The sequence below is a fragment of the Saccopteryx bilineata genome, chromosome 10 (genome assembly GCF_036850765.1).
Source record: "Saccopteryx bilineata isolate mSacBil1 chromosome 10, mSacBil1_pri_phased_curated, whole genome shotgun sequence".
In the NCBI taxonomy this organism is placed as follows: domain Eukaryota; kingdom Metazoa; phylum Chordata; class Mammalia; order Chiroptera; family Emballonuridae; genus Saccopteryx; species Saccopteryx bilineata.
Window position 1 is genome coordinate 44,714,537 of NC_089499.1, and position 122,901 is coordinate 44,837,437.

Genomic DNA, 122,901 nt, shown 5'->3' on the forward strand with positions numbered 1-122,901 from the left:
ACAGTCTGTAAAGGACCCAGTCTCAGGGATAGCTCTGGAGAATTGGGGTTTCTGAAAACTATGGACAGTGGTTTGTTTTCATTCACAAACAGAAAAGAGAATTAAATGAAACGGGATCAAATGTACGTTGACCAAAGACGGTTTGACTTTGGGTGATGGACACACAATGCAATACACAGATCACGTATCATAGAGATATACTTGTTAGGTTTAAGTTGGCTCCTTTAAAACTCAAATTCCCCTCACCCAACTTCCACTAAGGCAACCTCTTCAGTAAGCATCTCCCTCACCCACCCCACCCCCAATCCCCTTAAACAACTCCCCCCACCCCAAGGTTCTGAAAAATGTCCTTGAGACAAGGCTAGCATGAGGGGTTGGGAAACGGAGTCAGTCTGTAACCAAGGCAACCAACCCAGATAAGTATGTCTGGGTACAGCCAACCCCATGCCAGCAAATGCCTGAATTCCTATATCTAAGGCTCCCTCCCACAGCTCGGGGCTGACACTGTTTTGCTGGTCTGAGCGCTTGCACCTGAGTGCTTTTAAGATAAACTTTCCTTTGGGAACACACTGGCCTCATGATTTCAGTTTGTCCCACGGTTTCTGCCTTTCAGGACTCTGAAACTTATATGATCCTTAAACCAATGCCACCCCATTAAATATAATAAAAACTAATTAAAAGATAATTCAATTAAACAGATTTCTTCCTTCTGAACCGTTCATACCAAATCTTCAGAGAATCAGTCTCACTGGCTAGAAAAAAAATTGTTTTTACTTCTCAAAATGGGGAGCAGGGATATAAAAAGAGAAATTGTAAGTCATATGAATACTATTTTTAAAAATCATTTGCATAGGTTAAAAAAATGAAGCCAATTCTATGAAAGAAAAACGCCATGTGTTAATCAGAAAACAGGCCTCCTGGAAGCAGCCGGGGACCCGGGGTGAAGGCGGACAGCTTCACTGCACACGGGCGTCTCCTCACAGATCGTGCACCACATCTCTGCGGCCAGCTTGTGTATTTGATTCAGTGAGAGAATCATCCTTTTCTTTTCGGCCTCTGAGGTAATACGCTGTATTCAAGCACTCAAGAATAATATTCACCCTGGCCGGTTTGCTCAGTGGTAGAGCATCGGCCTGGCGTGCAGAAGTCCCGGGTTCGATTCCCAGCCAGGGCACACAGGAGAGGCGCCCATCTGCTTCTCCACCCCTCCCCCTCTCCTTCCTCTCTGTCTCTCTCTTCCCCTCCCGCAGCCAAGGCTCCATTGGAGCAAAGATGGCCCGGGCGATGGGGATGGCTCGTTGGCCTCTGCCCCAGGCGCTAGAGTGGCTCTGGTTGCACAGAGCGATGCCCTGGAGGGGCAGAGCATCGCCCCCTGGTGGGCAGAACATCGCCCCCTGGTGGGCGTGCTGGGTGGATCCCGGTTGGGCGCATGAGAGACTCGGTCTGACTGTCTCTCCCCGTTTCCAGCTTCAGAAAACTACAGAAAGAAAAGGAAGGAAGGAAGGAAGGAAGGAAGGAAGGAAGGAAGGAAGGAAGGAAGGAAGGAAGGAAGGAAGGAAGGAAGGAAGGAAGGAAGGAAGGAAGGAAGGAAGGAAGGAAGGAAGGAAGGAAGGAAGGAAGGAAGGAAGGAAGGAAGGAAGGAATTCAGAGAAGCCCCAGGACAGAACCAGTGAATGTGGCCCACAGCAGCCTCAGGGCCCAGGGGCTGGTACTGCCCAGGTGGCCCAGTAGCTGGGCACCCAGCCCTCCCCTCTCCTTGTCTTGGTGACATTGCTCACATAGAAATATCTCCGGCCACCTGTCTGCAGGAGCTTCTGCAGCAAGGTGTTGATCTTGTGACGCCGGTGGCTTTCCGCCCGCACACTGTTGAGCTGCTCAGCCTGGTGGCCCAGCTCCTGCTGAGCACGCTCCTGCTGGGCCCGGCTGGCCTCCAGCCGCTCCTCCAGCTGGGCAGCGGTGGCTCCCAGGCAGTCCTCGGGGTACAACAGGTACTCGAAGATGACCGTGAGCAGCACCGGGTCCGAACGCTGCCCACAGTGGCCACATGCCTCCTGGTCTAAGCTGCAGAAGGTGATGGCAGTGATGTCGTGCTGCAAGGTCGCCACATCTACGTCCCGTATCACCCGGTCCACATCCAGGGCAATGATTTGCCTCCGGTTCATTCTCTCATGGCGAGGGTAAAACCTGAAGGGAGGGACTGTGGTGGTGGGAAACGCCATGGTAGGGGAAACCCTGGGCTGATCCCCGAGGGAGAGGGCCGCCAAGGCCACGGCAGTGAGCAAAGGACTGAGATCAACCTGGAAAATGAGAAGGGAGCCCAACTTAGGCAGAGTGCGTGGGCTGCATGGACCGTACACCTGGCCAGGAAGCCCTTGGCCCTAAAAAGTGCTGGGTGCTGGGTGAATGGGGCACTGCCCAGGCCCCCAGAGCTGTCCCCGGCCAGGCCTCCGGACCCTTGTCCTGAAGTAAGCAGGTCTCCCCTGGACTTTGTCTGCAGCCCCCTCAGAGTGGAAACACCGTTGCTGCCTCCCTCTCAGCTGCAGCCCCGAGTGCAGGGGGAGGACCTAGAGGGCTAACGTGTTTGTTTTTAGTTTCTCTCATTACTAAGTATCCCTTTGACCTACAGAAGTCAAGGCAGTAAGCTCCCAAAGTTACTTTACTTTTATCAAAAATCCAAGGCTCCTCCCCCAGGAAGCCTAGTCTTGGGGGTGCGGTCCTTCCCGCTCCCGCTCAGGTGCCTCAGTCCAGAGCAGATCTAAGGAGGTGAGGGTAAGGGCCCAGCTGCGCCCAGCCCAGGTTCAGTTCCCCAGCTCTGGGGTGGGGCCCTGGGGGTGTCCGGAGGGACTAATGTTTACCTCCTGCTGCCCATGTCACCGGTCACTGTGACTGCAAGGACATTTCCTACCTGCACGGGACCCCAGCCTAATTCCTGGCAATTTCCCAGGAGGCCTGGCTCACCTAGGTGTCCCCAGAACCAGATGTGCAGAGTTCCAAGAGGTACCTGCTCCACTTCTCAGCCTGGCCCCGTGTCCAGTTTCATTCAACAGCCACCAAACACCAACAACTACCATCAACAGCCTCAGGCAGTTCCCAGAATCCTCCGGGACAGTGGAACCAGGATTCTTTCCCAGCCTCAGAACCCTGGCACTCTTGGGGGCAGGAACAGAGCCACATGGACACCTCAGTGATACCAACCTTCCAGTCTAGGGATAAAGAACCACTGCGAGCCAGCATCTAGCAGCCTAGGGTCTCCAGGGGTTCCTGCTGCCAGATGGAAGTGCCACCCAACTCCAGAGGGGTGGAGTCTTCCCAAGGCCCCTGGGACCAGATGTTTGTAGATATTATAGAGAGGAAAGCCAGGAATGTCACTTTAATCCTATTGGAAAATCCAGGTTCCATATGAGTGGCATCCAGGCCTTGAAGAGAGGCTGCTGCCCTGAGCCCAGGGAGTCTGGAAGTGTTCTTGTACACCCACTGACCCCAACACACACACACACACACACACACACACACACACACACACACACACACTAATTAGGGGTAGCTACAGCCATCCGGTGAGAGAGCTCAGCCCACCCACCATAAACTGAAGGGACGTTCCCATGCTGGTCCTTTGGGTTAGTCCAGGCTGGGTCAGATGTCACCTACTCCAACACCACCACCCCTCAGCCTGCCGGCGTGTAGTGTGCGTCTAGCTGTGAAACCCAGGACCAACGAACTCTGTCCTGACCCACTCCCTGGTTCCTTCACACCGGCAGCCCTGGCTCTGCTGAGACTCAGACTTCTGGGAAAGTTTTAAGGCCTTTGTCACATCCCAGCCCTCATCTCCAAGATCTGCATCTTGGGGCAGCCAAAGCCAAAGCCCGAGGGCACAGGCACTGGCAGGGCTGTGGAGAAGTGGGAAGCCCACGCATTGCTGGTGGGAGTGTAAAGTGCTACAGCTGCTGTGGAAAAGAGAATGGCGACTCCTCAAAGATTAAACACGGAATTTCCACCTGGTCCAGTGGCTCCATGTCTGGTATCTGTTCAAATGAAGGGAGTGAGGGGACTCAAACTGTACATTACAACATTAGTAAAGTGGCCAAAAGGTAGAAGCAACCCAACTGTCCATCGACATGTGAACGTATAAAAAATGTGGCAAATACACACATACAATGGAATATTATTTAGCCTGAAAAAAGAATGTATTTCTGAAACACGCCACAACATGAACATAGAAAACATTATGTTAAGTGAAATAAGCCAGGCACAAAAGGACAAGTTTTACATGATTTCACTTATACAACGTACCCAGAATAATCAAATTCATAAAGATATTCTAGAAAATACACTAGTGGTGACCAGGGCTGAGAGAGGGATGGGCAGGGATTGGGGAGTTAGTGTTTAATGGACAGAGAATTTCACTTTGGGATGATGAGAAAGTTCTATTAATAGATGTGAACAGTGGTGTTGGTTACATAACGATGTGAATGTACTTAATGCCACCTCACAGCTCTCTTCCCATGTGGCCCAGACGTGTGCTGAAAGTAGCTCTCAGGGGACCTGTGTGTTTGTCATTTCCAGCAGGCTCAATTTCCCCGGGTGCTCATGGGTGCCCCCTTTGGCAGGGCTGTTGTGGGAAAATGAACCTGACATGCAGCCCAGTAACCTCGTCGGTAAGGCCGAAAGCTGGACTCCATCCTCAGCTGACCAAGGCCTGCCCTGCATGACGCCCTCCCAGCCTTCCCTACTCGGCCACAGTTCAACGTTCTGTAAGCCAGGAGTTGTTGAGCACCTGCCGTGTGCCAGGCTCTGTTCCAGTGCCGAGGACACCAAGAGTGGGTGGAGGACTAGGTCGCTTAGCACGGGGACGCTGTCACTCCTGCGGTGCCACCTGTGCCACAACACACACAAGACTTGGTGCCACCAGTGTCAGTCCCTGACAGAAACAGGCCAACGGTCTGGGACATTTCTATGACGGACAGAGGAAGGTAACTCTGACGTGCGGGTAAACACCACAGCTGGGGAGAGTGGAGATCAGGGGAAAGCTGGTGCTCCAGGACGTGGTCAGTGCTATGTGGAGCAGCAACGCTCCAGCATTGGCTCTATTTGTCACCTGGACCCATCTCCCTGGACACCAAGCCCTCTGGGCCTTGAATCTGGTCCCTGTAAATCCTGGGACAGTGATTACGGTAGAGATTTTCCACCAGCGTGTTGCTGCCTCTAACCACGACCCTCCCTTCCTGGTTCATGTAGTTCCACAGATGTAGGGCATAGGAGTCACTGAAGCTCCGGTCCGTGTCACAGACTTCATAGTAGCGTCTCCACTCTGGATAGGAGATGGGGTAAAATCTTTGGGGATGCAGGAAGGACAAGTCCAAACACCTCAGGTCGCTCACCTCTTGGAAGTCTTCAAGCTTGTACCACACTTTCAACATCGTTTCATCAAGTTGGGACCCTGGTTGCCCCAAATGTGTGAATTATAGTGTTCAACAAAGTTTTCCATGCACTCCCACAGGAAGGAGTGCCGGGGGAGGAATCCAAACACCCCGTTACTAGAGTACTGAGAAGCTTGTGCAGCCAAAAAGTTCTCCTCAGGGATGGGCCTAACGGAGATGACATCGGTGTCCATGTAGATGCCCCCATACTTCCAGATGATGGCCAGGTGGGACGCATCCGAGCTGACGTGGAGCTAGTTTCTCTCTGCACTGGCATTGATCTGCAGGAGCAGGTGCCAATCAGCCCCCAGCAGCAGGGAGAGGGGGAGGGGTGTCCCTGCAGGAGGCCCGGCCCAGGGCTGCTCAGGAGGGGCAGCAAGCCAGCTTCCCCTAAATCTACTTGCCAAACCCCCATTTACACATTTACCAATCTTACCTCCACCCCAAGTAGTTGCCTTTAGGTACAATTTTACAGCAATCAGTGTCCATGGGAAAGTTTAGTGGCTTTTAGAGATTTCATGAAGTTGGTTTTTTTTTTTTTTAATTAAAGCAGTGGGAAGGTAAAGTAGAAACCCTGAAGGGATTTTACAATGAACTCTAAGTCATTTTCAGCAGGTTGTACAGTAACTATAAACATGAATCTATGAAGAAAGAATTTTTAAGTGACAAAAACTAATAAAGAAAAAGTTAGATAGCTTTAGAAAAAATTAGTATTTATACTGTTTGAGAAAATGAAAACACAATCTTAAAATGCATGCATGCATGTATGCCTTTGTTTACTAATTAATTCCTTTAATTATATTCATAGAGGGTTCCTGGCCTGGTGGCTCAGGTGATAAGAGCATCATCTTGACACGCCACGGTTGTGGGTTCATCCTCAGTCAGGGCACATTCAAGAATCAACCAATGACAGCATGAATAAGTGGAAAAACACATCAACCTCTCTTTTTTCGTCTCTCTCTCTCTCTCTCCCTTCCTCTCTCTAAAAATCGATTTAAAAATTAAAGCCCTGGCTGTCTAGCTCGGCTGGTTGGAGTGTTGTCCAATGCACAGCGGTTGTATGTTCGATCCATGGTGATGACACATAACAGCAACAGATTAATGTTTCTGTTTCTCTCTCTCTAAAAATCAATACATAATTTTTATAAAATCTAAACATTTAAATATTTATTGAGGGCCTACTTACTATGTGCCAAGCTCTGTGACAAATGGTAGACATAAGACGGTGAGCAAAGACAAAAATCTCTACTGGGAGGAGACGGACAATAAATAAATAAACGTGATATGTTGAGTGTCCATAAGAACTGTGAAGGAAAAAAGCTGGGTGAGGAGGTATGAAGGGGGTAGAGGGGTTGTATCTTGGGTTCCAGCAGAAACTGGAATGAAGTGGGTAAGTGAACAGATGCCAGTTTCTCTGAGAAGGTTTTAGGTAGAGGCCACAGCTAGTGCAAAAGGTCCGAGGCAGGAGCAGGAGGAAGGCAGCGTGGCCAACCAGAGCAGTGAAGGGAGAGGGGTAGGAGATGAGATCAGAGAGTGTGGGCAGAAAAGGAGGGTGGATTACGTGGGCTGGACATGTAGATTGAAATTATTTGGAAGGTTTAGTCTGTCCTATAGTGGCGCAGTGGATAAAGCGTCTACCTGGAACGCTGAGGTCCCCAGTTTGAAAGCCTGGCTTGTTCGGAGAAGCAAGTATGAGTTGATGCTTCTCACTCTTGCTCTCTGTTTCCCTCTCTCTCCTCTCTCCCTACAATCAATCAATGCCTGGCCTGTGGTGGCGCTGTCGATAGAGCACCTGGTCTTGTACAGTGCTGGAGCGCTCTCTAGTGGCGAGCACTAGAAACCAGCAGGGAAACCAGCAGGCATGTGTCCTTCAAGGCGCCCCGCTTCGCTACCAGCACCTGACAGTAGTGTGCCCTGCTGCTGCCCAGTACCACACTAGTTGCCACCTATTTGATAGGAACCTTCTGCTGGCAAATACATGTGAAATATCAGTCTGGTGAGTTGCTCTACCTCCTCCTCTTTGGTCCTAATTTGAGGCTTCTGGGTCTTCAGAAGAAGACATGGGAAGCTGGGATCTAAGGACACATGGGCAAGAGTGAAACTGACCAATTCCCCCACCCCTCCACACACACACACACTTACACACACTCACACACACTCACACACATACACACACACTCACACACACACACTCATTCAGGCCAGTTTCTTACTCTAGAGATTTTCTAGACTAAGACAACTAGGGTAACAGGGGGCAACAGTGTCCTCTACCCAGGAAAGCCCCTAGCAAACAAGGCCGGGTGGGACAGGTGTGTTCCTATTTTAGTTTTGTTTTTATTTTTCTGTTTGTTTGTTTGTTTGTTTTGCAGCAAGTAAAAAAAATAATTTACTGGCTGAACAGGAAGAAAGAGGGAGGAGACTTTGGAGACAGATTCAGGCTCCCCTAGTTGTCAGTCTTGTGGGGTCCAATTTTCCTGATATTCCTTTCCCCCATTTTTTGGTTTCTGATTCTGGCAGAAGCCTCATTTTAAAACCAGAGAGGTCCTTGTGGACCAGGTGGCCTCCAGCTTTCACTAGATTGCCTGGTTTTGCCCTCCCTCCGTGGCTGCGCCCTTGAGGGATACAGGTTTTCAGTAAAAAGCAACTATTATTACCTCATGAATATTACCACACACAGCCATTCATCTTACCAGATTGCTCTTTGGTTTATGTGTAAATTCATGAAGCCCAACAATAATCTTTCTTCTCTGACTGAGCAAAAGGCCACGTTCTTCTATATCACGAGGCAAATGTCAGCAATTTCCTTCTCATTTGCTAGTTTTCTCCAGAGAACTTCGCTCCTCTGACTTGAAGTTCTTCAAATGGGCAGTTGGCTCCCAGATGACTGCTCTTCACTGGCACATCTCTCTCTGCAGCCCACAGTGTAAGGCCCTCTGTGCTGGCGCCGGAGACAGAAGGATGAGCCAGGCTGCAGCCAGTGGAGACCGGAGCCCCTCCTGATGGAAACACGCATGCCCACCGTGCTCATCAGCATCTGCACAGGCCCCGTGGGAAACAGTGGGGCCCTCCCTGACAAGACCTGTCAGGAGATTGAATCCACTGTTCCAGATCCCGGACCTCTAGCTCACCATGGCGTTGTGAGTGAGTTCAAGAGGGGGACACAATTGCTCTGTCCCCACCTCAGAGCTGGAAAATGCCTTGGAGAATCATTAGAGCCCGATGCCTGGTCTCCCACAGCCTGGGTACTGTGTGGCTCTGAATGAGCTGCCTGGGGGTGCACCCAGCTGACACCTACCTGATCTCCCCAGAAGCTGGGAAGCCACGAATCTTCTATCACTGGAGAGATGAGAAATGAGAAATGAAATGACCAAAGGGTGATGGGAGTGTTAACATACCCTTCCTTCCTTTACGTAGTAGGGCGGGTAGGGGCTGGGGTGTGGGAAAGACAGCTGATGGGACACTGCAGAGGATAAGATCCTGCATCCCTGCTGTAAACACGTCCTCGTCTGGTCCACGGGACCCCGGGTGGAAAGCAGCGTTCTTCATACCTAGTTCCCGAAGGACCTTCTCTAACTCACTTTAGCACTGCCACTGACTCACTGCCCCCGGCAAGTCCCCAGCATTCTGCCAGACTGTACGAATGGCAGCCATCACCTAATTCTAATAGGGTGTGGTTTCCTGGGTTGTCATGGCAGTTCTGAAAACACTGCCTCAAGGAGGAGTGTGTGGTAATGGTGGTCAATTTCTCCATCTCTGTTCCAGAGAGCATGATATTATCCACCCCTATGTCCCATAACCGCAGCAACCTGGCTGCCAGAGGCTCCATGGGTTTCTGCCTGAATTGCACCCCAACTCCATCAGCTCTTCCTGGGTGTAGGGCCGGACCACAGAGTGCTCCACTACCTGTGGAGGAGGCTGTGGTTGCCCCTGAGGGACTCTTTGTCGCTGAGACTTTACCTTCTTGGTGACCATAGGCTGGGCTCTGAGTCTGCAGACCCCAGTGGCCTTTGACAGGTATGGGGGTCAAACTGTTAAAGTGAAGCCAATAATTATTCCATTGGATATAGGATGGCTGCCTCCTAAGCCATATAAGGTATATGTATCCCCTATTCCTGAATATATTTTGGGGGTAGATGTCTTACAAGGACTATGGTTGGAAACCACAGCTGGGGAGTTCCGCCTGCGAGTCCGGGTCATGAAGGCAGTGTGGTGGGGAAATACAGCACATTCCCCCTTGCAATTACCCTTTCACCTGTGTGTGACTAGCACGAAGCAGTACCACCTGCCAGGTGGCTATGAAGAAATCACTGGGACAGTCCTCGAACTAGAAAAGGTGGGGATCATCCGACCGGCACACAGCTCTTAACAATCCCCCAGTACGGCCTGTGTGCAAACCAGATAGAACCTGGTGAATGACCGTGGATTACAGGGAACTTAATAAAGTTGCTCCCCCTTTGCACACTGCTGTTCCCTCTATAGCTAACCTGATTAATCAGTTAAGCCACGAGTTGGGGTCATATCACTTTGTGGCAGATTTGGCCAACGCTTTTTTCTCTATTGATGTAGCTGCAGAGAGTCAAGACCAATTTGTCTTCACTTGGGAAGGGAGATAGTGGACCTTTACAGTGTTACCCCAGGGCTATTCGCATAGCCCCCTCCCCCCTTGTGTCATGGGCTGGGGTCAGCTGACCTGGCTAAATGGAAACAACCAGAGGCAGTTCACATGTATCATTATATTGATGACATTATGCTAACTAGTGACTCTCTTCCAGAATTGGAACAAGCAGTTTCTACCCTGCTATCTCATATGAAAGCGTGTGACTGGGTGGTCAATGAGGGCAAATTACAAGGACCTGAGTTATCTGTTAAGTTCTTGGGACTTGTCCAGTTAGGTAAGACAAAGGTTATCCCTGACGCAGTTATAGATAAGATCCAAGCATACCCTGTGCCTGCTACGTAAAGCAGTTACAGGAATTCTTAGGCCCGCTATGGTAAAACAGTTACAGGAATTCCTAGGTCTGTTGGGTATTGGCAAGCATTCATACCCCATTTAGCTCGGTTACTGCATCACTTATATCACCTTATTCGGAAGGGGTTCGCTGGGATTGGACTGAGCAGGCACAAGGTGCATTTGCAGCAACTGAGAGAGCTGTCAAGGTGGCACAGGCCTTGAATGTGTTCGATTCTGCCAGGCCCTGTGAGCTTGATGTCCCTGTAATCTCTGAGGGGTTTGGATGGGGCTTGTGGCAACGGACAGAGCGTCTACGGCAACCTATTGGGTTTGGTCCCAATTGTGGAAAGGCGCTGAAGTCTGTTACTCAGTAGTGGAGAAAGAGTTGGCAGCTGTGTATGCTGCCCTTCTATCCACTGCGAGTATTACAACCATAATGCCAGTTATGGTCAAGACCACATACCCCATTGCAGGGTGGTTGAGAGATTAGGCAACCAAACCTTGTAGTGGTACAGCCCAAGTCTCCACCCTGGCCAAATGGGGTGCATACTTGCAACAGTGCTGTGCTGTTAGCACCAGCCCATTGAGTGCAGAACTGCAGGAAGTCTTGGGTCCAGTCACCTATGCGACCTTAGAGTCAGGTGCAGCTGGGGCTGAGGAGGCAGAACCTGAAGTCAGTCCCTACCAGGAGGTGCCAGTGCCCATCCCCGAGGATGCCTGGCATACTGATGGTTCTAGCAGGGGCCAATCGACCAAGTGGATGGCCATAGCCTTCCATCAGGCCACTGAGTCTATTTGGATGGACACAGGTACAGGCCAAAGCAGCCGGTGGGCAGAATCAAGAGCTGTATGGCTAGTTGCCCATAATGAACCTTCATCTCTGGTGATTTGCATCGACAGCTGGGCTGTCTATTATGGACTGACCTTTTGGATTGCTACTTGGCACATTAACCAGTGGATGATAATGTGCTGTTTGCTGTGGGGTCAGGCCATGTGGCAGGACTTATGGGAAATAAGACACCAGAAACATGTGACAGTATACCATGTCACAGGGCATGTCCTTCTAGCCTACCCTGGGAATGAAGAGGCAGACACTTTGGCGAGGGTATGATGGTTGGAGACTGAGCCTGCAGGTGACGTGGCACAGTGGCTCCACCGGTGTCTGCTCCATGTGGGGCAAAAAACAATGTGGGCTACCGTTAAGGCATGGAACTGGCCTGTGTCCTGTGCAGAGGTGCTTGCAGCCTGCGAGCAGTGTGCAGTGTGTTCCAAGGAGCACCCACAGAGACAACTGGCATCACCTGGACAGATCCAGAGGGGTCGTGTCCCACTGACACAGTGGCAAATAGACATCATCGGACCTTACCAAAGTTGACGGGTACCAGTATGCAGTCACATGTGTAGATACTGCCACCGGTCTGCTTGCTGCTTACCCTGCCCATAACCCAGACCAGAGGGCAGTCATACAGGCTCTGGACCACCTGAGTGCTGCGTACGGGTGGCCGCTCGTCCTTGAAAGTGACAATGGTACCCACTTCACAGGTTCTATGGTGAGGCAATGGGCTCAAGGCCTAGAGGTGTACTGGAAGTACCATGTCCCCTGCCACCCACAGGCTGCTGGTATCATTGAGCGGTATAATGGACTCTTAAAGCAGGGACTGCAACAGTAGGGGGGCACTGGACCCCTTACTGGATAGACACACCGTTTGTGACTGTACTCCGGATTTTGAATGAGAGACCTCGATGGGGGGTGTGGGGGGCTGCCCAGCTCCAGTGGACACTCTCCTGCACCGGGCTGCTGCTCTCATCCAGTTGCAGATACGCACCATAAATGCTTTGCTCAATCCAGGCTTTGGACAGCAGGGCAACGTGCTCTTGCCTGCCTCAACAGCCCTCCTTAAAGGCCAGCAGCTTCAATGGACATGGCCCTGGACTGTACAGGCCCCCACCTATGATGGGTGGCCTTGTTGGCACTGTGGGGTGGGGGCTAGAGGTGGACCTCCAGTTAACTCCCTGGGCAACCAGCACCTGGCCGCCTAAGGTAGAAGTGTGTTAGCCCTTGAGTGCTCAGGGGGACAGCATTATGAAGGGCACCTTCGTAATATCTTTATGGCTCATAATGAGTTCTCCCATTTTGCTGCACACCAAACCAGCAGATCCTGGTGTGCAGGCCAGTAAGGTGTGGTATGCCTGCCCAGGGCGGCCTCTGTGCTGCTACTGTCTGTGTCTGTAGACAGAACTCTGACCTGTATTCTGCCAGAAGGGAAAGATTTGCTTCTCTTGGTGCCGCTGATCACTCTATCATTTCGTCCATATCTGTGTTTGTAATTTTGTTTTGGTTTTTGTAATGTACCTCACTCCTTACACAGGAACCATCACTGAACAAACCTGTCGCGTAGATTGTGAGGCGAGCAACCCTATAGGTGTGAATGTGGGGCCGCTGTGTGTTAGGCTTGCTCGCGGGTGTTCCAGCTGCAAGCACTTTGCTTGATTAGTGCATGAGCACATGGCAGAGGCACGTGAACATGGCCTATATGAGGCTATGGGTGCTTCCCCTGGGTGGCGATTTTCCCTGATCGCTCTCCTGCCATCATGAGGTGCGGTTTTCCTTGCTCCCTGCCCTTATTGCAAATAGCAGGTTTTCCTTGGTTTATTTGCTCTTTCCTTTTTGTTGTTTATTTGCTCACCTATCTTTGCAATCCTCCAATAAACCAAAACGGGTATGGTCTGACACTTTCTGGCTCTGCAGTTTCTGTACCATCTGCCTGAATCCAGTGTGAACCTGCCTGGCTTCAGCCGCCAGCATTACACTCATCAATCCCACCTGTAGTAATTAGTCAACATATTTAAATATTTCTTTCAAAAGGCTTTAAGCTATTGGCATTGGTACCTAGAAGAGCTTCCTATGAATTAGGCACCAGAATGATTTTTAGCCAGATTCTGAAATCTCTGGTTGTCTACTCTGAACACATCCAACTACAGAGAGTGTTTTGAGGGGATGTCTTGGATTCTTCTTCCCCAGGACGGGGGAGCAAAGTTTACCTGGACATCCCCCAGCAAGACTAGACGTGTGGTTCATAAATGAGAGCTCAGGAGTAGTGGAGGAAATGGTATGAGGACAGAGGCCATGTCCGCCTTGTCTCCAGGTTTCTAGTACAGTGTTTTCTACTGCATGTCAGACTCTGTTTGGTGTTCAGTAGATACTCACGTACTGGATGGATGAGTTAAGTGGGTAAGTGATGGATGAGGGGGTAGATGGAGACAGGGTGAAGTTTCAGTCACTTGCCTTCTATATAATATGGTTAGATTCAGTTCCCTCCTCTTCTGTGGCCCAAACTAGCAGGACCCACTAAGAAAACATAGAGGTCTTTCACTTAATCTCTTGAACTTCAGGACTAATACAGTCATACAGATTTCTCTTTCAATCCTGAGGTTTATGTTGACAAAAATATTGTACATGTGGAACTCAAATCTTACAAAAAAACAAGGTTGAGGAACTAATAGTATATGACGTGAATATATAAGACTTCTGGTATATTTATATAGCCTCTAAAAGTCTAAAGGAATAATACAGGGGTGGGCAAAAGTAGGTTTGCAGTTGTTTTTATGAAAAGTGATACAATAATTTATAAATAATAATACAAGAATAAACTCTGCTTTGTGTACTCACAACTGTAAACCTATGTTTGCCCCACCTTGTATAAAGAGAGTATCATTCAAAAAAAACCCAACAAAACATCTTAATGGCATTTGAAACATTCTAAGTTAGCAGTAATGAGCACAATATCATTCACAAGAAATATTTTCAAGATATTCCTTTCTCTGAAACTTCAAAAAGATACCTGCAGACTAAGCATTCCAGTCACAATGGCAGAGGAGGTAGACATCGCACTCATCTTCTCCTGTGACCACACCAAAATGACGACTAAATCATAGAAAAACCAGCCTCGGCAACTATCTGATGATTAGCTGATTGCTAGTCCTCTATCTGAGGATATTTTTAAAAAGCAACATAGAAACTGGTGGGAGGCGCAGAAACTTGAAACAAGCTGACCCAACACCAGCTTGTAGCAGTTGAGAATCCAGAGGGACCTCTCAGCTGCAGGGCCTCTCTGAGGAATGAGGGGTCTCAGCCCCGTGCCCTCCTCCCCAGCCAGGAGCACCAGTGCCAGGAAGAGGAGCCCACATAACATCTGGCTGTGAAAATCAGCGAGGATTCTGTCTGTCTGGGTTGGACAGAAGGCTGCGGGAAACTGAGGCATCCTCTTGTCAATGTAAAAAAACTTCCAAACCTGTAAGAATTTTTTATGAGTTTATTTGAGCCAAACTGTCAACAACTGCCGGGAAGCAGAGTCTCAACAGACTGAGAAAGTGCTCTGGAAAATGGGGGTTTACCATTTATTTTATACGTTAGAATCAAAGGGAAGACGTTAAGGGGGGGGGGTTACATCAAATTGATTGATGATTAGGGAGGCGGGAGAAAGTGAAGCTGGGAAATCTCTGGGATTGGATAAAAAGTAAAAATATATATACTGAAATTTCTTTTACACAGGGAGACCTAAGATAGGTAAATTAATTAACATGATATTAACAATGAAGGGGTTTGTTGATTCCTGCTCTGGTGGGATGCCTGCCTGAGGGGGCAGAAGAAAGAAGATCACCCCTACATTTCAAAGGCGTGTGTCAGGTACATTACTGTAGATGCAAAAGGCAACAGGCTTCAAAGCAAGCGCTGACCTTAGTTCCGATAGAGAATAACTCCCTAGGACATGACTACCCACCATAAACCACTTTTAGTTAAAAAATTTCCATTTCAGGCCATCCTGCGTATTTACATTAGGTCCCTGAGTCTGTAAGGCCACCACCTAGGCTTTTCCTGAGCTTGTCAGGTTCAGCATGTGACCTTGTTGGTCAAATAAGTTTGTAAATATGATGTATATGTTTGCTCACTTTGGGACTGGGAGACAGGCTATAAGCTGGCAAAGTCATTATAGCCTAAGGCAGGGGTCCCCAAACTACGGCTCGCGGGCCGCATGCGGCCCCCTGAGGCCATTTATCCAGCCCCCACCGCACTTCCGGAAGGGGCACCTCTTTCATTGGTGGTCAGTGAGAGGAGCATAGTTCCCATTGAAATACTGGTCAGTTTGTTGATTTAAATTTACTTGTTCTTTATTTTAAATATTGTATTTGTTCCCGTTTTGTTTTCTTACTTTAAAATAAGATATGTGCAGTGTGCATAGGGATTTGTTCATAGTTTTTTTTATAGTCCAGCCCTCCAACGGTCTGAGGGACAGTGAACTGGCCCCCTGTGTAAAAAGTTTGGGGACCCCTGGCCTAAGGCTTAGTTTTAAGACTAAGCCTTTCCCTCCCTTCTAATACTAAGGTCTTTTCAAAACTAAGCTTTTCCCCACACCCTTGACTGTTGCATGATAGGGGCTGGTGCACTCTTATGAGGAATCCCATTTATGCTTCAGATAAGTGGCTTTATATCAGAGACTATTGGTTTAAAGGCTTTAATTTTCTACACTATAAAATGAACCCAGGGGCTCTCGATCTCTCTCAGTTCTTGCTATCAGCACTGCAGAGGCCTTCCTGATCCCTTGCCCTCTATGGGAAAAGCAGGTTTTCTGCTTTTACCTTGGCTTTTCTTGTGGCTTGCCTGTCTTGGTGAGACACCGTCCTTCGACTCCGCTATTTCTTTACCATTTACCCGAATTCAATGAGAACCTGCATGTGAATGGCCATGACGGTGGCCCCTGGCCATACAGGCCCCTTTTTCACCCACACTCTTAAGGGGCCCGCACACAAACTCTCGCTCTCAGGGCTCCATGTTGGATGCCATGTTGGGCAGGGACAGTGGCTGGTGGGGGACACCAGAGATATTCAGAGAGAAACTGAGTTGTGTGGCTTCTGGACACACAAGAGCTGGAGGAACAACCATCACTGTCCCTGTATGAGCCTTCCTCCTGCATGGCTGACAGGCACTATCTTTCCTGTGTTGAGCCCTCCCCACACATGGCCAAATCTGAAGCTACATCGGCCTAGTGAACTCCGTTAACTCCACCCTGACAACTCCCTGAGACCCTACCCCACCCAACTTGCCCAGAGCCCAAGGCTCTTTCTGCAGCAACCGGCCTGGGCCTGTTCTACAGTCTTTCTTTAAAAACTCTTGAGGAATTCCAGTCCAGCTTGTAGGGGGGGGGGGGGGGTTCAGGAGACATGCAGGGAGAGTTGTGTGGCTTCCAGGCAAGAACTAGAGGGACAAATATCATTGTCTCTGTGTTGAGGCCTCTCCCCACATGGCTAAACCTGAACCTGCACTGCCTGGTGAACTTCACTAGCTCCACCCTGCTGACTCCCTTGTAGGAAAATGCCACCTGTAGGGCCAGGGGCCATTCACATGCAGGTTCTCATTGAATTCAGACAGACAGTAAAGAAACTGTGGAGCCAAAATATGATGGGCCATTTCATTTACTCAAGTGTCGGCACCAGCCAACAAGCAAACACACCAGGCATTCAGGGCTCTCAAAGCCCTAATGCATTCTCTGGTTCCACAACTTGGAAAATCTTCTCCAGTTCCTCCTAGAACCAAAGGCCCCCACAAACCTCAGTAGGGCTCCCAAAGCCCCTCAGCTCTGGTTCCCCATCTGCACACCTCCTCTTTCCCTGCCAACATGGCTTCTCTCTGCCTCTTCTCCTTCTTCTCTCTCTTTTCAAAACTTTCTGGCGCAAAAACCTCTCTTCCAGCAAACATTAGCAAAACAATGGCCCTTCCCAAGCAGGAAGGTAATTTGCAATTTCACAGACCACATATACCTGGCATTGCCCAGCCCCAATGCAAACTATAAGTGAGCAAACATAAAAATCATATTTTAGCAACTTATTTGACTACCACCCTAAAGGAGGATAATAGCCGCCCAGACAACTTAATAGAGGAAGGATTTATTAGTAGCTGGCAGAGCACATGAGGTTAGTAGCACCAAAGCACGAGATCCCCAAAGTAAGATTTCTTACATCTTGTATACCTTTTATAGTGTCCATGCAAGGGGCACATGATTCCTTTGTATGAGGTCCTATACGCACCTCGTGGCTCAAGGTGGGGCAGGGACATTTCGGCAGGGCAGCAAGGGGGGAAGGGGTTTCCGGACCCCTGGCTCTATTTACATATCTTGTTTCTCTTGTAAGTTTTGTAAAAGTCTCCAGGAGATCAGTTAGAGATCTCCTGTTAGAGTTACGGATGTGGATAATCTTTAACTGACTGAGCCAGTCATTCCTGCAGGCCCCTTCTCCTGCATTCTTCTGGTTTCTCCCCTCTCATTCTGACACCTCACCTCCTCTATAGCCAGAGGTTCTTTTGCCCACAGTCAGCCTGAACCCCTGTTGTAGTCTTTCTTTAAGGAATTCCAGATGTACAGGAAGAAACTGAATTGTGTGGCCTCAGAGCAAGGGCTGGAGGAATAGCTGTCAGTGTTCCTCTGTCCGGACCTCCCCGAATGCAACCAAATCTGATTCTGTATTAACCTGGTGAACTCCATTAACTCCACCCTGACAACTCTCTAAGACCGTGTCTCACCACAAATATCTATAAGCCAAAGGCAGGTGATGACTGGCCTCAGTGTCCCCTGACTTATGCTGAGTGGCCTTAGGTGTCTCCTGACTTATGCTGAATGGCCTTAAGCTCAGCACTAGTGAAAAGTATGAATCTGTATTAATCTGGTGAACACCACTCATACCACCCTGGCCGCTCCCTGAGACCCTGCCTGTTGGGTAAACAAGTATTTCTTTTTAGGTTTGCTTGCTTGTATTGGGCCTTGCCATGTGTGTATAGTCTATGGAAGGCTGCAGGTGCTTATCCTCAGGGCAGCAGATTGCAAATTGCAGATTATCTTCCTGCTTGGGAGGGGTGATTGTTTGCTGGAGAAGGGGTTTTCCCCCAGCCTGTTTTGCTGGACAGTGCAGAGAGATAAAGAGAGAGCTGAGGGGTTTGGGAGCCCTGCAATATCGGCCTGGGCTGTCTGGTTGAGGAGTGCTGAGGCTGGTGGGGCCCTGTGAGTCCAGAATGCCGAGGGGCTTAGGAGTCCTGCCTGTTTGCTCATTGGCCATTACGAGACTTTAATAAATGGAATGACCCACCATTTTCTGGCTCCACTGTTCCTTACCCTCTGCCCGAATCCAATGGGAACCTGCATGGCCACTGAGGTGGCTCCTGGCCCTACCCTGCCCCACCCAACTCCTGTACCGCAGGAAGCTCTCTTAGCAGCTGAGGCTTACAAGCAAGCAGTCGACAGGTAACAGCAGGTCTTGGGGTGCCTTGAGCCTTTTGCAGACCTGCCCCCGGCCCAGTACTTGTGGCAGCCAGCCTTGGTTCACAGTATGGCCTCTTCCACGTGCATCCAGACCTAGCACGGGCAGTTACCAAACACAGATCGCTTTGTAGCTCCTCACAGGTAACCCCAGGCGGGTCGTAGGCAGTGTCTGACATTGACTTGCACCAAAGAACCCCGCAAGAAGCCCCAGAACCAACACACCAGGTGGCCAGCTTCAGACCACCACAGAGCATGACCCAATATATTCCACAAGTGGCAGACCCAGAGGGTAGACTCAGCAGGCACCCGACCTTGTTCTGTGGGGTCAAGCCCTACACGGCAGCTCGCATGCTGTGGTCATGGCCAATCCTCACAGCCAGTCAGCTTGAGGGCCAAGCCCACCTACTGACATGCCAACAGCAATTAAGGCTCAACTACAACAGGAGGGCACACACACCCACACAAGGAACACAAGGATTACTCAGTTCAGGCGACCAGAGAGACTGTTCCAGGATACCTGCTAGACAAGGCCACCCTGCTGAGACTGGGTGACACAGAAGATCTACCTACTACATAGAAACAAAGAGGCAGCCAAAACGGGTAGACAAAGAAACATGCCCCAAATGAAAGAAGAGGAGAAATCTCCAAAAGAGAACTAAATTAAATACAGGCAAGCAAGATGCCAGATATAGAGTTCAAAACACTGGTTATAAGGATGCTTAAAGAACTTAGAACTTTAACAAAGAGATAGTAAACATGAAAAAGGGCATAGAAACCATAAAGAAATAACCAGTCAGAAGTAAAGAATACAGTATCGGAAATGAAAAATCCACTAAAAGGAATTAATAGAAGGATGATGAAGCGGAGAATTGAATCAGCTCAGCTGTTCAGAAGACAAGGTAGCAGAAAACACCCATTCAGATTAGCTCAAAGAAAAGGAATTTTAAAAATTATACCTGCAAATAAAAAAAAAGATTTTATCCACTAAACACCCAACTGCCTGGCTACAAGTACTACGTGTCTGAGAACAGTGTCCCATCTGCTCCCTCCCCCTCACAAACATTCAGTCTTTCTGACATTAAGATCGGTGTCCCAAGTCATGAGTTGAATGACTCATCGTTTGTCCTGCTTCCATACTAATGATTCCTGAATGTGGGAAAAGAATCCGGAAGTCCAGCCACACAGACCAGCATTTTGAACGAGAGGGATGTGAAGTTGGGAGTGAATTCCTGTACCTGCCCCAGCTACTCCACAGAGTTTCTGGAAGAATCTCTGAAGAAAAATAGATGAGAGTCTCTCTGTCAGTTTCCAACCCCTGGGTAGCTTTTGTGCCATTCATGCTGCGGATTCTAGATGAGAATCATTCTCCTGAAGAGACTCTTACACACAGGTCACATCCTGTCACACACCAGTTTTGAAGCCTCTGCTGCATTCTCTCACGTGGCCTGCAGGCCTGTCTCCGATCTGACTCCACTAACTCTCTGAGCTTTTCTCTCTTACAATGTTCCCTCTGCTAACTGGGGCTCAACTTGCCCAGTGTGCTTCCACCCCAGGGCCTTGGGACTTGCTGTTTCCTTGCCTGGAATACTCTTTGCCCTGATATTCTACTTCTTCAGTTCTCGGCTCAAATGCTTCCTCCTCACAGAGGACCATCCCCACCAATCCTATCTAAGCCACCATCCACATCCTGCTCTATTCCTTCACCCTCATTTCTTTCTTTGCATGGCAGTAATTAATTAATTTATTTATTGTCTATCTCCTCAACTAGAAGGGGGATGTTCATGAGGGCTGGGAATCGTCTGTCCTGTTCACGGGTGTGTCCATGGCACTTGGAGCATCAGCAAGTGCTTGTATTAGAGATCAGTTGCAGTGTAACAAATTATCACAAAGACAGTGGCTTAAAACAACACGGATTTATTATCTCTGAGTTCGTGTGGGTCAAGTTTCCTAGTCTGGCTCAGTTGAGTCCCCTGCTTCTGGATTTTTCATGAGGCTTCAATTAAGGTGTTGGCCAGGGATGGAGTTTCATCTGAAGATCAGATGGAGAAGAATCTACTTCCAAGATCATGTGGTTGTTGGCAGGATTCAGTTCCTTGTGGGTTGTTGGGCTGAGGGTTTCAGTTTCTTTCTGGCTGTTGGCCAGAGTCCGCCCATGGTATAGCTCACACTATGGCCTCTTGTTTCATCACGCCAGCAAGGGGGAGAGTTTGCAACAAGACAGAGTTAGATTTTATGTAATATAATCACAGAAGTGCCATCTCATCACCTTTGCCATATTCTATTGGTTAGAAGCAAGTGCGGGCCCTGACCACACCCAAAGGGAGGGAGCTTACAAGGGTGTGAACACCAGAAGGTAAGGATTTCTGGTGGCCACCTAGAGTCTATCCTCCACACTATATCTTCAAAAAACACTGAATATTATTAAATCCAAATGTCAAAATGTGACATGGGCAGGAGAGCAGTACGATTTTAAGATTCTTGCAATTCATTTCGTGCACAAGGCAGAGCTTCCGTGAGACTGGCTTGTTCTCTTCTCAGCTTCCCGCTGATGCGTTATGACCAGGCTGATCTGCCGGCCTGTGTGGGCTGTCCCAGGTGTGGGGGATTCATCCAACAGAAGCAACCCGCACACAACCCAGGCCCTTCTGGGATCTACAACCCAAAGATCACCATTCACAGAACTTACTCCTTAACCACTAGCATCCCTGAAATTGGTGAGTTGCATCCTTATTTATTCCATGCTGGAAGCAGTGTTCTTTTTGAATGGGCACTTTGCATTTATGAGGCCTTGCTGCTAGCCAAGTTAATAATGCATCTAATAAAAAGAAAGAAACACATTGTTCAGTCGGGTAGATCTTATTAATATGATTCAATTTTAAAAGGACCATTACTTCCGAGTCTTGATGTCTGGAATGCTATTAAAGAACAATCCTTTTTTTTTTATTTTAAGAGTCACCATGACGACAGAGAACCCCCCCTCCCCCAATCTGATTATAGCTTTGTCCACATAGGGAACACATCCAGTTACTGGGCGTTCTTCTCTGCCTCCTTCAGCAAAAGCCATTGTCTACAGTGAGGAGTCCCAAATTCATCAATAGTCACTGATGAAGCCGTCTCTATCTATTAACAGCAACTTGATCAGCAGACATTTATTGATCTCCGGCATGTGCAAGGCACTCTGAGGGAATCAGAGTTATCCGAGGAGTTGAGAAGTCCACTGTGGTGACAAGTCACAGCCACATGAGCCATGTGGGAGCTGACCCCTGGGTGGTGCAGATCCTGCTTGGGGACCTGGGACCGGAACAAAGGACCCTGATGAAGAATCACGACGGCAAGATGTGCACACTGGACAGTTCTGACCTGCAGGAGGGTTCTTGCTGGGGGCGGGGTGGGTTGCGCTGATGAGAAGGCTGAGACAGGGTGATGGTGATCCACCAATTGCTGGATCACCTTGGGCATGCCATTTAACCTCACTAGCCGTTACTTTTATCCCTTGCCTGAAATGGGGTTGTGCTTTTCCCACTGCACCCACCTTGTGGTTTATTGCTCGTTTGACCACATGGCTTCCCAGACAGGCTTTGGAGCTGCCCAGGCAGTGAGGACTCACTGTCATCTTGTAGGCGCCAGTGCAGGCACTCAGTAAATGAACTAGTAGGGGTTGGAGGGTTCTCTCAATCACTCCATTCTTTGCCTGCCCCTCCACACTGCCATTATGCCGGCCTCTCATTCTTCCAAAGGGATTAGGGTCGACCCCACCATGGTTTTCCAGGACAGCATAGAGCACCCCTGTTGTCCCAGGCCTGCTTCCCATTTCACCCCAGCCTATGGTCAACTCAACTTTTCTGCTCTGGGCTATGTCGCAACCCAGGGAGGGTCCAGGGGAGTGGGGTTGGGTGTTGGAGCAAGTAGTAGAAGACAGGGAGGAGGGAGCAGACGATGGAGAAGTTAGAGCTGTTTAGCTCCCAGCTGCCTGTAAGATGTGTGAGACCATTAGCTAGTCAGGCCTAGTGTTACTTTAGTTTATTGAGTGGGAGGGATCTTTCGAGTGCCCACTAAAGGCAGGTAAGCAGATTTCTGATATCCAAGCTTACGTAGAGCTGGGAATAGTTGGTGTTTCCACCAACCGGAGCGGGAAAACTTTATAATATATGGGAATTGTTGGAGCACGAAGAAGGGTATTATCTCAGGAACAGGGCTAACCCAGACATAGACTCAAAGCTGATCTGGTTCCACAGAACAAAGTTCAACAGTATAGACTTACTTTTCTGTCCTAGAAAGAAGTTTAAAAAAATTTTTTTTTAAATAATAAGAATAAGAAAAAATTGGGCCTGGCAGGTTGGCTCAGCGGTAGAGCGTCGGCCTGGCGTGCGGGGGACCCGGCTTCAATTCCCGGCCAGGACACATAGGAGAGGCGCCCATTTGCTTCTCTACCCCCCACCCCCCCTCCTTCCTCTCTGTCTCTCTCTTCGCCTCCTGCAGCCGAGGCTCCATTGGAGCAAAGATGGCCCGGGCGCTGGGGATGGCTCCTTGGCCTCTGCCCCAGGTGCTGGAGTGGCTCTGGTCGCGCCAGAGCGACGCCCCAGAGGGGCAGAGCATCGCCCCCTGGTGGGCAGAGCATCGCCCCTGGTGGGCGTGCCGGGTGGATCCCGGTCCTGCGCATGCGGGAGTCTGTCTCTCCCCGTTTCCAGCTTCAGAAAAAAAAAAAAGAATAAGAAAAAATTGTAAAACGTTGCTCTTTGAAATACATTGTAATGAAAATAAAAATGCAAACCATAGGCTGGGAGAAAATATTTGCAAAATGTATATCTGACAAAAATTTGTGTCTAAAATATATAAAGAACACTCACAACTCAATAATAATGAGACAACCCCATTTAAATTGTTAAAAGATTTGAATAGACATTTTGCCGAGGAAGATATACAAATGACAAGTAAGCACATGCAAAGATGCTCAACATTACTATACATCTGTGATTGCATATTAAAACCATATATATATATATATATATATATGGTAAAAGGAATACCGTAGTTCAATGAAAAGGGCCCTGAAGTGTTCAGGTTGCCTACATGCTCATCTCATTATGCCATTGTGATTGATTTGGAACAAGTAGATTACCCTCTGTTTCTTGTTTTCTCTGGGCATAGACTTCTGCATTGGCAATGACTTTCAGCATTTTAATGCTGTATTCAAATTTCCACATTTTCTGTTTCAGGTACTCTGAAAGTCTGGGGTGTTATCTGGTTCCCAGCTCTCTCGTGAACATGGAACTCCAGTTTTTGTCTCCCAAGGGGCCATGAAACTACAGAAAGTTCCACTAGGTTACCACTCTTCACTCGTTTCCTCTTTGGTTGGCTTCTAATTGTATAATGCGAGGGATGGACTCTTGGTTCATTCATCCATTCATCCACTTTTTATGAAGTATGTTCCAGGCACTGTTGTCGATGAACTAGATAGCCCAAATCCTTGTTGTCCTTTTGATTTCTCAGTGAAATTTTTGTGACTTTATCTAGAGCTCGTTTGTCTCTTTTTCCCTTAGAAACATCTTTTTTGTTGGGCTCAGAGTTTAGAGGACAAAAATGAATATTTAGACCTATGATTCAGCAAAGCACTTCAGTTCTTTGTGATTTTTTTTCTTTTTTCTTTTTTGCTCAAGGTCAGGTTCAAGAGCCATCTCTTATTTTTACTTAACATGGTTATTTTGTGTTTTGTTTTTCTGAATTTGCCTTTCTAATTAAATTTCATGCAGAAAAAAAGAATTAAAATGAGTTTTTCCTCCTTAGTTGCTCTCAGGAGGAAATAGGGACCAGTATAATAAGCCTGCTGGGGGTGGGGAGAAGCGATTGTAGCTGGTAGCTGGGAAAATAAATCATGTGTCCATAAATAATATAGAACAGACCACCGTGGAGCTGGAAGGCTGATTGCAGTGTTTAAACATATGCATGTGTTACAGAGAATCCAGCATTTTTACAAGAACCTAAGAAATGACCTTAAACCTTTTACAAGGTATTTATTTCCTGAAGACCCTGGGGTTGCCAGCAGTGGTGTGGAAATGTGCATGGAATAATTGTCTATCTTCGATATTCTCTACTACATTAATCAACACAAATTTAGTACAGTATGAGTAATGTGGGGCAGCTGTGTTAGGCTTGCTTGCAGGGTTACTGGCTATAAGCACTTTGCCTGATCAGTGTGTGAGTGCACAGCTGTGCTACATGTGTATGGCCTATAAAAGATGCTTCCACTCAGGAGAGATGGGGGGTCGTGAATGGTGGGTTGTCTGTCCACCACTGTGAGGGCTCATTCTTGCTGTTCGTGTGCTAGAAAAGCAGTTTTCCCCTGCCTGTGTCCTTGTCCACTGTTGGGAGACTATATTAAACAGAATGGCCCAAAGCTTTCTAGCTCCACAGTTTCTCTACCATCTGCCTGGCCTCAGCCACTGGCAGTACATCTGGCGCAGTGGGCAGAATCGGAGCAGATTGGTATGGAGCTGCCAACACCCTGGAGGGGTAGAACAGAGGAGTGGCTGTTCCCAGAGGCTCTCCTGGTAGGGAGCTTGGGCTGGGTATTTTTACAATCCTGTGAGAAGAAACTAAGAGCTCTGTGCAAGAAGCTGAGTGATGTTGGAAGCTCCAGGATGAGCTGCATACTGAACGCCAATGACTGCGTGAACTGGAGCGAGAGCTGGAGAAGGGAGGCCAACCAGGTTTGAGAGCTGCAGAGCACTGATGGTGCCTGAAACTGAAGCAATCTACAGGTTCATGAGTTGCAGTTTGCCCTGGAAGTTGAACGTTGGCAGTTATTGGAGGAACAACTGCGGGTTCAGCTTCAGGCTGTTAGCCGGCAGCCACAGGAGCCAAAGATGAAAAGATGGAGCTTGTCGACTGAGTGGTTCTGAGTCAGCGGGAGCAGACGTTTCCACTTCCTCTTCTGAGGATGAGGAGGCTCAGGCTGAAGCTGCCATCTGCACACTCAGAGCTTGGCCAGTGTTTGCCCAGAAGGTAAAAACCCAGCAGCAAAGAGTACCTGCTGAGCCCCCAGAAGCTTGCTGTGATTGTGGGACATAGGAGTGGATGGCATCATGCTCTCTGGAGCAGAGGTGGAGAGGTTGGCCACTGTTGCCATGGGTTCCTCCTTGAGGCAGCATCTTCAGAGCTGCCATGACGGCAGGAATGAGGGGGGAGGCCTGAGGCCCTATGTGAACCTAGTTACCTGTAACGGACCTTTTTCTTGGTGATTTGCACAGACAGCTGTGCTGTCTAAAGTGGACTGACTCTTGGACTGCAGCCAGAGGGGGCCACCAGCTCCCTTATTGGATGGACATGCCACCTTTGGACAGTTTGAGAGACCCTGATAGGGGGCAGCTCGGGTGGATGCCCTCCTGCACCAGGATGCTGCTCTCATCCAGTTGCAGAGATGCACTAAGGACACTTGAAGGTTTCAATGAACATGGCCTTGGACTGTGCAGGCCCCCTACCTACGATGGGTGGCCTTGTTGGCACTGTGGGGTGGGGAGTTGGAGGTGGGCCTCCAGTTAACTCCCTGGGCAGAGTGCTCAGGGAGACATTGTGAAGGACACCTTTGTAATTGTCACTTTTGAAATGTATGTAAGGTACCTGTTGTGAGGTGAGGAACCCTAAAGGGGTGGAATGTGGGGCAGCTGTGTTAGGTTTGCTGGCAGGGTTACACTTTGCCTGATTGGCGCGTGAGTGCACGGCTGCTGCGCCATGTCTGTGGCCTATATAAGGCTATGGGTGCTTGTGGTCAGGAGAGATGGGGAATCGCGGACTGTGAGGGGCCACTCTTGCTGTTTGTGTGCCGGAGAAGCAGTTTTCCACTGCCTGTGTGCTCATCTGCCGTTGTGAGACTCTATTAAATGGAACAGCCCAACACTTCCGACTCTGCAGTTTCTCTACCATGTCTGCCCGAATCCAGTGTGGACCTACCTGGCCTCGGCCACCAGCATTACAGGTAACGGTAATTTTTATTTTCACCTTTATTTTGTATACTTTGTATTTTTCCAAATTTTTAAAGAGGAATGGGCACTCCTTTTATATTCAGAGAAATAAAATCCATGGTAAATGGAATTTAAAAATATTTGTAACCTAGATAGTGTAATGGGCACAAACAAAATGTTTTGTGCAGCCTGATGAGGCGGTGGCGCAGTGGATAAAGCATCTGACTGGGACGCAGAGGACCTAGGTTATGAAACCCCGGTTACGAAACCCCAAGGTTGCTGGCTTGAGTGTGGGATCATAGACATGACCCCATGGTCATTGGCTTGAGCCCAAAAGTCGCTGGCTTGAAGCCCAAGGTCACTGGCTTGAGCAAGGGATCACTATCTCTGCTGGAGCCCCAAGGTCAAGGCACATATGAGAAAGCAATCAATTAACTAAGGAGCTGTAACAAAGGATTGATGCTTCTCATCTCTCTCCCTTCCTGTCTGTCTGTCCATCCCTCTGTCACAAAAAAACAAACAAACCTGCAGATGTCTAATTCTGCTATAAGGCAGGGTTACAGGCAGCACAGACTTGGAACTTAGAGGCTGGTCCAAATAAAGCATTTCATTCCTTCCCCCAGAGGACTCCCTGGTATTGTTGTTACCTCATCTGTCCTAAACTAATTCTCTTCCCCCAAAGGAAAGTCCCTTTAATGGTGAGAACAGAAGCCCATTATTTCTCTAAGTCTACAGCACAAATCAAGGGAGGCTGTGCAAATATTGGCTCAAATTTTGCTCAATGGGCTGAAACTGAATTGAAGACGGGCACCTACTCCTTGCTACTCTCTGTCTAGGCAGGAATTGCTTGTGTAAAAGGCATATGTATGAATTGGGTGAGCCTGGGACTATTTTTATAAGATATGTGGGTTGGCTTCCAGTACATTTTGAGAGTTTCCCTGGGGCCAAGATGTGTATGTGGAAAGAACAAGGAGCAGGCTGGGAATAGAAGGGGAGACCATGGTTGTGAGCCAGAGAAACTGCACTTTTTCATTTCTATTTTACAATCATCAGTGGGCATGCTCCCTCCTCTATCAGACAAATAATCATAGTGATAGTTACTGTTTTGCCTGAACCAATGTGCCAGGCACTGAGCTATGAGCTTGGACTACTCGAGACTCTTGCTTGTGACAGAAAAATCAATTCTAATTTGTTTGAGGGACAGTGGGGAATTTACTGAACATGTCATTGAAAATCCAGGTCCTGATTTCAGGCATGACAGAGCTGCCTGTCTGTTGAGTCTGCTTTCTTTTGGGTCCACTACAGCCTCTGATACAGTCTCCTCAGGTGCGGCCAGATGGCCGCCGGCCTCATCCTACCTCCTCAGCAACCACAAAAGAAAGAGGTTTGATGTGTGTGTGTGTGTGTGTGTGTGTGTGTGTGTGTGTGTGTGTCTGTCTGTCTGTGTAATGGTCTTGAGATGCTCTCATACCTATTTTCCCTGTAGGAACCTTTCCTTTTTCTTTTCTTATAGCTCCTTCATCCTTTATGGCTCAACATGAGATGTTTTTGCCCTAAGGGACAGAGCAGAATGGGTACCCCTCAGAACCAAAGTCCACATGGAGCAAGGAGGGGACACCTCCTCCAGAGGAGAAGAGGGCACAGAAGGTCTCAGGGAATAGGGACGGGAAGGAAAGAGACTGGAGAGAATGAGTCCAGGGAGAGTTCACCAGGTTCCCTGAGGGGTCTTAGGCTACCTCTGTGTCAGGTTTCGCCCTAGAGAGTGAGATGGCACAAAGACATCCCAGGCAGGTTGTGGAGGAAGCTGAAAGCACAGAGGGCCTGCGCCCACCCCCTCCTGTTTGGAACTCTGCCCCAGAGTGGCCTGCGCCAACATGTAACAATGTGAATGGTAGTGTGGCATATTTTGTGAGGAAACGGTTCCAGGTGGTGTCCTTGAGTCACCTTTAGTGCCCCTGTGACACAGAAGGGATCCAGAAGCAGTCATGTGCTCCCTGTGGGGGGTGAGAAGGTAATTGAGAGAAAAATAGTCAACGTGAAGTCCCAGTGGCTGGGAGAGCAGGGTGGACAAATGACTCAATCCTGCCCATCCCCGTCAGGCCCACAGCTTGTGGAATGGTTGGCAAAGAGCAGCTGCTTTTCTGCTGGACTTAACTGCTGTGAGGTGTGAACCTGGATCTGCTGGTGTCCCCTGTGGGGCCTCAGAATGTAGTTCACCCAGAAGGAAGGAAAGCTGACAGATGGAAAGTCCCTGAAGTCTTCAGTCCCTGGAACTAAATCCAGGGCTGTTCATTTACATAAGTCAATCAATTCTTTTTTTGTTTATGCAAGTGTGACTTGGGTTGTCTGTCATTTACAGCAGAAGGAGCCCTGACTAACTAACCCCTGTATGGAAGAGGGAGGCAGGACCGGCAAGGGGCAGAGTCTGGGATTAATGGGAGGAGAATCAGGAGGAGACTGCAGAGGGGAGAAGTGTTGGGTGTGGTGGGGAGCGTTGACAGCCAGGTGGGAAAGTCTGCTGGGGAGATGCGCAGGCTGACAGTGAGAGATCCTGCACTGGGAGGTTCACCAGGAGTGGCTGTGTCAGTCAGGGCAGAAACGGGCTGAGGACAGCATAGCATCACAGGAATGAGGTCAGAAGGGTGGGTTAGTGGGTTTGAAAGCAAACACTGACTGGACATTGAGCCCTCAGGTGAGAAAGGCATCCCAGGTGGCTGAGGGAATGGTGAGACCACAGGGTAGATGGGTTTGGGAGCTAGGAAGAGACGGAATTTGGTGAAAGAAGTGCTAATTTGAGATGGGAAGTTCTAAGCAGAAAACCAGAGAGTATGGGTAAAATATGTGGGTGTAGTGTATGGATTTGGGAGGCATCAACACAGGAGTGAAATCAGAGGCCAAATGATGAACTCCTCCAGAAAGTGTGCCTGGAGTAACAACAACAACAAAGTAAACAGAATAATGTCTATTTTGCTCAAGGCCAGTGGTGTGCCAGGCACATAGGGGTCACTGTAGACTTTCCCATAGACACTCAGGGTGTACATTCGAAAGAAATGACCCACAAATATGGTATCAAATCAAGTTCAATTCTCAGATGCCTAACTGAGTTATAAAAATAGGTCAAATGCTCTGTGACGCTTCAGTAGCCTCCGGGAAAGCCGCAAGGCGGGAAGACAAGCTGCGCTGACGGCTGCCTCCCAGGGGCGCCAGCAGACCATCCCCAGACAGGGCGGCAATGAGGTCTCCAGTTGATTCACTGGCCGGATGTGGTCGGCGCCGGAAGAGAAGCTTGGAGTGGGTGATGGGGGGTGGGGGGACACACGGTGGCGAGAGTCACGACAATTTGGGTCCATGCAGCAGCAGTTACCCTGCGGTGGCGGGCCCCAAACGTGCGCCCAGCACCGGGATCCGGGTGGCACCCGCCACGCACACGGTACCAACGCACCCGCATCAGGGTCCCAGGCCCTGGCCGGGTGTGTACCCCGGCCTAGGCGAGCGTCAGTGCAGTCCCTTATCTCAAGTCAGGCATAGTAAGGCACACAGCGACCCTAAGCGCATGTGGCCACTGTCCTTGTGCGTCACCATCACCGTCACTGTAGCTTTCGCCCGCCGGGAGCTCTGCAGACTGGCCCGTGTTTGGGGGCTGTGTTTGTTTTCCAAGAGTCAATGTCCTCTCCAAAGCCCCTTCTGGGCCCTTCTCACCCGCGGGGCCTCTCTGCCTCACCGCCTCCGGGGCGGAGCTCTAGGACAGCCGGCACAGGGTGAACCAAGTGAGAGCGCGGCGAGGTCAGCAGGGGGCGCTGTAGGCTATCGCGCTGTCCCGCGGTCGTGTGCGCTGTCCTCGCCTCCTTTTGCGCTAGGCGAGCGCCAAATAGGCGCGCAGCGTGGAGCCCAGGCCGGGCCAGGACTATGGGTGGTGAGCGCTGCACGGGCTGGGGCCGGGCTAGTTTCTGTAGAGGCTGAGCGGTGCGGAGGCTCTAGTTGGGCGGTCGTCCCAGGGTTCGGGGTTGGGAGACCGAGGGGTTCTTTGGACTTGCCGAGGCCAGGACGACCCGGCAGTGTCTCCTGTGGGAGAGGGGGCGGGTGGCTGGGGCGGGCTTACGAGCACCGAGCACCGGTGTGAATCCCGTGATTTAAGCCTCCTCTCCGATCCCTGCGCCCTCCCCAATCCCCGTCTCAACTCGCTCCCTCTTCCTAAGCCATCCCCTTCCCCAAGCCTCCCCCCCCCCCCCCCCCCCCCCCGCCCCGCACCCCTTGTCACAGTCCCCGCCTCCTCTCCAAGCCCCAGCGCCCTCCTCTAATCCTGCCCACGATTCCGCTGCCCTCTCCCCAAACCCTCGCTCCCTGTCTCCCGGAGGACGCCTCGCCCACCCCACTACCCTACTCCTCCTCCTCCTCCTCCAGTCCCGCGCCTCTCCTGCCTCTCCTGCCTCTCCAGCCTCCACCCAAAGCCTGGCCCTGCCAACCCTCTCCTCCTCGACCCCGGCACTCCTGCCGCTGGATTCTACCCCGAATTCGAGCGAGTCCCCCTTCTGGGGCAGTTCCGAACCCACTTGTCTCCAGGTAAGGAGGCGGCGGCAACTTCTCTGCGGCCTTTCAGGGGGTGGCGCTGGCTCCTCTTAGCAGCTACCTGCGCCCTGAGCTTGCGGGCGTCCCGGGGCCCCGTGGAGGGGTCGCTCGTGCACGGGCTGACATGCCTGGAAGCTCAGGTTAGGACTGCGTGGTTCTGACCCCATGGCGTTGCTTTTGCTCGTGAACTTGCATATATATCAATCTTTCAAAGAAGCCAGCTTTGTCACACACTCAAAATTGCATGTGCTTAGAGCAGGTTGTTTTCTTTGTGGCTGCAGCGGTCTTTCAAGTTGTACCTGTGGATAGTTAAAGGATTAGCGGTGCAGGCGGATGTGGAGCCATATTTTTTTGCTTGGGCTCGGTATTAAGCTGTTACGAAGGAGCTTGGTTATCACTGCCTGGGTGTCCAGTGTCTTCACAGGAAGGCAAGGATGCTTTGCAAGCATTCAAGAAGTAAAATCAGGAGAGATGTGGAATCAGATTGATGTGAAGGGGGAAGTGTGAAGTGGATGGCCAAGGGGGCCTCAAGAGTGCTTCTCAACTTGGGGACATAATTTGCTCTTTGCAGAAGACCCTTGGATGAACCCTAGTGTGGAGCAGACAGTGCCCGGCTTAGCCTTACAAACGTGATGTGACTGCGACTGATGTGACTGCCGACGGGGCTTGACAACAACTCCTCAGAGGTGTTGGTGCCCAGTCTGGACTTCAGTGGGAAGAGTTTAAAGCAGATGGTTTGACAGACTCGTGTTCCCTGGAGAGAGGTGGAGATGCATGGTTGCAGCCTGAGAGCCAGGGCAGGAATCTGCCCCCTCCCTTTTTCTGGTTTTCATTAAGTCTTGGGTTAAATTAATTGCCTATTACAGAGAAATGGCATATAGGGGTATGTCTCTTTTAGGGATTGGCTGTTGGCCAGCCCACCCTCACTGATGCATGGCAGCCTGCTTTGGGGCACCATGGACAGGATGGACCGACCACCTGGCCTCTGGAGCACAGTTTCATTTGTAAAACTGCAGCATCAGTGACAATTATTATTATTGTTATTATTGACTGATCGACTTGAATAGTAATTAGCTTAACATTCATTCATCCTTAAACAGTGAGCTAATAAGTAATTAGCCCCAGGTCACACTGGGGCTCAGAAGACTCCCTCTGAGTGTCTACAAATTCCTGCGGGTATCTCACCAGTCCTCTCGGTGATGAGTTGTTGACTGGGATGCCCCACTGGCCAGAGATGGGGTGAAACTATCTCTATGGCGCCAGCACCCAGCCTGGCACCCTCTAAGTGGTAGGTACTCAATGTTTGCCTAAAGAAATGGATCCCCTCCTCCTTGAATCCAGTCTGTCTGAGCCCATATCCCATGTTTTTCCATTGTGCTGCACTCTTTTCAAATGTCACCCTTAAATTCATCTCACTAGAGACAAACTCATTTTTGTGTGTATTTGGGGCAGAGAGCTCAATTTATGTGTTAGACTCTGACAGCTGTGTCTCTAACCTCAGTGGGGATGCCAGAATTTTCAAGAAGGAAATTAGTTTTTCTTATTCCAGAATTGAGAGAGTGATGGGCCCTCTGGGGAGCTAAGGCTGTTTGCTGAGAGGTGAGTCCTCCACAGCTTGACCGATAGGGCCCTGAGCTGTGGCCACAGTCCCTTTCTGCCTCCCTCATCCCTGCCCATGACGGAGGAATCACTTGGAGGTCTGGTGTACTTGTGGAGCCCATTGGCTGCTTCAGATTACACCATTTTCACTGCAGTGGGCTTTGCCCACCCCAAATAACTGCTTCCCATGTAGAGCCGGAAGTGCCCCTCTTGAACATTTCTGGTGACAGCTCTGTTGGGGGGAGGAGACGGGTGGTTTGGATGGTGTTTCTGTCAGAGGTGGCTGTGACCCACTGGCAGATCGAGCAAAGTGCAGTTCCTCTGCCCCTGTCAAAGGTCAGCCCTGGAGAATACAGCCAGAGGCTGAGGGCGTGGGAGCACCTTATGCCCCTTTTTTCAGGAGTGCAGGAAGATCTGGAATTCAGAATGTCACTTGGCTATGGGAACCTACGCTGCCCACAGGCTCATGGCTGTCGTGAGCTTATCTTTCTTACCCAGACTGTCTCTGTCTCCAGGTCTGGCTCTTACCCACAATTTTTGCAGCTGGTGAGAATATGTTTTCCAGAAGAGGTTTAATTAATGCCTGCAGCTTGTGAGTGAGAAAGGGAGGGAGGGACTGAGACTGACTGCTGTCTGGAGGTGGGTAGGCAAAAGACCGGAGAATATGCAAGGTCCTAAAAATTCAGAGGGGAAGACTTCAACCCTGGAACAAGATTCTTGGTTGGGGGCGCAGGACTTGTGCCCACATTCTGGTGTAGGAGTTACTGTAAGCAGCAAAGTCACTGAGACACACAGGAAAATGACCCTGCAGTAACCTGAAATGAGGTTTGCCAGGTCCACCATTCTAGTTTCTAGAAGGCTTTTAAAATCAGCTGAGTATTGAGTTTAGCAAGGTGAGTGAGCATTGAGCCATTTTAAGTTTTTAAATGAGGGTTGTGTCCCTTTGGAAGTGATGGCATGAGCGACGTTGGTCTGGGGAGCCACCTTATACCTAAGATGCCATAGGGAGAGTCTCAGGGAGTGGTGAAGGAGAAGCAGCCAGGAGGTCTGTGCATCTGCACTTAGGGAGTGAAGAAGAGCCACCAGCTGCCGTCTGGTAGGGGAGTGGGCATTTCTACAGAAGCAGCCTCCTAGTGCCCTTCCTTGATTCTGTTCTGTTGGGCAGCCTTGCTTTGGATTAGAGCCTGGTGATACTGAAAGGCAGCTATGAGAAGGTACCTGGGAACCAGGAATGAATTGCAGGGTCTGCTCTGAGTCCAAAAAGGAGGTAGGCCAGGGTGGTCTGCCTGAGTCACAGACTCCAGCCTGCTAGCCTCCACCACCAGAACCAGCAGGCTGCTCCGAATGCTAGGACTTGGCTTGGGGAAGCCACTGGCTTTTTGGAAAGAAACAAGCAGGTCAGCCAGCTTTCTTCCAGAGCATGGAGCAAGTTAATGATTAAAAAGGCCCTGAGAAAAGGCTTGAAGCAGCCTGCGGAGTAGTTCCTGCAGCCTGAAGGCTACCTGCACCGTGTCCTCTTGGCTGGGTTATCTGTGCATCCCTCTGTCCCTCCTTCCCTTTCTCCCTCCTTCCTCCAGCCCTATCCATCTGCACTTAACACATCAAAGGTGCCACCTTTGTGCTGCTACAGGGTAGGGGAGAGTTTGGGTAACTCAAACATCTCGTGGTAGCAACTGTAGGAACTTGAAAACTCTGTTTGTTTGCGCAGTCACTTCCTCAACTGATACATTCATGTTTCTGAACTCTTAGGCATCCCTTTGTCATCTGCTTACCACCCTCTGTGCCTATGTGTATAACCAACTTCCTTAGAAAGAGCTATAATCAATAGTATAGAAACCAGGCCCTGGCCTGTTGGCTCAGCGGTACAGCGTCAGCCCGCGTGTGGAAGTTCTGGGTTCCATTCCCAGCCAGGGCACACAGGAGAAGTGCCCATCTGCTTCTCCGCCCTTCCTCCTCGCCTTTCTCTCTTATCTCTCTCTCCCCCTCCTGCAGCCAAGGCTCCACTGGAGCAAAGCTGGCCCGGAGTGCTTAGGATGGCTCCATGGCCTCCGCCTCAGACACTAGAATGGCTCCCGTTTCAACAGAGCAGCGGCCCCTGGTGAGCATGCCGGGTGGATCCTGGTCGGGCACATGTGGGAGTCTGTCTCTCTGCCTCTCTGTTTCTCACTTCAGAAAAAAAAAATAGTATAGAAACCAAAACTTTAAAAAACAGACTGGGCCCTGGCCAGTTGGCTCAGTGGTAGAGCATTGGCCTAGCGTGCAGAAGTCCCGGGTTCAATTCCCAGCCAGGCACACAGGAGAAGCGCCCATCTGCTTCTCCACCCCTCCCTCTCCTTCCTCTCTGTCTCTCTCTTCCCCTCCCGCAGCGAGGCTCCATTGGAGCAAAGATGGCCTGGGCGCTGGGGATGGCTCCTTGGCCTCTGCCCCAGGCGCTAGAGTGGTTCTGGTCGCAACAGAGCGATGCCCCGGAGGGGCAGAGCATCGCCCCCTGGTGGGCAGAGCGTCGCCCCCTGGTGGGCATGCCAGGTGGATCCCAGTTGGGCGCATGCGGGAGTCTGTCTGACTGTCCCCGTTTCCAGCTTCAGAAAAATACAAAAAACAAACAAACAAAAAAAACCCAGACTGAGTTGATAATTATTGCACCTGATTTTGACACCACCATCACTCCCCTCCTCTCCACTTCTGTGTGTGGTTGGAGTTATCATTTATATAAAATTTATGAATAGTTTGAATACTGTTTGTCCTCCCCTTCAATTATATGGAGACACATGTCTTTCCAACCAACAGAACCACAGCTGACTTCCCTAGACCTACCTTATTGGATATAACCCCAAACTCCAGGCCTGCAGAGCTATAGTGATACCATTTTGAGCTTTTTAATTATAAAATAAAACTTTTGCTTGCTAATTTTATCATCTGTTAATATAGGAAAACTAAAGTTAGACTAAAACATTTACTGCCTCGTTAACTCTATGCTTCTAAAGTGAACAAAGCAGATTAAGGCAGAGAAAAGGTATTAGTGTTAAAGCAGAAATGTATGGGAGCTCAGAGATAATGATGAAAGGAAACAGTGTTGCAGAAATAAGTTGTTAAGCTTCAAACATAGTTACTAAAACCTGGAGAGATAAATAGGAACTTTCATAGATGTATAGACAAGTATAGAATTTTGATAAATATAGATTGATGAGTATAGAAATTTTGATCCGTCATTGTATTGAAATGGGCTAATTATTACGATCATACATTATGCTGATATAATACCTTATCATAATAAATAGGCAACCTTGTTCAATTTTTCCAGCAAGTCTGGGACCTTCTTAGAGATGGGGGAATGGGACCACAGAGTGTTTAAAAGGCTTCCCCTACAATCCGTGTTGCTTGGTAACCAAATGTAGCTACATAGTTATTTGAAAATTATAGGTGGGCTCCTGTGTAGGTATTGGTTTTCCTTAAAAGTCAAATGAACAGAAACAGTATGTTTAGCAGCACCAGAAGCCTCCTGGGAGGATTTCTCTGGGTTTGTAGATGTCAGATGTTCTCTGTTGATGACTTCCTAATGCTAGAGTACCTGAGTTTGGTTGTGTATTCAGTGCAGTGCAGTGGTTAAGAGTGTAGACTCTGAACCTAAACTGTCTTTGATCTACAATTACTAGTCTTGTACCCTTGGGCAAGTTTCTTAACCTCTCTGTGCCACAGTTACCACATTTGTAGAATTGGGACGATGATAATAATACCTGCTCTATGGTATTGTTGTGAAGCTGAAATGAGATTGTACATGACAAGGATTTAGAGCAGCGCCTTACACATGGTACATGCTTTTTAAAAATGTTAGCTGTTATTACCATTTATTCATTCCTTAAAAATACATTCTTGGTGCAGCCAACTGCACTGATACAATGAATACAGAAGAATGAATAAGACACACAGTCTTTGTCCTCATTGAACAGAGGACTTTTTACTTGACTTCATGGCAGAGGACATGAATGTTAGCCCAGACATTTCCCAGGCACTCACCTGGCTCCCGACCATGCGAGGATAGGGCAATGCCTATAAAGCGTTGACCATAGTGGGGTAGTGAAGTGATGACCTTTATCTGGTACACACTGGTATGATGTGGCCTTGCCAGCTATTTAAGACGAGCACTTATTTGATTGGTGTGTGTCTGACATGTGATGGTTAATGTTTTAACTATCACTCTTGGCACTTCCCTACAGTTGTTAGTGGGAAGTGTGATATGAGACCATAAACTCAATATTTACTCACCTGGTTTGCCTGCACGGTTCTTGATCCCGGTCAACAGCATGCTGCCCTGACCACTGTTTTGGACTTGTCTCTTTGGCAGTCCCAGAAGCCCATGAGACCATCAGAGGCCCAGCTCTCTGAGTGAGGGGTGATATCGCTGTGCGCAGGGGGTGGGGGCAGGTAGGGGACCTGAGGCAGAAGGCCAGACAACTATTTTCTGTGTCTGCCATAGCTGGATATCCTTGACATGAAGGTCTAGGGGAAACTGTGTTGATGGGCTTGGATTGAATAAACTGGTCCTGGAAAGGGAGGTCCTTCCTCCCCAGACCTCGCCCACACTTGCTCTGTGTGTCCTACAAAGAAACTTCCACATGGCAGCCTACCATCACAGAGCTGGCACAGGGCCTGCAGTGACAGGCTGAGGACTGGGGACACCTGCTGTGATGCTGCCTCGGGAACCCCAGAGCTTCTGTGCCTGTGTGTGTGACCAGCACACCGCCTGCCCTGCACCGCCTTACGCTAACACATCCACTGTCAGACTGGAAACCTGGTCATCAGTTCTCTTCACGGGAGCTGCTTATTTTTATTCCTGCTTAAACTACGGGGATCTGAAGTCAATGAGGCTTTGTCTTTCTTAAAAAAAAAAAAAAAACTTCCCCTATACGTGGTAAAGAAAGAAATGGCAAATAATGCCATTCATTTATAAAACAACATCCACAACATTTATTTGTATACAAGCAGAATTGAATTAAAAGGAGGAAAGCTTTTCTCTAGTTTCCAAATGGTTCCCTGGGTTCTCTGACTTATCTGGTCTTGGTTGCCTCTTCATTTCCCAGATGGGTCCACTTTTGTCACCAATTTGTCTCCATCATAGTTCCTAAAGGAGACAGACCTACACAATCAAAGCTTGAACATTTATGGTCAAAGGTCATGGCATGGACAGTTGGTGGCCTTTTTTTCTCTGTCTTAAGGTGAAAAATTACTGTGTCTTCTTTGAAGAAGAAATTATATTTTAGGTGATGGCTAACATCAGCAGGCGAGAATAGCCAAGTGAGGCTGCCCTGTCCTAGGTTCATATAATTTCCAGCATTTCTAAGTTAATGGTGAATAATTGTTTTATTTTCTCCTCTTGTGCATCTTGCTGTTATGACTGCTGATTATCTTGAAACAGCTGCTTTAATTGATGGTGTTTAACAACTCACTGTACAGGGAGTATTTCAGTTGGCTTCGCTGAGCAGATCACATTCTTTTTTTGCTTTTTAGCTTGAGGAGTGTTGGTTTGTTCTGTGTGCAGAATGCCAGCAAGAGAGTCGGGACTCCTTGCTTCTGCCCACCCACCAATCATTGCTCACACTCCGTTGGGACTTCATGTCATCACAGTATCCAGTTCCCACTGCCTTAGGATTGTCCATTCAGGGGCCTGTCTTCTTAGCTTGGCGTGGGAGCTCCTGGATGGCAGTGACCACCCCAGCTCCTCTCTAAATCTTCAGTTCTAATCACAGGACTGGCATGAAATAGGCCTTAATAAAGGTTGGGTGAAAGAATGAATGAGTGATTGCAAAGCAATTAGGATCATGTTTGGCTTCAAGTAACAGAAAGCCCTACCTTAGTGGCTTTAAGCAGATAATGGTTTATTGTCCTCATGTAACAAGCTGTCTGAAGCTAGGTGGTCGGGGCATTGGTTTCAGTAGATGGCTGGATGGACACTTCCGTTATTTTCTTGGCCTTTCCTTCAAGATGGCAAAATGGCTGCTGCCGGAAGGAGGTTCCAGCCACATTGGTACCTTTTATCAAGAAAGCAGACATTTTTCTCAAAACAGTCAGCAGACTTCCCCTGACATTCCATGGCCAAAACTGTGTCACAGGACCATTCCCAGCTAAAACGGCCATGTCAGTATTTAGTCAGACACATTGTTGCATGGAATAGTTAGGTAGGCTCACTGCTGAAAAACAAACCACACCAAATACTTTTGATGGCTCAAATATGATAGATATTTGCTTTTTGTTCACACAGTCCAGAAGACTATTTCTGATCAGTTGGGGTGGGAGGTGGGGTCTCCTTCCAGAGGTGATTCAGGCACCCAGGCCCTTAGGACTGCCATGCTCTTTTGCATTAGTAAGGTGACCAATCGTCCTCCTTTAGGGAGGACAATCCTCCTTTTGTAAGTTCCGTCCTCCCTCGAAAAGTGTCCTCTTACATGTCCTCCTTTTTGATATTGGAAGACTAATCTGTAAATGTCTGTTTTCGATCGATGCAGAGTCAATCCATTGCATGTGATGTGACGTATTTTTATTTGACATGACGATTGTCAAAGATTGTACAGTGCGGCGAGACACAATTACGAGATGCATGTGCTCCGCATGGGAGACCTTGAGAGACAGCGCGGTATACTGTGCGTGCAAATGGCTTTGTGTACTTCTTACTGAAACACAACACAGCACATAAGACATTGTAGACTCACGATTATTTCTTTCTCAGTGAATATTCAATCATAGATAGGTAAGCACAATTCATGTTTTATTAATTCATTATCTATTTAATAATTTCCAAATACGTATAATTTTATTTACAAGTATTTTCCCGAAATTCGAGTTTTAAAGTGAAAATTCAACCTCAAATCATATTTATTAATAAAGCATTTTGATTAAATAGTTGCATAAAAGAGATGTTTTTTTAATTAGAAAATGATAAATACACCCAAATATCACTACAAATTAGTGGTTTTGTTTGATATTTAGTTTTACTAAATGAGTACTTTTTTTTACAATTATTAAAAATTAATAGGCATGTAAGCACAATTGCAATATAAACTATTACAAATGTTTTTATTATGCATTTGTCATATTATAGTGTATTATGGTTGCAATGAATAAAATGTTTCTTTTATTTATGATATTGTTTTCTTCAATTTATTTTTGTCCTCCTTTTCATTGTAAAAAAAGTTGGTTACTATAATTAATGAGCACTGGAGGAAGGAACTTGGAGGATGGTGTGAGGGAGGAATTTATGGAGCAGGCTTGGAGGTGGTGAGTGACAGCCTGTTAGCCAGGGCTCAGACACATGGCCACACCTCCTACAGTGAGGCTGTGAAAGGCGTCCAGCCCTGGGCCGAGGAAGAGGAAGAAGAGGATGTGGGTTTCATGATTAGCGGCCAGTCTCTGCCACATTGTTCTCCCCTCCCACAAATCAGGATTCTCTTAGCCAGGAAGAAGAAATGGATACTGATAGGCAACTGGGAGTGTCTTAGAAGGAAATATGCTAAAAAGGCTCCAGCCAAAAACAGTCTTTATTCATAGATCGGTTGTCTTCAGTCCCTGCTTTTGTTCCCACTTTTGGGAATTGGACCAGGAGGACAGTGGAAGGTCCTCATTATTCTGTTTCTTGACCCAGAGCATGTTCTTAACAGCTTTGTAGGGATAGCTCTGGTCGCTCTCCCTCAGCAGTTAGAGGTTATCCCAGAAAAAAAAATGGTCTCCAGCCCCTCACCAAGGCCAGGGGAGCTATGAGAGCCCCAAGCCTGCGAAAGCTGCTTGTTCATGAGCCTTGCAAGTGTCCCCACTCACTCAGCCTTCCAGAGTGTCTCCTGCTGTTCAACGCCAGCCCCCAGCCCATACCTGAAGGGGTACAGAGGAGAGAATGCAGCCAAGAGTGACCTGCTTCCCACTGACATTCATTGAGAAATATTTTCCCAACCACTTCCTGCAGTTTTTTGCTCAGTAAACATTAATGAATGGTCCATTGATCTATTGGGTTTTAGTGCTTTGTTCTGACTCAGTTTGTGATAGGTTTCTGTGACAGCATCCTTCTTGGTGCCCTTCTTTCCTCCCTCCCTTCCTTGCCACACACACACCTCTGAGCACCCCCTGCTTACTCAGCTCTGTGTCTGCCCTGCGCTGGGAAAGGTAGCAAAGAAGTTGACATGAGCCTGTTGTGTTGATGAGTGTTGTGGGAGGGCTGCGGCTGCTCAATGTTGGAGGACCTCACCCAGCCTTGGGGTCAGGGAGGGCTTCCAGAGGGAGGTGGCATTTTAATTGAGTTTAAGGATGAGTAGGAGTTAACCAGATCAAGAAGGCATCTGGGCTAAGAGAGTGAAATGGGCATAGACAATGAGTTATGAGAGGGGGCATGTGGGGTTTCAGGGAACAGCAAGCAGTCCAGGGTCCCAGAGGTGAGCTGGTGTGATGTGGTCATTCACACATTTAACACAGTGGTGAACAAGGAGATCAAAGTAGCAACCAAAAGGGAGGTTAGGGTCTGGAGCTATAAAGCAGGATGAGGCTGCAGAGGAAGTCCAGGGTCTGAGGAAGGCGTGGCTGCTGTCTCAGACAGTGCTGCTAAGGGTCTGCTGCTGGAGCCTGAGGAGGATATGGGCCCCGTTTCTGTGCCATCACCTCTCTTGCTCCGTCCCTCTGCCTCTGAGTCTCATCTGGTCCTTTGCCCAGGCATTACTCAGACTGTAAAAATAGAGGCTGGCATCAGACCCCAATGTCGTTGGTGAGGAAAGCTGAAACTATCATTACATATCAAGATACGTGCCAGCAAGGTTTTTGATGGAGCTCTTTCTTGGAATCCCAAGGACGAGGTTCTAAAGTTGGCTTACAATTTATTTTTTCCCTTTCAACTCATACCAATAATTCTGACCACTCGGCTCGGAATATGTGCTGCTTGTGCCTCTTACCCACTCTGGGAGCACATTGGAATGAGCATTTAACGCTGAACTCCACCAAGTGAGGGCTTGTCTTGCCATAACTGGCCTGGTTGGCGAGGCCTGAAATCCACCAAGTGAGGGCTTGCCTTGCCATGGCTGGCCTGGTTGGCAGGGCCTGTCACCTCCCTGAGTTCCCACTGCCTGAGAAGGGACAGGCTCTCAGCCACAGTTTTGCTCTGTCTCCCTGAGGACTTGAGGACTGAGCCAGTTTCGCTGAGTGGTCAGCAGCATTTTGTGGGAAGAATGGCCTCGATGGCGGTCTCCCTCATTCTCTATGCCCAGCCCTGTTTGTTAGGGTGGAATTGGCAGCGCTAGGGCTGGGGCTGGGGTGCAGAGAGAGGAACTTCAGGCCAGTCTAAGGAAGGCCAGTGCTGATTGTAGGGCACTTTGCTTCCAATAGGGAAACTGAGACTGGGCCTGTGATGTTTACTGGGTGCCGTCTTGGTCCTAAGGGCTGCAGGGAATGCATACTAATAAAATGAGGAGGAGGATTGTTACTATCTTGATCTGTGATTCATAGTAAGAAATATGTATATTTATTTTTTGCCCCTATTTCTGGCACAGGGATTCTAAAACGCTCAGAATTTCCTATGGTGAGAGCAATAATGGTGTCTTTTATGTTAATGAGGTGACTTTTGGCATGTCCTCAGGTAAACTAAGGGTGGGGGCTAATTGCCAGGAGAACCAACCTTGTGATTAGACCTCCAGGGAGAAGGGTGGGGCTGGAGGTTGAATCAGTGGTCAGTGTTTTAATCAACCATGCCTGTATAACGAAGCCTCCATAAAAGCCTAAAAGGAGTGCCAAGAGAGCTTACAGGTTGGTGAACACGTGGAGATGCTGCGCATCTGGGAGGGCGTGGAAACTTTGTGATCTTTCCCACGTACCTTGCCCTATGCACCTCTCCCATCTGGCTGTTCCTGAGTTACATCCTGTTATAATAAACCTGTAACCTAGTGAGTAGAATGTTGCTTTGAGTTCTGTGAGCCACCCTCGCAAATGAATCCAACCCAAGGAGGGGGCTGTTAGAAACTCCAGTATGTGGAGTATAGGAGACAACCTAGATCTGTGATGAGGGGGCAGTCTTGTGGGACTGAGACCTTAACCCGTGAGATCTGATGCCATCTCCAGATTGATGGGGTTAGAACTGAGCTGAATGGTAAGACACCCAGCTGATGTCAGAGAATTGCTGGGTAGTATGGGGGAAAACCCACCGGCGTTAGAATTAGGTACAGAATTGTTACTACCCTGCTTTCCAGGAACTGCCTCATCTAATCCCTTCCACAGCCCCATGAAGTGGGGAATTCACATTCCACTAGAATATAAGTTCCATGAGGGTAGGACTATGGGAATGATTTGGTCACTACTGATCCCCCGTTTCTATGACTGTACTTGGCATAGAGCAGATGCTCAGTAAATATTTCTTGTACGAATAACTGAACCACCATTTACCAGTACGGAAACTGCAGCTCAGAGAGATTAACTTGCCTGAGGTGCCACAGCTGCTGAGGAGTGGAGTAAAAGGCCCTGGTCTCAGTCCCAGCGAGCTACCTACCATGAGCTATGATTTGATGTCCCTGGCCTACATGTTGCCCTTAGAATGTGGGTTACTTCTAGGATAGCACTGTAGGAAGGCCCACAGCCTGCCTGGCCCATCATTCTGGCCAAATGCAGCACGACCCTGGCAAAGCCTTCAGTTGTGTAACAGTGAGCAGCAGGCACTCACATATCAAGGCCTGGAAGGTTGTCTGTCTTTTTGCTATAAGTGCCTGGCTAGAACTCCAGAGGGTGGGGATGAGTATGCAGGAGTTCATTCTGTCATGCATGTGTTCAGGAACCTTCTATGACTCTCTGCTCCTAGAGGCAACCTAGTCTGGCCCCAGCCATTCACTCTGATCCCTGATGAGTGAGGGCAGAAAACCTGCTGTCAGTCAACAAACAGTACAGGGAAGGATGGGCATTGTCCCGGCCTCTGCACCAGTGTGTACATTGTTTATCCACCTTGAAATGCCTGTTTACAGCAGGCATGCTCACTGACATCCTCCTTGCCTGTTTCACCTTAACTCTGTTCTGCCTCTTCCCTGAAGCCCTCTCTGACCGTCCCATCCCTGGGAGCCCTTGCCCACAGGCCCTGCAGCCTCAGTCTGTGTGTAGCAGTGCATTTCCTAATGGAGTTCTTGGAACCCTGCGTTCTGCTCATGAGTGGGGCGGGAGGTCCCTCCCAGTAAACTTTGTTTTTATCTTTCTCACACATCAGGTTCCATGTTGCACTGAGTTTTGAAGGGAGGTGCTCTTACCAAACATCTTTATAATTTATCATGTACCTGCCTGGTGACTTCTTGCTTAACTACACTGTTTAAAAATAATTTAAATGAGTTTACAGCTTTCTCTTTTTCTGATTGTAAAAGTAGTACATGTTTGTTTAAGGAAATTTGGAAAATGTAGAAAACTGAAAATGAGAAAAATAAGTCTTCTAGGGCCCTATCACCTGCTTAAGAAGTTGTAAATCAACTTTACATCTTGCAATTTGTTTTAAGAAAATTAAGATAACTTGTCAAAACAGCCATAACCATGCATAACACTAAGAGCATATTTTCTCTTTCCAGTTTTTAAAAACCTGTTACATTTACTCTTCTTGAAAAATAGCAGTAGGTTCAAAATCCTAAAGCATATACAACAAAAAAGTCTCACTTCCACTGCTGTTTCACCCCATTCAGTCCGGTTCTGTAACAGATCTTCTTTGTGACATAGTTGAGCTGAAACTGTACATGCTGTATGATAGCTTGCTTTTCTGACTTAAGAATATAACATTTTCTTCTGTCATTACTAATCATTTTTTTATTATTTGTACATGATACCTAATAAAAACAAAGCATTAAATATGGAAGTAAAATACTGAAGAGTCCATAATAGAGATGACCACTGTTATTTTGGGGGCTGTCTCCTCCTAGACTTTTTTCTGTAAGTTTATATGTTTTCTTAAAATTTTCACATATATATCAAGATATGAAAACGTATGGTTGTTTTTTAACCTACATGAGATTATACTTCATCCGTTATGCTGCTACTTGCATACTCTCATGTTTTTTTAGTTTTTAAAAAAAATTTATTTTTCAATTACACTTTTCATAATATTATATTAGTTTCAGTTGTACAACGTAGTGATCAGACATTTATATAACTTACAAAGTGGTCACCTCAATATATCTGGTGCCCCTCTGACACCATACATTGTTATTATAATATTATTGACTATATTCCTTGTGCTGTACATTACATCCCCATGACTATTTTTATAACTGGCAATTTGTACTTCTTACTCCCTTCACCTTTTCCACCCACCTCTCCACCTTCTCCCATCGGGCGACCATCAGTTTGTTTTCTGTCCCTATGAGTTTGTTTCTGTTTTGTTTATTTTGTTTTTAGAATCCACATGTAAGCGAAATCATATGGCACTTGTCTTTCTATGTCTGACTTATGTCACTTAGCATACCCTCTAGGTCAATGCATGTTGTCACAAATAGTAAGACTTTATTCTTTTTTATGGCTGAGTAATATTCCATTGTATAAGGTACCATATCTTCTTTACCCATTTGTCTAATGATGGACACCTGGGTTTCTTCTCTCATGTATTTTTTTTAATTTTATTTATTGATTTTAGTGAGAGAGAGAGAGAGAGAGAGAGAGAGAGAGAGTTGGGCAAATAAGTTTGTAAAATTTGTGTTATTTGGTTTTGCTCACTTTTATTGTTAAAAATGGCCACTGACCACGTGATTGCATTGCCCAGGTGATAATGTTAATTACCTTCATGCTTGGAAGGGGCTTGGTTATGCTAATGTGTGCTGGAGGAGGGATTTTCATGCTGAAAAGTTTTAAAAGGAGGAGCTAGAAGGCCATTTTGGAGGGAGGCCACGTGGTTGCCGAGAGAGAAGCAGCCAAGATGGAGGTGTGCAGATGGGGAAAAGGAGGTGGCTGAGGCTAGTGGGGCCTTTGATTCTAGGAAAAACCAGAAAGATTCTCCTGGTTGTGGAACCGGGGAACATGTGAATGGGTTTTGGTGCCTGTGTGTTTGTTTTTACTTGTTGGCCAGTAGGAGTCTAGAATAAAGGTAATGGCCCACCATTTCTTGGCTCCGTTGTTTCTCTAAGATCTATTTGAATCTAATGTGAACCTGCATGTGCTTGGTGGCTGTGATGGCCACAACTGCTGGACTTACAGACAGGAACATCAATCTGCTCCTCTGTATGCCCTGACCAGGAATAGAACCCACAACCTCCATGCGTAGGGACAATACTCTAACCAACTGAGCTATCATCCAAGGCTTCTCTTGTGTATTTTTAACTTGACCGTATCTCCTGGAGGTTTGTCTACGTGCACATCTAAGCCTACCTTTTTCTTTTTAAAGGCTGAATCATGTTGCATTGTATGGACAAACGTTAATTTTTCAACCACTTCCTTATGGATGAACATTTTAGTTATTTTCAATTCTTTTTTGGGGGTTGGGGGAAATGAGCAAGAGAGAGAGGGACAGAAATGGACAGATAGACAAGAAGGGACAGAGATGAGAAGCTTGGCCGGGGGCTACAGCTGAGCCAGTGACCCCTTGCTTAAGCCAGCAACCTGTGGGCTCAAGCCAGCGACCATGGGTTATGTCTATGGTCCCTTACTCAAACCAGTGATCCCGTGCTCAAGCTTGTGAGCCTGCACTCAAGCCGGATGAGCCTGTGCTCAAGCTGGTGACCTCAGGGCTTTGAACGTGGGTCGTCAGTGTCCCAGATCAACACTCCATCTATGGTGCCACCACCTGGTCAGGATGTTTTCAAATTTGTATAATCAGTTCTATTTCTGTTTTGTTCATATGAATGGGTATGTCTTGAAATATCTGGAATATAAATTCTTGTGTGTTTATTGTTTTAACAAGACTACCACTTACTCATGAATTCTATTCCAGTTAACCCTGAAGAGGGAGCAGTTTTTCATCCCCAAGTATATCTTTTTGGGGATTTGATTATTTTAAGTTGATTACTTTTAAGAAACTGTAGGGCCCTAGCCAGTGGTTCAGTGGATAGAGCATTGGCCCAGCATTTGGACATTCCAGGTTCGATTCCCAGTCAGGGCACACAGAAGAAGTGACCATCTGCTTCTCTCTTTTTCTTTCTCCCTTTTTTCCCCTCTTCACCTCCCACAGCCAGTGGCTTGATTGGTTTGAGTGCTGAGCATAGCTTGGTTGGTCTGAGCACATCCACCTCAGGTGCTAAAAATAGCTTGGTACTTGAACATCGGCCCAAGACAGGGTTGCTGTCTGAACCCCCATCGCGTGCATGTGGGAATCTGCCTTGCTATCTCCCTTCCTCTCACCTAAAAATAAGGGAAAGAAACTAGGGGTTCAGAATGAGTCTCCCCAGAATGTGCCACCCTAGCATGCAGATTATTTCTTGCTAAAGACAAAGTCCAACAAACTTAAGAAGAGCTTGTTACTTTCCCCCTTACCTGCCTCAAGGAATTTATATAGAAAAATCTGCTTAAAGGAAGGAAACTATCACCTTAGCATAATTTGAACTAAGTGTGGCCAACAGGGAGGAACTTGGCAAAGGCTGTTCTTAGACTTCCCTCTGGTTCCTAGGTGGCACAGCAAGAATTTATTCACCAAATGTTTGCTCCTTCTCATCTACCTGTGAGTTGCCAGCCTTCCCTTTGAAGTCCAAGTCATTATTTCCTGCCCCTATTTCCTTAGCTCATGATGACATATAAGACTCAACTGCCTGATTTGTCCTGAGGTCCCATAGTCTCATGAAAACCCCATATGTACATACATAACTAAATCTGGTTATTTTCATGTTGATCTGTCTCATGTCAATTTGATTATTAGACCAACCAGAAGAACTATGAAAGAAAAAAAGGGAAATTTTTTTCTTCCCTGACAACCCTCTCACCAACACTGTGTGAAAGAATTCATCCCCATTGAGGCTAACATTCACTAAAGATGAATGATCTTTTTAGTTTTTGCCAATCTGAACAGTGAAAACTTCCATGTCATTTTAAATTTTGTATTTCTTTCCATCCTCATTTTCCAAGCATGTATATGTACACATTTTTAAAAATGTAGTCATGCAGTACGTGGTTCTGTATCCCCTTTTCTTTCTTTCCACATTAAAATTTTCACATTTTTCTTTCCAGGTCATTACATTGTTTTCAGAAGCTCAATTGTGCAGGGGTGCTGTCTTACTTAACTATTGCAATCACCTGCATTTAAGTCTTTAATCTTCAAAGACCCTGTGAAAAACCAGTAATAGAAAAAAAAGCAGAAGGAGCACCCTCTGCAGAGAATTGACACAGAGGCTATCCAGTAAATAGAAATCAAATTAAAATCTGAATTAGATGTTTGCTCAGGGACTTATCCCTTAGGCATTTGCCATGGAGGTGCCTAAAATATCATGAACTCCTGTTGTACACAGACATTGAACATTATTTGTTAAATGGAGAAGCTTCACCTTATTCATGTGCTCCATTATGAAGAGTGCACGGCTTGTTTGTTGTTTGTATGGAGGGATTATGATACTTTAGAGTGTTTCACATCACTGGAAATATCCAGAAGGCAGAGTGGTGTAATGGAAAGAGTCTTCAACTGGAAAGTCAAAAGAGCTGGCTTCAGATTCTGACTCTTACCCTAACAATTGTGTAAACCTGATGAAGACACTCACCCTTTTGGGTTCCCATGGTGAGGATGACCTAAGTGTGAGTAGGTTTGGAAAGGCTGGCAGAGGATATGCTAGTAGTTAGAGACCAATTCTAGCTCAATATTAATGGGAATTCAAAGAATTAGCACCTTCTGATAATGCAGTTGGCTGGTGTGGCATCATGTAAAATAAATATTTGGTCTTTGTCCTCTTTTCTGACACATAGCTCTTAAAACCCTTGGAATCTCCAGAGTCCTGACACTGTCTTTTATACACTAATGAGATGACTGATGGCTGGGAGCCCCCAGACTGCTTTAGGATGGAGGTTGGTTGCCAGAAAAATTAAGGCATGATTAGAGAGTTGGAACTTTCAGCCCCAGCCCCTGACCTCCAGGAAGTGAGGGGGCTGGAGGGTAAGTTCAGTCACCAATGACCAGTGATTCAGTCAATCATGTCTATGTGGTGACACCTCGATAAAAAGCTCTAAACAACGGGGCTTAGAGTGCTTGCATGTCTGTGAACTCACTGAGTGCCGGGAGGGTGGCACACCCCGAAAGAGCGCGAAGCTCTGCCCTTGCCCCGTGCCTTTCCCTATGCATTCTTCTGTATATTTGGCTGTTTCTGAGTTGTATCCTCTATAATAAATCTACAGAAACTGTAAGTAAGGTGTCTTCCAGAGTTTTGTTTCAGCAAATTATTAAACCTGAAAGGGGTGGGAGTTGTGGGAAACCACCTCCCCTACCCAGACATTGTAGCCACGTTGACAGAAATGGGTAACCAGAGGACCCAATACTTGCAGCTGGCATCTGAAGTAGGGGCAGTCTTTGGGACTGAGTCCTTAAACCCATGGGGTCTGATATTAAGTTGGAGTAGTCAGTGTCAGAATTGAATTGAACTGTAGGATACCCAGGTGGTGTCCAGAGAGTTGGAAAATTCGTTGGTATGAGGAAACATAAACCTACACATTTGGTGTTAGAATTGTTGTGAGTAAAAACAGTAAAAAATTGAAATGTATATTGCTGGCCTCCAGAAACATTCTGACATGGGCAACCAGCTTGGTGCCAGGCTCTGTCCAGCACTGAAGACACACCTGTGAACAGATCACCACCACCACCACTATCAGGTGGCTTACAATGAATGGCAGCAGAGAGCTGGCCAGGAATTTCCACATGGTTATTTGATTGTGTAATGAGAGTCCTGGGAAATGCCATGAAGGAGAAGTACAGGGTGATTTGAGAGTGATGGGTAGGATGCTGCTCTAGACAGGGGAGTTCAAGGGCAGCTTCCCTGAGAATATGATCTTTGAGCTGAGATCGAGGACTGTTCAGAAGCCAGCAAGATAGGAAAAGTGGAGGGTCAGAGGAGAGGTAGCGTGCTAGCTGGGGAAGGCAGAGAGGATGGATTGTTGCCTATAGCTATTGTGAGCCTCTCTTATGTTCGTTCGTTCATTCATTCATTCATCCATCCATCCATCCATCCATCCATCCATCCATCCATCCATCCATCCAACAAATATTGATTGAGCAGCTGCTCTGGGCCAGGCACTGGGGATACAAGAGTAGAAGAAAGATGAAAAAAGTTCCTATCATCATGAAACTCACTATTGCTGCATAATAAATCATCCCCAAACTTGGTGGCTAACACAACTGTTATTTTACTGTTATCTTCACGGTCTGGAGGTTGCCTGGGCCCAGCTGATGTTTCTTGCTCATCGTTGGAACACAAAGGCTTTGCTTGTAGTCCTCTGGGGCGCAACAGTGGATTACTCATGGGGCTCCTTAAGTCAGGTAGGCCTGTTCAGGTATCCCAGTTCCTGGAACAAAGCTGTTACTTCTATTAACCATAATGCCCACTGGCCATAACCAAAGCCACCATTACTCAAGCTAAAACTTTAACTTTTGAGCTCCCCCTATCACCAGCGCGGTGACCTAGAACCTCCTCTTGATGGGAGATGTGACAGAGGATTGTGAAACGTGCCTTAAAACTACCACACTCCTGAGTGTTTCAGCCTTGGCTTCAAACCTTCCGACCTGCCTAGGCCACCAGAGCCCTTCCAGGAAGTCTGTTATGGCCTTGTGTTCTGGCTCCAGCCTGCTCCTTGGGGCCCCCACCCCACCATCTCAAGCAAAAACTAAGTTCATAGATACAGAGAACAGATTGGTGGTTGGCAGGGGCAGGGTGTGGGGATGGGTGAAAGGGGGCAAAAGGTACAAACTTTCACTTATAAGATAATTAAGTCATGGGGATGTTATGTACAACATGGTGACTGTTAATACTGTAGTACATATCTGAAAGTTGCTAAGAGAATAGATGTTAAAAGTTCTCATCACAAGCAATACAAATTTTATAACTGTGTATGGTGACAGGTGTTAACTAGACTTAATATGGTGATCATTCTAAAATATTTACAAACATCAGATCATTATTGTCCCAGTAGATTCTGAGCTTGATGTCGATCAAGTGTCCCCAATTCAACTTCCCCGCACAGTGGGACACTCCTGCTTATCAGCAAGGCTGGCAGCCTCTTGGAGACTACTCTTGAGGCAGCTATGAGGATGCTACTTATCAGTGCAGAGACCAATTGCCACTGGAGGAAAGACTAACACACAAGTTAGTTGCAAGAATCACACAGGCAGTTTATTACTCACAAATCCTTCTGGTGTGCAGCTTAAGGGGCCCCTTGGCGTGCTCCTCTCAGCTGTCTTTGGTCAGAGCAACGTGGAAACAGTCCACGTCAACGTTGGAGTCTGGGCGACTACCATGGACGGGGTGCCCCTTCACTTTAGTACCTTTTCTGGCCAATGCCTTCTAACAGGTGTTAATCTACAGGATTATCACCTCAAACCACCTTTTGGGAAGTTCCTCGCAGGGAGACTTTTTTATGTTAATCGACTGAAATGTTACATCAAGCCACTTTGAAGTTTTTTGTTTGTTTGTTTTTGTTTTGTTTTGTTTTGTTTTTTGGGTTTTTTTGTATTTTTCTGAAGCTGGAAACGGGGAGAGACAGTCAGACAGACTCCTGCATGCGCCCGACCGGGATCCACCCGGCACGCCCACCAGGGGCGATGCTCTGCCCACCAGGGGGCGATGCCAACCTGCCAGGGCTAGTTTTTTTTTTTAAATCTTATTTTTATTAATTTTAATGCAGTGACATTGATAAATCAGGGTATATATGTTCCAAGAAAACATCTCCAGATTATTTTGACCTTTGATTATGCTGCATACCCCTCACTCAAAGTCAAATCGTCCTCCGTCACCTTCTATCTGGTTTTCTTTGTGCCCCTACCCTCCCTCCACTCCCTCCCTCTCCTTCCTCGCCCCCTCCCCACCCCTCCACTCCCCTGTTACCATCACATTTTTGTCCATGTCTCTGAGTCTCATTTTTATGTCCCATCTATGCATGGGTTCATATAGTTCTTAGTTTTTTCTGATTTACTTATTTCACTCCGTATAATGTTATCAAGGTCCATCCATGTTGTAAATGATCCGATGTCATCATTTCTTATGGTTGAGTAGTATTCCATAGTATATATGTACCAAAGCTTTTTAATCCACTCGTCCTCTGACGGACACTTGGGCTGTTTCCAGATCTTCGCTATTGTGAACAATGCTGCTATAAACATGGGGGTGCATTTCTCCTTCTGGAACCGTTCTATGGTGTCCTTGGGGTATATTCCTAAAAGTGGGATGGCTGGGTCAAAAGGCAGTTCGATTTTCAATTTTTTGAGGAATCTTCATACTGTTGTCCACAGAGGCTGCACCAGTCTGCATTCCCACCAGCAATGCAGGAGGGTTCCGTTTTCTCCACATCCTCGCCAGCACTTATTCTGTGTTGTTTTGTTGATGAGCGCCATTCTAACCAGTGTGAGGTGATATCTCATTGTGGATTTAATTTGCATTTCTCTAATGATTAGTGATGTTGAGCATTTTTTCATATGCCTATTGGCCGTCTGTATGTCCTCTTTGGAGAAGTGTCTATTCATTTCTTTTGCCCTTTTTTTTTTTTTTTTTTTTGTATTTTTCTGAAGCTGGAAATGGGGAGAGACAGTCAGACAGACTCCTGCATGCGCCGGACCGGGATCCACCCGGCACGCCCATCAGGGGTGACGCTCTGCCCACCAGGGGGCGATGCTCTGCCCCTCCAGGGTGCCACGACCAGAGCCACTCTAGCGCCTGGGGCAAAGGCCAAGGAGCCATCCCCAGCACCCGGGCCATCTTTGCTCCAATGGAGCCTTGGCTGCGGGAGGGGAAGAGAGAGAGACAGAGAGGAAGGAGAGGGGGAGGGGTGGAGAAGCAAATGGGCGCTTCTCCTATGTGCCCTGGCCGGGAATCGAACCCGGGTCCCCCGCACGCCAGGCCAACGCTCTACCGCTGAGCCAACCGGCCAGGGCTCCATTTTTTTTTTTTAATTTTTTTTTCCTCTTTGCATTTCTCTGAAGCTGGAAACGGGGAGAGACAGTCAGACAGACTTCCGCATGCGCCCTACCGGGATCCACCTGGCACGCCCACCAGAGGGCGATGCTCTGCCCACCAGGGGGCGATGCTCTGCCCCTCTGGGGCGTCACTCTGCTGCGACCAGAGCCACTCTAGCGCCTGTGGCAGAGGCCAAGGAGCCATCCCCAGCGCCCGGGCCATCTTTGCTCCACTGGAGCCTCGCTGTGGGAGGGGAAGAGAGAGACAGAGAGGAAGGAGAGGGGGAGGGGTGGAGAAGCAGATGGGCGCTTCTCCTGTGTGCCCTGGCCGGGAATCGAACCCGGGACTTCTGCACTTCAGGCCGACGCTCTACCACTGAGCCAACCGGCCAGGGCCTCTTTTGCCCATTTTTTGATTGGATTGTTTGTCTTTCTGGTGTTGAGATTTACAAGTTCTTTATAAATTTTGGTTATTAACCCCTTATCAGACGTACTGTCAAATATGTTCTCCCATTGTGTAGTTTGTCTTTTTATTCTGTTCTTATTGTCTTTGGCTGTGCAAAAGCTTTTTAGTTTTATATAGTCCCATTTGTTTATCCTGTCTTTTATTTCCCTTGCCCGTGGAGATAAATCAGCAAATATATCGCTGCGAGAGATGTCGGAGAACTTACTGCCTATGTTTTCTTCTAAGATGCTTATGGTTTCACGCCTTACATTTAAGTCATTAAGCCACTTTTAAGGTGTTCTTAAGGAAGCTTCTTGTTTATTTTAACCTGGAGTTATGACATCAAGCTACTTATCTATATATAACTTCACACACACACACTAACTGAATCCTGCATATAAGGCAGTCTCTCTATCATATCTGTACACACTGTATTAATTCCTATCCAAACGGCATAACTTTATTCAATTTCCTTAACTGCTTTTAATATTATATCCTGATTATTTCCATATATCTTTCATATTTCTCCATATTTCTATATATTTAATCACCACAACATTATATTACTGCAACAATTATGTTGTACATCTGGAGCTAATATAATGTTATATGTGAATTATACCTCAATGGGGGAAAAAAAAGACAATTCTGGGAAGAACAAGATTTTGCATTTTGTTTTTAAATTAATCTGTTAGAATGATTTCTTTTTCTTACAAAAGAAGACTTTCAGGTATGTCCCTACTTGGGAAGAGGAAGCAGATCCCCACCCTGACTGAATCCGTGGTATGATGTCTGTGGTTAGTTATCACAAGGCTGGTGGGCAGAGTCACTCTGCCATAACCCACAGGACACACAACACCCACTGGACACAATCTGTGACAAACATTCCTGCCACTGTGATGTTCTGTAACATCCAACTAATGTGCAACAGTTGACAATCAGTAGTGCCCAGCTAATAACACAACAGACCTTGGAAGATGTCTGTTAAGACAAACCTCTAAGTATTGCAGGATAGCTCTTTACCCCATTTAGTAAATATTCCCAGAAACGCAATTTAGAAACTCAATTTTATGGTGCTAATACAGAATAAGTATTTGCTCATTTAGCTTAGGTTTGTGGAAACTGGTGTGTAAACAGGAATCATGACCCACCCCAATGCTTCGTGTTCTCAAAATCACTGGCGTCCACAGCTTCTTCCCCTACATGTCTTATTAAGTTCTATTGAACTTTTTTTTAGAACCCTTAGTAATTTATATGTAAGTATGACCTGTTCTTGAAAACTGGAAAGCCCTCCCGCCCCCGCCCCATCCACTGAGTGAGATGGCTGTCTTTGTTTCAGGACCTCTACCTATCTCAGTTTTAAGTTAGGTTTCCAGGTAAGCATGTCTAGGATCACAGTGAATTAAAGATGTAAATGATCAGAACTCTCCCCAAAATGTTGCTTGATAATAAGCTTAAGGGGTTAGCCTTGATATGTACATTTTAATCTGTGCTAAAAAAAACAAAAAAAAAAACTATTGCTTCCAAGCAACAAAATTGATTTTATTGGTGTATTTTCACATGAGTAGAAGGCCCATGAATGGAGAGGAATTAGTCATTACTGAGCTAATATGATTCAGGTGTTTTAAATATATTATTTTGTTTAATCTTTATCAAAAGCTTAGATATGGACAACTATTAGTATTAATGTTAAGGTATTGCAACTAATAAATTCCAAAATCTCAGTGGCTTAACAGAATAGATGATTTTTCCTTCATAATAATAGTCCAGTTTAGTTCCAAGACAATGGTATCAGGCATGGGGGTGAGTGAAAGGGGTTATTACTGCAAATAGCGCAGTGAACATGGGGTGCAGTGAACATGGAGTGCAGATATCTCTTCAAGATAGTGATTTTGTCTTCTTTGGATATGTACCTAGAAGTAGAATTGCTGGACTGTATAGCTTTTCTATTTTGAGTTTTTTAAGAAATCTCCATACTGTTTGCTGTAGTGGCTGCACCAATTTCCATTTCCACCGTGAGTTGCACGGGTGTTCCCTTTCCTCCACATCCTCGTCTGCACTTATTATCTCTTGGTTTTTTGTTTGTTTGTTTGTTCATTTGTTTATGACAGTCATTCTAACAAGTATGAGTGGATATCTTATTCTGGTTTTGATTTTTATGTCCCTGATGATTAGCGATGTTGAGCATCTTTTCATGTACCTGTTGGCCATTTTTATGTGTTCTTTGGAAAAATATTTATTCAGTTCTTCTGCCCATTTCTAATCAGAGTGTTTGCTTTGCTATTGAGTAATATAATTTGTTCATATAGTTTGGAAATCGAACGCTCACATGTGATTTACAAATATTGTCTCCCATTTGATGCGCAGAAGCTTTTTAGTTTCATGTAGTCCCGCTTGTTTATTTTTGCTTTTTTTTTAATTCATTTTAGAGAGGGAGAGAGAAAGACAGAGAGAGAGAGACAGAGACAGAGACAGAGACAGACAGACAGACAGGGGGGAGGAGCTGGAAGCATCAACTCCCATATGTGCCTTGACCAGGCAAGCCCAGGTTTCGAACCGGCGACCTCAGCATTCCAGGTCGACTATTTTTGCTTTTGATGACAAAGTCAAAAAATCTTTGCCAAGACCAATGTCAAGGAGCTTACCCCCTATATTTCCTTCTAGAAGTTTTATGATTTCAGCTCTTACATTCAAGTCTTAATACAGTTGGAGTTACTTTTTGTGTATAGCATAAGATAGGAGTCCAGTTTCATTCTTTTGCATGTGGCTCTCTAGTTTTCCTAACACCATTCATTGAAGAGGCTGTCCTTTCTCCATTGTGTATTTTTGGCTCCTTTGTCATAACTTAATTGATCACATCTGCATGGGGTTTCTTTTTCTGAGTTCTCTATTCTGTTCCATTGATTTATGTGTCTGTTTTTATGCCAGTATCATACTGTTTTGATTACTAAAGCTTTGTCATACAGTTTGAAATCAGGAAGCTTGATGCCTTTATTCTTTTTTCTCAAGATTGCTTTGACTATTCAGGGTCTTTTGTGATTCTGTACAAATTTTAGGATTTTTTTTCCTATTACCGTGAAAAATGCCATTGGAATTTTGATAGAATCTGTAGATTGCTTTGGGTAGTATGGACATCTAATCAATATTAATTTTTCTAAAGCACAGAGCATCTTTTCATTTATTTGTGTTTTGATCTCTTTCATCAATGTCAGATACAGTTTCAGATTACAGATCTTTCAACTCTTTAGTTAAATTTATTCCCAGGTATTTTATTCTTCTTTGATGCTATTATAAATAGGATTTTTTTCTTTTTTTTTTTTTCTCTTTTTGGGGGGTACAGAGAGAGGGATAGATAGGGACAGACAGGAAGGGAGAGATGAGAAGAATCAATTCCTCCTTGCAGTTCCTTAGTCTCCTTAGTTGTTCATTGATTGGTTTCTCATATGTGCCTTGACCGGGTGGGGGTGGAGGGCTACAGCAGAGCAAATGACCCCCTGCTCAAGCCAGCGGCCTTGGGCTCAAACCAGTGACCATGGGGTCATGTGTATGATCCCATGCAAAGTCCAGAGACCCCATGTTCAAGCTGGTGAGCCCGCGCTCAAGCCGGTGACCTAGGGTTTCGAACCTGGGTCCTCTGCCTTCTAGTCCGACTCTATCCACTGTGCCACTGCCTGGTTAGGGTGGGATTGTTTTAATTTCCTTTTCTAATAGTTTGTTGTTAGAAATATGTATAGAAATGCAACTGATTTTTGTTTATTCATTTTTCTGTCTTATAGCTTTACTGAATTTGTTTATTCTAACAGGTTTTTGGTGAAATCTCTAAGGTTTTCTGTACATAACATGTCATCTGCAGATGGAGACTTTTTTACTTCTTCCATTCGGATTTGGATGCCTTTTATTTCCTTATCCTGCCTAATTGGTCTGGCTAGTACTTCCAGTATTGAGTAAAAGTGGTGAGAGTGGATCCTTGTCTTATTCCTGGTCTAAGAAAGAAAGCTTTCAGTTTTTCACCCTGTGTATGACAAGAACCACTGACTTTGAGGTGTGTGTTTCATTACAGCTTTAACCTAAGCTGAATCAAAATTTTGAAGCTTATAATAGTGGTATTCTCTACTTTATTGTAAGGGAGCTGGAGCCAGATAGCAATTCAGATTCCTTCCCAAGTGAAATGTCTGTGATTCCTACGTGATAGCATTGAGCTCTGTCTTTGCTCTACCTGTTTTTTCAGAAGTTCAAAGTGGGGGATGGTTTACGAGCTTGTTTTGATGTCATCAGAGAATCCTTGGATCTCAGCACATGGAGAGCTCTTGGAGGCCACCCATGTTAGCCCCCACGGCACTCCCAGCCAGTGGCTGCCCACACTTGGACCACCTTCCTCCTTGGGCAGAAGGGCTCATTCTGTGCGGACACGGATGCTGCCAGCCTCCCACCAAACCATCCAGCAGTTTTCTATAAGGTATTTTAAGGGCATGGAGTCCTGCCCACGGCACCAGCATTGATTACTATCCACAGACGACCTAGTGCCCCATGCTTTGTCACGATCAAGTCGTGGAATGGGCTGGCAGTGAGCACAGTGTTTTGTCAAAGCTCTGTAGGTGAGTGTGTTCCCAGCCTGAAAAAGATCAGGCAAAATGCTTAAATCTGTGGTGCATGAGTGCTCCTGTGTTTGTATCCATCCGGAGTAAAACCCCCATTTCTGTGTGGTACTGTTAACATAGAAAAGACAGCTTTCAGAAAATATAAGTGGCTTTGGCAGTCAGGTGTGCCTGAGTCACACTGTGCAGCTGTGATCCTCAGGCACTTTGGTTCTGCCTTTTAAAATGTGGCTTTTACCACATGAACCTTCATTGTATATCACTTGTGTCTGTAGTTTCACAGCCCTGCCTAGTTAATCCTCTTGTGCTTTGCTTGACATATTAAGAAACTTTTAATTGACACAGTTTGCTGGCAAAATAAAAAGAATCAGACATATTTTTTAAGTGGCTTTGTGGTGAGTAAATCTTGCCAACTGCATGTCCTTTTTTGTTGTTAAGGTACTTAGAGTTGTTCACCACATTCTAAAATAAAAATGCCAGTTTCAGATGTAGCTACTTCTAAAACTTAAGAAGGAACAAAGCAGCAAAATTGGATGGAACACAGATTTCTCCTATAATGTCAGAAAAAAAAATCACTGAAAAGTACATGAAAGCGGAAATCCTGGCTTGATGGATGCGTTAGTTCAGTCTGGTCTGGTGCTGAGAAATACCCGGCCACCTCGAGCTGAGGAAACCTCAAAGGAGGGAGAGGTGAGAACGTGTAGTTCACAAATGAAGGGAGAAAAAGTTAATGTTTTAGGGATTTATAAAAATCTAAATCTGCAGATGATCTGCCTTAAATCATTTCTGGAGAGAAACAGTTGGTAAATAATTCATACTGCATATGTAAACACATGTTTTATCAAAGGTCTCGTTGGTAGAACGGGTGCAGTCCTCAGGCTGACAGGCGCTGCCCTGCTGTTTGTCACTGTGGAATTCCGCAGGAGCAAACCAGCACTGCTGTTTCTTAAACATGTAATTATGACTGTACGTGCCATGATTGCTAGATCTGAAAAGTACCGGTACTGTCATCAGATGGCTGGGTTTGAGAATAATTTTTTAGATTAATTGTGTGTGCTGTCAGGTTATCTCCACATGTGGGTTGTTACAGACATCCCCTTGTTCCTAACAGAACTCTGATTCTGTTCAGGTCTCCCCTCTCTCCCTCCCTCCCTCCCTGTGAGGGCTTCCACCAAGAGGTGGATCCAATCAGGTTTCCCCTGATTGTTGTGGCTAGTTCCGGTGCCACTTATTGGTTTGGGCATGGGCCCTGACTCAGCTCTGGCTGTTAGATGTGAGGGGAAGTCTGTTGGAGGGTATCTGGAAAGGCTGCCTTGCTTCCAGTAGAAATGTGCAGCTGGCCAAGTGTGACTGTGAGGCCTACGAATGGCCAGTCTTATGATTCTTTTTTTTTATTTTTTTGTATTTTTATGAAGCTGGAAACGGGGAGAGACAGTCAGACAGACTCCCGCATGCACCCGACCAGGATCCACCCGGCTCTGCCCACCAGGGGCGACGCTCTGCCCACCAGGGGCGATGCTCTGCCCACCAGGGGGCGATGCTCTGCCCCTCCGGGGCGTCGCTCTGTTGCGACCAGAACCACTCTAACGCCTGGGGCAGAGGCCAAGAAGCCATCCCCAGCGCCCAGGCCATCTTTGCTCCAATGGAGCCTCGCTGTGGGAGGGGAAGAGAGAGACAGAGAGGAAGGAGAGGGGGAGGGATGGAGAAGCAAATGGGCGCTTCTCCTGTGTGCCCTGGCCGGGAATCGAACCCGGGACTTCTGCACGCCAGGCCGACACTCTACCACTGAGCCAACCGGCCAGGGCAGTCTTATGATTCTTGAGAGTAGCCATCCTAAGGATAAAACAAACACAAGAGATGACATAGAGCCCAAAGATGGAAAGATCCTAGCTTCCCGATGATGCTTTTGAGTTGTTGAATTAACTAATCCCAGAGCGGCTCTTTCTAATATGATGGCTCGTTATGTGAGAATGTTGATGAATCCCATTACATTACCTAGTGTTTCCTGTTACCTGTAGCCAAACCATCATCATAAATGCATGAATTAAAATAATAAATGAGAGATGACGTCAGAGTAATGGCGGAGTAGGAAGAGATACCGATAAATCTCCCCCAAAACTCAACAAGATCTTCAACCAGAAACAGAAAAACCTATACTTGGAGCCTCCAGATGCTTCACAATACACCCGAAGGTATGGTCGAGTGAAAAATTGGCTAAATATATAACCAAATCCGAAGGAAATAGGGAGTAAGAAATGCTCCGCCTTCCTCACTAACCTAAACAGGGCGGCTTTCTCTGGTAACTGTGAATATAGAAACTGAGGCGGGCAAAGGGGGTGAATACATCCAGGCTGCGGCACAAAGGCCGAACCAGGCTGTGGCACGGAGATCCTAGCGAGGAAAACTGATCCTGTGGCAACCCGGGCAATACAAGCTAACACTCGCGCCAAACCCAAACAAAGAAAGACAAGGGCAGCCATTTTACCCGTTCTCCTGGTGGTGCGCAGTTAGTGGGCGAGAGATCTTCCTAAGCCCCAGAAGTGGGTGTCCGTGTTGCCCACAGAGAGGCAGGGTCAGAGGCCTTTCTGTGGGCCGAAAGCAGAATCTCTGGGCAGCCCCAGCGCCCTGGGAAAGCCGCGCACGGGAGGGAGCAAGAACTAATTCCAACGGTGGAAATTTTCCGTGCTGGTGAGGGTTTCACTCAGGGAAACGCGGCCGGCCTCATATCCTGGTGTGCGCGCGCAGATAGGTAGTGAGCGATTCCTCCGAGTGCCTCGGCAGTGCGCGCCCGTGTTATCGCACAGAGGGGCAGAGTCAGGGGCCTTTGTGTGGGCAAAAGCGGAATCTCGGGCCGCCCCAGCGCCTTGCAAAAGCCGCGCACGGGGACGGAGCGAGAGTGAATTCCAGCGCTGCAGATTTCCATGCGGTTGGGGGTTTCACTCAGAGCGTGAGACTGCTGGCCGGATATCCTGGTCGCAGACAGTGAGTGAGAGTTTCCTCCAAGCGCCCCGGAAGTGGGCGCCTGCCTGTGTTACCGGACAGAGTGGCAGAGCCAGAGGTCTTTGAGTGGGCGGAAAGCCCGCCTGATTATGCTAGCAGCTCTGACTGACTGAGCCTTACCCAGAGCCCTGTGCTGAGTGGAAATAGAGTGGGGAGTTGCCAGCTCTTTGAGCCTCTTACTATCCAGGCAGAGGCAGCAGCAACCCCATAGCTGGATTATCAGGCTACTAATTGAGGAAGGAAAGACTAGGAGAAAGGCTCCAGGAACACGGACTCTCTCACTGTCGGAGCCTATAAATGCTAATGAGCCTTGACTCCAACGAGACTAAAGCACAATACATGACATTGCCATAGAGACTTATCAACTGCAAACCTCTACCTGAGCGTGCCAAAGGGGCAGAACGGGGTACAGAGTCACCGACCAGGAAAGAAAAAAGAAAAGGGAAAAGAAGAAAAAGGAAGAAAAGAGGAAGAAAAGAAAAAGCAAGAAGATAACCTCTCAAAATCAAGAATAATCTGCAGACTTTATAACCTATCCCATTTTATTATATTTGTTCGTTTGTTTCTCTTATCTTCATTTTTGATACTGTTTTTCCTCCTCCAATTTGGCCGCTTAACTCTCTGCTGGTCTTACTCTCTCCTCTACTTGAACTACACTACCCATAAGTGTTACATGTCCCATTATCTTTTTCTCCTCTTCCTTTCTCTCTATGAGGGTTGCAATCCAAAATTCTTCACTGTTTCTCTCTCTCTCTCCTTTCTTTTTTCTTCTTTTACTGGTTCCCTTTTTTTTTTTTCTCTCTCTCTCTTTCTTTTCTCCCTCTATATTAGTTTCTTCCTTTCTCCTTTACATCTCCTCTCATTCAAACCTCAATAACAAACAAATTATCTTATCTGGGACTCAAACTTATGTTTGTGGCATTTTGGGGGTTTTTACTTCACCTTTTTAACTCACTAGCAGTGCTCCCATCCCTGGCTCTCCATTTTATCTAGTTCTTGTTCCACTAAATACAATAGTATTTTTTAATTTGTCCCCCCATTTTTCTGTTCTCTCTTATTCCTCTCATCATAACTCTTAGACAACCAACACCTAAAAGCAAATCATTTTATTCTTGACCCAAATTTTTTCCTTATTTGCTTTTTGTGGGTCCATACCGCCCCCCTTTTTTCTTTTTTTTTTTTTTTTTTGCCCCTTTATTACTTTTCCCCAATTCAGGCCCTCCATCACAGGCATTGTTTGTTATAATTCACAGTTCACCACAAGATTTTCTCAAGAAAAAGGGGAGAGGAGAGGAAAAAAGGAGGGGGGGAATAATTTCCTTTTTTAAAAATTATTATTTTATTTTTCTTTATTTCATTATTAATTTTTTTAAAAAAACAACTCTTTTTGATTTTTTTTTTTTTTAACTTTTTATTCTTTATTAAATCTCATTAATACTATCAACAAAACCACCCTCAGATGCCATTAAGGAAGAGAAAATCGAATATCATGGATACAAAAGAAAGAGAGGTAACACAGCTAGATGAGGAAAAATCTATGGAGAAAAAATTTAATATATTGGAAACCTTGGAGCTAAATGACAGAGAATTCAAGATAGAAATCCTAAAAAATACTCAGAGATATACAAGAAAACACAGAAAGGCAATTTAGGGAGCTCAGAAAACAACTCAATGAACACAAAGATATATGTCAAAAGGAAATTGAAACTATAAAAACAAATCAAACAGAGATGAAAAACTCAATTCACGAGCTGAAAAACGAAGTAACAAGCTTAGCTAATAGAACAGGTCAGATAGAAGAGAGGATTAGTGAAATAGAAGACAAGCAACTTGAGGCACAACAGAGAGAAGAAGAAAGAGACTCAAAAATTAAAAAAAATGAGATAGCCCTACAAAGAATTATCTGACTCCATCAAAAAGAATAACATAAGAATAATAGGTATATCAGAGGGAGAAGAGATAGAAAAATGGAATGGAGAACATACTCAAACAAATAATAGATGATAACTTCCCAAGCCTGTGGAAAGAACTAAAGCCTCAAATTCAAGAAGCAAACAGAACACCAGTTTTCTTAACCCCAACAAACCTACTCCAAGGCATATCATAATGAAATTGACACAACCAACAGCAAAGAAAAAATTCTCAAGGCAGCCAGGGAAAAGAAGAATACAACATATAAAGGAAGGCCCATTAGATTATCATCAGATTTCTCAGCAGAAACTCTACAAGCTAGAAGAGAGTGGACCCCAATATTTAAAGTCCTGAAAGAGAGGAACTTTCAGCCACGAATACTATACCCATCAAAGCTATCCTTCAAATATGAAGGAGAAATAAAAACATTCACAGATACAGAAAAGATGAGGGAATTTATCATCAGAAAACCCCCACTCCAGGAATTACTAAAGGGGGTTCTCCAATCAGATACAAAGAACAAAAAAAAAAACAGAGCCACAAGTAAAAGCTCCAAGAAGAACACAATAAAACCAAATTTAAACTGTGACAACAACAAAAAGAAAGAGGGGGAGAAGATGAGATTAACAGTAGCAAAGGACGATGGAGTGCAAAAGTACTCACAAAATAGTTTGCTACAATGAACAGGGTAGGGAACCCTTTTCATTACTCAAAGGTAACCACCATTGAAAAAACCACCACAGAAGCACATGAGATAAAAAAGATAGCAACAGAGGAAAGATGTATGGAATACAACCAAATAAAAACAAAAGATAGAAAAACGAAAGAGAAGGATCAAACAAGACACAAAACTAACAGAAAGCAAGATATAAAATGGCAATAGGGAACTCACAAGTATCAATAATTACACTAAATGTAAACGGATTAAACTCACCAATAAAAAGGCACAGAGTAGCAGAATGGATTAAAAAAGAAAATCCAACTGTATGCTGCCTACAGGAAACTCATCTAAGTAACAAGGATAAAAACAAATTCAAAGTGAAAGGCTGGAAAACAATACTCCAAGCAAATAACATCCAAAAAAAAGCAGGTGTAGCAATACTCATATCGGATAATGCTGACTACAAGACAGGAAAAGTACTCAGAGACAAAAATGGCCATTTCATAATGGCTAAGGGGACACTGAATCAAGAAGACATAACAATTCTTAATATATATGCACCAAACCAAGGAGCACCAAAATATATAAGACAGCTACTTATTGATCTTAAAACAAAAACTGACAAAAATACAATCATACTTGGAGACCTCAATACACCGCTGACGGCTCTAGATCGGTCATCCAAACAGAGAATCAACAAAGACATAGTGGCCTTAAACAAAACACTAGAGCACCTGGATATGATAGACATCTACAGGACATTTCATCCCAAAGTGACTGAGTATACATTTTTCTCCAGTGTACATGGATCATTCTCAAGAATTGACCATATGTTGGGCCACAAAAACAACATCAGCAAATTCAGAAAAATTGAAGTTGTACCAAGCATATTTTCTGATCATAAAGCCTTGAAACTAGAATTCAACTGCAAAAAAGAGGAAAAAAATCCCACAAAAATGTGGAAACTAAACAACATACTTTTAAAAAATGAATGGGTCAAAGAAGAAATAAGTGCAGAGATCAAAAGATTTATACAGACTAATGAAAATGAAAATACGACATATCAGAATCTATGGGATGCAGCAAAAGCAGTGATAAGAGGGAAGTTCATATCACTTCAGGCATATATGAACAAACAAGAGAGAGCCCAAGTGAACCACTTAACTTCCCACCTTAAGGAACTAGAAAAAGAAGAACAAAGACAACCCAAAACCAGCCGAAGAAAGGAGATAATAAAAATCAGAGCAGAAATAAATGAATTAGAGAACAGAAAAACTATAGAAAAAATTAATAGAACAAGGAGCTGGTTCTTTGAAAAGATCAACAAAATTGACAAACCCTTGGCAAGACTTACCAAGGAAAAAAGAGAAAGAACTCATATAAACAAAATCCAAAATGAAAGAGGAGAAATCACCACGGACACCGTAGATATACAAAGAATTATTGTAGAATACTATGAAAAACTTTATGCCACTAAATTCAACAACCTAGAAGAAATGGATAAATTCCTAGAACAATACAACCTTCCTAGACTGAGTCAAGAAGAAGCAGAAAGCCTAAACAGACCTATCAGTAGAGAAGAAATAGAAAAAACCATTAAAAACCTCCCCAAAAATAAAAGTCCAGGCCCTGACGGCTATACCAGCGAATTTTATCAAACATTCAAAGAAGACTTGGTTCCTATTCTACTCAAAGTCTTCCAAAAAATTGAAGAAGAAGCAATACTTCCAAACACATTTTATGAGGCCAACATAACCCTCATACCAAAACCAGGCAAGGATGGCACAAAAAAAGAAAACTACAGACCAATATCTCTAATGAATACAGATGCTAAAATACTAAACAAAATACTAGCAAATCGAATACAACAACATATTAAAAAAATAATACATCATGATCAAGTGGGATTCATCCCAGAATCTCAAGGATGGTTCAACATACGTAAAACGGTTAACGTAATACACCATATCAACAAAACAAAGAACAAAAACCACATGATCTTATCAATAGATGCAGAAAAGGCTTTTCGATAAAATACAACACAATTTTATGTTTAAGACTCTCAACAAAATGGGTATAGAAGGAAAATATCTCAACATGATAAAGGCCATATATGATAAACCATCAGCTAACATCATATTAAATGGCACTAAACTGAAGGCTTTCCCCTTAAATCAGGAACAAGACAGGGTTGTCCACTCTCTCCACTCTTATTTAATGTGGTACTAGAGGTTCTGCCACAGCAATCAGACAAGACAAAGAAATAAAAGGCATCCATATCGGAAAAGGAAGAAGTAAAGGTATCACTTTTTGCAGATGATATGATCCTATACATCGAAAACCCCAAAGAATCCACAAAAAGACTACTAGAAACAATAAGCCAATACAGTAAGGTCGCAGGATACAAAATTAACAATACAGAAGTCAATAGCCTTTCTATATGCCAACAATGAAACAACTGAGAAGGAACTCAAAAGAATAATCCCCTTCACGATTGCAACAAAAAAAATAAAATACTTAGGAATAAACATAACAAAGAATGTAAAGGACTTATATAATGAAAACTATAAACCATTGTTAAGGGAAATCGAAAAAGATATAATGAGATGGAAGAATATACCTTGTTCTTGGTTAGGAAGAATAATATAATCAAGATGGCCTATATTACCCAAAGCAATATACAAATTTAATGCAATTCCCATCAAACTTCCAATGACGTTTTTTAAAGAAATGGAGCAAAAAATCATCAGATTTATATGGAACTATAAAAAACCCCGAATAGCCAAAGCAATCCTAAAGAAAAAGAATGAAGCTGGGGGCATTACAATACCTGACTTCAAACTCTATTATAGGGCCACGACAATCAAAACAGCATGGTATTGGCAGAAAAATAGACACTCAGACCAATGGAACAGAATAGAAAGTCCAGAAATAAAACCACATATATATAGTCAAATAATTTTTGATAAAGGGGCCAACAACACACAATGGAGAAAAGAAAGCCTCTTCAATAAATGGTGCTGGGAAAACTGGAAAGCCACATGCAAAAGAATGAAACTGGACTACAGTCTCTCCCCCTGTACTAAAATTAACTCAAAATGGATCAAAGATCTAAACATAAGACCTGAAACAATTAAGTACATAGAAGAAGACATAGGTACTCAACTCATGGACCTGGGTTTAAAAGAGCATTTTATGAATTTGACTCCAATGGCAAGAGAATTGAAGGCAAAAATTAATGAATGGGACTACATCAGACTAAGAAGTTTTTGCTCAGCAAGAGAAACTGATAACAAAATAAACAGAAAGCCAACTAATGGGAAATGATATTTTCAAACAACAGCTCAGATAAGGGCCTAATATCCAAATATACAAAGAACTCATAAACTCAACAACAAACAAACAAACAATCCAATAAAAAAATGGGAAGAGGATATGAACAGACACTTCTCCAGGAAGAAATACAAATGGCCAACAGATATATGAAAAGATCTCATCTTCTTTAGCTATTAGAGAAATGCAAATCAAAACTGCAATGAGATACCACCTCACACCTGTTCGATTAGCTATTATTAGCAAGACAGGTATAGCAAATGTTGGAGAGGCTGTGGAGAAAAAGGAACCCTCATCACTGTTGGTGGAATGTAAAGTAGTACAACATTATGGAAGAAAGTATGGTGGTTCCTCAAAAAACTGAAAATAGAACTACCTTATGACCCAGCAATCCCTCTACTGGGTATATACCCCAAAAACTCAGAAACATTGATACGTAAAGACACATGCAGCCCCATGTTTATTGCAGCATTGTTCACAGTGGCCAGGACATGGAAACAACCAAAAAGCCATCAATAGATGACTGGATAAAGAAGATGTGGCACATATACACTATGGAATACTACTCAGCCATAGAAATGATGACATCGGATCATTTACAGCTAAATGAAACAAAAAAAAATAAAGGTTACTGTGTATATCACATCTAAAAGTGACATTCAGTCAGTGATCAGAGCTCCCTGCCTACTACAATTCATCATGCATGTGTATGTGTTTATTCATCACCACCTAGGAGGGACCCAGGGAGAGGACCAGCATCTTTTAGTGCTAGTGGCCAGTTCTGGGGAGGATGTTGGTTTGGCTACTTTAACAGAAATTGAAATAACAATGACTTAAAAAGATTGTGAGATTAATTTTTTCTCTCCCAAAACAATTTGAGATGGTAGGCAGTCAAGGGAATGGGTAGCTTGCACTGTAGGGTCATCCAGGGTTCTTCTCTGTCATCCATTAGGATGTCTTCCATAAGCATCAAGAGAGCTGGTTCAGCCTGACCGGATGGTGGCGCAGTGGAGAGACCGTTGGACTGGGACACAGAGGGCCCAGGTTTGAAAAACCTCGAGGTTGCCGGCTTGAGCATGGGTTCATCTGGCTTGAACATGGGCTCACCAGCTTGAGCGCAGGGTTGCTGGCTTGAGCCCAAAGGTCACTGGCTTGAAACTCAAGGTCACTGGCTTAAGCCCAAGGTCACTGGCTTGAGCAAGGGGTCACTCGCTCTGCTGTAGCACCCCCCCCCACCCCGGTCAAGGCACATATGAGAAAGCAATCAATGAACAACTAAGGAGGCTAAGTCCCCGTAACAAAGAATTGATGCTTCTCATCTCTCTCCCTTCCTGTCTGTCTGTCCCCTTCTGTCCCTTTCTCTCTCTCTCTTCTGTCTCTGTCACACACACACACAAATAAAGAAAGCTGGTTCATCACCATACCAGTGAGTCAGAGAATGAGAACAGGAAAAGAAAGGAGGGCAGAGTGGGATTGCACATACTACTTCCAGTCACTATGCATTGGCCAGAATTATATAGCACAACTAGTTGTAAGAGAGTCTGGGGAATATTATCTTTAGTGGGGTGACCATGTAATCAGCTAAAACCTGGAGGCTTATGTTAGGAAGAAGGAGAAAATAGACAGTGGTGGATAGTCAGAAGTGTCTGTCACATAGTTTGTCCTCTACAGTGAAGAGGAATAATATGACAAGCACAGAGTACTTGGTGCTACCTTCTGGTTGTACAGCAAGGGTTTGAGCCATGAGAGCCAAACTCCCTGAGCCATCTTGTACCTCGTGCTACTTCTGACCTGCCCTGGCCTCTCTTCTGGTCAGCCAAGGGTCTGACCCCAGATGATGTTTAAAACCTCATCAGAATCTGACTTTGCCTGGCATGGTGCCATAGGTACTCTATTTCTAGAGTGGAGGTAGAGACATGGGCAAGGAGGGTGAGTATTTCACACATGGATGGTGGGTATTGAAACCATAAGAGAAGTCATTGCTAACTTTTATTGAGCACATGTTAGGATCCAGGTACTGTGCTGTGTCCCTTACACATGTTGACCTCATTAACCCTTTCACAATCTATGAGATAGACTCTATGATGGTTCCCATTTTATAGACGGGAAAACTGTGGCCCAGTAATGGTTGAAGACGGGCTCCAGGCATAGCCAGCTGATCCTGAGCTGCAGTGCTTAATTAACTATGTGATATGGATAAGACTGGGACATGGAGTGAGATTTATGGGGTGTGGCCAGATCATAGCTAGTCCTAAAAATCAGAGCCAAGGAGCATTGGGCCTGATGCTACCTATATCCAGGGCCAGCTTGGGACTGATCTGTAGCATTGACTGCCCTCCCCCCAGTGGTTACCCCATAGCCAGGAGAGTTTGTTGCCACTCCTGTCATGGGTTAGATCAGCTCTCACTACCCCTGGGTAGAAGACAGGCTGTTCTACAGGAGCAAAGGCCCTGGTGAGAGAGGAGCCCAGGGAGTGCCAGCTGTTGGGCAAAGTGCCGGATGTTCAAGGCGAGCCCCCCACATTGCTATTAGGCACCCTTTAAGGTGTTACTCCTGCTGAGAAGAGCAGGGAGGCCTCTGGACCTGCTCCTTTCCTATGTTCCCAAAGGAGGCTGGTGGCTGGGAAGAGATAGAATCCTGGCTTAGAAAATGAGGGTCAATCCACAAAGTTGGCCTGTCCCTCAGGCTGGCACTGCTTGGTAGCATGGATACTGGGATCCACCCTCACCTCTGCTCCGACCTAGAGGTCAGTGGCTTTGTGCCCAGAGGGGATTCTAAGGGGTGTGTTTGGTCTCCTTGGTGGTGGGAGTCCTTGGGGTCAGTGTGTACGCTGGCCTGGGCAGAGGAAGTGAGAGACCCTTTGCAGCTCACCTGCCGAGGGTGCCAGGCCATAGGCAGATCCTTCCCGTGGGGGAGCAGACCCAGACAAGGTGGGGGCTCCCCTGCCCAGCTCCTGTGGCCTCTACACAGCCATCTTTCCCCAGATCCAGCAGACCCAGTGTATGTGCAGCTGTTGAGTGGTACATGAACTCACCCACCTCCCTTCTCTGCTTCCTCTCATTCACAAACGACGCAAACTCTCCTACTACCCCCAACAGTCAGTACATTAGTACAGTCTTACTTAGTGCTGTTTCTTTGGTTTATTCTGTTTCCCTGAAATGCAGTTACAAATGCAGCAGCTCCAGTCTGCTCTTCTATTGAACTCTGGCTGAGCTTCCTCCAGAAAACCTACCCACCCTCTCTGAGCCTGTGCAGGCCTCTACCCCTCCCCCATCCTGCTTCCCCATTGACGTTGGTTTGTATGGACTGATGGTCTGTCTATTTATATTTACCCATTGTCCCACTGGTCAAACTGTGAGCTTCTTTATTTTTCTTTCTACACTTAAAAAAAAAAACTTTTAATTTCAAATGTACACAAAAGCAGAGGATCATATAACGCACCCTCAAGGATCCATCAACAATTGTCAACATTTTGCCAGTCTTGTTTCATTAATTCCTCCTCAAACCCCTCTCCCAATATTTTAAAGCAGTTCCTAGATCTCATAACATTTTTACCATAAATACTTCCATGCATTTCATCTGTGAGCTTCAAGATGACAGAAACTGTGTTCTGAATCCTGTGTCCTTAGCACTTCAGATGGTGCCTGACACATGCTGGCTCTTGGGAATATGTTGTTTTGAATAGACTGATTGATTTGATGGATGAATTGGTTTCAACCTTTAGGACTGAGCCTGCAAATTCGCTGAAATTTGAATGACTGGAATGTGATAACTGCCAGAAGCCCACAGCCTCTGTGGTGCCCGGCACGCTGCCTGGGCTTTTCAGGGGGTTCTGGAATCTGTCACTCAGTAGACGTTAAGGCTGGTTTATTCTTAGCCAAGCATCTTTGATTTTGCAATTAAACTCTACTTTGAGGTGACCTTGGACAGGGAAGACTATTAAGATATAGCTTTTACCTTTGCTTGGTTCATATTTAATTCATAATTATAGACTTGAGGTTTTTTTTTAATTATAATATTGTATTTACTTAGGCCAAAATGATTAGGATCAAAAAATAAAAATATGTGATACATCGAAAGCATTTTCTTTAACACTATCTTTCTATCCTGGTAATGGTATTAAAACTACACAAATGAGCCTGACCAGGTGGTGGCGCAGTGGATAGAGCGTCAGACTGGGATGCGGAAGGACCCAGGTTCGAGACCCCGAGGTCGCCAGCTTGAGCGCGGGCTCATCTGGCTTGAGCAAAGAGCTCACCAGCTTGGACCCAAGGTCGCTGGCTCCAGCAGGGGGTTACTCGGTCTGCTGAAGGCCCATGGTCAAGGCACATGTGAGAAAGCAATCAATGAACAACTAGGAAGTCGCAACTTGCAACGAGAAACTGATGATTGATGCTTCTCATCTCTCTCCGTTCCTGTCTGTCTGTCCCTGTCTATCTCTGCCTCTGTAAAAAAATAAAAAATAAATAAATAAATAAATAAAAACTACACACATGAGAGAAAATTGAATGCACATTTTTTTCTTTCAGAAGTTATGGTCATGTTTAAACCCTAAATTTTTTTTTTTTGTGACACAGAGAGAGAGAGATAGAGAGAGGGACAGATAGGGACAGACAGGAAGGGAGAGAGATGAGAAGCATCAATTCTTTGTTGCAGTTCCTTAGTTGTTCATTAATTGCTTTCTCATAAGTGCCTTGACGGGGAGCTACAGTAGACCGAGTGACCCCTTGCTCAAGCCAGTGACCTTGGGCTCAAGCCAGTGACCTTAGGCTTTGAGCCAGTAACTATGGGATCATGTCTATGATCCTACACTTAAGCCAGCGACCCTGCGCTTAAGCTGGTGAGCCTGCGCTCAAGCCAGCAAATTCAGGGTTTCAAACCTGGGTCCTCTGCATCCCAATCTGATGCTCTATCCACTGTGCCACTGCCTGGTCGGGCTAAAATCTTAAATTCTGTACGCCTTGAAGAGACCCTGAGACCAGAGTCATTAGGTATGGCATTTCTAGCTCTTACCAGGCAAAAATCGGGCCAGGGCCTGGGCTTTGGAAATCTCTAGTGGTAGAATGATGCTTGTAAGCATGCCTTTGACATGTTCCTTTAGTCTCCTAATTCAGAAATAGTATTTACTATAACGTTAATGGGAAATGCCTGTTAACTAGTACTTCCAAAATTACATTTTAAAATATTTCCTTTTGCTGTTCAAATCTGTTGTGAAAGTTGAATTATAGTTGGCTGGATTTTTGTTTGTTTTATTGTTTGCTGTTTCATCAGGAATTCAGAATAACAATTTTATTTCTGGATTTAAGGTATTTTTACCATGTGGGTTTAGCCCAGAGGACTAAGGCTATGCCCAGTAGACACCTGATGACTGACCACTGTTATAAGTTCAGCCTTGGACACAAAGCAGTTGTTTCCACTGCAGTATTTATAGGACTTGGCATTTTTCATGTTGCCGTATTGAGCCTAGAGCACCTTTCGCACGGAAGGCCGTGGCACCTGGGAGACGGGTGGGGATCAGGAGATGTGGCAGCCGTGCTGAAACAGGCTGTGACCCCACAGTGTCTCAGCCTGCTGACGGGGCAGTGAGTCTTCCCAGGGGCTGTTTCCTGGGCTTTGAGGGAGTGGGCTGTGGGGTTTCTGCTGTCACTTCTCATGACTTGGACGAGTCTGATGCAGTGTCTAGAGGAGCTGCAGACACCCCCATGGAAGGAATATGTGGGAAGATGGCCATAAGGAACCCACGGATTGTGTGACTTTTGAGTAGCTGTGTAGCCTCCTTGCTAGGGATGGAAAAGGAGAAAAGGGTCTATGGAGAGTGGGGCCGGAGTGTGGGCCACAGAGGCAGAGAGAGCCGTTGGCTGGTCATCCCGTGTTCTTAGGATGGGGCCCAACAGAAGCTGACACCGATGTTCCAAGCGGGAAAACCTGCAGCGAGGTGGGGACACCACAGCTGAGTCAGCCCCAGGAATGGGCTGCACACGTGGCTGCCTGCCCTGACGGCTGGCGCTGGGCAGTGAGTGGCAAAGTGGCCAGGGGCCAGGATCTGGGAGAGGAACCACAGCATGGGGCAGAAGCAACAGCTTAGGGGAAAGGGAAGATCTCTGTGTTTCGATTGTGGTATGGGGTCTGTATGATTCCTGCAGAGCTGGGGAGCCCAACACAGCATGATGATTGTGTGCTGCTGTTCTGCAAATGACAATAGTCGTTCCTCACCACCTTCCTTGCTTTCTTATGCCCTTACTCCCTTGTTATTTAAAGATTGGATTCTGGACCCAGAGAAGTGAAGTCAGTTCCTTGTGAGGAGGGCACACAGAACACAGTGGTTGAGCAGGGAGTTGTCACAGATCTGCCAGTCTTCTTTCCATTCTGTCACAGCTCCTCTCAGTCTCTTTCACCAAGGAAGTGTCTCTGGTGAAGACACACCCCAAGGCAGAACCATATGCCCCAGTTCCCACATTGGACACAAATGTGGATACATGCACACACATTGGATGGAGTCCTAGCTACAGCTGCAAACACAAATATCTTCCAATTCATGTGAAATTTGGATTCTGTCATCATTATAGTCATTTGTTTTTAAAGTTAAGAACAAACCCTGGTCAGGTGGCTCAGTGAGAGCATCATCCCTGTACACCAAGGTTGTGAGTTTGATCCCTGATCAGGACACATACAAGAATCAACCAATGAATGCATACATAAGTGAAACAACCATCAGTGTGTGTGTGTGTGTGTGTGTGTGTGTGTGTGTGTGTCTCCCCCTCCTTCCTTTCTCTCTAAAATCAATAAATAAAATTTAAACAAAGCATGACCTTCCTCGGCAAGTGTTCTAAGGAAATAGGCTCCAGAAGAAGGCATGTGTTAGTCGTGGCGCTCAGTGTCATTGTCATCCCCCTAGCCCAGGCGGTGTGCACACTCTCAGGGCTGTGATCACACCAAGCCGGTCCCTAGCACAAGTGGAGGTGATGAGACTCTGACCATTTCCTGGCATTCGGCAGCTGCCAAAGGAGAGTCAGAAGGGGGGGTGGTTGCAGAAAGCCAGAGATTGTTGAGGGGAAAATGTGGGTGCTCCCAGATTGAGGCCTGCGTCATCAAATGGAAAGCACCAGATACACAGAGATAGATGGCAGTCGCCTGAAAACTAAAAGCATGAAGGTAGTCACATGATCCCAGCCATCTGTTTAACTTGACATAGTCTAAGTATTTTAAATCTAGAACTAAATATATCCCCTTTTCCAAACAGCACTCAGCATATTGAAGAATGTATTATAGACAAGATGGAGCTTTGCATGTGGTACTGCAGATGAGGATATGGAGATCCAGACCCTGGCTTAGAAATTCCTAGTAAAGATACAAGCCATTTCCTCCTTATTGTATCATTTCTCTTTTGCTTTGTATCAAGCTCCCAAAATGTGGTGGCTCAAAATAGCAACCATTATATTTGCTTATGATATGTGGGGTGGCCGTGCATTCTTTTTTTTTTTTAACAGAGAGAGTGAAACATCAACTCATAGTTGCTTCACTTTAGTTGTTCGTTGATTGCTTCTCATAAGTGCCTTGATGGCACCAAAGGGTGCAGCCTTAGTATATCTAATACCTGCACTCGCCAGTAAATGTGATGGAGAATTGCCTGAGGGGCTGGAGGCAGGAAGTGGGTGAGGGGCCAGACCTGGCCCAGCACCAGAAGGGAGGCCCCGACCTCCCACACCCAAGTGCAGAGCGGCCAAGAGGCAGGTCTGGTATCTGAGGTGCTGAAGCAAGAGACACCCACAGGGCAAGGAGGTCAATGTCCCAGGAAGAGGTGCAGATGTCTTGGGAAACTAGGTATTGGCCCTTGGTGGGGCAGTGACTAAAGGGATAGAACAGTGCTCTTTTAAAGGTATAAAATTGGGATCTGTTTGTTAACAGAGGTGCTGTTTGCCAGATATCCAGACTTAGTTGTGAGGCACATGTGTATTTCTGTCAATCTTTTAGCAGATGTTTTCTATTGGCCGAAAGTCTGACATATCCCATATAAGAGTGGTTCTCAAACCTCCTTGAGTGGGTAGGGGTGTGCTATTTCATGCCCTGCAGATAAGGCTTTAAAAAAAAACACAAAAATTGCTGTATTGAGATAGAATTTACATAGCATACAATTCACTCAGCGTGCAATTCAGTAGTTTTTAGTGTACTGACAAAGCTGTGCATCCCTCCCATGTGAGCAGGTGAGCTTTTATCTGACCATATCTATCTGGGGCCCGAAGGAGATTGTATTTGAAGGAGGAGAAGGTTCTCCCATTAAAATCCAGTTGAAAATGACTGTTTTAATTTTATACTAGTTGAAGATCCTTTTCTGAAGAGAGTGTGATTTTCAAGTTTTATTTCAGCCTGACCAGGCAGTGGTGCTGTGGATAGGGAGTCAGACTAGGACATAGAGGACCCAGATTCAAAACCCAAGGTCGCTGGCTTGAGTGTGGGATCATAAACATGACTCATGGTCGCTGGCTTGAACCCAAGGTCACTGGCTTGAGCAAGGGGTCACTCGGTCTGCTGTAGCCCCCCAGTCAAGGCACATATGAGAAAGCAATCAATGAACAACTAAGGTGCCACAACGAAGAATTGATGCTTCTTGTCTCTCTCCCTTCCTGTCTGCCTGTCCCTCTCTCTGACTCTCTCTCTCTCTCTCTTTCTCTTTCTGTCTCTGTCACACACAAAAAAAATTATTTCAAATGCCAGTGAGACCAGGAAATAAACTTGGTATCTAATAGTGATGGTATGAAACCTCTAGCAAACTTTCACTTTTTTCACAGTAGGGTCATTTAAGGCCTCATTCGACATTTTGTTAAAGTCCTGAGGTATTTAGAGGAAATTAGAACGGGTAGGTGGAGCTGCAGGCAGACCCATGGATACAGAGAAATAGCTCAATGGTCAGGATGGGGAAAGGTCTCTAATTAACAGGTGAGGGGGGCTACTTAATGCAGGAACAAATCCTCTGGCACACCCCAGCTGTCCCTGAATTAGTCATTACTGTGGGACAGGTGGCAGTGATTGATATTCAAGTTAATGTTACAAATAAAGAAGATCAGTGCCATCTTAGCAAAACACTTATCAAAAAAAGTTGGAGGCTTAGGAGTTGGGAGTCAGAATGGGGTGAGCACAAGCTGGTCTAGCACAAGTGCCCAGTAAACTTCCTTGATGTTTTTCTTTGGAAAGGTCATAAAGTATCCCATTCCCTGTTAGCAGATAAACGAACCATTCACCAAATGGTGTCCTCCTACTGGTGTCCTCACTGCAGGGAGAAGCTGTAACTGCACCTGCTATTGTTCTCCCACTAGGACTCATGTTTGCCTGCCAAAGGCCTTGGCTAATTGGATTATTTTCAGATGACAAACTTGGTTTTCCACCCCGGAACACATGTTTATTGCCTCTGCTTTATTCACAGGGCATGTTCCCGGTTTGAGGTGAAACCATGAAGAGGAGATAGAACAAACAATAATGCTTTTCCGCAATCGCTTCTTGCTGCTGCTGGCCCTTGCTGCGCTGCTGGCCTTCCTGAGCCTCAGCCTGCAGTTCTGTGAGTATCCGGGAGCAGAGGGGGCTTCGCTCTGAAACAGAGGGCCCTCCAGACAAACAAGTAGGCCCAAAGCCTTTGTTGTTCCAATGAACAGTGAAGTTTAAAACGACCAGTCTTTTTATTATTGCTGCTAATGGTGGATGGTTGGGAGTAGGAATCCTAAACCACTGAGCAAAGGTTCTGGGTGTCTTTCTTGGCTATGAGGAGCAAAAGCACTCAGTAGGTCTTGTGACCTATTTTTGGCTTCACAGATTTCCTAAACTGCATGGGTATTCCCGGATTCTTAGATTCCCGAGGCGAGACACTGGTCCGACTTGTTTTCTTGTCATGTCCTGCCGAGCCACGCAGAGCAGAGAGGTATTTGGCCCTCTGGCTGGTTCTTTACGGGTTGGCTGTCTATACTATGTTTAATGAGCAGTGGGGCTGGAGTTGTTGGGGAGGGTGGGGGCATTAGATGTGAAACTCAGTCCCCTGGGCAGCAGGGACTGTGCATGGGACACTGCGTGTGGCAAGGCAAGAGTGTGGCCGGTGGAGCCAGGCCGTGGACCTCACCACCCACACTCTGCCCTTCACTGGGAGCCTGTGCTCAGCCTGGACCCAGATCTGTGTACCACACTGCTCTCCCATGAGTGGCTGTCCTCGAACACAGATCTGGTCCTTTGGCCCGTGTAACCCTTCAGTGGCGGCCCCTGGTCTCAGAGGCCCTTTACCATCTGTGGCCTCTCTCACTGTGGACTTGATGACTCCGCATTGCCCAGTTGCTTGTCTTTCTGTCCATACCCAGCCTGCTCGCTGTGCCCGGATCCCGCCAGCCCCTCTGCCCGGAGTGTTCTTCTCCTCAACGCTCTTCCTTCCTCTCCTCCACCTGGTTCACTGAGCCCTCTTCTCCTCCAGGAACCTTCCATGACCCCCAGCTGAGCGTGGTGCTTCTTTGATGTACATCCAGAACATCGTGAACCTGTTTCCCTCCTTGCACAAACTGAGCAGTCAAATGATTTTCAGTTCTTGTATCTTTCCCTCCTACGAGACTGTCTGCTCTGACGGCAGGGACCACGTCCTGTTTCCCTCCACACCCGGGAAGCACATTGCCCACTGCGCAGTCGTTGTTTCATGGATGTTTGTCGGATGAGTGAATGGATCTCCACCTGATCTGAAAAGCAGATCTGACCCTGGTTCCCTTTCCTTCTGGTGCTGATACTTGAAGTTGACAAAATGTCTGGGCCATGCTGGGAATAGTATTTTTGCTGTCGCTTGCCTTTCCTCCGTTTACCTCCTTATCCTCATCCTCGTGTGGGAGACAGGTGATTGGCACCCATCACCGCCGAGGATGGCTCCGTGAGGAGGTGGCGTTTCTTCTGCAATTTGAATGATGGGAAGACGAGCAGGTGGCTCGGTGAGTGGGATATTCCAAGTGCATAAAGGAATGTGGGAAAGACTTGGCATTTGGAGTAAGTGGTTTGAAGCGAGGAGGCTCTGAGCAAGTTTCCCTGATTGACGTCCAACTTGTGACAGATCTCATGCACACATCTAGTGCGTATGGAAGGCTATTTCTAACAGTGAAGAGAATTTAAAACACTCATTTTATCCTTCCAGAACAGGAAAAAGCGGTCCAGGGAAGGTGGAAGTAAGAAATTTAAAGATACTCCAGATGGTTAAAGAACTGTAAAATATAGAATCCTTTCCAAAAAATGTGTTAGAACTCTCAGTCTTCTAACTATTTAGAACTTTTCATGAAAAATTTTCCATCCTTTGGCTGAAGAGGTAGGAGGGTACAGTCAGCCTTGATTTTTATTCTGAGACACTGACAGGATCTGAGACGTGAATGGGGGTTACTTGTGTTTGCTGCGTTTCTGTTGCATGAGGTGGTTTCCACGTCACTGAATTGGCCTGTGTGTTTTGCTTATATAACTCTTGTGAAAGTCCCTTCTGTTTTAGGAGAGCCAATTTTCAGCCATACTTCTTGAAAGGAAAATTTTGCAGGGTGAACAAGCCTGCTTGAGTCTGAGCTCTTTCTTCTTGGATACGTTGGAGTTTGGAAAGATATTAAGATATGGATGCTGTTACTGCTCTTCTACTTCTAGGTAAAATGTCATTTTGGGATTTACCCATTTCTGTGGAAGTGGAGTTTAATTGGTTTTTTTATTTAATTGCTTTGTTGGTTGCTAATTTTTCTGGTGTTAGAAACTTTACTAGTTCATGATAAACAGGTATGTGCTTGAGTATTTAGGTTTTTTGTTCCTACCCTGAAATATAGGGACTTCTTCTTCACCATTTCTTTTGACTAATTTTTGAACATTAAATTAGCACATACACTATTTTAGGGACTATATTTGAGGCAATCAGATAGATATAACTTGGTTTTCTCATGCTTTAAATAAACACCAGTTTTTTTATTTGTTTGGGATTTTTTTTTTCTTTCTGCAACGATTGTATATTTTTTGTCCTTTTGGTACTTTTCTTTTTCTGATGTTCTTAAATAAAGTTATGATCCAGATTGCAATTTTAAAAATCAGGTTGTTTAAATAAGCAGTTTTCTTTCTCTCGATACAGGAAGTATGCCCACGAACCCACATGTATTTATTAAGTGCTCACATGAGTTAGGCATCTCTGTACGGTCAGGGGTAGAGATGGTAGAGAATAGATAAAAAAAAAGGTTACAATATAGTTCATAATTTCTCAAAGTATGTTTATTTTGAATGGTGGTAATAACTTGCTATAGGTTAATGGTCTTTAATGAAAATCATTCATTTTGTGTTTTCAATCAGAGATGTTTTTGAGTTTTGAAATAGGGACTTTCTGAAATTCCTGATGTTTAAAATTGTAGAAGGGAACAAGTAGGCTTCAATAGCTTTAGATATTCCAGTTAAAATGAGTATGGGGAGGAACAACCCCTCAAATTTAGGGACTCCTTTAGTGCAACAGGGAAAGAGCTTCAGATGTGAAGACTCGCGAGTGGTTAGTTGTTCCTCCTTTTCCTGCTCGTTTGTAGTTGTCCGTTTGTCCGTTTTCCTGCTCCAGCGCAGCCTTTCCTTGGGCTTGTTTTATGGTCATTTCACTCTGTTCCAACTGGCACTCCCAAAGTGGCAGCGGGTCAGGAGCAGGTGGGCTCTGGAATCCTAGTCCTGGGTTTGAATGATGTTCTGCCACTTAACAGCTGTGTGCTCTTGGGCGACTCTGACCCCCTGGAGCCTCTATTTCTTCTTCTGTAAGATGGAATTAATCGTTATATTTGTGATCATGGTTGTTGCTTTGCAACGTTGCTGTGAGTACAAAGACCTGGTGTGGGAACAGAGACCTGTGGACACCCCTTGGCTCTGGTAGCGTAATCAGCATAAACCTTTCAGGCAATAGCACGGTCCCATGGCAATGCGCTTCCTCGGAAACCAGGGCTCTCAGTGTCCCCAATGCTGCCCAGGCTTGTGTTACTTTGGCTGTGTGGGGGTGAAGGGGTGAGCTTTTGAAATGGATCATACATTTATTTGGGGGTTTTGTTTGTTTTTTCAATCTGAGTTCACTGGCCCTAGTAGGGGTTAATGTAAACTGGGCTCATGGCACCTGTTTCTGGGAGCCGCCTTCTTGGGCAGGGCCCCAGTTGACCAGAGCAGGTTCCAAGAGAGATGTTGAAGGTAGACTAGAGATTCAGATTCCCAGGCAGAAGAGGGAAGGGTTGTCCTGCAGAAGTGAAATCCAGGGTGTCTTCATTATCTGAAGAGCTCCTTTGCAGGAGCAGTCTAGCCTGTTCTGAGTGACCATGGAGACACATTTCAGTTTAGTGTCAGCATCACGCAGAGGTGGAATGGATGGTCATTGCATCTGACCCCATTTAAAGTCTTTTGAACACAGACAACAGGATTGCTGGAGAGGGGGGAGTGTGGGGGAGGATATGGGAGCGATAAATGGTGATGGGTGAAGACTTGACTTGGAATGATGAGCACACAGTACAGAGACGTGTAGAATTAGGCACCTGAAACCTACATAATCATGTTAACCAGTGTCACCCCAATAAATTCAATTGGAAATAAAAAATAATAATAGTCTCTTCAGACTCGGAGGTTTTATAATTTTTATGTTCCTTGTTGATTCAATGTCCTGAGCATGAACAACTTTGTCCTTTAGCAAAGCCTCCTTGAGTTCCCACTGTCTGCTAGGCCCTGGAATGGAATGGAATCTCTCCGGGGCTGCAGGAGCTCTCTGCCTGATAGAGAGGCAGGAGCAGACATTGGAAGACAGTGTACAGCGTGCTAGGACAGCATGAGGACATGCGGAAGAACACAGACCCTGGAGCCAGACTACCTGGATCGAATCCCTGTCCTCTACTTACCAGCTACGTGGCAATTATTTCCCCTCTCCATGGCTCAGTTTCCTCATCTATAAAATGACGATAGTGAGAGTTCCTATTTCATAGGGTTGGTAAAGGATTACCTAAGTAAACTGATACTTAGAAAACACTTAGAATAGTGACCAGCACATAGTAATTAGTGTCTGCATGTTTGATAAATAAATAAAGTGAATTAGAGATCATTTATGGCAGGGTGATATGGGAGGATAAAGGACAAGAAGTTAATTCAACCTGGGAGACCAGAGAAGACTCCCAGAGGAAGCAACATCTGAGCTTCATCCTTGAAGGATGAGTAGGAGTTGACCAACAGGAAAACTGGGAAGGGTATTTCTGGCTGATGGAGAGAAGGACAAGACTCGTCACCTGTGTGTGTGACTGTGAAAGTGGACAAAAGCCAGGGCTACCTTTGTTACTACATTTTATCTTGAAGATGCAGGGAGATGCAAAGCAGGGGAGATGCCGTTAGACTTGTGTCTTGGAAAGACCACAGTTCAGTACAGCATTTGCCAAGGTGTGGTCTCCAGAACACCTTGATCAGAGTGGCCCAGGGAGCTTGCAGGAACGCATGTTCCAAAAAGAAAAAGAACACTTTTGGGACCCCTCACTGCAGACTCAGAATCGTGGTGTGAGTGGGCCCCAGAAATGGGCCTCCTGGCAGAGTCTAATGACACAAATATGGGACTGCTCAGGGGCTGGTGGGTGAGTGATGCTGGAAGCAACTCGTGGGCAGTAGGTGGCTCGGGTAGTTCAGTAGATGCTTCCTTCGTGTGTCCATTCATTCATTCATTCATTCATTCACATAAACATCTTGTGTCCATCTGGGACATGGCGTGCTGAAGGTTGAAATAAATGCCCAGAACATAGAGGGGGAGGTCGGCCAGGTAGCACTGAGAACTCCCTGGGTGTGGACAGAGAGGCCTGGGAGAGTTTCAGAGCAAGATGAGAAACAGGACAAGGTCCAGACAACTAACTGGAGGAGCTGGGGGCAGAGCAGGTGGAAGAGCTGGCAGGAGTCAATGAGGTGCGAAGGGTGTCATAGAGGTAGCAAAGACCCAAATGGGCAGGGTGTGAATGAGTGAGTTGTCCTGCCAGAGCATGGATTTTGGGGACTGAGCCTAGGAGAGACCCTGTCCCTGTTTGGGGACATGGTATCTGCTGTTTATGAAGCCCTGGCTTGAGGAGACCAGGGCTCCCAGGAGCCCGTGGAAGCCGCTCCTAAGCTACAGCCTGTGGATTTGTTTCATTTGGCCCAACCCATGTTTTCACATTTTAAAATTTATTTACCAATGTTGTAAAACTAAGCAATTTCATATAAACTTCTGATCTCTTTTAAAAACCAGGCTTTCCAGCAAGCTGAGGCCCACAGTCCCTGAGCAGCTGGGCGGGGGCTGCCCCTTTGGGGAGAGTGTGGGTCTCTCTTTCTTTACAGTCCTTTCTTCCCAGCAGAGCCATCGTTTTTCTGTATCTTCCAGCCCCCATGTCACCTCCCTTATGCTGCTTTGCATCTGTCATTGCTAGGATGGACAACAACCATGCTTGGCAGAACAGTGTAGAAATGAAAAGAAAATTGCCTCTGAGTAGAACAGTGAGGAGGCCCTCCCTGCAAGGTGCCTGAGTTGTGACACTCACCTTGCCTTGGTCCTTCAGACCCTGGCTCTTCAACCTTAGCTGCTCTGTGAGGTCACTCGTGTTTTTTTTGGGGGGGGAGGGGGAGTTGGGGTTTTTTTTTGTATTTTTCTGAAGTTGGAAACGGGGAGGCAGTCAGACAGACTCCCGCATGTGCCCGACCGGGATCCACCCGGCATGCCCACCAGGGGGCGATGCTCTGCCCATCTGGGGCATGGCTCTGTTGCATCCAGAGCCATTCTAGCGCCTGAGGCAGAGGCCACAGAGCCATCCTCAGCGCCCGGGCCAACTTTTGCTCCAATGGAGCCTTGGCTGCAGGAGGGGAAGAAAGAGACAGAGAGGAAGGAGAGGGGGAGGGGTGGAGAAGCAGATGGGCGCTTCTCCTGTGTGCCCTGGCCGGGAATTGAACCCAGGACTCCTGCACGCCAGGCCGATGCTCTACCACTGAACCAACCAGCCAGGGCAGGTCGCTCTTGTTAACATTTGCAGCTCTGACACCCGTGGGCGTCTCTGAAGGTCTGAGGCATACAAGGGGAGGCATTTTGCTGAGGCACAAATTCAGGTATTAATAGCTGCCATTGAGCTCCTCAGTTGCTGCACAGGCCTGGTCCTGCCATCTAGCTGGGGACTTAGTCCTTCATTCCTCTAGGACAGTTGTATATCTTATGGACAAAACATATGCCTCAGGGGGGTGAGTGAACTTGGGGATTCATGAAAATCTTAAATATGTTTTGGTGGCAGAGATATGAGGATGCAACCCTTAGAATGCCAAGGGTCTAATGGGCCATCTCCTCTATTTTATAAGCTATTTTAAAGTGCCTCCCAGGTTTTTATTTTGGTGAGCTGGACTCAAATGGAATGAGGAATTAAAAATGACAGAAAAGTACAGACAGGCAGGAAGGGAGAGAGATGAGAAGCATCAATTCTTTGTTGTGGCACCTTAGTCGTTCATTGATTGTTTTCTCATATATGCCTTGATGGGTGGGTGGAGGGACTACAGCAGAGTGAGTGACCCCTTGCTCAAGCCAGCAACCTTGGGCTCAAGTCAGCGACCTTGGACTTCAAGCCAGTGGCCTTTGGCTCAAGCCATTGACCATGGGGTCATGTCTATGATCTCACACTCAAGCCAGTGGCTCTGCACTCAAGCCAATGAGCCCGCGCTCAAGCTGGCGATCTTGGGGTTTCAAACCTGGGTCCTCTGCGTCCCAGTTTGATGTTCTATCCACTGCGCCACCGCCTGGTCAGGTGAGGACTTGCATTTTTTACCTAAGAGTTCTATCATAATATAACCATGTCATCATTATCGCTAATTTTTTTTTATTTAGCATTTTTTAAATTAATTTTTATTCTTAGAGATTTATTTTCTGTCCAATTCCTGAGTTTTCTCTGAATACTTCATGTCTAGCTACCACATAGAGTTAAATATCTGTGGATGAAGAAAATTCTATAGATAAATGACAAAATTAAGCCTGACAAGTCAGCGGTCATCATAATGTTTGAAGCTCATGTAGTTGCACGAAGCTACAGTGCAGCTGTATTACAGGGGCAAGCACGTCATGTCACAGGCTCTTCAGACATACTTCTGTCTGGGTCATTTCTCGTTTCCTTCCAGGTGGGGGCACTGTTTCTTCCCTCTCTTTCTCTCTTTCCCTCTCCCTCTCTCCCTCTATCCCTCTGTTCCTCCCTCTTTTTCTTTTTCTTTCTTTTGTTCTTTCTTTTCTCCTTTACTCCTTCCCTCCCTTCTTCTCTCCTTCCTTCTCTTCCTTCCTTCCTTTTTTTTTCTAGTTTCTGATCTTAGAGAATTTTTCCTAAGAATATATGTTTATTGCAGCCTTGTTTATATAGGAAAAAAGGGGGAAGGCAACCAAAGTGTCCAAAGTAAATACTCATGTATCCATTATAGCACAATTACATAGACCTATCTGAATTTACCTGGAAGGTTGTCATAAGATATTAATTTTTACATGGGAATACGGTGTGTGTGTATACACGTGTAGTCAGCAGTATTGATAAGAAAGGGAGTCTCCCACCTTGGTCGTTTGGCTCAGCAGTAGAGTGTGGGCTCAGGGTGTGGAAGTCCCGGGTTTGATTCCCAGTCAGGGCACAGAGGAGAAGTGACCATCTGCTTCTCCACCCTTCCCCCTCTCCTTCTCTCTCTCTTTATCTCTCTCTTTCTCTCCCATAGTCATGGCTCAAGTGATTTGAGCGAGTTGGCTCTGGACACTGAGGATGACTCCATGGTCTACGCCTCAGGCATTAAAATGGCTCCATTCCTGAGCAACCAAGCAACGCCCCAGATGGGCAGAGCATTGCCCCTAGTGGGCTTGCCGGGTAGATCCTGGTTGGACGCATGTGGGAGTCTGTCTCTGTCTCCTCTCCTCTCACCAAATAAAAAAAAAAGAAGAAGAGGGAGAGGGAGAGGGAGGAGAAGAAGAAAAGGCATCTCCCACTGAGAGGAGAGGGAACCAGCAGAGTTAGTCAGGCAGTCTAGAAAGTGTTAGTAATAGTAGTAGAAGTCGTCAGTGAATTAAGGAGGGCATCTGCCGATCACCAAGATTTATGACGGCCCTGGCCGGTTGGCTCAGCGGTAGAGCGTCGGCCTAGCGTGCGGAGGACCCGGGTTTGATTCCCGGCCAGGGCACACAGGAGAAGCGCCCATTTGCTTCTCCACCCCTCCGCCGCGCTTTCCTCTCTGTCTCCCTCTTCCCCTCCCGCAGCCAAGGCTCCATTGGAGCAAAGATGGCCCGGGCGCTGGGGATGGCTCTGTGGCCTCTGCCCCAGGCGCTAGAGTGGCTCTGGTCGCAACATGGCGACGCCCAGGATGGGCAGAGCATCGCCCCCTGGTGGGCAGAGAATCGCCCCTGGTGGGCGTGCCCGGGTGGATCCCGGTCGGGCGCATGCGGGAGTCTGTCTGACTGTCTCTCCCTGTTTCCAGCTTCAGAAAAATGAAAAAAAAAAAAAAAAAAAAAAAAAGATTGTATGACAAGAGACAAATGAGAGGAAGCTCCGGATGTGCTTACACTGCAGCGTCCACTGATTGGGCGGGCCAGGGACAAGCGGGAGTCTGGCCAGGCAGAGTTGCAGTGTTGCACTAACCAGCTGGAGACCCCACTCCTTGTTGCCTTGGCAACAGAGCTCCTGTTCCAAACTGATGGCGTTTTAAAAATAAGAGAGAGCGAGAAAAAGTCTGTCTTAGAGTGAAGTAAGAGGTAATCAAGATGGTCTGGACAGCATCCCCGCCTTGGGGGATGGTTTTGGATGGGGCAGTTGTGAAGCTGATCAGGAATGAGGGCTTGAGGGCAGAATCTCTTGTTTGTTTGTTTGTTTAATTTTACTTTGTATTGGTTTCGGGTGTACAGCTTAGCGGCTAGGCAATCATTTGCTTTACATAGCATTCCTCTCAATATTCCAGTACCACACTGGCAGGGAGTATAGTACCACCTGGCACTATACAGAGTCATCGCGATGTCGTTGACTATGTTCCCTATATTTTACTTCCCGTGACCATCTTGTAACTCATAATGCTTAGTCCCTTCACCTCTTTCACCCTGTCCTCCAACCCCCTCCCCTCTGGCAACCACCAGTTCTCTCTGTCAATGAGTCTGTTTCAATTTTGTTTGATCACTTATTTTGTTCTTTAGATTCCACATATAAATGAAATCATACGGTATTTCTTTCTCTGACTTTCAGTCGTTCTCTGACTGACTTATTTCACTGAGCATTATACCCTCTAGGTCCATCCATGCTGTCACAAATGATAAGATTTCATTTTTTATATGGACTATACATATATGTGATATACATATATATATGTATATACATATATATGTATATGTATATGTGATATATATATATATATATATATATCTGGGACCATCTTAGCGTTCTCCCTGCCAGTGTGGCCACAGCACACAATGCCTCCTGGGGACCCAGCAGAGCCAGGCTGCCCCTGGGTGGGCAGGACAGGGAGTCAGCCACGGGTCTTCCCTCTGTTTACCTGGTTCTGGCTCCAGCATCACCTGTTGCCCACCCTGCCTCCCTTTCTCATTTTTCTATGTCATCTGAGGCGCTGGACCCAAATAGCCAGGGCTCTGTCTCTCCCCAGCCCCGGGTATCAACAAAAAAGTGGGACACCTGGTCTTCACCACGTCAGATACTAGAGGGTACAGGCCCCGCCCTCGGCCTCGGCTGCATTGTCTCTTTCACCGAAGTGATCTCCCCGAGCTCCCATCCTCCTGGACGCCTCCTCCTTTGACCCTTTTCACAGAAGGCAGATGGCTGGCCATTCTTCCTGGGCAGTTGGTTTGGTGGCCTCACTGGGGTGCAGACCTTTGAGACACAGGAAATTTATTTGTCCCTCTTCAGCAAAGGGGAAGAATGTCCTTGGGCCATAGTGACTGTCACCATTCCCACCAGAGGAAGGACAGAAGCCCAGGTTTACTGGCAGGACATCCAGCCATACTCTCTCTCTCACACACACACACTAAAATATTTGCTGTAGGTTTCTCTGGGTGGTAAGATTAGGGGTGATTTTCATTTCCTTTTATACCTTAGTATTGAATGTCTATTTTAGGACGAAGACATGTTTATATGAATTGTAAAGATCTCCTTTTCATTTTGAAAAATAAAAAATACCTTCTCAAGGGTAATGAAATTGGATACCTTTTCTCAGGTACATTATGTTCTTAGCCTAAGTCTGTAGTTGTCTGTATTGTCTTGTGTGGCTTCATAAGTCCCGTGAACCCCCAGAAATCAAATTCAAAAGCTTGTAATATGCAGTCCTTTTTCAGGGATGAGGTTCAGTAGCTTCTATCAGACTCTCAAAGGTGAGGCTGAGGGATCTAGGTCCTGAAGTGGTTAAGGATCCTGAGAGTCTTCTCATAGTTCTTTTGGGGGGGCCTGTCCTGGAATTTTGTGGTGTCTAGTTTCTGTCCTGATTTGAAGTCCTCGGTGCTTGCATCGTCTAACCCAAAGGACCCTGTTAGGTCGAGGCCAGTTGTCAGTGGCCCCAGAGGAGTGTGAGATTTCCTGGCCTCTGAGAGACTGCATCTGAGCTCAGGCCACAGTGTGACTTCTGCCCCTGAACCTTGGCCTGCCTGAGGTCTCTGTGGCAGATGTCAGAGGGAGGGGTCAGGCAGGAGGGAGATATGAGCTTGGGAACATAAGGCAGGAACTGAGCCCCCCAACCCTGCGAGTCACCCCTGTTGTGGTTTGCTGGCTCTGTTAATGGGACCAGGCTTATCACTGGCACCAAAAGCACTTATTAGACTCTTGTCTAACAGTGGTTCACCATGGGGCAGGAAGAATGAGGAATGAAGAGTGATAAAGAATGAGGATGACAAGAAAGGTTGGGATGTTGTATTGTGGCCCAAAGTGGATAGATCAAATAGGGAACCATGAATTCAGCTGATCAGTCTGGTCTGTGTAAAACCAAGTCTTTCAATGTGTACTTGATTTTTCACATTTTACCTGTAAACATGATTTCTACCTCTGCCTTTAAAAACAAATGGCCAAAGGCATAGAAAACTGGTGTTGTGGTTCTGGTTTGTATTTGAGAGTTACACACAGACATGTTTATATTCAGAGCATGGTAGAGACAGATTGGGCATTTAAGACAATTTAGTGGATTGAGGAGCACTGAGGGAATTGTGGGAATTGCCTGTGAGAACAAATCATTATTCCTTGGCATGCCAGTGAGGGAGAGAGAATTGAAGAGCCATCTCGATTACTGGGAGGAAGAAATCGGAGAAATCAGGTGACAGTACTAGGGGTCATTTTACAGATGAAGGAAATGATATGTCACGAGGCAGGAATACTTGCCACAGGTCACGTGGCTAGGAAGTAACGGAGGTATTTACTTGAACCCAGGTGTTGTTTTTTTTGTATTTTTCTGAAGTGAGAAGCGGGGAAGCAGAAAGACAGACTCTCACGTATGTGCCTGACTGGGATCCACCCGGCATGCCCACCAGGGGGCGATGCTCTGCCCATCTGGGCCATTTCTTCGTTGCAACTGGAGCCATTCTAGCTCCTGAGGTGGAGGCCATGGAGCCATCCTCAGCACCGGGGCCAACTTTGCTCCAGTGGAGCCTTGGCTGCGGGAGGGGAAGAGAAAGATAGAGAGAAAGGAGGTAGAGAAGCAGATGGGCGCTTCTCCTGTGTGCCCTGACCGGGAGTCAAACCTGGGACCTCCACATGCCGGGCCGCCGCTCTACCACTGAACCAACCAGCCAGGGCTTGAACCCAGGTTTTTGTGACTGTGACCTCCTGACCTCAGCCCCACATTGCCTCCCTGCATTCAGAACCATGGACAGCTGTGGCGACAGGGGTGACTGAGGACAGACTTTAATGGCACTAAAAAAGAGGAGTCCCAAGGAAGAGGTGACTACAGACCTCAAGAGAGATGACCAGCCAAGGCTGAGGTCCCACCAAGAGTGAGGCAGGCCCTGGAGTTAGGAAGGTAAAAAGCAGATGGTGAAGCCACATGTTGGTCCCATGAGGCTCTTGGCTGGTGCCGTCAGCAGTGTGACTTGTGGGGCAGCTGAGCCCAGAGCGACGAGGTCAGAGCTGAGCCAGCACTTGAGCCCCATCATGCTTGCCTTCACTGGACATCTGTGGCTCCCAGCACCTAACTTTACTGTGCCAGGGCATCTGTGTAATCAGACAAAGAGCTAACTAAACAACACCCAAGCAGGACAGCAGGAGGCAGCTTAAGGCACAGATGGCAAGAGGCAGGGCTTCGGAGGCCGCCTAGCTCCCTGTAAAACTGACTCTTCCACCTGAGAAGCCTCTCTTTCCTGGAAAGGGCCTTTATTGGCACAGTTGGCTAGTGTCGGGTCCCCATTGCTGGAGCAGTCAGCATGGCAAGAACAGGGTCTCGGAGGAGCATGGCATCCCTACCACACCATGTGGTTGGCATGGGGGAGGAGCCACTTCAAGGAAGGTGGGGTGGTGATCTGACCAGGGTGGGGGCTACCACAGGGCTTTACCAAAGTCAGTTTTTAGGTACTTACAAAGGGCTTGCATACAGCAGGCTCTTAAGGCTAAAGCTGGTGGGAAAAGGTCAGGTATGTAGCTAGATTTTTGTCCTCTGCCCTGGCTCAGACCCTGGCGTGGGGAGCTGAGCTGGGGCCACCAGCATTGGCTTGGCTTCCTGAGAAAGAAAGATGCTGGCCTATCTTTGTGCAAATCTAAATGACTCCCAGGTAATGAGCTGACTGTAGACACCTGGTGAACATTACCTACTAACCCTGTGGATCATTGCGTTTGGGGAAGTAACTAAGGTGGCTTGAGGCCCAAGGCCAGGTGGGGACTGTGGGCGAGGAGCCTGTGCTGGTAAGTTATGATCTGACCCTGACCCTGGGTCCTTGTTCTCCTTTTCTCTAATCCGTGGGGACTATCCATAGAATAAACAAAAATTAAAAGAAGCTATTCATCTGATGAAACATCTCCTTCCAGACATGTTCATAGTGCTGGATCCTGAGCCACGACTTGTTGCTAGCAAGGTCAGATTTTGCCTGAGGCTGTTACAGTTCTCTCGGGCTGACTTCCCAGTGTCTCCTTTCTATCCTGTCTTCACTGCACCATCCCTGCACCCATGCCCCTACACTAGCAATCAAGGTGTGTGAAGGCACCAAGACCAAGAAGGCCTGCTCCCCTTCCTTTTGTTTCCTTTTCTTTTTTTTAGTGGAGAGAGACAGACAGACAGAAAGGGAAAGAGATGAGAAGCATCAATTCCTTGTTGCAACACTTTAGTAGTTCACTGATTGCTTTCTCATATGTGCCTTGTCTAGGAGGCGCCAGCCAAGCCAGTGACCCCTTGTTCAAGCCAGCGACCTTGGGCTCGAGCCAGTGGCCTTGGACTCAAGCCAGTGCCCTTTGGGCTCAAGCCAGCGACCATGGGGTCATGTCCAAGATCCTACATGCAAGCTGGCAACCCCACACTCAAGCTGGTGAACCCGTACTCAAGCCAGCGACCTGGGGGTTTCAAACCTGGGTCCTCTGTGTCCCAGGCCAATGCTGTATCCACTGTGCCACCGCCTGGTCAGGCTCCCCCTTTTTTTTCTTTTAATATCTTACCACCCTCCCCAACTAGATTGTAAGCCTCAGAGGAGCAGAGACCTTACTTATTCTTAGTCTCTGAAGAATTACCAGAAGATGCTCAATAAATGCTGGATGGGTGGATGAAAGATGCATAACTTCCAGGCCCAGGAGTTTAGCAGGCCTGAGCTTACAGACTGCAAGACCCCAGGCCAGTCCCTTGACCTGCCTTGGCCTGAGGTCTATTGCCTGGCTGATGGGTATTCTTCCTACTGTGAGGTCCAAAGCTGGAAAAAGTAGTATGGGCCAGTTTGACTTGCTTGCTAGTTAGAGCTGCAGGAGTGTTGGCTAATAATACACATGGACTCACCCATGTGCACTGCGGAGGATGGGGGTGGGTAGAGAGGGCAGAGGGCCTGCAAGGAACAGCACCTGCTTATTTTACTAAGGATTCTAAATATACTAGATCAGTGGTCCCCAACCCCCAGGCCGCGGACCGGTACCGGTCCATGGGCCGTTTGGTACCGGTCCGCAGAGAAAGAATAAGTAACTTAAACATTATTTCCGTTTTATTTATATTTAAGTCTGAACGATGTTTTATTTTTTAAAAAATGACCAGATTCCTTCTATTACATTCGTCTGAGACTCACTCTTGATGCTTGTCTCGGTCACGTGATACATTTATCCATCCCACCCTAAAGGCCGGTCGTGAAAATATTTTCTGACATTAAACCGGTCCCTGGCCCAAAAAAGGTTGGGGACCACTGTACTAGATGCTTTTATGAGTGAGGGGGCCCAAGGAACTACTTTAGAGGTAATGCTTTCTGACATTTTTTTGATGTTGAGATCCCATTGGCATCTTTATACAAGAAGGTTGTAGATATGCCAGTGGGATGAAAGTGATTGTCGATGAGGTGAGCAGGTAAAGCAGCTGTAATGAAAGAGACTCGTATACACAGGAGGCTCATAGAAATCTTCTCTGCTTGGAAATCACACCACAGAGAAATGCATGCCCAGTGGCACCAAGTTAATTATCAATAAAGGTGTCTTCTATTCTGTTATTCATGATGACTATGGGTTCAATGGCCCCAGGGCCTCATTAGATTCATGGGTTTTTATACCTATACCATGATACTCGTTATTCATTGATTTGCCTGCCTACTGTCTCTTCTGATGCCCCCACAGTCCCTTTTGCTTGTCTGACATCTGAGCAGCTGCCATCTGCTTGGCTCAGCAGAGTTGCTCATTGTTCCTCAGGGCAGCCGGAGGAGCTGGGGACCTGGACGAGGCTGGCCAGGAGAAGCAGTGCCCTGGGGGAGGCAGGGCGACCTGGCAAGTCTCCCAGTAGCCAGGCCAAGGGCAGCCTTCAGCTGAGGGTCTGCTCCTTTGGGCTCCTTTGCAGCTGACTTCTCCCAGGGCTCCCTGCACATCAGCCCTGGTGGGGCTCACTGGGCCAGGCCTCCAAGGGCATCTGGAGCCCACAGGCTGCCTCTGTCTGCTGCGTTTGCCCATGCTGCAGTCCTCCTCTTCCCCATGTGGCCAGCTTCATTTCCGCCCTTCAGGCCCAGCTTGGGTGTCTGCTTAAGGAAGCTGCTTGACGCTCCCCACCCCCAGGCTACTTGGGTAACCCCTTTCTCTCAGCCCTCCCATGTGAGGATTCAAGGGGTATTTCACCAAAAGCATGGAGCTCAGTGCCTGGCTCAGCGCACCAGTTCTGAGCATACTTGAAAGGCCTGCCTTCTGCTGCTGGGAAGGGGATGATAAACATGAAAGAGCCATAGTCCCGGCCTCTGGATGTTTGGGGTGGCATGTTGCCAAACTGCCCGTGCCTGCTTAGGTATTGTGGTGTGACCCAGGATGGCAGCAGGAGCTGGGTGCACTCATAGAGGTGGAATGTCAAAACTCCCTGGGGGTTCAGAGTGGGCTTCCTGGGAGAGTTGACCCCTGAGATCAGTGACACAGTTTGCCAGATTTGGAGAACAGAGGTGGGGTTGAGGGTAGAGTTGCAAACATATGTGAGAAACATCCTATGGGGACAAGGGTGGCTCTGAGCAGTTCAGGACAATGAGAACCATATCAGGGGAGGGAAGGCAGAGAGATGGAGCTGGGGAAACATCACCTTATGACTTCTATACATCAGAACCCCCCCCAAATGTTTAGCATCTGGAGGACCCTTCAAAGGACCCACATGGATGGACTCTGCGTCCTGGTGACTCAGGAAGGCACAAACAGCACAGGGCATCTCAGCAGCTGGTGGGCGAGGCCCAGATGCCAGAGGAAGCAACAGACAAATTCTTTCTGGATGGATTATCTGAGTAACCCCCAGTCTTTTCTGTGGCTTTCAAACCACTGCTTCCTTGGGTTGTGGGTACCATAGTTCCCGTCTTAGTCTTTTGGGCCGCTTAATAAAATACTGTAAATTGGCTGGTGTATAAACATCAGAAATTTATTTCTCTCAGTTCTGGAGACTGAGAAGTTCAAGATCAAAGCTCCAGACGGTTCAGTGTCCAGTGAGAAGACATATTTTTGCTGTAACCTCACACAATGAAAGAGCTCTCTAAGATCTCTTTTATAAGGACACTAATCCCATTTATGAGCTTACTACCCTCATAGCCTAATCACCTCCAAAAGGCCCCAACTCCAAATACCATCACATTGGAGGTCAGGATTTTAACATGTGAATTTGAGGGGATATATTCAGTCTATAGCATTCCCAAGTGGTAACCCCAACAGGTCTCCCCCTGTGCGCTTGCCAATAAACCAGCAAATTGTAGGGATTCTGAAACACCCAGGACCCATGTCCTTCCACCCCTGTGTCACTCACGTTATCGTGTCTCCTGAGCTTTATTTCTCCCTAGCCCAGACTCAAAGAGAGTGTGCCCACAGGCAAGGTCCAGGGGCCAGAATCTGGTACCCTGTCATAAAAGAGCACAGTCAAGGACTGAGGGGTGCCACACAGCCAGAAGACCTGGGTCACTGAGATACTGCCGTAGGACACCTAATTTTCTTTATTCCCTTGATCTGGGACAAATTCCTCCATAGTAAATTACCTCCAGACTCCTGAGCCATGTGCTAGCAGTTTTGACCCCTTCCAGCTACTGAGAAGAAAATGGCTCTAGGACCCACTAAAGGGCTAATTTTGAGTTGGTGAAGGGCCAACTCTATAGCTCTGTGAGGGTTATTTTAACACAAGTAATGAAAATATGCTTACTAAAAAAGTATATGTAGGCATTATAGAAATATTCACATATTTCTATATATTTAGAATATATGTAACATATGGTAAATATATATACATATGTATTATGTATATATGTGGATGTATATAACAACATAGACAGTTATAGAAAAACAAGTGAAAACACTTCACACCCATTTTCTAGAGGAAACCACTGCTGTGTTGGGATGGTTGTCCTTGGAGACATTTTTCTGTGCATTTTCATAATAAACAAACACTTGTGTATTCATACATGTATAGTTTGTTTTTTCTTTACACAAAAGGATTGTGCAGCTAACTTGTGACTTTATTTATCTACTTCCTTTGTCTTTGAGATTCTTTTTTTTTTTTTTTTTTGTATTCCTCTGAAGTTGGAAACGGGGAGAGACAGTCAGACAGACTCCCCACATGCGCTCGACCAGGATCCACCCGGCACGCCCACCAGGGGCAAAGTTCTGCCCACCAGGGGGTGATGCTCTGCCCCTCTGGGGCCTCGCTCTGCCGTGAGCAGAGCCACTCTAGCGCCTGGGGCAGAGGCCAAGGAGCCATCCCCAGCGCCCAGGCCATCTTTTGCTCCAATGGAGCCTTGGCTGCGGGAGGGGAAAAAGAGACAGAGAGGAAGGGGGGGGGGTGGAGAAGCAAATGGGCGCTTCTCCCATGTGCCCTGGCCGGGAATCGAACCCGGGTCCCCCGCACGCCAGTCCGACGCTCCACCGCTGAGCCAACCGGCCAGGACCTGTCTTTGAGATTCTTGTCTGTTCTTTTTCACAGTGGCAGAATATTCCCCATTGTCCGTGTCACTCTGTTCTGCTAATGAGAGCTGTTTAGGTTTTCCCCTTTTCTGTTTCTATAAATAGCACTGCAGTGAATCTCTTTGGCCATTCATCTTTGTGGTGGGACTTCATGTCTTTGTTGACTAGATTCCAAGATATAGAATAATGGGACCAGGGATAAAGCACATAGAACATTTTGGTGACTATAGCCAAATACTCCTTCCAAAAGGTCGTTCCAGTTGTCACTGTCACCTTCAGTGTATGGGAGCATAGTTTCATACCCTTAACAGTGCTAATGTTACTACTATGTGATTTTCTAGTCTGATGGGGAGGGTTGTTTCCTAGTGTTGTTTTATTTGTGTTTCTTTTTAAGTATGAGTAATGTTGAACATCTTCTTGTATGTACGTGTGTTGCTGTTGGTATTTATTTTGCTGTAATTAGCCTGCTCATTGCCTTTACTGACTTTTTCAGTGTTAGGAGCTTGTATGCACTTTGGATAGTAATACTTTGCCTGTTGTGTATTTGTAAATACTTTCCTCTCAGTGGATTGCTTGTCTTTTACCTCTGTTTATAACATTTTTTTTTTTGCCAAGGCAAGTTTTAAATATTTATTTAGAAGAATTTGTAGAAGAAATTAGGGAATTTAAATGGATTTAGACTGGCAACTGGGCTGTGTTTTGACAATTGTTCAAATGTATGCATCTATAAAATATTATGGTGATTAGTAGACTTTTCAGAAGTTAGATGATCGATGGGCACACCTGCTTCTGTGTATTTCCTCAGTAGGTGGATGCTAAAAATGTAACTGTTATTGTGTAGGGAGTTCCAGAAAATCTGTGATGCTACACAGGTTCCCCAAACACAGAAGGACTGAGGACCACGAGCCAGAAGATCGACTTACATCCGCTCATAAATAAATAATTGATCAAGTGTATTAATCAGAACTCATTTGGCTGAAAGTAACTGAAGCCTAATTCAAACTAGCTTAAGCAAGAAGAGGACTTCCTCGACATAGCTAACAGAGGTTCTGGCTTCAGCCACATCTGTACTTGGGGGCACAGAGGATGGATGTCCTCAGACATTCTTTCTCTCTTGGTCTCTGATTAACTTTCCTCTTGTATTGGTCTGGCTTGTCTCTGCATAGCACCATTCTCTTCTACTGCAGACAAAGGCTCTCCATGGAGGGACAGATGGCTGGGGCAGCCCCAAGTTTCCACTCTTAGAGATTGGTATCTAGAAGAGAAGGAGCCCCTTTTCTAATGTCTGCAGAGCACCTCTCTCAAAGAACGGAGTCCGGCTGCCACATCACTGTCCTCATTGACTCCAATCTCATGTCCACCCCCAGGCAGGGGCCAGAGCCATTGCATTTGACAGTTCAACCAGAACTACCTAAGGAGGGGAAGGAGTGCTTCACCAACAGGAAGGGTGCTAGCTGGGCAAGCATAACAAACTGCAGGGCCCACACGTGACATCCAGAAGACTATGGGGGGACTTGGCCTGGAGACAGAGGGGTGAGCTGCAATGGGGTTCCATTGGGCAGCTGCCTCAGCCTCCCCCTGCATCTGTGGCTTTCTTCTCATGAAGTAGTTTCATGAGGATTAATGAGTGTGGGCCTGTGACTGGGCTCCAGGGGCCACAAAGTGCACATCAGGTGGTATTAAGTGAGATATGGCGGATACCTGTGTTTACTTCTTTGTAAATATTCAAAAGGTGATGGTTTTCTTCAGTGGTGGGACTCAAATAATTTAACAACTGGTTCTCTGCCCTAATGACTGTTTTAAGTATAAAAAACGATATACCAAAAGGTAGTTTATTATTTCATGCATTTAATACTTAAATAAGAACAATAAAAGAGGTACACAAAACTAGATTATAAGAAAGAATTTTAAAATATCAATAAAAAAATATTAAATAATACCTGACAAAAACCAATAAAACTGTTATTTAAGATATTTCCATATTGCTTCTTGATTGGTGTCCTCACTTGCAATTTTTTTTCACCTATGAATGGAACAAACATTACTCCGGGCACTTAGAATACATTGTTGCACAAGTGAACATTAAAAAAGAGTAAGGAATGTAAATTTGGGATTTCCACATTGGGTGGTTGCCCAGGCGCCCACCTTAGAGAGAACCCTGATTACAAGTGCCATTTTAACAACCGGTTTGCTGAACTCAACAAAAAATTAGGTATCGGTTCTGCCAAACTGGTGCGAACTGGCTGAATCCCACCACTGGTTTTCTTCCTTAGTATTTACTGTAATTCAAAGGGTATTAGTAAGGAGGTAATCAGTTTAAATGAAGTTAGTGTGTAAGTTCTTCCTTTACCACTGTGAGTGAGGCCCCTTTTTTGGGGGGTGGCCCACTAGTGTTGCATAATTATTAGTGAAGAGAGAGCCATGGCATCAAGAAAGAGTCAAGGCACAATGGGAGCTCAAGAAACAGTTCTTGGAGGGGCTGCTGACTTTGTACTGCACTTAAGTCTATACTAAGGGAAAGAATAGCTACTCAAGATGAAAATCCAGCCACACTCTGTGCCCCTCCAGCTGGCCCCATGCACCCTGTGACTGCATGTGTCATGCCTGACCTGCTTGGCTTTCCTTGCAGTCCACCTGATCCCAGTGTCAACAGCTAAGAATGGAGTGAGTAGCAAGAGTCGAAAGAGAATCATGCCTGACCCCGTGACAGAGCCCCCCGGGACGGACCCGGTTTACGAAGCTCTCTTGTATTGCAATGTTCCTCGTGTGGCCGAACGCAGCATGGAAGGTAGGTCTGCATGCTCTGCCCAGCTTGGTACCTGGGTGGACACCCCTCTGGGGACTGGTTCTTGAAGTAGCATAGCATGGTGGTAAAGAGCTCGCTCTCCTGGTGCCAATCCTGCTCCTGCCAGCAGGCTGTGCCCTTGAGTGAGTTCCCGGGTCTAAGCCTCCCCCTCTAGAGCATCACCCCAGCTTTTCCAAGTCGGCTCTCTGGGAATTTAGGATGTCCTGCTGGCGTCTTTGCAAGAAAGGGGTGGGAAAATATGATTTCTCCGTTGAATTTTACTTTTTGGAGAGTATATCAGAGCATGATGTTAAAGCTGTTTGTTCCCTTTCTTGTGTCAAGAGAGATTTAAAGCAGAAGTCATGTTCAGTGTTCCTGTGGGCCTTCCCCTAGTCTGTGGGTGTGAGTGAGGCCACAGGAATATTCTTGCCCACATTATACAGGCCTCCACCCCCCAGACACACCCTCAGAGCCTCCCCGTGACTTCTGGGGATCTGGGATGTAACCAGCCCTCTCATGCTCCTCTGCCCGGCCTTGTGAGTCTGTTCAAAGGCACCCTGCGCCCACCCCTAGCCCGGCACCCTTCCACCAGTTACCACTCCTCACTCTGTGACGTGAAAAGGATTGACACCTCCTGACTGGTAACAAGACAATATGTCTGTCTCTTTCTGTCTGTCTCTTGCAGGTCATGCCCCGCATCATTTTAAGCTGGTCTCAGTACATGTGTTCATTCGACATGGGGATCGATACCCACTGTATGTCATTCCCAAAACCAAGCGACCAGAAATTGACTGCACTCTAGTGGCTAACAGGTAAATTGCACTTTTTCAAAAGTTCTTTTCAAAATCTGTTACCTCTGTCCCAGTTAAAATGCTGACTGGAGAATGCCAGGATGGGGAGTGACCTGTCCTGGATTGAGAACCATTTGCCAGGAGCCTGATCTTCGGAATGATCCTGCGTGGTAATCACATTCCACAGTTGAAAAGACAGAAGCCCAGAGAGGTGAAGGCACCTGTGTGAGGCCACACAGCAGGTAAAGCCCTGGCCAGTCTGAGTCCCACTCTCCCAGGAGCCCTGCTGTTCTTCAGTTTGAAAAGTGGCTGGGACATGGTGCAGTGAGCCCCAGGTTAGGAGTCCTTGGACCCTGGCTCAGCTGTTTCATTCAGGGAAGCAGGTAAGTCCCTTAGTCTCTCTAAGCCCCAGCCTTCACCCTCTGAGATGGGCATGACGATGCTTCCCATGCTGGGCTGGGGTGAGCAATAGCGAGGTGATAGAGGGGAATGCACACTATCAGTTATTTGCAAAGCCACATAAGTGTAAGGTATTACTTCAAATATCTACAGAGTAGAGGCAGTGTGTTCTCGGTTGAGAGCCCTTAGGATGAAAAATAATTGAAAAGAGTGGAAATGGTGCACATGGAAATGGCATGGCTCTAAAACTGGAGGCACAGTTAGCAATAAAATGATGGGCCAGGCTTTAGCAATCGTGTCTGGGGACACGTAACATCCCGAGCAGAATTTGCTGAATGAGGAGAGGAAACGGGGGAAGTGCTCAGCGGGGAGACGTTATTTTGATGGAATGCTCCCGAGTGCCAGCCTGCCCCGGGCAGGCCAGCCTGGTAGGGGCGTGGACTGCCTGCCTGCAGCCAGGGCTGTTCTTTCCAGGTGGACCGCAGTGTGGATCCGGGTGTTTCAGGTTAACTCTTTGAATCTCGAGCCTTCTCATTATTCAGTATTATAGAGAAGAATAAGTGAACCATCTTTGGTAAAAACATCATGAAATACTGTGTAGGCTTTCAGACATTTTTTTCATTTCCTGTTAGAGGCCATGATGCTCACAATCTGGGTATTTGTGTTTTCTATGTTCAGCAAGCATGGAGGCCTGTCCTGGTGTCTCCTGGGTTGGCAAACACCCTAGTGGAGATCAGTCCCTGTCAGGGTGCCATGTGGACACTGGCTTTCTTCCTCCAGACTCTAGCCTTCTGTGCCAACCTTCCCACTGGATCCTGTGCCCCTGCCATACCCGTTTCTTGCCAGCCCCCTTCCCCCCCCTTCAGGCTTTTTCACCTGCCATTTGGCTCGCTTGTCGCCATGCCTGCTTGGCCCACTCCCACAATTCCTCCGAGGCCCCCGGAGATGCTGGCTCCTCTAGGAAACCTCTCCCTGTGTATGAGATGACTTCTCTGCTTGTGTCAGGCACAGCCACGGCCTCACTTCCAACTTGAAAGAGGGACATCTGAGAAGGGTCTCAGAACAAAATACTTCATGATCAGACCTTCACTGGCCTGCGGACCAGGGCAAGGGTGGAGGTCACTTGCTGTGCTGGGTATTAACCCTTTAGTTTCTGGATCATGGAGATGGGCTGGAGCACCTGGGGTGTCAGGAGGGCACAGGGTGGGGTTCAGGGGGTTGGGGAAGTGGCTTTGCTCCATTGGGCACAACAGAGTTGCTATGAGTTAACTGGCACAGTCCTGCCTTTGCACACTGCTGGATATCTACCTTTTGAGCAGCTTGGGCACAGATAGACCTACCAGGCCTTTGAGTTGGCTGGACCCAAGGACTTCGTGGACATTACCATGTTTGTCTCTGCCTATTTGCACCTTCTAGTCATCCTTCTCTATCTGGGCTTCAAATTCTCAGAAGTGAGAATTTGAGAAGCTCGGCTCAGACCAGAAGTCTGCTGTCAGACTAATCAGCTGTTGCTAGAAGGTCCCTGGGTACTCAAAGCCTCTGGGGGCCATCCTGGCTGTTCCCAGAAAAAGGGCCCATGGACCGGGCCCTTTGGCAGCATGCAGGGCCTCCCCCGTGCACCTTGGTACTTTGTAGCTTGCTTTCCCAACACAATTGCCTCGGTCCTCCCCCCTCCCCACACCACCAGCTTCTCCAGGGCATTGGGTCTTACTTCTTCCTGTATCACCCATGCCCAGCCCAAGCCTGGCATATAATAGTTGTTGGACAGGGTTGGTTGCAGGATGAATTCAGGACCAAAGTGAAAATCACAAGTCATAACTGCCTATCATGTATTCCTATGAGAACAAGTCTTGGCATGGAATCCTCTGAGGCCATTGTAGCCTGTGTGATAGAGGGACGATCACTTCACCTTTCTGAGCCTCTGTACACTTTCTGGAACGGGGATGGTGACACCTCCTTTCTCACATCCTGGTGAAGTCTGACGAAGGTGGGAGAGTGAGGCACTGAACCCGGTCCATACCAAGGGCTTGATAAGGGGATGACATTTCATTTACCACAGCAACCTGGAGGTCTGCTGGGGCTCAGCCTCTTTTCGTCCCTGAGTGGTCAGTGTCATGAAGGCAGGACAGGTCCCAGGGCCCCTCATTCTGTCAGAGCGATGGCAGGATTCACTGACATGGTCATTTCTGGAGCTCCCATTTCAGAGCCATAGTTCCTGGGGACCAGCTGCCCTAGCTGCTTCTGCCCTCATTTTCCTTGGCCTTGATCTCGTAGCCTAGTTTTATTGTATCAAACATTCTGTATTTTTAGGATCTACTTTAAGTCTTCGTAGAAACTAGGTGAGGTATGCATGTTTAATTAATTAATGTCATATAATTAATTCTATCTTTTAAAACAATAAATGTTGACCTGTCATTCATAAGAATGCACAGGACTCTGAGCAATTTGAAACCACTTCGGGCTTCTGAATCCCCTGGGTCCACGGGATCAAGGTCTCCAGCAGTGCCAGGTGCCTTCCCAGGTACTAGCTCAGCTTCACTCCTAAAAGGCAGTGAGTCCTGGAGTGTGCCCATTACTCTAGTCCCGTGAAAGGGAACATCTGGGCCGTGAGTGCGCTAAATGAGAGAAGCCACATGTCTATGTAAGTCAGTTGCCCCTGTGTTTCCCTTCACACTGACACACTGCACGGCTCTCTCAGTCTTTGTGTGGAGCTGCATCTTTTGAATGCCGTATGCCTCATGACAAAGCTGCTTTTTTTTTTTATGTGAGAGGAGGGGAGGCAGAGACAGACTCCACATGTGCCCCCACCAGGATCCACGTGGCAGGCCCACTAGGGGGTGATGCTCTGCCCATCTGGGGCCCTTGCTCCATTGCAACCGGAGCCATTTTTTAGCACCTGAAGCAGAGGCCATGGAGCCGTCCTCAGCACCTGGGGCCAACTCTCTCTAATCAAGCCATGGCTGTAGGAGAGGACGAGAAGAAATAGAGAGGAAACAGAGGGGGAAGGGTGGAGAAGTAGATAGGCACTTCTCCTGTGTGCCCTGACAGGGAATCAGACGCAGGACTTGCACATGCCAGGCTGATGCTCTACCACTGAGCCAACTGGGCAGGGCCAACAAAGCTGCTCTTTTTACCCTCAGAGGACTATGTTTAGCTGGTAGTAAGGTTACTAGCCATTGACATTTATTATGTTTAATAAATGCTTTTTGTTTGCATTAATGAATATGAACTCAATACTCTTTTCTACATACAAAGAAGAAAAGAATATTGATAAATAAGAAATTACTTAATATATTTTATTTTTAAACGTGTGTCATATGCCAGGTACTGCCACAGGTACCTGGCTCATGTACCAGGAATTGGCATTTGAGCTGGCACTTAAATAAAATGGAGGTGTATCTGATGAGGAAGAATGTTCCAGATGGAAGGAACAGCAAGTGCAAAGGGCCTGAGGCTGGAAGAGCTGGGCATGTATGAGTAACAATAAGACTAGTATGTAGCTGGACTGGAAGAGTGAGGGGGAGAATGGGCTTCTAAGAATTCACCGAAGAAAGGTTATCCCTCCCTGCCCATGGGGGGCTCAGCCACTTCTGGAGAGACAGATCTGGTGCCTGGCACGTGGTAAGCCCCTAGTAACTGGTGGCCAGCACAGGTAGTAGCAGCAGGAGCAGTATTAGAGAAAGAAGTGGAAGAAGAGTGGAAGTAGTTTTGGTACCATATTTAGTGGCATGAGCCAGAAGAGGGGCAGCCCAACTCAGCTTGGAGTAGAGAGAAGTAGGATGGTAGATCAGGGAAGGCCACCAAGAGAAAGGGGCCTAACAGGTATGTAGGAATGTCAGGTAGCAGCTGATGAGAAACAGTATGTGGGGTGGTGAGGCCTACCTGTGTAAAGATGTGAGGAGGTGGACAGTTCAACCCACAGGCTTGAGCATGGAGTGGAGAGGAGGGTAGAGACTAGGTCAACTGGTGTATTGAATGTCCAGGTAAGGAACATGGACTCTGAACATGATGGTGGTGAGGGAGCTAGGGAGGGATGAAATTATGAAGATCTCTGGCCACCATGATGTGGAGGAGGAAGTGGAGGCTGGTGGTGGTGTTTATAATATGATAGGGCTAGTGATCCAGAAGAAAGAGGTCACATAGACTCAGAGCTCATACCCTTAAAATGACCTCTAAGGCCACCTATGCTCCTCCTCCTCCCCTTACCTCTCTAACCTCCCTGCTGCTATGCTCGCCCTCAGCCACACTGCTCCTGCTCCTGCTCCTGCTCCTGCCCTGTGTGGGAAACACGTGGGCACACTGCCACTGTGGGGCTTTGCACCAACTGTGTCCTTTCTCTAGACAGCTATGCCCCAGGTAGCTTGATGATGGCCAGTTCTCTCACCTCCTTCAAGTCTTTGCTCAAATGTCATCTTATCCAAAAGACTAGTCAGACCACTCCACTTAAAATTGCAATGCATTTCTCCTTCTACCCAAGCCTCCCAGGTCTCTTTTATGCTGCTCTTCTTTTTGATAAAGGCGTCATCATTCCATAGCATCTTTTATCTCCTAACACGTGCACCTATTTATAGTGTTCATTGCAGTTGTCTGTTTTCCAAGGTTAGAATATGACTTCTGTTTTTGTTCATACTGCTGTATCCCAAGTGCCTAGGAAAGTGCCTGGCACATAGGAGGAACACAGCTAAATATTTGTTGAATGAATGAATGATGGTAGTTGGAACTCAGGGAGTGGCAGCAGAGCTGGAGAGGGATTGGATCTGAGAGAGTTATAAGGTGGGATCGGTAGTTCTTGGGTAAGAGACATGGGATGGTGCCCAGGTTTCTGACTGGATGGTGCCCCTCCCCGGAATAGCACAGAAGAAGGGAAATATGGGAGAGAAGTTAGGAGGAGAGGTCTTAGTGCTAAGTCTGAACTGTCATCAGACATCCAAGTGGTAATTTCTAGAAGATACTATGGGGCATGTAGTGTGGGGCCCAGCAGCTTTATCTTGCTGGGAGATAAGAGGTTGATTTGAGAGTTCAGCATGTAGATCACAGTTAAAGCTGTGGAAATGAAATTAGACTGAGCCTATGAAGTGAGGGCGGGGCCAAAAAACAGAGTCCTGGGAAACACCAGTCTGTAGCAGCACGGAGAGAAAGGAGGACCCAAACGAAAGAAAGCAGGAGGGTGAAATTATAAGAACTAAGGAAGGAGAGAGCCTCAGGAAGCAGGGAGGAGGCGATCGATCATGCCAAGTAAATCATAAAGGTCCAGAAAGCTGCAGACTGAGATAAATCTATTGAGTTTATCTTTTTAGGGTTTCACTATATTAGCATAAAATAATAAATTATTTAATTAGCATAAACTTTGAAAATCTGTGGTATGAATTTATTCAAGTTTCCATCCGTGTAAGTGTTCTGTAATTGTTTCCTGATAACAGTGTCACTGGTGTCACACCTCTTCTCCACTAGTCCTGTGTTCTATGCAGAAGTCAGTCACTGCTCAGGTTATTGCTGGGGCACAGTACATCTTCTGGTGGGTATGTAGGTTAGCCTCGGGGTTCCGTCTCAAGCTCTGTGGCATGTACAGGTATGAACAGTGCATATGAAAATGTACATAAGAACTTTGCAGTGAATTTTCTGAAGGCTTAAAATAGTATCACTTCCGATTCTTTGAATTTTCAATGTGAAAGCCACAATAACATGAGTTTTTCCTGAAGAAAAATTCATTGTCTTAGGCTAACCCTTTGGACCCAAGACTGCATTGCCTTGAATAACAAAGAAATATGTCTCTTCTTTGTATAAAGAGCTAAGGTGAATGTTCTAGATCATAGGACTAGCCTCTCTCCCTCTGGTCATGCAAGGCCCCTGGTTCCTCCCACATGCTGCTCCCCCCACCCCCTAGGGATGTCTGTGTGACTGAACCGGGGTTGTTGCCACGCCTGAATAGTGGCCAGAGGGAAGGAAAAGAGTATGAAGCGAACATGCCCATGATCTGAAAGCCTGAACCCCGGAGGGGCATTCATCCTTCCACATCACTGGCGAACACTGAGTCACGTGGCTCTCCCTAATCATTAGGGCTTCAGAAATGGGATCTAACCACATTCTCAAGAAGAGAATAGATTTTAGTGTACAACAGAAAAACCAGAGCCAGACAGTTGTTAAAGCTGTAAAAACAGATTTTATTCAGAAACTAACGCAGTAGGGGAAAAGAGACCTCAGTATAGAACTGGGCTCAATTCCAAATACAGCATGGACAATGGAAGGGTGTATAGCCAAGGAGTAAGGTGGAGGTTAGTGAATGGAAAATTACTAGGGGGTGATATCAGGGGTGAGGGAGTAATTCTGGCTAAATTGACCTGACAGGATTCTTGCTAAAGGTGGCCGAGGGTGATCAGATAACCACCAGGGGATGAGGAAATTGATCAGATCAAGAGTGGGAAATTCTGGCCGGATTCTCAGCAGGATTTTTGCTAAAACTGGGTCATGTGAAGACTAATGTAAGTGCAAAGGTCAAGGCTATTTGGCAAGAGGGCTCAAAGGAGACTTACTAAAGTTTGGTCAAAGAAAAGCTTTGTCACAATAGTCTCACCCTCAATGGCCTTTATTTTTAATATTTTCATCAAAATATGAACATTTTAATAAACACTTGGAACTTGCTATATTCATTGCTACAGATTATGGCAGGTGTGGACTTTTCATGAAGCATCTAGGAGGGGCATTTCCCAGGTGAATTCATTTACAAGCCTTTTTGGAGTATCTGCCATGTGCTAGGTACCCTGTTGGCTCCAGGGACGGCTTAGTGGACTAGGCCCGGAGGATCTGGTTATTCAGATCCAGGACAGCCCCAGGGATTCAGGTTTCTTCCTAAGCAAGGTCCAGCCATTTATTTGTTTTCTCTTCCAGAAGTGAAGTTTTTCTTCTCTGAATCTTCATCTTGCCCTACCAAAACCCGGTTTTCATGAATACAGTTAGAAACAAACACATCGTTAAGCAATCAGATTTCCTGAGAACCTAGGACATCTCAGCACATTTTTCAGTAGTGAAATTTTGTTTCCAAAATTGGCAGCAAAGCTTTCCCAGATCCTCAGCCATCACCAACCTGAAAGGGCGGCGCAGAGCAGCACCGTTGACTCCTGTTGAGGCATAGCCTCTGTTTCTGTGCATTCATATTGGCAGCCTCATGATCAGTTGGAAGTTTTATTTCCCAATTTGCAAATATTTATGTGTTTTAGCCTCAGGGAAAATAACTTGCCCTCTGTTTGTATGCAAAGACGGCAGGCCCTGCAGCTGCCTGGGCTGACTTATCAGAGGATACTGTGGGACAGGATTCATATTCTCTCATTTCAAAACCTATTTTCTAAAAATTGGAAATTTTTTTTAGCTTTGTGTTTTTGAAAGATATTAAACCTATTTTGACAGACATTTTTAAAGTGTTGCAAATGTTAATTGGGCTTTCAGACGGGGGGGGGGGGCAGGGGCTGCCAGTAGAGCAGTTTGTCTTCGCTCTTTTCATGATGATTTGGTTTCATGTTTGAACTAATCTACCCGTCCACTTCTGTTCGTCTGGAAATGTATATGCATTCATAGGCCATTTTATTATTCATAGAAAAGGTATAAATATTCATAAGTCATCTCATTATTCAGAGAAAGTGTGTATACCTGTGTCATTTCATTGTTCAGAGGAATTATATATTAGTGACTAGAAAGATTAATTAAATCTTGATTTACCACAAATACTCCATGGCAGAAATAAAAAAATGTCAGGTCTAATAAATACACTGGGTTTTTGTTTGTTTGTTTGTTTTGCTATTTGTTACCACCCCACATGAAATGAGATACTGTATGTGCAAAATGACATAGTGAACTGCAGAGAACTATAAAGATCTTGGTATCTTAATCAGTTAATTTTTTTGAAAGGAACTTTCCAGAGGTCAGATAAGTTAAAGATTAAAGGAGATCCAGGTGAAGGTGGGGGTAGGTTTTCTAGGGGTAAGAGGCATGTGGAAAGCCAACACAAGTTGCGTTGGGGGAACAGAAGTCAGCTGGTGGGCTGCGTGTTTCCCGAGCAAGCGCAGCTTTTGAGTGGAGGGAGCTGGGGAGCCTGGAGCCGTACTGTGAGGCAGGACCAGAACAGACCGACAGGCATGAGGGGCTCCTTCCAGAAGATAGCAGTGTAGAAGAGCAGTGACGAGTTGGGGTTGCCTTTTAAGGAGATCTCTCTGGTGATGAAGAAGGCACAGTAGAAGGGCAAGATTAGGCTGCAGTCAGTCCAAAGATGAGCCCGTGCCATCCAGACAGAAGCTGTCTGAGCCAGAGCTCAGTTAGTGGCTGCAGGTATGCAGGAGAGAGGTGTGAAGTCCCAGGAGGACACATCTGCAGGACTGGGAGGCAGATGGCATGTGTAGAGGCAGGGGAGGGACAAATCAAGGGTACCCATCTTAGGCACGACTGTCTGGTGAGGGTCATGGCCTCCTGCGGAGGGAGACAGGAAGGGCTCAGGTTGGGAAGTGCTGGGGGAGGGCAAAGCCAGCTCCCGGACTGCTGGTGCTTCAGCAGGGGAGAGGCACTCGGGTGGCCTTTCACAGTGGGAATTTTTGTGCGTAGGCACCTCTGATTGAATGGAAAGGAAATTGGAATTTAAATATTTTTTAAAATTAACTTACTTATTGATTTCAGAGCGAGAGGAAGGGGGAAACCGAGAGAGAAACTGATTTGTTGTTCCACTTATTCGTGTATTAATTGGTTGATTCTTGTATGTGTTCTGACTGGGGACCGAACACGCAACCTTGGTTTAACGGGATGATACTCCAATCAGCTGAGCTGAAATTGGAATTTAAAAGTGATTGAGCGAGTACCTATTTGGGGGGAGAAAGCCCATGGGACTTTGCTTGCTGAATTTGAAACTGTTGCCAACCACTTTGGAGCACGCTGACCACTAAATCTCTGTGTTGTCTCTTTAGGAAACCATATCACCCTAAACTGGAAGCTTTCGTTAGTCACATGACAAAAGGATCCGGAGCCTCTTTCGAAAGCCCCTTACATTCCCTGCCCCTCTTCCCCAATCACCCGCTCTGTGAGATGGGAGAGCTCACACAGACAGGTACGTGTGTGGCCACGCGCTCAGGTATTCTCCCCCTCTTCCATTTGTCCCACGTTGGAAGTGAGTACTCCTGGGCAACGCGCTCTGGGTTCACAAGGTAAAGAGGGACTGGCGCCTTAACCAGCTCTGAGTCCACCAATGTAGCTAATTAAACATCTGATTTGTAAAAATTAAAAAAACTTTTATTACAAAAAGCAATATCTGTTTATGGAAGAGAAATTAGGTAAGACAATTAAGCAAAAGGAAGAAAAATAACAGCCATAATCCTACCAAAGAAATTAGTTATCTTTCTTTCTGTGTTCATTCATGTGCATACACTTGTACACGTGCACATACACAATGGTATCTTACTAAACACGCTATTTTGTTACCTACTTTTCCACTTAGTATATTGTCATCATCTTTTCCAATTCATCAACAACAGCATATCTGATGGCTACATATTATTCTACTATGGGTGGGCCATGACTTATGCAATTAATCCCATGTTATTAGATACTTCAAGCCATACACCTGGTAAGTTTTAATGCACTGGATCTCAGGGAGACATACCCGTGTCAGAACCCCACTGAGCAAGGAGTATGTTTGGTCAAGTGTGTTGCTCACAGAAGGCCACTGTTTTCTCTGCCGCCCTGTTTGTACCATTGTATAGCCGTTTCACTGTCAGGGCAGGTCAGTGAGTTAACTGTGGGGTTACCTTTGTTGGGAAGAGAATGAACTGGTGGGACCTCAAACAACCTGTGCTTGGTCTCCTGCCCTTTTGGAAGAATCAGGAGGACCTACTGGCCATACTCTGTTTCTTGTTTCATCAACATCCTAGGACCTCAGCTTTGACAGAAGAAGGTCTCTGTCCTGTAGTTGACCCTGTTGGGTTGCACCATGTTTTGAGAGCCATTATTTTGGGGAGCGTGATAGTGAGTGACAAAGTGGGGCAAGCTGCAGACTCTAGAGGGCCAGCCTGGAATAAGGAGTTTTGTCAGAGCTTTTGATAATTAGTTCCACATATACAGATTCTGCATTAGATTAAAACAGGAGTTCTCATCCTACCAGACCCAGTACCCCTCTTATTAACAAGGCTCCCCTTTATCCTGAAGTGAAAGTCAAACATAATATCATCTTTCTACGTATATAATTTAAACTATATCAGGTACCTTTACTATAATATAAAGGAGGGGAAAAAAAAGTTCTGATCAAAACAAAATACAGATATCCCTCAATTAATATCACATTTCTGGAAAATTCATTGGATGTTAATGTTATAAAAAATGACATTGTGTTTATAGATTCAAAAAAAGCAGTTCTAGGCTATTTCAACAGATTTTTCACATGTAGGAATGTCTTATGGTACATACAAAAATTATAGGGGTGAAGACTGTCAGCCCCCCTGGCCACCACCCACTCGGTGTCAGTAACAGTATTTCCCATATTATTGTGCCAGCCCAACCTCCAAACCCTCCCTGAGGGCAGAACCATGCCTGCTGAGAACCACTGCTTAGACTCTGGTTGCCAAGTAACAGAAACCAACTCAAGCAAAAATGGGACATTTATTATAAGGATTCAGGGTGACTCATAGGCCCCAAGGGTAAGAATATGACCAGGCTTCCAGAGACTGGAACAAGAAATAAAGAGGCTACCTATCCCTGCCTCTTTGATTTTGTTGCGTGTCTGTCAACAGAGTGACAGTCCTAGCCACACCCAGAGATGGACTGACAAGTCCACATTCTTGAGAGAGAATCCGATGGGGTCCTTGAAGGTCAGCATTCGTCAGCAGGCAAAGAGGTCCAGGTGACTGACTGTGCACTGAGAGTGAGGGCCCAGCCTCTGGATCCACGGGCTGTTCCCTGAGAAGAGTGGGTTGGGATGGGGGGGACCCTACACTTAGAGACAATTCATTCTGACCTTTTTTTCAACTGATTTAATATCACCATTTACTAAATTAGTATTACTCTAGAAATTATTTTTGCAGTACAGTTTGCTCCCTTTCCCTTATTTTTTAATGGCCAATGTTATCCTTTATTTTCAATTTCATTAAAAAAAGCATAGCTGATATAACAGTCATTTATAACTGGCACACTTTCGACACCCCACGTAACTGCATAAGAACAGATTGGGCATTAGGGCCTACTCTGTCAGGATGCTTTGGCAGCTGAGTGTGGGGGGTGGGATGGAGGCTGGATGAGTAAGATGCTCCCCTGCCTGTCCAGACAGATCCCTCAGCTGCAGTGGGACAGGGTGCATAGAGACCACTAAGTGTACTGCTGCAGGCTGCAGGATCTTATAGAATAAGCACCGGCTTCAGAGTAGAAAGACCTGTAAAATGGAGCTAATACAGTGTGTCCGTAAAGTCATGGTGCACTTTTGACCGGTCACAGGAAAACAACAAAAGACGATAGAAATGTGAAATCTGCACCAAATAAAAGGAAAACCCTCCCAGTTTCATACCTATTCAGTGCAGTTCGATGTGGGCTCACGCACAGATTTTTTAGGGCTCCTTAGGTAGCTATCCTGTATAGCAGTGGTCCCCAACCCCTGGGCCGCGGACTGGTACCAGTCTGCAGAGAAAGAATAAGTAACTTACATTATTTCTGTTTTATTTATATTTAAGTCTGAATGATGTTTTATTTTTAAAAAACGACCAGATTCCCTCTGTTACATCCGTCTAAGACTCACTCTTGATGCTTGTCTCGGTCACGTGATCGATTTATCCGTCCCACCCTAGAGGCCGGTCCGTGAAAATATTTTCTGACATTAAACCAGTCCATGGCCCAAAAAAGGTTGGGGACCACTGCCATCTAGCCTCTACAGACTCATCACTGACTGATGGCCTACCAGAACAGGGTTTCTCCACCAAACTGCCGGTTTCCTTCAACTGCTAATCCCACCAAGTAATGTGATTCCTATGTGGTGGCGCTTCATTATAAACACGCTGATATTCACGTTGCACTTTGGTCACGGATTCGAATTTAGCGAGCCATAGAACACACTGAATTTTCCTCTGTACCCTCCACATCTCCACTGGCATGGCCGTGGGCTGCTCCACTGTATACGCGGTATCACATCATCATCTGTGCATGCACACATGCTGCCACATCATCCTACAGAAACTGGGAGGATTTTCCTTTTATTTGGTGCAGATTTCACATTTCTATCGTCTTTTGTTGCTTTCCTGTGACTGGCCAAAAGTGCACCATGACTTACGGACACACTGTATCTTCTCCACAGGGCTGGTACTGAGTTAAATCCAATAGCATGTGCAAAGTACCTAACGTGGCGCTGCCATATGCTGAGCTCGGTGAATGCCGCTGATGTTCCAGAGGTCCAGCAGCATATGGGAACAGGAAGGAATTGTTCATTTGAGCAGGGGCAGGAAGAAGGAAGATGCTGCAGAGAAGGTGTTATTGGAGCCAAGTGCTGGATGAGGGGTTACTGGGCGGAGGAAGGTGAAGGGCAGGGACAAAGTCAGGGATGTGCAGACTGTGTTTGGAGAAGATGAGAAGCCCTAAATGGTTAGAACTTAGTATTTCTGTATGAAAACGTAGGAAGAAGGTGCTATGAGAAGGGTCTAAGAGTCCGAGGTTGGGGCCAGATAAGGGCTCGAGTTCTGCTATTTCTCAACTATGAATGGCTCAGGGCCTCAGTTTGTGTGTGAGGATTACAGAAGAAAGGTCTGGCACAAAGTAAGCATTGCCAACTTTAGTATATGTAGCCTAAGAATAGACGGTTGGGCCTGAAGTGAACTAGGGCCAGATACAGATTCTTAATGTTCATCACTCATAGTTTGCCCCATTTTGAGAATCACTGTGGAAATGCTAAGGTCTGTCCCAGCCCAGATCTCTGAGGGAATTCTCTCAATAAGTACATTCAGAGTAGGGCATCCTTTGTCGGGCTGTATCTGAGCTGTTCCCCTTCCTGGGCCAACAGTTTCCTCTGTCTCATGAATTTCAGCCTTAACCTGTCTCCACTTTACCCTGGAGCTGTTCTCACCATTTGGGCATGTGAATAAATATTACTGGTCATAGGGCCAGAATATGGTTTCCACTCTCAGAGAATTCGTATTTGTTACTGAAATTGCATCCCATTGGCTGGAAGGTGAGCTCACTTTTATCATGCATTGCCTTTTCTTGCTTGAAGAGAAGGCTTTTTGATTTTTTAAAGACAATTCATTACTGTACTGTGGTTCAACACTAAAACAACTAAAAGGTAAACTTGAAATTCTTGCTCCTACATATGTCTGTCCACCCTTTTCTGTGTCCCCATCATTGCCAGGTAACCACTGAAATTAGTTTCTTGTTCATCCTTCTGAAGTTTCTTTATGTAAAACACAGGCAACTCCAACTATACATTCTTTTTTCCCCATTTTTATCTAAAAGGAGCATAAAAACATACTGTTCTGCACTTCTGTTTTTTGTTTTTCCCCCCAAATATTCTAGCTGGGTGTCTGGCAAATCATTCCATATTCATACAGAGAGAGTGTCCTTATGGAAGAGATGGCAATGCCCCAGCAAGGAACTTAGCAGACACCTAGAAACTTGACAGAAAGCCTTTGGCTGGGAAAGTTGAGAGGATGGGGGGAAGGGGAACCTCCCAGCACTAAGAGGACTAAGCAGCCAGCAGGCAACTTTTTCTCTTTACCTGAGTCACCTGAGCTCTCCCTGCACACGGAGGAATGTCCCTGGGCAGAGGGACAAAGCTCTCCTTAAGCTTGTGACAGTTACAGCCTGGGCACCCACCCACAGGGTGATTCCTACCCTCTAAGGCTGCCAGTCACAGAGGCTCCTGCAGAGAAGAGGCTGGTCTCAAGAAGGCGGGATGGAGGCAGATGGCCACTGTCCTCCCTCGAAAGGCATGGCCAGGGCCAACTCCGCACATCCCTTCATGGATAACTGACCCCGAGGTGCTCCCTAGTTAAGATGATGTGAACCCATTCTTGCAGCAGCCACACAGTGGGCAGCAGGGTCGGCTGCATTGTCGCACACTGATCTAAGGTCTCCCAGAGTTGGGCCCTGACTCAGCTTCCCTTTGCTCTTCCTTTGGCTGAGCTGGTAGTCAGGAAAGCTTGTGTCATTCTGTTCTAGGAGTTGTGCAGCATTTGCAGAACGGCCAGCTGCTGAGGGACATCTATCTAAAGAAGCACAAACTCCTGCCAAGTGACTGGTCCGCAGACCAGCTTTACTTAGAGACTACTGGGAAAAGCCGGACACTACAAAGTGGGCTGGCCCTGCTTTATGGCTTTCTCCCAGATTTTGACTGGAAGAAGATTTATTTCAGGCACCAGCCCAGTGCCCTGTTCTGCTCCGGAAACTGCTATTGCCCAGTGAGAAACCAGTATCTGGAAAAGGAGCAGCGTCGGCAGTACCTCTTACGCTTGAAGAACAGCCAGCTGGAGAGGACCTATGGGGAGATGGCCAAGATCGTGGACATCCCCACCAAGCAGCTGCGAGCTGCCAACCCCATAGACTCCATGCTCTGCCATTTCTGCCACAACATCAGCTTCCCTTGCACCAGAAATGGCTGCATTGACATGGAGCATTTCAAGGTGATCAAGAAGCATCAGATCGAGGATGAGAGAGAGAGGCGAGAGAAGAAACTGTATCTGGGCTACGCGCTCCTGGGCGCCCACCCCATCCTGAATCAGACCATCGGCCGCATGCAGCGTGCTGCTGAGGGCAGGAAAGAAGAGCTCTTTGCCGTCTATTCTGCTCACGATGTCACTTTGTCACCCGTTCTCAGTGCCTTGGGCCTGATGGAAGCCAGGTTCCCAAGGTTTGCAGCCAGGTTGATCTTTGAGCTCTGGCAAGACAGGGAAAAGCCCAGGGAGCATTCTGTTCGGATCCTTTACAATGGTGTCGACGTCACGTTCCACACCTCCTTTTGCCAGGACCACCATAAGCGCTCCCCCAAGCCCATGTGCCCCCTCGAAAACTTAGTCCACTTTGTCAGAAGGGACATGTTTGTGACCCTGGGGGGTAGTAGTAGTACTAATTATCATGACGCATGTCACCAGGAAGAATTCTGAAAGGTATACATACCATCCAGCACTTACAGAATCTATGCCAGATGGGATGGGAACGGTACACTTCTAGTTCTGTCCTTTGCTAAGGTACAAGATCATTGATTTTCAAAGACTAGAAATTGTGCGTGTGAGCCACACAGATGGTTTGGGTTGAACAGTGAGTACATTGTTGAATCTGGGTACATGAGTTACTTGATACACAATGGCCAGTTCACAGAGAAAGGAAGGTACTTTATCACAGCCAGACTTTGCTTTCAATGCCAGAATAGTTTAATACTCAAAGTTGCCAGCCCAAATATGTGTTCTTTTGATCTGCCATGGTACTGTACGATGGAACCAGCAAACCTCAACCAAAATTTTCTTAATCTGAGGCCATCTTACCTTGTTCTGGTTCAGTGAAAAATTTCCTGAGTAATTTATGTAAAATAGGGCTTGGCAAACTTTTTCTGTCAAGGGCCAGATGAGAAATATTTTAGACTGTGTGGACCAAAAGGTCACATGCAGGCTCTGTCACAGCTGTTCAGTCTGCTCTTGTCACATGAAAGCCACCACAGACGAGATATAAAATGTGCACAGGTCACACAGAATAGGCCATGGGTCAGGCTTGGTCTGGGCTATTGTTGGCTGGCCCCTGATCTAGAAGACAGGCTCCACGACAGCTGCATTCTCAGCACTTTGAGAACCTAGAATTGGTTGGATACCTAGAATTATTCAGCAGTGCCTCCAGTAACTTCTGCAAGAAACACAGGATTTGGTCTGTATCTGACATTATAACAAAACAAAGGGAAATACACGTTGAATCAGAAGGACTCACAGGAAAATTATGAGAATAATACTTGATGTTCACGATGATTGTGGTATAAGATAGTTTTAAATACATATTTGTCTGCTGTAGTCTATTTGCTGTATATGCTGAAATTTTTGTATTCCATTTAGTATTTTTATAGTCTAGGAAAATATTTTCTGAGACCAGTTTTAGATGTGCTCTTATTCCTACGTCATATTCGATTTACGGTACCTGGTTGGTGTTGAGAAGGGAGCCAGAAGCTGAATTCAGGCACTTTCTTCTAATAAAATGAATTATGGTTCATTCCTTTGACAAACTGTAGAAATTGGATCAACTTTTAAACCATTTTCGTGAGTTTTGAAAGGTAAATTCCAATTGATTTTTAAATAAGTTTTTGGAAGAACTTTGTTACTAGATAGTTAAGTAATCTTTATAAGGTATTTTATATATTAGAAGCAATTATTAAATCTGTGGTTTCTGAACTAATGGTGCTAGTTCTGTGTGAAGAAATGTAATGTGCAAGTGAGAGTCTCTGGTGTCATTGGTATTCCGACTTTTTCGTGTCTATCCAGCATTGCATTTAAACACACCTGTTTCTATTAATAAATTTTTGATGAATACTTGTATGTACCACTGATGGTTTGTCCCTGTAAGTCTAGTTCTTTTCAAGTGAGTGTCAATATTTTTAAATTTTAACCTTTTTTTGTATAAATAAGAATGGTTTAATTTATAACACTCAACAGTACATGAGGCCAAGGGAGGACCAGGCCCCGTAGTCTACTGTGGCCAGCAGCAGGCTGCACTGGGCCCAGCAGGGACAACAGAAAGGGACCAAAGTCCTGCTTCTTTCTCTGACAGCAGCATCAGAGCTCGCTGGGCCAGAAGGACATGTCACAGCTGGTGGCCTTGGGCCAGGTTAAAATTTATGTTACCTGCATCTATTATTATTGCTAACAATTTTGCATTATCTCTTGAGTACAGTATTTAAGGCCTCAACAGGTTTGTTTGTTTTGTTCTCACTCGCAATATCTGATTTAGAATTTCTAAACATACCTTGAAGAAAATAAAAGTGAATCAAGATGTTTTCCTGGGTTCGATTCCCGGCCAGGGCACACAGGAGAAGCGCCCATTTGCTTCTCCACCCCTCCGCCGCGCTTTCCTCTCTGTCTCTCTCTTCCCCTCCCGCAGACAAGGCTCCATTGGAGCAAAGATGGCCCAGGCGCTGGGGATGGCTCTGTGGCCTCTGCCTCAGGCGCTAGAGTGGCTCTGGTCGCAACATGGCGACGCCCAGGATGGGCAGAGCATCGCCCCCTGGTGGGCAGAGCATCGCCCCCTGGTGGGCAGAGCATCGCCCCTGGTGGGCGTGCCGGATGGATCCCAGTCGGGCGCATGCGGGAGTCTGTCAGACTGTCTCTCCCTGTTTCCAGCTTCAGAAAAATGAAAAAAAAAAAAAAAAAAAGTTTTAAAAACTAATTTGTAATACCTGTTGGTAAAGGTAAATATTTTGGGTAAAAGCCCACATTTAAAGTATAGATGCAGATTCTGCCTCTGTGATGAGAAAAACAACATTTGAGGAAAACAGCTTTGTTCTTCTGAATTGCTGTCTAGGCATTTTACAGTGTGACAGCCCTGCTCACACCCAGAGTCTGGACATTTAGGTAAGAACCTCAGTTTAGGATGCCCATTATAAGTTTCCACTTTACTTTTCCAGGGCACCTTTTAAAATAACTACTTAGAGTTAAGCCTGAAAAAACTTAGTGACCTCTCTGCAGCCATCTTATAAGTAATAGGTGCTTGCTCCATTGCTCTCTCTCTCCTGCTCTCTCATAATGACTGCCATTCCCCAGCTCAATGCATCCCCCAAACTGGTACCTGCAAGTAATAAATCTTGTGACTACTTCCTTTGTGTGGATGTATTGAAACTGCGTCTTCAATCAAAATGATCTCATGAGTAGGTTTCACTTCCCCAGAGTGGGAGAACTGATGCTGTAGGCACTCTCTGCTGCCCCCTGTGGGTGGCTAGTGCTTCCTCATTCAACAAGATCATAATCTGCATGCTTCCCCCCCCCCCAGATTTTAAAATATTTGTTTTTTAATTGCAATTGACATACAATTTTCCACTAGCTTCAGGTGTACAACATAATGATTATATATATATACTATTCTTATTATACCAGCTCCAGCTTCTTCAACACAGCCTCCTAAGACATCAGTTATGTACAGCATTAAACTATTTTCCTTAATATCAAGTTTAACTCCATAAACAAACACTGAGCACTGGGCTGAGATGAATAGATTTAGTTCTTAGTGTCTGGGAAATGGTCTTTGTGTGTGTGTGGCAGAGAGAGAGACAGAGGGACAGACAGGAAGGGAGAGAGATGAGAAGCATCAATTCTTCAGCACAGCTCCTTAGTTGTTCATTGATTGCTTTCTCATAAGTGCCTCGACCAGGGGGCTACAGCAGAGCAAGTGACCCCTTGCTCAAGCCAGCAACCTTGGATTTCAAGCCAGCACCCTTTGGGCTCAAGCCAGTGACCATGGGTCATGTCTATGATCCCACGCTCAAGCCAGCAACCCCACACTCAAGCTAGTGAGCCCGCACTTAAGCCGGTGACCTTGGGGTTTGAACCTGGGTCTTCTGCATCCCAGTCTGACACTCTATCCACTGCGCCACCGCCTAGTCAGGCTGGGCAGTGGTCTTAATGGCTTATTTCATGGCAAGGTAGGTGTGTACATGGGTATAGTAAGCTTTCTTGCTTTTATGATTAAAATTAATCCATGTACACTGGAAAACAATCAAATAATATTGAAAACTTCAAAGTGAAGATCTCTAATCTCCCTCCAGTGAGAACACTGAGAGCTTTGATAGATGTTCTTATAGAAATTTTCCATGCAGATGCGGAAATATGTATTATTTTAAATAGGAAACATTTATTATATATTGATTGACCTATGACTTGCTTTCCTTAAAAATGGTTAGCCCTTCATTTTCTTTAATAATATGTCTTAGACATGTTTCTTATTAACTTTCTTCCCTTAATATTTCTAAGGGATATTTCCACATTGTGATAGATAGATAGATCTCTTTTTATATCCACTGCATAATATTTTATGATATATACTGCTCACAAAAATTAGGAGATATTTCAAAATGAATATGAAGATAAAATGCCCCCTAATTTTTGTGAGCAGTGTAGAGGAAACATTTTTAAAACATTAAAGATGACTGAATTTGAAACTTCAGACCAAGGCACTAAAACAGGACTACAAAGGCTTTTCATCAAAGTTACACAGAACAAAGCAGAGGCCAGTAAATGTATGTGTTAATTTTCTAGCTTTACCCTTTTTCAGTATAGCTACAGGAATAAGTGATGTATTCTTTCTCTAATTTCACTTGTAAACAGAATTGAAGAACATAATCTAATATTGCTAGTAAGCCTTTTTGAGGGTCTTCACAGCTATAACAAAATTAGACTTTTGAAAGTTCTGAGTGACTCCCTTTACTAGAGCATTACACAGACTGATGCAGGAGCAGCAGGGATGTTTCTCTGAATCTTCAGGAAGACTTCAAACAGATTTTGCAGCCCAGGCCTTGCTGGGTGTACCCAAGTGTGTTTAAACACAACCACAGTGGGATGCAGAAAACCCGGGGGTTTACACTGCCGTTCTGGCTTTGATAGTGGCTGGCACAGAGTTCTGGCCTCGGCATCAGTTAACTCCCACTGCCCAAGGCCACTGACCTGAGTGTTGGGGTTGTAACCTTGTGCAGTGCCTGCCCAGTGGCCAGCTCTGATGAATTATACTAGCTTCTGTTTGAGAGAAACCAGCTGACCTCATCAGAGTGACTGGTCAGGCTTCCCTAGTCTCTGGGGCCCACCTGCCAGCTGACAGTGGCCTTGATAAGGAAGAGAAAACCTATCCCTGACAGGCCAGCGCCACAGAGCCCCTCAGCAAAGGGATGGCCTGAGGCCTGGCGTCTGGGTAACTGTCAGGAGTAGAGGCACCATTTTGGGTTCATGCTTCCCTCCAGGGGCCCCACAAGCATTTAGCAATCTAAAGAACTTTCTGAGGAAGGTCCTGTTACCCCACCACCACCCAATACAAATGAGAAAAAAGGCTCGGGAGTGAGGTCAGTTTTCCAAAGGAAAAGTCAAAGCCCAGAGTGTACCCCAAATTTGTGTGACACTAATGAAGACCTTACCCTCCACTAATTTAATTCTCCCCATAATCCTGCAAGATACCATATTTGTCAGTGAATATCAATGAATACTAAAACATAGTGGGGTTACAATTATAAATTTAAAACTAAATTGTTAGGACAATGGCCTTACTCTGCTTCTTAACCATCTGTGGTTGCTGTTTTTGAAAATAAAAATTTTACATCATGTAAATCTGACCTTTGCGGTGATGTTACAGTACACTCAACCACTAAGGGGCAGCATCAAATATAATTTGTAGCCTTCAGGACCCAGTCTTCCATCTGTAAAGGAGGTAGAGTAGTTTTGTGATGTGTTTTAAAAGGGTGACCAGACATCCTGGTTTGCCAGGGACTGAGGGATGAGAGACTTCCAGTGCTAAAACTACCAAAGTCCCAGGCAAACTGGGATAAGTTGATGACTCAAGATATGCATTAGATGCTACTACTACCCTTTATAGAAATGGAGAAGCATGATGGAGTGACTAATCTGAGGTTTCACATAGCTAACCAGTATGCATCAGTGCTGGGACTCAAAGCTGTTGTCCATTAACTCGAAGGACCATGTATTTAAGCAAGATAGGAAAATGCCTCTGAACCATTTGGGGCTGTTTGGTGACACGCAACATAAACTTGATTACAGTGGCTAAGCAAATAGTCTTTCATTTTCTCCAGTGGCTCCGCCATGTCATCAGGAACCCATTCTACTGACTATTTAAATCTCGCTGGGCAAAATGGGGTCTCTTGGCCCACCTCCATGGCAAAGAAGTCTAGGGAAGTGGGTATTTTTATTGGGTACATGGCTGTCTCGAACTAATCAGGCACCTCTTAATAAGGAAGAAAAGGAAAGTGCATACTCTGCAGAGAAATCACAGTGACTGCCACATTCTCTAAAGTCACCACTAAATCTGAAGGTGTGATGGACACTGTACCACTCAGATCCCCCACTTGAGGGGTTTCCTCAGTGGCTGGTAGTTGGCAGGCCAGGGTGCCTCCCTACCAGGGCAGCCACATCCAGTGACTGGGCAGGCAGGGATCTAAAGCCCTGGGGACCACCCTGAAGGGCCATCCCAGCCTCAGCGCTCCCACAGGCTCTGTTGGGGCTTTGTGACTGCATCACAGCTTACTTATGCCTCAGCTGCTTTCCCATCCTTCACAGTGTTGACCCCAAGAATGCTCCTGATAACTTCCTACAGACAGATCTGTCTCAGAGCCTGCTTTCTCGGACCTGGCCTGTCGCGGAAGGTGAGCACATCCAGCTTTGCTAGTCTGGACAGTAAAGCTGGATGGAGTCAATTACTTGAAAGTGATAATATCTATTGATGGCAAACTTCTCTCACTTCCTTTGAGAAGCGTATTGTTTTATTGTGAAAGCTAAGTAAGCCCAGGAAGGAAGCATTAGGAGAATGTGTCCTTGGACAGTCCAGAGCTAATGACCAAGGGGGCTGTTCCACCAAGACCCACCATATATTGAACACATACCATGGCTGAGCATTCAACTGACATAGTTTTATGTCTCATAGATGAGGAGGCATATACTTACAACAGATCTTAGCAACCTCAGCATACAATTTTTTTTTCATATTAAGTCGAGAATTTTCACCTTTTCACTGAAAGGAAGCACTTTTCGGCTTCTCTTTGGCATATTCAAATTGCCAGCACTTTGGGATCATTATTAAATAAGGGTGACCTGAACACAAGCACTATGATACTGTGACAATTTTTTATTTTATTTATTCATTTTTAGAGAGGACAGAGAGAGGGAGAGAGAGAGATAGAGAGGGCGAGAGAGGAGAGAGACAGAGAGAGAGAGAAGGGGGAGGAGCTGGAAGTATCAACTCCCATATGTGCCTTGATCAGGCAAGCCCAGGGTTTCGAACCGGCGACCTCAGCATTCCTAGGTCGACGCTTTATCCACTGCGCCACCACAGGTCAGGCAATACTGTGACAATTGATCTGATAACCAGGATGGCTGCTAAGTGACTAGTGGGCAAATAGTGGATACATTGGACAAAGGGATGATTTGTGTCCCAGGTGGGATGGAGTAAGACAGTGCGAAGTTTCACCATATTATTAAAACAGTGCGAAACTTAAAACCTATGAATTCTTTATTTCTGAAATTTTCCCTTTAATATTTTCAGACTATGGCTAACCATAGGTAACTGAAAGTGTCGAAAGTGAAACTGCAGATAAGGGGCGGGGGATGTAAGGCTGGTGGTTGTGGCCATGCAGATTCGCACTGAATTCGAGCAGACGGTGAAGGAACTGTGGAGCCGGAAAACAGTGAGCCATACCAATTTACTGGAGGCTCGCAAAGACAGGCAAGCCAAAAGAAGAAAGAAAAGAAAAAAAACGAAAACCTGCTTTTCGCAGTGGAGGGCAAGGGATCAGGAAACAAACGTTGCTTCTCTCTCTCTCTCTCTCTCTCTCTCTCAGATGACAAGCAAACAGGCTGGGGGGGGGGTGTCATTCTCTGGCAAACGAGCAAAAAATGGCCCCTGCCAATGGCAGCAGGCAATCTGCAATCTACAATCTGCCGCCCTGAGGGCAAGCACCTGCAGCCTTACATAGACTATATACACATGGACTATATACATGGTGCTGCCCTCTAATCATGTACCAATCAGGCAAAGTACAAGTAAGCAAGCCTAACACACTTGTTTGCCCAACAGGTGACTACTGTACCGTTATAGTAAACATTTCTCACGGGGCCCAAATGAAGTATGAATAATGGCTTACTAGAACATACTAAATATGTGTTCAACATTTCTCTACATAGGTTGTACATTCATGTCAGCACAAATCAAATCATGCGACTCCTTGTTAAAACCTTTGACCCCAGTGGTAGAGCATCGGCCTGGTGTGAGGAAGTCCCAGGTTTGATTCCTGGCCAGGGCACACAGGAGAGGCGCCCATCTGCTTCTCCACCCTTCCCCCTCTCCTTCCTCTGTCTCTCTCTTCCCCTCCCACAGCTGAGGCTCCATTGGAGCAAAAGATGGCCCAGGCGCTGGGGATGGCTCTGTGGCCTCTGCCCCGGGCGCTAGAGTGGCTCTGGTCGCAACAGAGCAATGCCCCTGATGGGCAGAGCATGGCCCCCTGGTGGGTGTGCCGGGTGGATCCCGGTCGGGCGCATGTGGGAGTTTGACTGCCTCCCTGTTTCCAGCTTCAGAAAAATACAAAAACAAAAACAAAAAACCTTTGACCCTCCACTGCCTTCTAGAGAAAATCCACACTTCCTAAACTGACTTACATAGGCCCTTCATAACCTGGCTTCCACTTACCTCTCCAGCTTCATTATTTGCAATAGTACAAAGCTGAAGGGGTTGTACATAAACTGCAGTTGCATTTCTTGCATGACTGGGAGAGAGAAAAGAAGGTGTTAGTGTCAATATGGCATGTAGGGCTTGCAGAATCTCTGAAGGGAACAGTTCTCTCCACAGCCCCCAGCAAATATTTCTCAAGGACCTAGAAACTGCCTCTTGACCCGCCTCTCTTTCCCTATCTGTGTCTAAAGTGTGGTATCCTGGAAAAGGAAAGATCTTCAGAACCGTTCAGACTGAGTTCACATCCAGTTCTTTACACTTCTCAGCTATGGGACCTCAGGCATGATAGTCAGCCTCTCTAGGCTTCAGATTCTGGATCTGTAAACCAGGAATGATACCCCTCACAAGAGACTAACTGAAGGGCCCAGCTTGTGGGATACCTCTACCATGGTAGCAGTCATTGTTGCCCCCAAGTTACTCTTTTCTTTTAACTGTTCTGAGTCACTAAAACCAGCTGGAACCAGAGTATGTTCCTGATCATTTTATAAGCCAGGAAACCCACCTGGAGACCTAGCATCATGATATAGGCATAACTGAGAAACACAACTCTGGCCTCATGCACTTCCCTTTGGTGGAGAAAAGAACTCAAATTTTCTGACTCTTGCGTTTGTGCGCAGTGCCACATTTGACACCTTATTTAAACATCTCAGTTACTTCCCAAGGTAAATTAAACTCACTGCTGTCCTTTCCCCATGTTTCTTTCATTATCTGTATCTCACCTCCACCCTCCTGCTTTAGTTAGATTTGCTGTCCATTTCAGAAGCAGCAGCTGACCACAAAGTTCAGAAAGGAGTGGAGTCTGGAGGTTTTAGGCCATTGGGCTGGTTCCTCCTCAGCCCCTAGGGATACTGATACTGAAGCAGCAGCCTGGAAGGTGACATGCTCTTCAACAGAAGACACCTGTCCTCCATCCCTCCCTTTAGGGAGCTGCTCCAGTCCATGCTCCTGGGCAGACTGGTGAGGCGCTCCTCCCACTTCATCCCCCCTCCTCCCCAGTGCTGGCATGCCCCTGGCAGCAGTTGTGCCTTCGAAAGGCAAGTCTTCCTCCTCCTGGTGGGCAGCTGGCCGGCTTCCGCCCAGCTCAGAGCCAAGTGTGTCTTGGTCAGGCAGTCCTTAGAGAAGTCCTTTCAGAAGCCTTTCTTCAGAAGCTAGCCAGAGACTGGGGCTTAGAAAGCCGCAGTTGAACCTCCAATGTGCCCGCTGTGGAAATAAAGGGACGCCACAC

General features: G+C 46.4%; 1 protein-coding gene, 1 non-coding gene and 1 pseudogene across 6 annotated transcripts; 1 reads left to right on the plus strand and 2 right to left on the minus strand.

Annotated features, from left to right (window-relative positions):
• Positions 1 to 5,084: 5,084 nt before the first annotated feature.
• LOC136314005 (alpha-1,4-N-acetylglucosaminyltransferase-like) lies at positions 5,085 to 16,113 on the minus strand (annotated as a pseudogene).
• A 14,134-nt stretch (positions 16,114 to 30,247) lies between these two features.
• PXYLP1 (2-phosphoxylose phosphatase 1) lies at positions 30,248 to 114,778 on the plus strand. 5 transcript variants are annotated; one of them, XM_066244908.1, is made up of 7 exons: positions 30,248 to 30,545; positions 31,034 to 31,192; positions 76,199 to 76,330; positions 96,931 to 97,089; positions 97,772 to 97,898; positions 107,219 to 107,358; positions 112,434 to 114,778. In XM_066244908.1, exons 3-7 carry the CDS (start codon positions 76,252 to 76,254, stop codon positions 113,372 to 113,374), a joined length of 1,446 nt encoding a protein of 481 aa, XP_066101005.1. In that variant the 5' UTR covers positions 30,248 to 30,545; positions 31,034 to 31,192; positions 76,199 to 76,251; the 3' UTR covers positions 113,375 to 114,778. The 5 variants fall into 5 exon arrangements, with proteins under 5 accessions (XP_066101005.1, XP_066101006.1, XP_066101007.1 ...); XM_066244909.1 differs by having other exon boundaries at positions 31,068 to 31,192; XM_066244910.1 differs by lacking the exon at positions 31,034 to 31,192.
• On the minus strand, positions 53,156 to 53,231 carry TRNAF-GAA (transfer RNA phenylalanine (anticodon GAA)). Its single transcript has one exon. It is a non-coding gene; the product is annotated as a tRNA-Phe (tRNA).
• Positions 114,779 to 122,901: the final 8,123 nt, after the last annotated feature.

What these genes read in the sequence shown, in the direction of transcription:
- PXYLP1 (XM_066244908.1), top strand. Translation starts at nt 76,252, where the DNA reads ATGCTTTTCCGCAATCGCTTCTTGCTGCTGCTGGCCCTTGCTGCGCTG. An exon ending in GAGCCTCAGCCTGCAGTTCT is followed by an intron (nt 76,331 to 96,930) that starts GTGAGTATCCGG and finishes CTTTCCTTGCAG; the next exon opens with TCCACCTGATCCCAGTGTCA. An exon ending in GGGAGAGCTCACACAGACAG is followed by an intron (nt 107,359 to 112,433) that starts GTACGTGTGTGG and finishes ATTCTGTTCTAG; the next exon opens with GAGTTGTGCAGCATTTGCAG.